General features: G+C 38.5%; 10 protein-coding genes across 17 annotated transcripts; 8 read left to right on the top strand and 2 right to left on the bottom strand.

The window, feature by feature from the left end:
* The first annotated feature begins 1843 nt into the window (after positions 1–1843).
* Positions 1844–11902, top strand: pfkmb (phosphofructokinase, muscle b). Its single transcript, XM_055026756.1, has 22 exons — positions 1844–2144; positions 3495–3568; positions 3853–3930; positions 4166–4355; positions 5296–5461; positions 5550–5594; positions 6713–6821; positions 6900–6995; positions 7073–7165; positions 7248–7373; positions 8104–8168; positions 8251–8314; positions 8424–8570; positions 8717–8787; positions 8913–9000; positions 9700–9852; positions 9939–10103; positions 10217–10278; positions 10378–10489; positions 10580–10679; positions 10768–10873; positions 11397–11902. Exons 1-22 carry the CDS (start codon positions 1859–1861, stop codon positions 11536–11538), a joined length of 2538 nt encoding a protein of 845 aa, XP_054882731.1. The 5' UTR covers positions 1844–1858; the 3' UTR covers positions 11539–11902.
* Positions 11903–12799: 897 nt separating this feature from the next.
* On the top strand, positions 12800–26525 carry espl1 (extra spindle pole bodies like 1, separase). The gene is made up of 32 exons (XM_055026704.1): positions 12800–12938; positions 13073–13161; positions 13330–13632; positions 14597–15352; positions 15628–15729; positions 15993–16104; positions 16214–16341; positions 16435–16628; positions 16732–16974; positions 17102–17246; positions 17504–17663; positions 17820–17959; positions 18333–18467; positions 18604–18720; positions 18806–18977; positions 19257–19385; positions 19475–19631; positions 19760–19869; positions 20339–21471; positions 22261–22669; positions 22841–22972; positions 23100–23313; positions 23407–23594; positions 23698–23825; positions 24289–24411; positions 24570–24719; positions 24815–24982; positions 25075–25179; positions 25283–25398; positions 25486–25569; positions 25873–26037; positions 26159–26525. Exons 2-32 carry the CDS (start codon positions 13081–13083, stop codon positions 26358–26360), a joined length of 6501 nt encoding a protein of 2166 aa, XP_054882679.1. The 5' UTR covers positions 12800–12938; positions 13073–13080; the 3' UTR covers positions 26361–26525.
* Positions 26526–26907: 382 nt separating this feature from the next.
* Positions 26908–30947, top strand: LOC129358047 (prefoldin subunit 5-like). Its single transcript, XM_055026895.1, has 6 exons — positions 26908–26988; positions 28711–28813; positions 29009–29037; positions 29518–29589; positions 29962–30067; positions 30438–30947. Exons 1-6 carry the CDS (start codon positions 26926–26928, stop codon positions 30485–30487), a joined length of 423 nt encoding a protein of 140 aa, XP_054882870.1. The 5' UTR covers positions 26908–26925; the 3' UTR covers positions 30488–30947.
* An 857-nt stretch (positions 30948–31804) lies between these two features.
* Positions 31805–34003, top strand: pfdn5 (prefoldin 5). Its single transcript, XM_055026885.1, has 6 exons — positions 31805–31903; positions 32093–32195; positions 32449–32480; positions 33338–33412; positions 33493–33598; positions 33749–34003. Exons 1-6 carry the CDS (start codon positions 31838–31840, stop codon positions 33832–33834), a joined length of 468 nt encoding a protein of 155 aa, XP_054882860.1. The 5' UTR covers positions 31805–31837; the 3' UTR covers positions 33835–34003.
* A 2318-nt stretch (positions 34004–36321) lies between these two features.
* On the top strand, positions 36322–47919 carry larp4ab (La ribonucleoprotein 4Ab). The gene is made up of 15 exons (XM_055026772.1): positions 36322–36707; positions 38673–38811; positions 39081–39309; positions 39692–39828; positions 41126–41229; positions 41503–41613; positions 41936–41989; positions 42732–42941; positions 43089–43186; positions 43768–43992; positions 44281–44332; positions 44458–44619; positions 44712–44854; positions 44941–45112; positions 45237–47919. Exons 1-15 carry the CDS (start codon positions 36705–36707, stop codon positions 45597–45599), a joined length of 2202 nt encoding a protein of 733 aa, XP_054882747.1. The 5' UTR covers positions 36322–36704; the 3' UTR covers positions 45600–47919.
* A 509-nt stretch (positions 47920–48428) lies between these two features.
* Positions 48429–60266, top strand: atf7b (activating transcription factor 7b). 4 transcript variants are annotated; one of them, XM_055026804.1, is made up of 12 exons: positions 48429–48502; positions 50521–50581; positions 52485–52581; positions 52684–52811; positions 52925–53050; positions 53143–53300; positions 53395–53491; positions 53570–53689; positions 55236–55385; positions 57134–57322; positions 57421–57526; positions 57670–60266. In XM_055026804.1, exons 2-12 carry the CDS (start codon positions 50534–50536, stop codon positions 57903–57905), a joined length of 1455 nt encoding a protein of 484 aa, XP_054882779.1. In that variant the 5' UTR covers positions 48429–48502; positions 50521–50533; the 3' UTR covers positions 57906–60266. The 4 variants fall into 4 exon arrangements, with proteins under 4 accessions (XP_054882779.1, XP_054882784.1, XP_054882776.1 ...); XM_055026809.1 differs by having other exon boundaries at positions 53140–53300; positions 57149–57322; XM_055026801.1 differs by having other exon boundaries at positions 53140–53300.
* A 1164-nt stretch (positions 60267–61430) lies between these two features.
* dip2bb (disco-interacting protein 2 homolog Bb) lies at positions 61431–104253 on the top strand. 4 transcript variants are annotated; one of them, XM_055026725.1, is made up of 40 exons: positions 61431–61703; positions 77072–77143; positions 78006–78158; positions 82425–82550; positions 82655–83032; positions 84359–84505; positions 84678–84695; positions 85087–85206; positions 86154–86351; positions 86528–86619; positions 87302–87412; positions 87485–87608; positions 88651–88760; positions 88904–89006; positions 89088–89152; positions 89819–89912; positions 89995–90114; positions 90390–90504; positions 90959–91098; positions 91991–92127; positions 92233–92313; positions 92412–92539; positions 92987–93101; positions 93175–93376; positions 93498–93610; positions 93872–93895; positions 94791–94871; positions 94961–95084; positions 95175–95296; positions 96113–96224; positions 96819–96928; positions 97613–97743; positions 97846–98014; positions 98089–98259; positions 98527–98588; positions 99401–99458; positions 99555–99629; positions 99728–99902; positions 100547–100670; positions 100866–104253. In XM_055026725.1, exons 1-40 carry the CDS (start codon positions 61619–61621, stop codon positions 101116–101118), a joined length of 4938 nt encoding a protein of 1645 aa, XP_054882700.1. In that variant the 5' UTR covers positions 61431–61618; the 3' UTR covers positions 101119–104253. The 4 variants fall into 4 exon arrangements, with proteins under 4 accessions (XP_054882700.1, XP_054882707.1, XP_054882709.1 ...); XM_055026732.1 differs by lacking the exon at positions 84678–84695; XM_055026734.1 differs by lacking the exon at positions 93872–93895.
* A 773-nt stretch (positions 104254–105026) lies between these two features.
* atf1 (activating transcription factor 1) lies at positions 105027–110501 on the top strand. Of its 2 annotated transcripts, XM_055026864.1 has the most exons (8): positions 105027–105186; positions 105978–106081; positions 107291–107413; positions 107767–107861; positions 107945–108078; positions 108344–108526; positions 108909–109062; positions 109673–110501. In XM_055026864.1, exons 2-8 carry the CDS (start codon positions 105983–105985, stop codon positions 109815–109817), a joined length of 933 nt encoding a protein of 310 aa, XP_054882839.1. In that variant the 5' UTR covers positions 105027–105186; positions 105978–105982; the 3' UTR covers positions 109818–110501. The 2 variants fall into 2 exon arrangements, with proteins under 2 accessions (XP_054882839.1, XP_054882842.1); XM_055026867.1 differs by lacking the exon at positions 105978–106081 and having other exon boundaries at positions 109673–110499.
* A 130-nt stretch (positions 110502–110631) lies between these two features.
* LOC129357979 (putative methyltransferase-like protein 7A) lies at positions 110632–112817 on the bottom strand. Its single transcript, XM_055026875.1, has 2 exons — positions 112320–112817; positions 110632–110960 (listed from the first exon to the last, which is right to left on the bottom strand). Exons 1-2 carry the CDS (start codon positions 112815–112817, stop codon positions 110724–110726), a joined length of 735 nt encoding a protein of 244 aa, XP_054882850.1. The 3' UTR covers positions 110632–110723.
* A 228-nt stretch (positions 112818–113045) lies between these two features.
* Positions 113046–115520, bottom strand: LOC129357992 (putative methyltransferase-like protein 7A). Its single transcript, XM_055026879.1, has 2 exons — positions 114969–115520; positions 113046–113566 (listed from the first exon to the last, which is right to left on the bottom strand). Exons 1-2 carry the CDS (start codon positions 115461–115463, stop codon positions 113333–113335), a joined length of 729 nt encoding a protein of 242 aa, XP_054882854.1. The 5' UTR covers positions 115464–115520; the 3' UTR covers positions 113046–113332.
* Between the last annotated feature and the right edge of the window lie 1582 nt (positions 115521–117102).

Below are 117102 nucleotides of genomic sequence, written 5' to 3'. Positions count from 1 at the left end.
AAAAATTAATTAACATTTTTTGCATTGTAAACAAAATTGGAATCCCTTGTAACTTTTTCACATTTTGTCACATTGCAGCCAAATTTAAATATCTTACAGAGACAGTTCTGTCATTTGAAAATGAAAGGACAATGGCACAAATGCAAACCTACCATGACTCATCCATCTACCTGAACTGACAGGCTGAGCAAAGCAAGGGGAGCATTGGTCTTAGAAGCAGCCAACAGGTAATTGTGGAGGACCTGCAGAAGTCCACAGCTCCACAGGGAGGAATCTGTAGACAGCACAACTATGTGCACTCCGCAAATTTGATCTTTATGGCAGAGTGACAAGAGGAAGATCATTACTGAAACACGCAATCAGCAGAACTTTTGTAGGCGACAACAATCACACAGAAGAAAGTCCTTTTATCAGATGAGACCAAGCTTCTTGTCTGTTATTCAAAATGTCAACAGTGAAGAAAACTAAGACCCAGAAAACACCACCTCTGCAGAGAAACATGGTGATGATGATCACCATGCCATGTGGCTGCTTTCTTTCAGGTGGAACAAAGACGTTTGTAAGAGTTGATGGGAAGATGGATGGAGCAAAACACAAGATTATCCTGGAAGAAAATAAATTTATATGCAGCAAAACAAGGCAGAGGTTCACTTTCCAGCAGGACAACAACACTAAACATTCAACTAGAACAACATGACTGAGATAAATGCAGTTTCATGTGTTAGTGGTTATAAGAAAAAAAATCAGCTTTCAAATGTGCAAGGACCACAGAGGCATAGCCCTCTTAAAGATCTTGCAGCAATAATTATACCAGGAGGTTGTTCTACAATATGTATCAATGCCAAGTATATTTCATACTTTATTTTAAAAAAATATTATTATTATTATCTTTTTCGGTACAACTCTACTATTTTATATCATGTGGCAAATGAAAAAAGGCTTAATGGGTATAAATCTGTTTGCAAAACACAAACTGTGGTTTGATGTAGCCGATGTGTAATAAAATTCTAAAAACATAAACTGGGCAACCATCAAGGTATCTTCAACTGCAGATATTAAGTCAAGTTTTTAAAATCAAGACAGGAGCCTCACTAGTCTGGAGCTCATTACAGCGTCTTGCTCTATCAGTACCACTTACACATCATCTGTATGTGGGATCTCTGAATTTTAATTGTCCTTTTGCAATCAAACTATTTAACAAATGTGTGTATAAAAATGTATCTTTTGATTAGTGACATTTTTGGAGAAAGGTATGAAATTTAATCCATATTCAAGAAAAAGGAAGAAAAAGCTGTAGATTTATGAAGCCTGAAGACTAAAATCTTTTTTTAAGAAAAACATGGGAGAAATCAGCCAACTTCCTTTATACCTACACATTAGACAGCTGTGTGTTTCTCTTTGTATCTAACGCTTTATGAAATTTGGGGATAAATAATCTTAAAAATCCTATTTTAGCTTTAAGTAGAAAAAGTTCCTGTTGGCATTAAAGGCAATTAAAGGACAAAATGTCCACAAGATAGGTATGGTCTAACACACTGTGAGTACAAAAAGTTGTATTTTTCATACTCAAAAACATTGAGTGTAAATTCAAAGTACTACCAGGTTTTAAGCCAGAATGACCAGTACTAATTAAAGAAAATACTGTACAAGTCTATACTCTCCCATTGACAAAATGTAGCTGGTTTTACATTTTAATTTCTGAGAGGCAAATATATATATATTTTTTTTTAAATAACAAGCATCTCAAAATCATAAAATCAGTTTTAGTTTAATATGAAGGATGAGAGTGTTAAATATTTCTAACTAGCTGTGTGTTCTGTACTGTAAGTGTGTGTTTGTGTCTAAATCCGTCACAACTATGTGTGCCTACATGGTTGCCAATGGAGTAGTTAAGCTGGGCACTTTTGCAACTGCGCTCACTTTTCATACCAGGCAGACTGGGTTACTGCAGAGGCACCTTGAGCTCCTCAGAGTTCAGCAGAGCAGCAGAGATTTTTACACTCAGGGCCTCTTTCTGTCAGCCAGCTTCAGAACCAGGACCAGGACCACATCCAGAACCATGGCGCAACCCGTTAAAACCGACCCCACTAAGATGGGCGAGGGTCGGGCGATTGCAGTGCTGACTTCTGGAGGCGATGCTCAGGGTAAGTGCAGGCTTTCCAGAATGTACAATTGTGCAAAACAAGGACTCGGAGGACCTGCTAATAAAGTCAATATTTTAAAAATAACATATTTTTTCAAGCCTTTAATATCAATGACATTGCTACTTGAGGTCAGACTAGCTATTCACTGCTCACACAGGACTATTTTTAATCTCCCATTCACTTCCTAAACTATTTTTGATGCTTCATTAGTAAATAGAAATTATTTTAAACACACTACTATGTTCAAACATTTAATTCTCCCCATCAAATCCTGTATTTTTTAAAGATGTATTATGCTCTGTAATTTCTCCTAGAAGTCATAAAACTCAGTAAGGTAAAAGGGAGACATGATTTGCTAGAACGAAGGAGAACAGCAGACGATATTCTGACCTTTAACTTGATGAGGAATATGTCCAAAGTGACCTTTAAAAGGTTTGCCAGTGACCCCACACAGCTGATGTGTCAGCATGTGAGAGCCTGAGATTTCTCTCTTCGGTTTACCATGTGAACTTTCTCAAACATTGGACACAATCTCAAATGCAAAACCAAAACTACACATTGATTTCATCGCAACTTTTGTCTTTTAATATGCATTTTTCTGTAAAATAATCCTAATTTCTTTCAAGGAATGCAACAATTATGACTGCTAATTTTAGAAGCATGACCTTTCCTTCCTATGTGTAGATTAGTGAGGCAGGTCAAGAAAGCAGTACTGCTCTTCCTTCCTATACCTCTTTCCTTTTGCACTGTAAGAGGATATGCTTTTGGCAGCCTTTGAGCTAATCAACCCGCAGCTTGTCCTTTAAGTAAGCCTTCATTGAGACGACCGCATTGAGGTTCATACTGTCTTGTTGTGGTATTAATTGCCTTGTCGCACTTGTGGCTTTCATCTGATGTTTCGTATTCACAAGTTTTTCGTAGGAGCCAAATGTGGCATTTCTGAAATTTTTCAACAGTCGAGTGATTCAACATTCAGACTCAGAAAACTCACAACTTAACATGTAAGCTGAAAGAAAGCTGTAAATGTTATGATTTGAAGGTGAAATTAAAGTTTGCACTTAATGACAGGTTTGTTTGTTTTTTATCAAGTGGGTTACATGGAAATAATACACACTAATGGCCTTTCTGTTACTTAAAAATTATAGTAAGAGGGACCCAAATTTACAGTGCAATACTGTTCAAACCTGTTAAACCTTCAAAGGAAAATGTGTTTTGCCTGGGCTTCATCAACAGAAAAATTCATTACTGAAAGAAGTTATAAGATAATTCAATGTCCCAAAATGTATTTTAAAAAAAGAAATTCCAGTTACAAGGATGGTGCAAATTAAGATCCCCTCTCTGTTCATGCAGGAATGAATGCGGCTGTGAGAGCCACAGTTCGAGTGGGGTTGTACACTGGAGCCAAGGTTTACTTCGTCCATGAGGTTGGTACTGCTTCTATCCATTACTACAGAAAATTATATAACCTGAACAAATTAAAATAATCAATTATTATATGTGTTCTACTTTTATGAAAACGGAGAAAAACAATAGAGTATTTTAATTATTATTCAGCAGCATCACTTCAATGGTTCAATCTTTCATTCAGGAGTGTTAGTAGAACTAAAGTGAAAACAAAGAACGTGACGAACACGAAGTTGCTTCATTGCAAGTATTATTTTTAAAGGGGTAGTTTTCTGCTGTATGGTGACGTAGTTGTTGTTACCAGGGTTACCAGGGCCTGGTTGACGGGGGAGACAATATCCGCCCAGCTACCTGGGAAAGTGTGTCAATGATGCTGCAGCTGGTGAGTACGAACACACACAGGCAATGATCATTTGTGCACTATATATATAGTCTCTCACATGTACTAACAGTCCAGCTTTTACTCTCTGTGGTGCAGCGTTGAAGGTCAAATAGTCAGTTAAATGCCAAGGTTCATTAGAAAGCAACACTTCAGCGACACGAGTGTGAAGGTTTCCAATTCCACCACCCGAGCTGTGCTCTTCAGACTAAAATCCTTTCTCCTTGTCGGACGTCAGGGTGGGACTGTGATCGGTAGCGCCCGCTGTCAGGACTTCCGCACTAAGGAGGGGCGCACCAAGGCGGCCTGTAACTTAGTCAAGCTGGGCATCACCAACTTGTGCGTCATTGGAGGTGATGGCAGTCTCACAGGTGCCAACCAGTTCAGGACGGAGTGGAAAGACCTGCTGGCCGACCTGGTTAAAGCAGGTGAGATCCACCTTCAAAGAGCTGCACACTGTAAAACATTTGAAGGTGGTTTAAGTTGAAAATGAAAGTCCACCTGCTGCCTTGAAAATGTCATTTAAGTCAGAAAGAAAATTCTTTTGGTTTTAACTCAGAACTTAAAGTTTGAAAAGTTGATTTGACAACAAGAGACAAGTGTCTAAAAATAGTTTTTTGGGTTTATTAATCTTGACATGTGAGTTTTAACTTAATGCTGCAATTTAAACCAAATAACTATTTCACAATATGCAAGAAAATACAATCCTCACCTAGTTAAAGAGCTCACACTTTTCTCTTATTTTCACTCACTATATCAAGTTGAAATAACTATTTATTTTACTTTCAAATAAGTTAAATTATTGTTTCAAATTGCATGAACAAAATTTCTGATGAGATAATGAATTTTATTAACCGTCAAAATAAATTTTGTTCAGAAACATTTAGCATGAACATGACATCATCCTCAAAGTTTGCAAACTGAAAATTGTACATAAATGACCATTTGCCTGGAAAAACACACAAGAATCAGATAAATGTAACTTATTTCCATCTCACGCTTGGTGCATCACAAGGTTATAAAAACAAGCCGCTAAGCATTCTGAGAAATAGTTCCTCTCTTTTTCTTCTTTCAGTTTTTTATTTACTGACCTAAAAATTCAAGTTTGTTCAGGACTTGGAGGTTTGACAAAATTAATAACAAGTTAGCACAACTTACTAAGTTTGTTTTTCACAATTTCACAGTATAGGTTCAAAATCTAAAGCTTGCTAAATTTATTTGACTACAAAAGTAGAAGACAGTCACAATGAAATGTGGCTCAGATGTTTTACAGTGCACAATATGAATGCAAGATTTCTAAAAAAAAATGGTCAGTATAAATATGCTATATAAGTATTATTTTTTAAAGATGTTTGAATCCGGTTTCAGGAAAAATCACAGCAAATGAAGCAAAGAACTCCTCCCACCTCAACATTGTCGGCATGGTGGGCTCCATCGACAATGATTTCTGTGGGACTGATATGACCATTGGCACTGACAGCGCCCTGCATCGCATTATTGAAATAGTAGATGCCATCACAACCACGGCACAGAGGTAAGCATGTTGGTTTTAAAATGTTCAAAGACAGAAGCATCAGATGAAACGTTTGCAGGCTTTTGACAATAAGTGCTTCTGTGTGCAGTCACCAGAGGACCTTCATCTTGGAGGTAATGGGTAGGCACTGTGGGTGAGTACAGGTTTCATGTGTGTTTTAGAAGAATTAGAATAAAGTTTCGCATAACAACCACATAACTAAAATAAGAAACAAGACAAATTCTGATTTTAATCTAAGAAGAGAAAAGTGACCCTAAATCCTTCTCTGAAAACATTTTACATGGTAGACCAACACAAGGTTGTGCATAAGTTTGAAGTGGAAGCTGTTCCTTGAAGACCTCAGGTGTCAGAGAGCATTTGTGAAACAGCAACATGATGGAGACTAAGGAGCACAGCAGACAGACCAGAGAGAAAGACATGGAGACATTTAGGTTGCCTTGAATGCTTCACAAAGCACTGTTCCGTCCATCTTTGCAAAATGGAAAAAAATATGGCAAACTAAGTCTACCAAGAAGCCATACTCAAAGAAGCAGCAGGAGATCTGCAGTAACTCTGGAGGAGCTGCAGAGATTCACAATTGTGAGAATCTGTTGACAGTAGTATTAGTGCATTCCACAAATCTGAGCTCTATAGATGTGCGAAAACAAGAAAACCCTTGCTGAGAAAACCATGAGAAATCCCATTTGCATTTTTCCAGAAGCAGTGAGAGCAACAGCAAACTTGATGCTCAAATGACAGCAAAATTATATATTTTAAACTGCATAAAAACATATTGCATGAAAAGAAAAAAACACTTCAAATTACCATGATTGTACTGGGAACAACAAAGCTGATCAGAGCTGATGGGACGATGAATGGAGGTAAAAAACAAACCAAACCTGGAAGTAAACCTGTGCAAGACTGCCAAAGACTGAAGAGGTTTGCCTTCCAGCAGGACAATAATAATAAAAATGCAATTGGTGCAACAATGGAATGGATGGGATCAATGCACATTTCTGTACTAAAATCCTCTAATTGAAGCATTTTTAAACTAATAATTAGTAAACGCCTTATTGATGTACGGGCCCATCAATTCTTCAGAATAGGAAGCACCAGAACATGTCTTTCAATTGAAGCAGATGTGTAGATCAGGAAACACCTAGAGAGAAATAGCTATTCTTCAAAGTTTCCACATGTACAGTCAGAATAAAGCTTTAAACAGCTATTTCTAAAATGTTATTCCATGTTGCAATAACATTTTATTGTGTACAGCTACCTTGCCTTGGTGACTGCTCTGGCCTGTGGTGCCGACTGGGTCTTCATCCCAGAGATGCCTCCAGATGACGGATGGGAGGAACATCTGTGTAGAAGGCTTACAAATGTAAATTTTCTTGCTCTTTAGACTCATATTTATGTTTAATTTGGCTTCTGCCCTAAATCTTTACCTGCCCTATTGTAGCAAAGATCTCGTGGTTCCCGTTTGAATATCATCATTGTTGCAGAGGGAGCAATAGATCGCAAAGGAAAACCAATCACCTGTGACCTAGTCAAACAGGTCAGTGCACCAGAATACTAGGAAATAAGCACAAACTATTCCAGGAAGTTTTCTCATAAAGAATGTCTTTTTTCAAGCTGGTGTCAAAGCAGCTGGGCTTCGACACCCGAACCACCATCTTGGGCCATGTGCAAAGAGGAGGAACCCCCTCTGCTTTTGACAGGATCCTGGTAATGCCTCAATAAACCAGTTTAGTCATTTTTATAACATTTATTGATCATGTTAGAGCCTCTTGTTTTTAATATAACCCAGGCAAGCAGGATGGGTGTGGAGGCTGTCATGGCTCTGCTGGAAGCCACACCAGATACTCCTGCATGTGTGGTCAGCCTGTCTGGAAACATGGCTGTCCGGCTGCCTCTAATGGAGTGTGTGCAAGTGGTAAGTCAGCATGGAGATACATTCATAAACATTAAGTCTGCCAGGTGTTCATTAGGTAAAAACTGTGATTCTGCAGTGACTTGAAAAGACAGTAAATTCTGTTGTTTGTAATTTTGTCACTCTATGTATTTTATTGGAATTTATGTTTGCATCATTCAGTGTTAAAACAGAGATGGCACCATTATTCTCAGTGGATGTTTTTTTTAAGGATCAGAAAAGATGGTCAAATATATTGGGAAGGTGGAAAAGAAAATGTTAAAACTTGCAAAATCCTTGAACCTGGGATGGAGGTTCATCTTCCTGTAGATCAGCAATCTAAATAAATTCAGAGCTACAGTAGAATGGTTTAAATCCAAGTATGTGCATGTGTTGAAATGGTCCATTCAAAGTTCAGGCTCAAATTTATCTGATAACGTCTGACAAATGTCTAAAATTTAATTTACCAGACACTCCTTATCCACCCCTATAAAACTATTGTAATTCCAATGACAGGTGATTATTCAGGGGACTAAATACAAACTCACACCACAGTTTTCAAATTGTATAATTATTCTTTCATTTCATATTTAGGCACTATTTAGCATTTTTTATCACATAAAATTAAAACAAAATATATTAAAGTTTCCCATTGTAATATAGCAAAATATAAAATAGTTCAAATGTTTTTTCAAAGGTTTTGATTGACTTAAAAAATTTTTATTAAAACTTATGTATTTGCTTTTCATACCAGACTAAAGACGTCACCACAGCCATGGCTGAAGGACGGTATGACGATGCGGTGATGCTCAGGGGAAAGTAAGGCATGCACCTATATCAATTTTAATTTCTACCCACTGTGTTTTCAAATGAATGTTCACTTTTGCTTTTCTCACAACAGGAGCTTTGAGAACAACTGGAACACGTATAAAATGCTTGCCCATGTGAACCCTCCAGAAACAAAGGTTTGAAACTACTCCTTTAGATTTAGTGGACATTTTCCAAAAGTCTTCTGGTGAGGGTTATATAAATATATACACATGTATATAAATATATACACACATATAATTTCAGAGCAATATCAACATTGCGATACTGAACGTCGGCGCTCCATGTGCAGGAATGAATGCTGCAGTACGTGCAGCAGTCAGGGTCGGGCTCCTTCAGGGCCACCAGATGCTGGCGGTGCATGAAGGCTTCGATGGCTTGGCACATGGGATGGTAATGTATTAGATCAGCTGTAAATGAGACATGTTGAGCATTGTCCTTATGAATAACAATGGATTATTCGGACATAATCTTGTTTTATCATCACAATATAAAACCTGAACATATAATGAGACAAATTGGTCTGATTTCATGTACAGATTGAGCCAATTGGTTGGTCTGGAGTGGCAGGATGGACTGGAAAGGGCGGTTCCATGCTTGGGACCAAGAGGTGAGCCAGTTCAAAAAGGTCTGGGCTTCAATAGATTCTTTAATACTTTATTGAATACTGGTTGCCTTAAAGAAAATCTAAATCTGTACTGACATGATGTGATGTTCATTATTTTTGTTATGAAGGACACTGCCTAAGCAGCTTCTGGAGGAGATCAGTCTGAACATCACAAAGTTCAACATCCATGGTATTGTCGTTATCGGAGGCTTTGAGGTGAGACACTTTTGACTCTGCTTCAGTTTTAAAATGCTACAAAGTCCATTTGACTTCAGCAACAAAATCAGTCAAAGGTGTAAAAGGTTAATGCAGTAAGCATGGGCAAGTTTGAAACTGTTCTTAATTTTTTCTTACCTTTGAAGGTAAGAAAAAATTACCTTTTTAAAGGGTCAAAATTCTGCATACAGTTCAATATAAATTTGTGTCTTTCCAAGTAACCACTGGTTTAATGTCCCTTAGGGAACTGCATGGTTCTTGTAGTTATAAAGTTATGGCTTAATTCTGGCTGGTATCGTTCAAATAGCTTTGTTTCTTGATTTAGCCCAGCTTTTTTAAGGATAGTATACAGTGAGCTCCACCATTTGTGATGAGAAAAGATATAAAATATCCAGCTGAAATTGCTGTTAACTAAATGTGTGTTGTTACTCTACAAAATTGCTGTGGGATATTTAACCAAACATTAGTGAGGATGTATTTAAGTATGCCATATTTGGGTTGCAAGAGTTCACATGTTTTAAACTCACTAGAGACGTATACCCATTCTGTAATGAGAAAGGAATGTTTAAATGTGTCAGTAAAAGCCCCAATAAAATGTAATTCTTGCCAATGAGGAGTTTTTATAAACTTGAATCCTGCAATTCTTGAAAAAAAAAAAAAAAAGCATGTCCTTTTGAGTTATGGCTTTCCTCCTCACAGGCATTCCTGGGAGGTCTCGAGATGATGGAAGCTAGAGAGAAGTACGAGGAATTGTGTATTCCCCTCGTCGTTGTTCCTGCTACCGTCTCCAATAATATCCCTGGATCTGACTTCAGCATAGGCGCAGACACAGCCCTCAACACCATAACCATGGTAAACATCTGTCTGTGTAGAAACAATGAAGTGATCAGGTTTTTTTCACTCATTGTTGTTTCCTGACTCTTGCTCACGTTCTGCAGACATGTGACCGGATCAAACAGTCTGCTGCCGGCACCAAGAGGAGAGTGTTCATTATTGAGACCATGGGGGGATACTGTGGCTACCTGGCAACCATGGCTGGGTTGGCATCTGGAGCAGATGCGGCCTACATTTATGAGGAACCGTTCAACATCCATGACCTCGAGGTCTGTCTGTATGTCTTCTCAGGACCAAAAGATAAAAAGAAACAAAATCATAACATTCGTCAGTGAGAGATGGCCAGATAGTTTTGTCAGTCTGATCGATGATTTGTTTGTAGCTGAACGTTGATCATCTGGTGGAAAAGATGAAGACAACAGTGAAGAGGGGGCTAATTCTGAGGTTTGTGGGAAATAAAACCACAATTTTTTTCATCCTGCTCACATTCACTGCTATTAGATGGTGTTTATGTCTCGTCTGAAACTTTGACATTTGCTTCAGAAATGAGAAGTGCAACGCAAACTACACGACTGATTTCATCTTCAACCTGTATTCAGAGGAGGGGAAGGGCGTGTTTGACTGCAGAAAAAATGTTCTTGGTCATATGCAGCAGGTTTGTTACTCTGTGATTCTCTGTTTGTTGGTCCACTTCTCATAGTTTGGTGCAGCCACTGTGAAAGATACAATGTTTTTTTCTTCCCAGGGTGGAACACCCAGTCCTTTTGATAGGAACTTTGGCACAAAGATGGGAATCAAGTCTGTGCTTTGGTTGACTGACAAGCTGAAGGAATGCTACAGACATGGTGCGTGTTTGAAAGCTTCTTGTTTATAGTTTGAACAAAGTATGCTCTTTTTGACTCTAAAATGTCTGTTTCTAAATTAAACCTGCAGGTCGCATCTTTGCCAACTCAAAGGACTCAGCCTGTGTGCTGGGAATGAGGAAAAGAGCGTTGGTGTTCCAGCCTTTGGCAGACCTAAGAACTGAGACTGACATTGAGTAATACCCTATTAACTTTACTTAGAGTACCCTGTATTAAAATCCCTTGGACTTATTACATTTTTGATTTTGCAAGCATAAATTACAATATATTTTACTCCAATTTTCCCTAAGAGACAATCACAAAGTAGGATGTCATTGTAAAGTGGAAGAAATGTATGTCTTCTCAAATCTTTTTACAAAGTAAAGCTTGAAAATTGTGTCATAAACATTTGTTCAACAACTTTACTTCAGTTACCTTATTAAACAACCTTTTGGTTCAGTTACAACAATCATTTTGAATTATGAAAACTGAACTTTCTTCACTTTGTTCATTGCAAATTTGCTTAATTGTAGTCAAATTTAATGGAGAATTTCAAAGTCTTTGTATTGATTCTCAGTTGGATGTTGGTTTTGATTTTGACAGGGCCATGTAAACATTCCTTAACATATCTCAGTGATGCGTGTTGGCCCTTCATTTAAATCCGCCCCAATTTTTTTTTTGTCTTTAGACTTTTTCACTGATAAGCATTGTCCTTTGCAGACACCGTATTCCAAAGACTCAGTGGTGGCTGAAGCTGAGGCCCATCTTGAAGATCTTGGCCAAGTACAAGATCAACTTGGACACCTCAGAGAGGACTGCAATGGAACATGTCATCAAGAAGAGAGGCTTAGTTCCTCAGTAGCTTTTCTTCTCAAGAAAAATCAGTTCATTGTCTTCTTTTTAAAGTACTTTGTAAACTCTGACTTGAGGATTGTGCAATAATAAAGACATTAACATAAAAATATTGTTTAACAACAAGTACTTACAAATCACACTGTCAGTGTTTAAATAAATTGAGTGAAATTCATTTGCTAAATTGTACAAACAGCTGAATTTTAGGAAATTTAAATTTTGATTGATTTCTTGTTTCATGCTAAGTTAGTTAGAAATTATAAATGCCTAAATTACAATGTCCCTTAATAGATTTTCTGAAGTTTGGCTTTGGTGATAAAAAATGTGTCTCCCGTTTAAGTTTTTTGTTAAAAATTAAAAATTAACCAAGTTGACTCTCTAGTTTCCTTTTTTTCTTCATTTTTTAGAATACCAACATTTAACCATGCATTGTGTGAGTGAGAAACTTTAGCTTTTAAATGCCCTGCAGTTTCTGATCTTCACTTGAGAATAAAACATATAAGAGAATATCTCTAAAGACCAAATTTCATTTGGTCTTTAGAAAAAGACCAAATGAAATTTCATTTGGTCTTTAGATATAGAAAAATTGTTCTATTTCAAGATTTTTGCATAGCATTTGGTGTTGCAGCATGAATTAAATCATGAGGGTAAAAGAAGAAAATGAAAACATTAAAAATGTACAGTTTTTTAATATTTAAATTTGAAGAAAATATATTTTGCACACTTAATATCCATGCTTAATTATGTTTGTTTAAAGCTAAGTTAAACATGATAAATTGAAAAAAAAGTATCATATTTTCTCTGTAATAATGGACGCCTCTTAAACCTGTCTCAATTGTCCAGTGAATTAGTTTACCAAATGTTTAAACCCTGTTGCACGCTATAAAAACCTGACGAGTAAATGTAATGAAGTCATGCTATTTATTTAAATATCTGAAAGTAATAGCCGAAACTAATATATAGTAATAAAAAACTAATATATAGTAATAAAAAACTAATATAAATATAAAAAACTAATATATATATATATATATATATATATATATATATATATATATATATATATATATATATATAATATATATATATATATATATATATATATATATATATATATAATATATATATATATAATATATATATATGGGATTTCGTGGTCTATTCTTAAACAGGCTTGTGCATGTTTCTTTAAAAATAAAACACCCATAATTCCAAGCGTTTCCTTGACAGTTTGTGATTGGTTCGCTGAGATCATTCAAAAACAGTGTGCCGCGGGTGCCGTTGGGAAATGGAGCACAAACCTAACTGAAAGTTTCTTTATAAAGTCCTTTTCAAACTTTAATTATGAGGAACAACTGTCTAATTTTTCGGCCGTGAGGACAATATTTCCGCCAATAGTGAATACATCAAGTGAGTTCATGCTGCTTTCAGACTTTAGCTAAACACCAGCGTTATATTGAACCGCAGGGACATAAAGAGTAGCTCGTCACTTTATTAGACACGGTTTGGGCAGGAGGTGTCGTTTAATGATTTGTCTTTTATAGGAGTCGACATGAAGTGCTTGAAAGTGGAAGACTACATCAAGAGGACTGTCTCTGTTGAAGAGACGCGGCTTTTGTCTCAGGAATTTGAGGTTGGCATAACAACCAAATGCTTAGATTTACCTCGCAGATTTACGTGAATCAGTTCTACTGTAAATTACATCAGCTAATCAGTTATCCTACAAAAATACATCCAATCTGTGTTAAGTTGACTGATATTTTCTTACACTAAAACATTTCTTTTTCGTCTTCTTCTTTAGAAATATGCGAGTAGTAATCCTGGACTTAATGTTCGCGTACTATGTGACAGGATTATCAGAGCTTGCAACCATCAGCTCGGACTTACATCCTGTCACTCTGACCACGCCAAGGAGTTGGTGAATTTGGTGGAGCTGATTCTTCATGCCTATGATACTTCTGTAAACATTGTGCCGCGGCACAGTCCGTTATACATGGAGATGATCCTTTTCCATGTTGTCAAGAACCTGTGCTCCTTAGGGGAATACACTCTTTGCGGTCAACTGGCTGGAATCCTTTGCTGCAGGATTTCAAAAGTGCAAGAGGTGTGTATCGTCAAGATTGGCAGTCATCTTTGACTTAAATGTTGTTTATTTGGGGTTTTCAATCATGAATTTTACACAGGAACATCAGTTTTGCAGCCCCCAACATGTTTATGGCATAATTCTGGCTTTATTTTTGAAAATGCTGCTTATAATTGATAGTAATTATTTAAATAGTTAGATTCCCTGGTACTAATCTAGTTTGTAGGCCCTGAGATTATGCCTCTTCCAGAAATGTGTAGTTAAGATGTGTTTTGTTTAACAAGTTTTGTTGATTTGAGATTGCATTCAATAATTTAAAGGTTGCCCTTCTCTTTGATGATTTATCTTTTTGTTCAACACACCTTTACCACAGACAGTGAAGATGACCCTCTGCATTATGCTACCACCACTATGCTTGACAGTTGTATAATGTTAAGTTTTGAAAGCCTTGGCTCCTCCAAACATATTCTCAATGATTAGTTATGTCGGATAATCACAAATAAAGGTGGGTTGTTAGTAATTATGTGCAACCCATTTCTTCTGTCATAATCATATTGAAAATTTGTGGATCGTTCTTAAAAGCTTGGCCTTTGCCAGCAAATATTCCAGTGAAATCTACAATATCTTAAAAGAAAAATAATAAAATATCTAGCCACAATTATGCCAGGAACTTGTTTATGTCTACAGAGAACATGTGGTTGAGGTGCAACATGCTGAGAGAAGATAGTGAGAACATGTATTTATTTTTCAACCTGGAAGGTTGAAAAATAAATACAAATTTAAACTTTTGAATTTTTGTCAATCATTGAAATATTGGTACTCCAATTGGAATATCAGAAAAGATCAACAGTTCAGTCATCATTAAAAGCCCGAAATAATATATTCTTGCTGATAGAGATTCTACATCGTTGACTGGAAATTGTTCTATTTTAAAATCCATCCTTGCTGACATTGTCAGCTCTAATGTGTTTTGTGTCGTTTGTAGACTGGAGAGGATTGCAATGTTCTCCTGCGGAGCTGTTTCACGGTGTTTTGGAACGGCCTCTCTGCTGCTAAAGAAAAGAGTGCACTGAATCCTCGAGATAAACTGCGCTGGCAGATTTTAACTTATAGCTTCTTATTGTTGCTGGAGTCAAAAACAGAAACTCCTGCTTCCTTGAAGACCTCCGAATACATGCAAGATGCCATCGCTGCATTCGTGAGTAGCTTTGAAGTCCTGACCATGGAGGATGCTTCATATCTTCTGGAGGAAATAAAAACAATGGTTAAGAGAACTAATGGTGGGAGTGAAACCAGTGAGGAAGGGGAGAAAATTCACCATTTACCAATATTACGTTATTATATGCTATCTGAAATTATATTGCTGTCAGTGAAGGCAATCTGTAAGGTCGGCTACCACAGTCTAGCCCGATGCTTCTTGACTGACATGGAGAGCATGACTGTGAACCGTGTTGGCTTTCCAATGACACCGCTGGTTCTCTGCAAATGGGCAATAATAATTCACTCAGCAAAGAAGGCTGATGAAGAATGTCACGAGGCTTTGAAACACTGTGCTAGAATTTTAAGATCTGTTTCAACTGAGCTGGACTTCAGAGAAGGTCACACAGTTCTTGAAGTTTGCAACCTGTTGGTATGGGCTGTTGAAAATGGACACAGCAAAGTGCTGACTGGAACAGAGCTACTGGCTCTGTTTTCGTTTCTGGAGGAGTACCAAGAGCGGACACTGAGAATGCTTGATAAGGTTAGTGTTGCCTCCTGATGGGTCATTGTTTATCAATTCTGGTCCTCCGGGACCACTGCTCTGCATATTTTAGATGTCTGTTCCATAACATCTGTTCAAATGATTTAATGATTTCCTCTGCACCATCAAGTGCTGCAGCATCCTGTTGGAAGGAAAAACGTGCAGGGCAGTGGTCCCTGGAAACTGGGATTGAGATACACTGTATTAGGTTTAAAAATCTGTGTTCAAATAAACTGTAGAAGAAATGGAAAACTGTCATTTTCTTGCTTTTCTAGGTTTCAGAATTTAAAGTGGTGGGGGAAAACATGCGAAAGTCACTTTGTTTGAACATTTACCACGGCTTTGCATTGGCATATGAGAGCATGAAGACATCAGAGGTAAACTTTGCATTTAAAACTGTTTGAAAAACAAAAAAATGTATCTCAACACAAATGACATTAGTATTTTGCGATCTCTCAGGTTTTTGAAAATTGACCAGCAATTTAAAAATCTTGCTGTGTAGGCTTTTCATAAAGTTCAAAAAGCTTGCACCAAATTTTTTATTGTTTTTGAGAAAATTAATAAAAACTCTGTAAGAATCGACTTTGGATGCACACAGTTTGGTTTTGGGTTTTTAATACGTTTGATTTGTTTTACTTAGCTGGAGGACATTGACACCCTGGACAGGATTGTGCTCTATTGCAAAGCAACAACTGGGCTGCTGATGTCTGAACTTCACAAGTTGTCAAATGAAAGCCTTTTGAGCAAATCAGGTGACCAGTTTATTTCTTTTCAATATGGATTGTCAAGTGTTGCATCATTTTATAAGCCATTTGAATGAAATTTGATTATCATAGCTGTTGTGCATAATCTGCTTTATAGTGGTTGCTGTGAGCAATTTGACTTGTTGCATGTTCAATCGGCGCCTGTATGAGCAGGCTTTCTCGCTGGTGGAAATCGTCTGCAAGGATCTGATCAGGAAATGGCCCAACACACTTTCAGCTGACAGAGTAAGTTTGTCAAATGCGATCCTCTCTACCAGATCCCATATTACATATACTGTGTATTTAGTTGAATTTTTTTTTTCTGTTGTGGCAAACCAGTTAAATCGACCCTTCATGCTGGCCGTGCAAACTTCACGGCGGGCTGGAAAACTGCAGCGAGCGCTTGACTGGATAATTGTGTGGCTGACGGCCCTGGGGGACCAAATTACAACTCTCATGGCTGAGCCCATATCTCTTTGGGTCAAAATAAAGGGCGACGGCGCCTCTAACAACGACGAGGATATAAGACTTGTGTACAGAAAAATATAATTTATTTATATTTATATCTTTTTTTTTTTTTGTTTTGAATGCAATTAATTCACAAAATGACTTTGCATTTGTTTGTGTTCAAATCAGGACTTTACGTGATGGTTTTGGTGCTGTCGTCCTTGAGGAGAAAGTCATGCTGTGCCTTTTGGATGAAGAGCTGCGTGCCTATAAGGAGTCGACCAGAGACACGGCTCAAGAACGTTACAACACACTCTGTGATCTACTGGACATCTGCCAGGAGGAGAGTGCTTACCGACATCTACGTGCCGTTTACCTCTGTGAAATGGCCCAAGTGGTGTGCTTCCAGGATTTCAGTGAGCAAACTGACTGGTAATAATTTTTATTATGGAAAATATAATGAACCGTCATCCACAAGTGTCTTTGTCTCTTATCTTTAACAAGTTGATACCACAGAACTATCTTGATTAGTTTATGTTTGTTTTTTCTGCCAACACAGCATGGCCGTTGATTTCACCAACGAAGCTTTACGGCTTCTTGACGAAGAACCAGAGACTTCAGAAAATGCTGACAGACTGAAAGATGACAAAGCACAAGCCTTACTCTGGCTTTATATTTGCACTCTGGAGAAGAACCTGCAAGAGGTGATTGATCTTTGTTTTGTTTTTGTTTTTTTGTTTTTTTTTTTTTTTTTTTTTTTTTTTTTTTTTTGTATTACGATAACAGCAGGGATGGATGGCGGTCAATTAGTTTCAACACCATTACAGTTTTTCACAACTAGAAATGTTGGCAGCGTTGTGTCTGTGCTCTGTCAAACTGATGTTTGTCTTTTTTCTAGTAGTTTAGATTTCAGCTTTAGGTTAACACTCTAAATCGTAAATTATTTTCTTTTTTTCACCAGGCCATTGAAAATGATAAAAAACGTAAAGAGCTCCGTGAAAACACAGAGGATGCAACCAATCCTGTAGGCAACAATGACTTTGATTATGAAGACAAGCAGAAGACACAGGACAGAACTCTGGCGTATGAAGGGCTTCATCTGAACCTGTCTGCAGAAAAAAGTAAGGCGGCTGATTTTCATTTGATCATCTTTCTCATCTTAGAATTTTAATTGACTTTGGTTGCAGTTCTGGAGTCGTTGCTGTAGGCTTATTGGATTTTTTTTTTTTTTTGCCATAAAACAATATGAATAAATTTTTTTTTCTCCCTCTTTCAAGAGCTGTGTCAGCCACTAGAAAAAGCTCTGGCGTTCTGGAGTGACCTTTTTAAAAATCGAGCCATGCCTGCTGTCAGAAACGCTAAGCAGACCTGCAGCTCCATTTCTTCTGCTGCTGCTCTCTTCAGACTCATTGGAAAGGTAATGGCAACAAATGTATCATAACTAATGCATATCCTTTGCTTGTTTTTTGTCTAGCTATAAAATTAAATGCATATTTATATAGAGGAAATGCCTGGTTAAATTGATTTACATGTTCAAATATGAAAATGGACTAAAAATATTCACTGTGAAAAGCTCAAACATGCAGTGTTTCTTTCATCGTCCTGTTTTTTATGGGTTGAAAAATACAATGTTAATCTTGACTGAATTTAATTAGTTGGAGGTGTTTATTATTTTAACAATAATAGAAAGAGAAACTACATTTGATCTTGAAACGTTTTATGGTATCGATAGTTTTATTGCATTAAAAGGTAAAAAAAAAATGATTTATTTATTTTTTTGTCTGATTCAGCCCCTGAAGGCTCTGGAGGCGTACCGCCTTGTGATCAAATTTTCCCGTGAACTTCCTGATATTGGTTATTGTGCTGCAGCTCTCTGTCAAACAGCCAGCATCCTACTGGACTTGGGCTCTGCTGACCTAGCTCTGGTGATTTTTTTATTTTTATTTTTTTGTTTGTTTGTTTTTGGTATATTAAACAATAATCAGGAAATGGAACAGGTAGTTTTGTTTTGTCTTAAATCTGCCATATAACTATTGTAATCCACTTATAATTTATTTCAAGGCTGCGATAGAGGAAGCAGAGAAAATGCTTTCTTCAAACTCCAAAGATGATGGTCCACCATATATCTCTGTTCTGGTTGTCTTGTTAAAGGCTCAGTACTTCTACAGCATAGGACAGGTATGCAATCTTTGCACATCCAGCATGGCTGATTAGTCAGGTTATTGTACTGATTCTGTTTTGGGGTTTTTTGCCTATATTTTAGATTAGCATTGGACTCCCTTATCTGTGTCAAGTGCTGGAAGAAGTAAATGATGAAAAACAGTCAAAGAACTGGTACCTGCTGCGAGCGCGGACTCTGCAGATCTGCGGTTCCTATTTGAATCTGGACGTCAGTCAGCTGCCTCAAGCCCAAAGAAGCCTCATCTCTCAGTTCGGTGAGTGGAGGTCATACATGCAATACTTTTGGATCTAAATGTCTGTAAACGTATTCTAAACATTTTAACCTTTTTTGTTCTAATTCTATAATATATATATTTATATGTAGCAACTTGAATACTCTTTATTAGACCCCACAAAATATCCCCTAACATTTATGGATGTAACCTGACCTATAAAAACGTTAAATGGGTGTAAAGACTTCGGCAAGGGGCTGTATTAAGATGTTTTTTTTTTTTTTCTTAAAGCCAAGTAATGATATGTTGTGTATATCTCAGGTATAACTTCTCCTGATACTGCCATATATGAGGGACTTAAGCTTCTCTGCAGCTTGCTGGTCACTTTAGTGGGAAAAGGCCTGTACTGGAACACTGCACATAATGAAGAAGTGCGATTTGTTCACCAAGGTATTATCGAAATACACTTTCCTCTCTTCCTGTTTCTGGCTTTTGTCAAGAACAGCCAGATCTCATCACAGTCTCTCGTCTTTAACTAGGAGAAAACCTGGTCATGAAGTGGCAGCTGCTGTCAGAGCTGCTGAACTCCTCCTCAAAGCTGGTCGCTGTGCGGAGCAGCTCTGGTGCCATCAATGAGGCCAGGTTCCAGTGTTTAGAAGCCCTGAAACTGGCCATCAAGCTGCAAGCACTTGGCCGGTATGCAGGGGGAGCCACACAGGGCTCTGGTTATAAGTTGGTCATTTGGTTGATTAGGCACAAGTAATGCAGTAAATCGAATATGCAGTTAGTTTTTATCATGTTTGTTTTGTATTTATTTCTTAAAGCTGTGTGGAGTTCTTGGTGCTTAAAGCAGAGTTGGAGCTGAAGCAGGGGGAAACGGAAGAAAGTCGAACAGATCTGAATTTTGTCAAAACCCTCCTGGAGCACGACGCAGGTATGTGAACACACTGAGGCGTCGATTCAAAAGGAGCTGCTTTCTCATTAATGGTACATCAAAAACTATGACTATTGTAAAAACAGAAAAAGTTCCATGTATTTTATATGAAGCTCATACACATTTGACATATAGAGTTAACATGTCAGCCTTTGCTTCTTGCATGTTTGATGATCATAGCTCATGGATAATGAAAACCAAAAATTCAGTTTCACAAATGATTAGAAAATTGTGAAACTAAAAAGACTGGATCTTCTCTTAAATGCTCTTGCAGAATTAGCAACATGCTACTCTTGTTCACAGTTTTATAACGTTTAGCTTAAGACTTTTTTAACTTTTTTATATTTGTCTCAGTGTATGTGGTGACTAGAAGCACAATAAGTCATATCATCAATAAAATCTAAATTAGAAGACAAGCAGAATGTAACAGGATTATAAATTAATAGAAATACTCTTCTCTTTCCCTTAGATTTGTCAGATCAGGTTAAAAGGACGGATGTCAAAATCAAACCGAGAAAAGGTCGTCCTGCTCAAAGACCTCAGTCGCCTCTTCCATCCACGGAAAATGAGCTAAAGGACATCTTGAGCATCAGGTGGAGCGCCAAAGAAGTGGTCATGAAGGATGTGGCCAGCTCTCCGCCCCTTAAAGCTCCACCTGTGACCTGGCTCTCCTCACTGACCCATGAACCTGATTGTCAGTGTTCCTGCTGCTCAGAGCTGTGTTTAGGCCGAGCCTCGGCTCACTGGGCGGCAACGCAGGCGGAGCTTGCTCTTCAGCTTGATCCAAATGACCTCAGTGTTACTTCTAAGCTTCACTGGGCAACTTTAGTCTGCTGTAAAAACGTGACCATGCGACTCAAGAAGAAGCTGACTGAGCTCTTCCCTCCCTGCAACCCTGCAAGAGGCATCTCCAAACCGTCCCTGATGCAGGACGTGGTGGGCCGTGTGTACCTGAGCATGGCCCAGGCCGAACTTCAAACAAAGGCCAACAAAGTCTCTGGCTTGTGGAAAATACTAGATGCTGGCCTTGCATTTATGGATTCCACATCCTCTCCTGCGCTGCGACCTCTAAGAGGGCATTTGATGGCAACTAAAGCCATTGCTTTACTGATGAGTTTGGCTGCCAAAAAAGGCTGCAGGCCTGAGGAACTGTTTTCAAAGACCTGGACATGGAACGCACCAAAGGAGCCGAAGGACATCGAGTCCAGGGAGAATTCAGTCCCACCTTTAAAACTAAAGAAGGCCAAAGCCTCCATTCAAAGCCCGAATGCTGCAGAGAAAAAACAGGAGCCAAAAAAAGTCAAAGCGGTCAAATCCAAAATTCAATTCACCGGCAACTCAACCAAAGCAAAGAGTATGGTTCCCAAGACGCCAGTTGTTGCAAAATCTAAGTCCTCTTCTGACGTGTTTGATTTCAACACGGTAGTTCCTACTTTGATTTTCACTCCTGTTCAGAATATGCAATGCCACGCTTCAGTACATAAGGTGTCGAGAAGTACGACTAAATTCCAGTTTCATGTGTATGAAGACGTGTCACCAGTTCAAAACAAGGTTCCTCCTGTGCCTGCGGCTCCGAAACGGACTAAGAAAACACGCTACAAGGTGAGCAGAAACCAGATTTGCTGTCAGAACGTAAAGATGATTGGACACCTCTCAAGCAAATTATTATATATATATATATATATATATATATATAATTATTTTTTTTTTTTTTTTTTTTTTTTTATGGCTTGCAGTGGAGAGAATTGTTTGTACCTCTTCAACTTTTTCATCTAGTTACATTTTAATCACAAAGTTCTGTATGTTTAACTGGAATATTGTGTGATAAATTGGTAAACGCTGATATTCCTTACACTAGGGATGGGTGACACAGAATTAGTTTTAACACAATATTTTGCGGTATTATTGAGATGAGGATAAAAGTGGCAATAAGAGATATTCATTACTCTTTTTTTAGGTGAATGTATAACTGGAACTGCATGAAATGGCAATCACAGCCACAAAAAACCCAAATGTTGGTTTTGACAAACGTACCCAATTGTAACAGTTTTCTTTTACATAAATCTGCATTTAATCATATATATATATATATATATATATATATATATATATATATATATCTCGTTGAACAAACATTGACAAAAAATGTAAAAAAGAACAATTCCAACAATGCAGACAATTTTGATGGATTTTCTACATCATTAAATGATGAATCAAAATTAAGAAATTTATCACGATAATTTATGACCATTATGATAAATGTCCACCTCCACTGTAGTCTATAATAAATCTAAGTTTTACTAAGGTAAATCAAACTTCTCAATGATTTCCATTTGTTCAAATGAACTTTTAGATGTTTCATCATCAAATTGTCTCCTCATCTTGTCACAGGTTGAGTTTAGCGATGAGAGTGACTCCGACGTAGCTCCCCAAGCAGACCTCAAAGTGTCTGCAAATGTGCGTAAAAATCGAACATCTAGAAGAGCTGCTGCTAGGCCTAAAACGGCCACAGATCCACCTGCAGAGAACACTGCAATCAGGAGGCCAACCAGAGCAAAAACGAGCGTGGCAAAGCCTCGACCGGCCTCTTCTGAGGATGACGAGGCTTTGCTTCGTCAGCCTGCTTCCAGCAGAAGAGGAAGAAGCAGAAAACAATCATCCAAGACTGAAGAACTGCAGGATGAGCTGGACACCATGAGGACTATCGTGGAAGAAGCTGATGGTGTCCTAGACATAAGCATCGAGCAGCTCAGGACGTCTGATGCTGAGGAGAATCAGTCAGCTGCAGCTAAAGACATCAGTATGTTTTTTGTTTGTTTGTTTGTTTTGTTCTTGAAAGAAAAACATTGCCATCTTTGACATCAGATTAGCTTCTGAAACAACTTTAAACATTTTGTTTCAGCTCATTGAGTTTTCTTAATCAGAATGCCAGTGTGACGTGATGGCAATCAAATCTTTCCTCTGTCCTCAGACATCGACTTTGAGGTGTTGAGGAGGGATATGTACTGTGATTTGGAGAAAGGTGGGCTGTTTGAAAAGAGAAACAATGGCCGTCCAACAGAAGATCGATCAACCAACATCGCTCACGCAGACATCACGCCAGGTATGTGACTCTAAGTTAATTATTTTTGATAATGTATTCCATTGCAGAGTTTATCTAATTGAAATATGTTCCTATTGAAAAGATTGAAGTTCTTAATTTTGTTGCACCTGTTTGTTTTGGTCCTCAGACAATCTTTCGGTGGAGGACGTTCAGGCTCTGCTGCACTCAGCACTGCTGACTCTTCATCACTTCCCCTGCCCAACAATCTACCCAAGCCTCTGCACTCTTCTGGCCCTGACCACAGGGGAGAGCGACCCTAAAAGCACAGCAATGTTGCACGCCCAGTCGTTGGGAGTCAACAGTCGCCATCGCACAATCCGCTACTTAAACAGCTCTCGCCTGTAAGTTTGTATGTTTGAACTCGCTTAAGCGTATCGGTTATTGAAATTAATGTAGTACATTTTATAAGTTAATTGTGCTTTTTTTATATCTAGAAAACTGAAAAAAAGGTCCAGCAGTTTACCAGAAAAAATGGATGCTCTGAGTCTGAATGAGCCCAGTTTGACTGAAGAGAAGCTGTGTCAGATGGACGACATATTTTCCTTCCCCACTGCAGACTTCTGTTCCTTCCCCAAGAACCCGTGCCAAGAGTTTACCCAACAAATTCAACAGCTTCCACCAGGTAGCCACTGTTTATTCTCAAAAGCTTCTTAACTTTAAATATTGTTCTCTGAAGTCGAACACAGATAAATGATCCCAATATTTTTCTTTGTCTTGGTGTTCAGGAGTAACGGTGTGTTTAATGTCCGTGCTGGGAGTAAAACCAGGGCAAATGGGGGAAAGCTTAATGCTGACACGTCTGGAGAAGGACTCTTCCCCCATCACTCTTCATATCTCCACTTCCAAACAAGAGGTTAGATTGATTAAAAATGTTTTACTGTTTAAATAACGTTCATCCAAGAATGTGTAGAAATTACGATCTAAAACGAAATTTTAAATTTGGCCACAAGAGTTTTTAAGTATGTTGTCTTGGCCATTATATTGGCCGTCAGATTAGTAAAGCTGCATTCACTGAGCCGAATTGAGCTCAGCACCAATACCAGATAAAATAAAATTTATCTTTCCTGAAAAATTCCCCGTTGCCGTTTCAGTCTCGCTCTCCAGTGTGAAACTTAAACTTTTTCTTCAGAATGCACCTTGATGGTGCGATAAACGTTTCATAAGGTCAACATCAATGAATCAAAGCGTTTTTTCACAAGGCAGAAACTCTTACAGAGATGACTTATTAAATTGCTTTTTGAGATAACTATTTGCTGTTTGTCATGAGGTTTTGGTTTTCTGTATATGAAAATGTTCCCTGTCTTTGTGTTGTGAAGCTCACCGTTGGGTGGTTGGTCCAGGAGATGGACAGCATTCTGGCAGAGCAAAAGGCTGTGAGCTGCGTGGCTGAGAAAGCCAAGTGGTGGGAGGGTCGCCGAGCTCTTGACTGTCGACTTCAGGTAAAGGTCTTAGTGCCGTCACCTGATGTCAAATGGAATTATGAAAACTGATTTTTTTTTTTTTGTGACAAATACTCGACTACAGAGAATATTTAATATTCCGTGGTTTTCACTTTTGAGTACTTACCAAATGTTTACCAATGACTGTCATTTTTCAGCAACTGCTAAAAGAAATGGAAAAAATGCTTGGATGCTGGCAGAGCCTTTTTTTACCTCTTGCACAAGATCCACAGCTCACCGATCAGGCTAAGGAACTTAGCAAGGCGTTATCTAAGAGAGGAGTGACTGTGAGTGAGAAGATGCTGAAGGTATGTTGCTTTTTTTTATTTCTTTTGTTGGAGATGGAAGCTGTGGTCTATCTTTTTGATCATCGACTGTTAAGCCCACATTCTTTGTCTCTTAGATTGTGCTTTCAGCTTCTCACTCTCTCTCTGAAGAAGATCTTAAAAGATTTGGATCAGGACTTTCCCCAAAGTGGGACACGGCCTGTGATCATCTTTTCCGCACAGCAGTGTCTCAGCTCTCAGAGAGAACGGAGGCCAAAGGTCACGTGGTTCTAATCCTGGACAAGGTCAGATTGTCCTGCATCAGAAATGAAATGTAACTGATTTTTGCGTTCGTGAAAAAGTCTTTATCACTTCCCTCCCCTTGTTTTCTTTGCAGTATGTTCATAGATTGCCATGGGAGAACATGACAGCCCTAAAGTCTCACTCCATCAGCCGGATGCCTTCTCTACATTCTCTGATCGGACTGAACTTTCAGAAGGAGGTGAGATTTAGATCATTAGTACCATCAGTGGTGCTGATCCAACTCGTAGCTTATTAGTTGTGCGTCGTGGAGATGATTCAACTGGATACGTTTCCCTCGTCAGACGGATCCTCAGTCCGTCCTGAGGCAGGGTGTGGACCTGAAGAAGGTGTTTTACGTTCTGGACCCTGATGCCAATTTGAAAAATGCACAGGATCGGTTCAAGGAGTGGTTTTCCACGTGAGGCAAATTTTAAATGAGACACATTTCAGTCACGAGTTTATATTTTGTCCCATTACTGATAACCCTTTTGTGTGTGTGTGAAAGTAAACCAGGCTGGCGGGGTGTGTGTGGTGTCGCTCCTGACTCAGGACAACTACAAGAAGCTGTTGCTTCCCAGGATCTGTACATGTGAGTTTGAGATGAAATTCTGGTAATATTCCTTAAATGTACAGTTAGACTGTAAAAAATGTTTCATCAACTTCACTGTATATTCAGTTTGTACTCTTTCATCTGTCAAAAAAATAAATCTTAGATGGAAAACACAACTGCTACTCATGTTCCCAGCCTTTAACTATGTAGACACACAAAAAATAACAGATTTATTGAAATTTGTATAAATGTTGTGCAACTTATTGTGAATCAGATGGAGGAAACAAAGCGTTTTTTTTTTTTTTGTTTTTTTTTTTACTGAATGTCCCCGTTTTGCCGTAGTTATGTGGGACATGGAGCAGGAGCCAGGTTTCTGGACAGCCAGGCGGTCCTCAAGCAGCAGATGAGAGCTGCCTCGCTGCTTCTGGGCTGCAGCAGCGCCGCTCTGGCGGTCAAAGGCAATCAGGAGGGACAGGGCATCATTCTGAACTACCTCATATCAGGCTGGTGAGATGAATCTTTCTGCTTTTATCCACATGCTGTAATTCATTTTTGGGATGACTGTGTCTGCATTCAGTCTGTGGCCTGAATTGTTGTGGTGTCTTTAAATGTGTTGTTTTTCTCCTAGCCCCTTTATTTTGGGCAACTTGTGGGATGTAACTGATCGGGACATCGATCGCTTTACCAAGGTCCTGCTGGAGTCCTGGTTCTCTGCAGGATCCGGAGCACCGCTCATGGAGTTCATAAATTCATCGCGTCAGGCCACACACCTGAAATACCTCATAGGAGCCGCACCCGTCATCTATGGGCTACCCATCCACCTGCAGTAGGACTGGAAGCCTTAAAATACCTAGCAATAAACAGAATAAACACTTTGTTTACCCAACCCTATGACGCTTTATGAACTCTGAATGTTTTTTTCTAACCCTAATTTTTTTTGAAAATTTTGTTTTTAAAATTGCTACATATTTTGAATAAATGAGGTGACACATTCAGTCTGGTTTGCAAGTGTTTTTTTTTTTTTTTTTTACCAGATACAACGGTTACCGTAAACCTATAGTATTCATAATTTTAAATGGAGATGCATTTTTTAAAAAATCATCCCTTGGTTTAACATTTTATTTTTGGTAAGAATGAATAGGACTTAAAACAGCTTAGCTATTAGAGTCGTTGACTTGTAAAACAAACGACAAATGAAGTATTTGATGTAGTGCTTGTCATAAGTCATTTATATTCCTGTTTCATCCCCCTTTTCAGGGCTGCAGGGGTTGTTGGTAGGTAAGGATGACTGGAGCGTGCATGAAGGTTCTCGTGTAGATCCTGGTTCGTCCGCATGGGGGCAGTGTCTCAAATTATTTTACTTAGAAACATGAAAGTTCTCGGCTCTTTTGCATCATGGCGGTAAATCTCCCAAGCTTCTCCCAGCCTGGTTTGGAGTGCTTTAAGCAGCTACAACAGGTTTTTGATCCATTTGTTTTTAGTGTATGAGAACACTGGGCTGGAATAAAACAGGATGAATCTTTTGACGCTACAATTAGCGACGTGTTTCTGTAATCTCCCAGCTAAAAGCCGGTGGAACAAAATGACTAAACCAGCATTTGCTGCATGGTTTTGACATTTCTCTTGGTTCTTCACATTTTTAGCTTTGGTATTTTCTGAAGTTTAAATTTGTAGCTTTTCGTGTTTGGATTTTGGGTGTATAAAACATAAGCTGTGATTTGTCTAAAGAATGGATTTGTGAAACCTCAAACTCAAAGGCTGTGACGTCGTCTCTTGTCTTGACCTAAACGCCCCTTACAGAGAGAACCATCTTCACTGAGACAAATTCATCAGTCCAGTTTACGCAATTTACTGTTTTTATTGAGGTCTGAATTGTCACTTTAGAGTTTAACCAGCGCTTTGGTTAAAATATAAGCTCAAACCATCTCTTCCGTGGTTTATAACGAGTCTCTGCCAGCCTTCTAAACCATAAGGCCAGTCGGAGTTAAAAAGGGAGTGGCAAAAGCAAATGAAGTGGGTTAGCAGAGCTCGTCAACGACTGATTGTTTTTGTGTGATCAGATCTTTCCTGTCTGCAGAGTCACCATTCACGAATGATATGAGTGATGACATCTAATCTCCCTTTGGAAAGTATTTTTGAATTGAAATAAAAAGGGAAAAAAGTACCAATTTGTCCAATGTCCACACACATTTGCCAAAACATGCAGCTGTGTTGAGTCTAAGTGGCTTTTATGAACAAACTGCTTTTATTTTAAGGTCATATCAGCTTTTATGTCGCACAAGTATGAATGGCTTTATTGATGAAAGTCCATTTTGATATTATTTGCAACTCACCCCCTTCACTTAGTATTTCTGCTCCATAGCAACATGCGTCACAACTAATGGTTTTCCATTAATCTGTCATTCTTCTTGGTAAATTATTAACCATTTAGAAAGTATTTTTACTGAAACCAGTAATTGATCTGCTTGGTGTTGAGGAGAAGCTGACATATGTACACAATGTATACTGGGAAAGTTGCTTGAATCTGGCTTTTTGCATATTTTTCTAGTTGGAAATAAACAAAAGGTTAAGTTTTTTTTAATTTATTTTTTAATTGAGTCGTCTGAGAAGCCCCAAGTTTCATATCAAATATAGATGTGGTGTGTGTACGATGTTGGAAACTTTTCCTGTATATAGTGGGAGACTTTTTTGATCTTGTAATTGGAAGGTTGGAGGTTCAATTCTAGCTTCCTCCTGGCAGAGGAACTAGGCACTTATAAATATGTTTGTGAATGTGGCTCTAAAATGAAGCAGTATGACTGGAAACACACTATGCAAATTCAGTACTGTTAGCACTTCTGATTATTTATACTATTATAATTCAGTGTCAGATCTCAGACTGTACTCCCTCTATTTCTGAACTTGTTCCTTTATTGTTTGAACACATAAAACAGGAGGGGATATATATTATTGGCTTACATTTGGCAGCTAATTAATATCAAAACAAGTATTAAATTTCACTATTTTTCCATCTGGTAATGAGAATGAGCTCAGCTTGGGAAAACATCATTAGCTCAGATATCTAGATGAATCGACCATCATAAGTGCTTTTTATGCTAAATGTTTTGGAATCATTCTCGTTTGTCTGTTGCTTTGCATCGGCGGCTGCTCCTCTTTTATTCATGTTGATGTTTCTTTCAGGAAGCCGAGTTCCTGGTATGTTCAGTCAGACAGCTGAAAGACTCCCAGGCCCGATACGCTCACGCACTGGAGAGCGTAGAGATCATGAGCAGAAACAGAAATGGTGTGTGAACTAAGATCAGTTTTCTTAAAAATGTTTTTTTAGTCATAGTCCATCTTGATCCTTATGTATTCAATACTACGAGCTTCGCATTGCTGGTTTATCAGAGATGAAGTACGAAAGTGTGTGTGTGTGTGTGTGTGTGTGTGTGTGTGTGTGTGAGTAGTCATCCTTTCATTTCTGTCCCATCACAAACAGGAGAATTCCTTGTGCCCCTCACAAGCTATGTATCCTTTGAGTCTTTGGTGTTTTCATCAAAATAAATGTTTGTATCTGTCTATCCAGCAGCCATTGTTAATTTTAGTGTTGGTTTATTGACATCACATGGTGAAATCAGTGGTCGCATCTACCTTTGAATTTTAATATAGTAAATAGTATATTTCACTTATTATGATTTAAAAACCCAAAAGTTCAGTGTCTGAGAAAATAAGGTAAATTTAGAAGAAAATAAATGATGCAGAAATAGTCAACTTTTTTTCACAGTGTGGTCTTTAGAGATGTCGCTGTAGTACACCAGCATGATGCATTTGCTTACAAAGTCCACTACCTTATCATCAGTGAGCTCACACATTAATTTAGACACCAGCAGACTTTGCAAGACGAACTTACCACTGAACTAAATATGATCCAAGGCGATTTCTTTGTGGTGGGATATAAATTGATAGCAATGATTTCAGATCCGTGTTTGACCTGAACTGTACATGTAGATGTATGTTCCTGGAGCTTTAAACACGGACCACGTCATGGTGAACATTGGGGCCGGATTTCATGTGGAAAAGGTAATAATACATGCTTGCTTTTGAAAACTTGTTCTTATATTTAAAACTAATCACTTCAGGTTGTGTCTGATGAGAAATTAGATAATTGTGTTTTTATCGCATCTTGTAAGTAAGTGCTATCATTTAGTTTTGTTTTTTTTTCTGTTGGATTTATCATCTTTGTTTGTATATCGGGATCCATTGTGTCTGTTTACTAATAAAGTGAGATTAATAAATCGTCAAAGTTCAAAAACTGAATGATCTGCAAAATGTGAAAAATCCACAAAATATCAGAATCAATTCAATAAAAATAAAATAAATTGTAAATAAAGTTTAAGTCCAAGTGAAGGTGTACTCTTAGTCGTAAAGCTTGTTATGTTTTTGCCTGTGTAGAGTATGGAGGAAGCCAAGGCCTTCTTAAAGCGGCAGATTGACCTCGTCTCAAAGCAGGTGGAAAAGGTTGAGTCAGTTGTTGAGGAGAAATGTTTAATCATCAAAGGTAAACTGAGATTTCTCTGTTTTTATTATTTCACTGAATACATTGCTTTTCCATCAACTAGTCCATTTTCTCCTCCATATACCCATTGGTTTGTCCATTTTCCTTTCATTCATCTTTTTCCATTAACCATCAGTTTATACATTCCACCATTTGGTCCAATCATCCCCTCAGTCTTTAGGTTTTCGCAGGTTAAAGGCTCATATCCCGATAATACATTTTCATACATACATACCCGAAAATGTATTTGTACACCAATTAATTAGCAGCCGTCACATATGATCTTTTCATAAGTAGATTGAGATTTGTTCTTAACTCTTTCATCCAAGTTTCACTTCATTCTATTGCTTGAATTGTTTTTTCTTTATTGCAGGAGTGAAAGCCTCTATTCTGACAACTGGAGCTGCCAACCACGGGTCATGAATTCACCTGCCGTATGAGTATTCAGGTGTAGCTCTGCTCTCTGAAGTTTAATTGTCATTAGTTTTCTTAAGTTGATTGTTTTTATTCGAGTTGTTTGAGATGTTGTTGCTGGTTTAAACATTTAATATTTTAAAGGTTTATTTTAGTGCCCTGGTTTTTGGGTGAAACGGCTCGGATGTGTTTTCTTCAAAATGTTTCACCTGTATGTTAAAACCCAGGAATATATCCTGGTAGGTTATAGGGTAAAAAAAATAGGGTAGGCAAGAATAAGCTTTGCTTCAGCCCATTCCTTTTTTGGTAAATTGTGGGTTATTTATTGTTTATTGTCATTTCTTTGTTGTTTCTGGTGATGTGGACAGTTTACCAAAATAAAATAGATAAATCAATCAAATGAATCAATCAATATTTTTTTTTTAGTGTTAGAGGAACATGCTGTGATACATTGTTATAGGAAAAATAACAATTTTATTGTTAAATGTTACTAAAAGTAAAAGAAAATTCATTTATGTAACACTATAACAAATGCAGGATTGTTGATAAAGTTTCTGTCTTATATGGATATTAAATTGAATATTTTAAACATCACTTAACCTATGTTTTTTTTTTTTTTTTTTTTTTTGTTGTTGTTCCTAAAATGACCCAGCTTGTGATGCTGGGTTTTTTATTTATTTGATAATTTATTTTTAATAGTATTTTTCATTGAATAGTAAAGGGAATGCTTTGAAGAATTAATAACCTTCAACCAACTCCTGGACACAATTATTAAATCCAATCTTGGATAACATAAATGAGAGTAAAGGTGTAACAGATTAATTTTCCAAGACTCGAGATTTTAAATTTTGTTGGCCTAAAATATTGATGGATGCCATTTTGACCACAGGGGGCAGTGTTTTAGATAAATCTCGTTCCATCTCTCAGTCGGAACCACAATGAATGGGATACTTCTTAACAGTCAGCCGGTGCATGGCTTGGGCAAAAGCGAAGACGAAGTGGCGGGGGCGGGGGGTTACGTTTTAAAAACGAGGCAACGTATTCAGTAACGAGGGGAATCCAAGGGATCTGAGCTCATTACTTTAAAGATGTGCGTAATAAGAATGGCAGTGTTGGACATTATCTGCTGCTTAATACTGCATATTAACTGTACATATTCATTATTCTGTTAATGTTTCCTTTTGCTACACCAAACAAGAAAATCTCTGTTTCCCACTGTTTATCTGGACGAAGCATGTTGGAAGTCTAATTCTCCGTTTAAAATTGTGCATAAACTCCGCCAACACGGCGCACCGCTCCGTTCTCCGGCTGACAAATGGAGCGCACCCAGTGCAGCTCGTTGCTCATCACGCTTCCAATATGGCGGTGAATCTAACAGACCTCTCCCTTCCTCAGTTGGAAGGATTAAAAGGCCAACTGGACCAGGTATTGTGTCTTTTTTAAGTACATACGTACTAGTTTATCAGCCATGTGTGACTATATGACAGTATTTTCCCCCAATTAAAAGAAAAACGGCTCCAACGCTGCTGTCGATTCTTATCCAGCTGCAGCGTGTTAATATCACAACGCTTCCCTTTATTGTGCTCATTTTTAATTAGTGGTGTTTTATTTCAGGAGGTTGAGTTCTTGACATCTTCCATAAGTCAGCTGAAAATTGCCCAGAACAAGTTTGTTGAAGCAAAAGACAGCTTAAGTGTCCTGAGCCCAAACAACAAGGGTACGTAAACTAATTACATTTCTGCTGTAAGAGAATGTAGGGAATTTAACCTGAATGGTATTTATAGATTATACGTTATGCTTATTCAATTATTAGAAAACATGTCTCAACAAATATGTTAACATTGCCAATCTAATTACCAGGATTGCAGTTTTCATTGTTCAGCTATTTTTGGTTCATAATTGATTAAACTGAATATATGTGGCTTATTTCAGTTGCTGGTAACTGTTGCTTTCTTTGTTTTCTTGAACAGGAAAAGAGTTGCTTGTGCCTCTCACCAGTTCTGTATCCTTTTCATCGTTCTGAGCCACCAATCCAGCAGAATACTGCAACAAGACTAATAGGAATTAAAAACATGCTGCCAAAACAGCTTATTAGCCGTTTATCCATAGGTGTATATAGTTTTCAAACTAAACTCAAGCCTCGGTTGACATCATGGATTTATTTTTTTTAATCTTAAGTAAAACTGCATCACTCAAGGAAACAGCTTTTACACCCATTGATACGTCTAAAGGTTGCATCAGTAGACGTCTATGAAAAGCGACAGCAAACATACTTCTTTATGGTGCAATACAGACTTCTTAGATATAACATGAGTTCATGGTTAATGGTGTGTTGGGCCACAGTGGGTGTGCTGCAGTATCTGGCACTAAGATATTAGCATCAGATTACTTTAAGGCCTGCAAGATGCAAGGTGGGGACAAAAATGGATCAGTCTTATTTGTAAAACACAGTCCTGATGCTAGATTGGCTTTAGATCTGGGAGTAAAGCTACACCTCAACCTCTTGCTAAGGTCTTTAAATTATTTCTGTAAAATGTTTTGCTTATATCAAGGTGTATTGTCCTTCTATTGCACTGCCATAGTGGAATACTGTCGCTATGAAAGACTTTACATTTACAATTTAAAATTCATTCCTTATCAGATTTATTAAAATCCTTATTTAGTTGCCCACTTTATTTATGTTAACTCATTAACTTTGAGGACAAATTGCTCAGTTTCCGTTTACAACATCCTACCTACTAACAGGTGCCAAGATGGATGTGATTTGTGTGTTCACCCGGTAATGGTCATATTATGGCTGGACAATGTGTATTGAAAGATGTTGTGTACCATTGGAGATCCTTAGCTGTGTCTACCCAGATGTACGTTCCTGGAACGTTAAATGACGTGGAACATGTCTTAGTGGATGTGGGGACTGGATATTATGTTGAAAAGGTAACATATTTGCTTTTGAATGTGTACTACTGTCAACTATGTCAGATTCAATGGTACTTGATCATATTTTGTCTTTCTAGAATGTGGAGGACTCAAAGACATTCTTCAAGCGTAAAATAGATTTCCTCACAAAGCAGATAGAGAAAATTCAGCCAGCTCTTCAGGAAAAACATGCAATGAAACAAGGTAATATGATGATAAATCAAGAGCTCTGAGCATTTTCATAGCTAGTGAAATTGAACCAAAAAGGTAATTAATCAGTTAGTTGTGTGATTTAACAGAGGCAAATAGTTCTCTATTGGCAGATTGATAAAACTAACCTTTTCTGTTTTGCAGCGGTCATTGAAGTAATGAATCTGAAGATCCAGCAATTACAACAGAGTCAGCAGGCATCACAGATGGTTGGAAACACAAAGGCCTGATGGGAACAACTGTTTGAGCTATTCAGGATTAGACTTTATTTTAAGTTTGCCTTCACAAGATGACGCAAAATGCACAAATCATGTTCGAAGTGTAGGTTGACGGGTGCATGGGAGACTCCCTGTGTACTTGAAGAAATTGAAATAAAAAATTGTCATTAAAGCTAGTTAAGTTTGGGTTAAAAAAAATCCTGTCTCATTATTTGTCACTAGGTCTGTCAATTATAAATACTTTCATCCTAATAGGTAAGGCTTGAGACTTTTCTTGATTATTTCTCCATTCCACTTGGTATATGTTGCAAAAACCTGCATATTGTCAAAAGGTGTACAAGTTTATCTCAACTGGATGTTTGGTGACTTATCTTTAGTCTTGAAGAACAAAACTGCAGTGTAATAATTTAAACTAGGATTCTGTATGAAAATGTAGATTTAACTTTTAGGGCCAACTTTAACTTGGCTTTAAAATTCCCCAAATATAATGTCATTAAGGGCTTCAAAAGGGGCTTTAAAGGCAGGGTAATTGGGAATTAAATTTCTGCAATATGACATCATGCCCAAAAAGGACATAAATTATTTCTTAGAGGATATTTTGAACACCAGAAACATGTTGAGAACAAGAAGCATCTTTCAGTAGTGATGGCATGTCTTAAAAATGGAACATTTTCCTGTACAACGTACAATTTTGATCAACTGTTTGGCCAAAAGCATCTAAATGTTTCAATAGAAAAGTCTTTTACGCACTGAGCAGGGAATTGGCTACAGATGAGGATGTCTTCAACACACTGCAACAGTGCAGTGACATAAGACAAAAAGCTGTTTTTCAGTGCAGCTTCATAGATTGTAGGACTTTCACAAAAACCCTAATAGTCTGGTGAATATCCAGACAGCCTTGGAACTCAAAACTTACTTTTGGGATGGACAGGGACAGAGAAAAATAAGCAGTTACCAATTTCTGACTAAATATGTTTTTTTCTCTGTAACTCAGACATTGCACACAGAATGTCGTGTACATTACTTCTTTTGGTGTTTTTTCAGTTACACAGGAAACGGGAGTACATGCAAGCTGTTGCTTCTTTGTTGCATTCTCTAACTACAGAGTGTGTGTGGGCCATTACCTCCTTTGAGTGATGATGGAATCACACTAAGGTCTCCCAAGGACCTGCTGAATTTCCATGAGAATTGAAAGGTTGATGAGTCTTCAGTGCAGTGACCTTTTCCTGGGAGGCAATAAATGAAGTTCTTCATCCCAGGTCTCATGACTTTACAACAATGTTCTTTCTTTGTCTTCTGTTTATGTGAAGGTAAAGGAGGTTGTAGTTCTTCAATTTTTATTTGGGCCACCATAAATTGTTAAGAACAAACATGCACCTTAGCCAGAGCATAAAAATAAAGCAAACTAACTTTAGAAAGTTTGTGGTTTTTAACTGGAAAGCTAAATTGTTCATAATGCACATAGCATGTAGCACTCAGTTAAATGCATTTGGTTTCTGTGCAATTTTTGAAGTTACAAGCACAATATTACATGAAATATTAGCCATCTTGTTTGGTCTAGAAAACAGTTTTATTCAGCAAATTACCATCATTAAGCCTCCAAAAGCAATTTGGAGGCTTAATGATGGTATTATGGGGGACATAAAAACAGCTTTACTGCATTCCAATAACTTTATACCCTCATTCACTTCTTTATGACTTTATATGTTGGATGGCTGGATAGAAAAATGACTATTTGTGCTGCTTTCCATTTACCTATAAAGTAAAAACAGGACTCTGGAGATGAGTTCTTTGTTCATTAATTAACACAATGCAATAACACATTTCTCTGAATATAATCTTTTAAAAACCGGTTCAGCAACACAAGTTGTACATAATTTTGAATAAACATACTGCCAAAAATACTAACTCATCATTTTGTAAATTAATGAGTTGCCATGTGTCTTAAACATATGGCAGCCATATTAGATTTTTAGGTTTGATGTTGCCCAAAATGTTGTATAAGCTCAGTTTATTTTTTCTATTTGAAATGTGTAAAAAAAAATAGCATACATGGGCATGGTACTAGTTGCTTTACGAGAAGACTTAGTCAAAAAAGTTCACTTGAAAAAGTTTTGGTGGAAGGAAAAATATGTTTCACAAAGATGCAAAACGTGAACTACAGCTTTGAGAGGAATTTAAAACAAGATACTTTATATATTGTTCCTAAGAACAATGTGAGAAACAAGAGGAAACGATGCAGGTGAGGTGAAGGTCTTTATGACAACAACATGTTGTTTCATTAAGTTTACGAAATAGAAACCGGGGGTCCACTTTTAAATGTGCCAGCTGCCTTATCCCCGGCTAAAAATGCAAATTTTCACAAGATGAAATCAGTCGTTACGTGTTTCTCATGATTACATCAACCCTCATGTGCAGCGGCCTCTCGGGGGAGGTCACAGCAGTCGCGTCGTTGTACTGGAGGTCGGAGTGGGCTGGAGGGCGGGGTGCAGCCTGTTGTTGGGTCGGACCGAGGCAGACAGGCAGTCTCAAGAAGCAGCTGTCACATGCTGCAGTTACCGCGACGTCGCTGACAGTCAAAGATGAGGAATTGAGCCAGAAATACCTTATCTAGAGGAACAAGTGGGTATTTTGTCGAAAGAGCGCTGTAGAGCTAGTCACTGGTTAAAGTTGCGGCGCGCGAGGCAAACTGTTGAAACAGGAGCACGAGACCGAGGAGTGTGCTGGAGACGGCAGTTACAACCGACAAAGACGCGGACTCTACTGCTTATAATAGCAGCAGATATTTCGCAATTTAAATCGTTTACGGGATAGGAACGGGGTCAGAAAAGTGAAGTCTGCCGGCGCTGACCAGGGTAGAAGAAGAAGAAGATTACGTTAACATGGTAAGTACGCGGCCTGGAGGCTTTCACCTCGGCTAATGATTGCCAACCTGTTTCAGTTTTTCCTGTTCTCGGGTCTACACAGTTCGTGCTATCTGAAGGTCGTCTACACTCTGCGACAGCTGCGCTGTTTTTATAGCTAACGTTTTTAAAAGATGGGAGTCCGAATCAAGAAAACGACTTTTTACTTTCGACGACGTTCATTTCAACCTGTCAAACAAATTAGCTTAGAGTAGCAAAGTAAAATCAGGCCGGTTCCAGCTGGTCTGCTAGTAGTAAACATAAGCTAGTTAGCTTAACGCCGGTGACGCTGATGTCACAAAGTTAACATATGGTAACACCAAGGAACTACTACAAGCCAAATACAAAGGTTTTTTAAAAAAGACATCATAGTATCTACCTAATTAGTTGCCATATTTTAGTGTGAAAGAAAGTTTTATTGAGCAATTTCTCGCCTTTACACGTGTAGTAACTTCTGCACGTGATTTTGGGTTAAACGTTAGCCGCTGCACCCAGTTGTAGCTGCTTGTATGCCGAAGGTCGACGGGGACGTTACCTGAAAAGGGTTATTTGTGGTTGTTCACATTGGTTATCGATTAGCAACAACATGTGTATCTAGAATGAGCAGAGAAATAGGCGTTCGGCGTATGGTTATGTTTTAAAAGTAACCGGAGCACGTCGGCGCCACGTGCTCCTGCCGAAACTCAAAAGACCGTTTCCCCTCATGTTAAAAAAATTAAGTGAACCTTCAGATTTGAAACCCGGGCTATCATACAAGACGGTTTCACATGTAAGATTTCAAAGTGCGTTCATGACCAAACCATCTTCATGTTTGTGTTTGGCTTTTTGGGGGGATTGGATGACAGGTTACACAGCGTTGTGAAAGGCTTGAAATTCAGAGGCGGATCAACTTCGAGTATTGATCCATGTGACCACAGAGGGGCGGGGAAGAGTGAAGCTGACCAATGAAAGCTCAGGGTTGTGTGTCTGTGTGTAAAGCTGGATTTGCGGGTACAGTTACTTCATTCACTGGATTGGATGTGGTATATTTAGCGAATGTGTGATGAAACAGCAGGATTTTATAATGCAAGGTTGCTCAACTCCCTAAAGCGTATTTTAAATGACAAGTTTACTTTACAAACAAAATGCATTCATTATCTAATAATTTGACCTTAACTTTTATATTTAAGTAGAGTACTGTTAAATACCCAAAGTTTGACTTCTTTGATTTTGCTTTAGTTTGAAGCAAGTTGAAAAATCTCTCTTCCGAATAATTTGTGCAAAACTGAGATCATTGGAATGATATGCAAATATGTAGTTAAATGGATTACAGTATTTTGTGATGTTGTTTTTAATGGGGGGAAAAGTTGAAAGCTTAATCAATTTTCGGGGGAAATGGATCTGACTGCATTTGAGAGCAACACATGCCTTGTTTATGTGGGGGTACATTCAACGAATCTGAGCCCGGGCTATTTTCTGCATGTGTACTACTTGTTTTTTTGCCCATCTTCCTGTCTAGCTACTGAGTTCAGACCACCAGTTCCACAAACATAAAAAACTAATAAATAATACATGCTTTTCTGTCAAGATGTTTTGATGGTTTAAAGTTTTTATTGAGGTCCCAAAGGAGGTGGAGTAACTTTTCTCGGTTCGTATAGTAGTTCAGTTATGCCCTTCCCCCATTTGTTGCTGCACACTGCCAATCAGCTGTCAGAATGAAGCTAATTTATCCTCCATTACTTTAAGTAAAAACTATGTCAGCTGTTGTGAAAAACTGGCAGTTTATCAGCAAACTATGAACTCTGTTGGAGCAAATAATGTTTCTAATTAAGCAGCTAGTATCATTTTATTTTACCAGTATTGGTCTACGAAGAATAGAATGGCAAAAATGTAAAATCTGCACAAAAAACATTTGATAACTCCTACTAAATAATTTTTTTCCATGCTACTTTGATATCTATTTTGCAGGTTACCACCAAGGGAACTAATCTTAACCCCAACGCCAAAGTGTGGCAAGAGATCCCGGCTCAACAAAATGACATCCCAGAAGTATCCGAAGATTCTTCTTGGCTCCACACCAACTCTTCTCCCCCTGAGATGACTGATGGTATGGGTCTTGTTTGGTATAATTTCTTTGATAAGGCAGTGTGAGCCACTTATCTGTCTCTTTAGTGAGTATGAGACTGAGAAGTGGCTTTATCAGGTTAGGACACAATATTTGCTGATAATTAAGAGTAAATACAGCTTAAGAAGAAATGTTAACTCTTGGCCTTAGGTGTCTGCGGTGAATTCAAGTTATGACTCCTTTGGATTATTTTGGTTTGCAAACATAGCAGTCATTTCCCAATCTTTTTGCTGTTTTCCTTTCTACCATAGGGTTCTCAGATGTTCTTTCTTTGGAGAGTAAAGGATACTCTATTGACTTCCTGAGTAGCCCTGATGAGTACTCCACATCTGAGGATTTCGACCACACAGACCTGGGATATTTGGTCTTTGATGCACAGGGCGACTCTGCCATAGACACTGAACTGTCTAAGGAAGAAGTAGTGACTGAAGAGAGCTTACGGGAGTCATTAAAGAAAAGACTGGAGTTCTGCTTTTCTAGGTAAATCCCGTTTGTTTCATCAGAATAGGCTTTTGCGTGCATGAAAGGAACAACTCAGTAACAACTTTTTGTTATATTCCTCAAAGAATTTAGTCTTAAAAGAAGTCGTCGTTGTATGTTTTACTATTGTTCAGTTCAACCATTTCTTGGTGAAACATTTACCATTTTTACATTTGGTCTGCATTATTTTGTTAATAACAGAGTAGAGTACTCAAGAGTAGCAATGCTTTATGCTAATATTGCTTATGTATTCAGTAAGGTCGAATAAAACTACTCTTAAGTGTGTGTGTCTGCATGTGGATAATAAACGGTTATTATCCGCCTCTGATAGAAACATTAGTATGTTTGATACAGGCACAATGTAAATGATCTTTTCTTTCAGGGAGAACCTCTCTAAGGATCTGTACCTGATATCCCAGATGGACAGTGATCAGTTTATTCCTATCTGGACTGTTGCCTACATGGAGGATATAAAATCGCTCACCACTGACATGGATCTAATTCTGGAAGTATTGAGAGGTACCAGTGCTACTCTTCTCCGTGTAATAAATATAAATTCTTGCTGGTTAAGATATTGTTAATTGAAAAATGTAAAGGTTTATTGGTGTTAACTCAGAGGAAAAACTCAGTAAGAACAGCACAAGCTGAAAATCTTCAACCATCTAACAGCCAAAATTCATACAGAAATTGAGGAAGGAAGTAGAATGATGTCAACAAACTTTTACTTTTATTACTTCACTGAGTATCTGTACTCAGTGTAGTAATTAAATGGCATTTGATCTGGTGCATGGCACAGGAACATACAGCCATATTTTGTGAATATTCATAAAAGTAGACTGGTTGTTTGGAAGTTTGAGATTGCACATTTGACCTCAGGAATATACCAACCTACCCAAAACTGGATATTGCAATGTCATCTGTAATTTGATATATTTTGCAGTTTTAGCGAAGATGTAGAATTAAGTTGCAGAAAACATTACATTTAGCTTGATTTGATTTCCAGGCTGCTGGTTTACCTTTTTTTTTCTTGTCCTGCATATTGATGACATCAGATATTAATGAGTAAACTTTGATCGCTCTCAGAGATGGCCAGTATTTTATGCCAACCTTTAGTCGACAGGCATTTTCTCTCCACTAAAAGAAAAAAAGTTTTCCTCTGGCTTTCATTATCAATACTACTCTGGTCATGTATCATTGAATGAAAGTGGTGTGAACTCATGTGACAGTAGTTTGGAAAAAAAACATTGCTGGTTTTGTAACCAGATAAAAAGAACCAGGGGTTTGGTGTTTAACAATTGGCTTTAATATAAATTTATTCTGGATCAAATCTTTAAACTGAGAAAGAGAAGTTGCACATCTTATAAAGAAGCTGCAAATTTTGACTTAAATTACACAAAATTAGTTATGTCCCAATACATGGCATAATTACTGTGGTTTCAGTTAGGCAAAGTCTAACGGACAACAGGAGCCGTTGTTGGGTTACCTAACTCTCCACTGCAGCAGTGTTGTCTAACAATTATTTAAAAATATATGTTTTTTGTAATTGAACAAACTTCAATATGTTTATATGTTAAATATAAAATGTTTATTTTTTTATTTCATTTTTTTTTTACAATAAACATATTTTATTATTTCTACTTCTGTGGAAAGTCCCAGAAAGTAAGGGAGTTTGTCACAAAAAAGATAAAGAAAATCTGTGTTGGCCCCACAGGGAGATCAGTTTACATAGTTTCACTAATATAAAACTTAATGTTTATTAAGTCTAGCACATTCTTATTAATATAAAGCTTATGTTAGAACGTATTTTTCTTTACAGCCTCTCCTTTAGTGCAAGTTGATGAAGCTGGTGAGAAAGTTCGACCTAACCACAGCCGCTGCATCATTATTTTAAGAGAAGTGCCAGAGACTACACCAGTTGAGGTAAATATTACCTAATTCCGCATACTAAGCAGTTTTCTGGATTGTGCAAATAAACTGTTAAACCTACAAAATGTTACCATAACATTTTACTTGTTTATACCTTGTTTAAAAAGAACTTGCAAGGTATATATGTGAAAAATGGTAAATCTGGGCTTGTTTAGCCTCTGTTGGGTCTTAAAGTTACTTCATTGTATACCATTGTTCTGTGGGTTAAGTAGTGTTCACTGTTTGGGTCAGAAAATAAATTAAGATTTTTCTTTTCTCTTTTCTTAGGAAGTAGAGGATCTATTCAAGAATGAAAACTGTCCAAAGGTGTTGGGAATTGAGTTTGCTCACAATAGCAACTGGTATATAACATTTCAGTCAGACATGGATGCCCTGCAGGTATGCATTCCCATTAATCATTGTTTACTTAATTTCTCATGTTTGATATTTGCACTATTTCTGTTTTTCTTCTGGAATAAACACCTCATCTGTGTTTAGCATTCTAACTGGTTACTATTAAACACTAGGAGCTAATAGAATACTATTAGTAAGCATATAAATACAAGAGCTCCTTGACTTTGTTAAAATCAATTTTGAACATCTTTGAAGATTACAAGGTTGGTTTAGGAGAGAAATATCACTGAACCAAAAAGGGAAAAAACAGAATTTGCTGTTTAGTAAAAATATATTCCCTCTTTTTTCCCCTCTTTTTCTTGACCAGGCATACAAATACCTACGAGAGGAAGTGAAAATGTTCCAGGGGAAGCCCATCATGGTAAATGACATAAAATAATTTACATTTCTAAGTTTAAAACCCAACTTCCTTTTATAGATGTCATGGAAAAAACGGTATATGTAGCTCTGGATGGTTAATGCTGTTCAGCATTAGGTGGGCTGTCACATGAATGTCCTCAGGGCAAGGCCTGTGTGATTTAGCCTCAGGTTTACCTTGGGATGCAGTTGGATAGAAACCAGATAAAGTGAGCAGCATTTTTGCTAGTATTTGTCAAGAGTGAAAAGGGAAAGTTGATAAAACTTTCCAGATTTATAGTTTAACATCATAATGTGAATCTTGTGCATTTTGTAGATTTTTTTGTTTTTTGGAGGAAAAAAAAGAATTATGTTGTTCATACATATTACTTTTGGTTATAATGTGGGAAAAGTCCAAGGCGTATGAATCCTCCAAGGCCTCTGTTTGCCCCTGTGATGATCAGTATCGCGCTTGGAAGGACCCATATTCACTGTCTATCCAGGAGGACCTTTCATTTTCTCTTCGTAAATCTTAATCTTTGCTTCTTCTTTTTTCCCCCATCCTCCCTCATCCTCTTCTCTTCATCCCCTCATCCTCCTTTTCCTTCTCTCCCCCTTGTTAGTGCAGTGTTTTATGGCCTTATGACCGTGAGATTATGAGATCTGAGGGGACTATCGATAATAAAGCAACAGCACTAATTGTCATAAATAATTATCAAGTGTTGTTCTTGTGTGTTGGAAAGCTTAACTATTTGTCTCCTCTGTAGGCTCGGATTAAAGCCATAAATACATTCTTTGGAAAAAATGGCTTCCACAGTATGGACTCGGCGTATCAGCAGCATGCCCAGCCTCAGGCCCAGTATGTGTCTCCAGTTTACATGCAGCAAGTGTACAGCCCTCAGCAGGAGTTCCCCATTTATCCTGTGGTGTCTCCCACCTGGAATCCTTCTATCGTGCCACACTTTGAAACGCCACTGGTGAGAACTATTGTCTTATTCTCATTTAAAGTCAAACAATCTCTGAACCAGTTAATGTGATGTCCTTCTTCATTAGAATTTAGATTTTTCCTTTCATGTGTTTTTTGTAGATGTGTTTTTATTTTATTTTCTATGTCATTGTTGCAGGCTCCTTTCCCCAGTGCAGGATTCATGAATGGATACAGCAATCCAGGGAACTACAAACCAAACTCCAGCAGCGGCCACCGTCCTGCTGGCAGGAACAGGTACCTGCAAATTATGATAGAGATCGCTCATGTTTGGTCTTGAATAACTTCTGTCATCAAATAGAGACATTCATTATTTTGACAGCTTGTTTGCTTTTTAAACTTCAAGCTTCCTCCACTTTAAGTTTGAGCTAAATGATGGCAGATTTAAGTAACAAATAGATCTATATCAGTCTTTAAATAGCTGTGTGCAATATTCTTAATGCCTAGAGCAAAAAATGAAGTCTTGGAAGGTAATTTAACAAACATTGTGTTAGAAAAAAATAGGCTTTGAAGTCAGTTTTGTAAAAAAAAAAAAGTTTGACTATTTGTTCCTGTTTCACTGCTATTTAGTGCTCATCTCCAAACAGTTCAGTTGAGTGTGCTGAATGTGATTATTATCTAAGAAGGCAGCTATGTCTGTAGATTCCTTTAAAATTGTATCCCTTTATTATTTTGCTCATAAGTGCTTCAAAACATACCTGTACACTTTTAATATATATTTGCTTAATATCTGTTCTTGTACTTTTTTATTCACATCAATGCAGTTGTAGCATTTTCTTTTTCCTTTTACAAACAAAACATTGTTTTCTGTACCCAAGGAACCACATAAAAAGTTACCCTCGACCAGGCGATGCTATTTCTCCTAACTTGGCTCCAGGAACCATGGTGGATGGCATCTCTGGCCCCATGAGTCCACAGGACATCCAGGCACTAAGGACTCTGTCCAGCATTAAATCACATCCAGCCTCTTCCTTCCACTTTAAAGACTCTTCTTCACTGTCCTCCATATCCATTGGAGATCAGAGCCGCTCTGGGCGAGACAGGTCAGCTGAACTCTTTGATATTTGAACAAACGTCTAGATGTCAGCATTTCCAAAATGTAACATTGTGAAGTTGTTTTTTTGATATTTGGTCCATGAGTATAATTGTTTTTTTGTTTTTTTTATACATTTAACTTTAAAAAGAAAAAAAAAACAAATGTATAGGAGTGACTTTCATTATTGGTTCTACTTAAAAAACAAGTTATTGCAAATTATGGTGATGTATTGTTTTTTTCTATTTGTTCTTTGGGTTTCTTTTTTCTTTTAATCCTAATCTAAATTTTAAAATAGGAGAAACGGCCACAGAGGCATGAGGAGGAAAAGAGAAGATGAACAGTCTATGGTGAGCTTTTCGTCTAATATTTTACTCCAAAGTTTCTATGTTGAAAGTTATCTCAATACATTGAACTTACTGAATGTTTTGTTCATGAATGTTTTTTTTTTCCCACTCCCTCATAAATATAACAGAAACCTGTCCCTTTGATGGAGGTCAAGGCAGCCCCTTCTAACTTTGATCTGGCAGCTTCAAGTTTTCCTCCTTTGCCAGGATCTGTGGTTCATGTTCAGGGGGAAACCGTGACAGAGGTGCGCCTCTCCGATGTTGTCCGTGGCCTGAGGCTCACAAGCAAGGTGACTACTATCCCTCGTCATAACATTTACACGTTGAAGAAGGATAGCTGGATTTCATTGCATTGTTGTACTTTTTGTTAAATGTATTTCAGGCAGGAAACCAGGAGAACAGCTTGACCCAAAACTCAAAAGACTCTGAAAGTCCTGCAAGCAAACAGGAATCTATCTCCCTGCCTGCTAAACCCACTGTTGTTGTTGAGGCACAAACAACAGCAACAACTCCTCCAGCATCAAGGTAATTATGTGGTTTAAGAATAATAATTAGCATATTTATCACCTATTTAAAATAACAACTTATCTCCTTTTTTATTGCATCACTAGAGCTTGTCCAACAGTAACAAAAGGAGTTAAAACCGAACCAGCTGCTGTACAGAAAAACTTGCCTCCGTCCACTGAACCTGACTCTAAAACCACTCCAGAACACAATCCCAACACGAGCAGCAAAAGTGTTTCTGCTGAACAACCTTCGTCTTCAACATCAGAGCAAGACCTGGTAGGCCTCATCTCCAAATGTGCCAGTCATATTCTCTCACACCTATTTCAGTTGATTTTTATCTGCTTGATTTGATTTTGTTTTTTTTTACCGAATGCTTTTAATTTCTTAATGTTCTAAACAGAAGCCAAGAAAGCTTAGCTATGCAGAGGTGTGCCAGAGGCCAGCCAGAGACCCACCGCTAGCAGAGTCGCCCTCCCCTCCTGCCACTTCACCCCACCACCCTCTGAAGGAGCTCAAGGTCAACACCGTCAAGGACCCTCAGCTGAACTCTAAAAAGAGTCCAGAGAGAGTTGGAGATAAACCTCATCGGCAGCCTTCACGTCCATTCAGAGGTGCAGCTGGTCACGCCAGAGCGAAAGGTTCAGGGATGAAGATTCGGGAACATCAGAGAGACCAAAATACTGGAAAGTGGTTTTCCCCTCAGCGAGGTCCCAAACGCAGCGGCAAAGAACAGAACATACCCCCACTTCAGCAGAATAACTGAAGCTGGAACTTTACGGACCTTATTTAAAACGTGTAAATATGTAAATTCAGATGAATATATTTCTTTTGACGGATTTTGTCAAAGAATCATGAGGTCTAAAATTATTCAGAGACTTTGAGTCGATATTCCTTAAAGGAAGATGTGTATTTCAACAGAATTCAAGACTGAGTGCTTAATTCTACAATTAACCTTCCAGGTTTATTGTAAAATTATTGTTAACTTTGATACTTAATACAGCAGTACTTCACTTACATACAGATGAGCAACATATTGTCAGCAGAAATCCTTTGTTATACTTTACTGTGTTTGTCATCTGATCTGGCAAGTTGTGCTTTTTATTGCAGGAAAAGTTTTTTGCAGTCTGGCACATTGATTTTGAGACAACAGTTCAGATTTTCCTCTGGTGGAGAAATTCTATTCAGGACTATAAAGACATTAAATAGAATGATGAAACAAAACGGAGCACTGATTTTGAAAAACCTTAATGTCAGACAACTTTAAAGTTTGACTTCGGTTTCATTTCACCATCAGTGATCCTGAATATCATGGACTACAACTTTTTAACATAACCAAAGGTTACGGAACCCTCCATAGACGAGGGTACATGAGGAAATGTGTTGGGTCTTTTTTCCTCTTTTAGTTTTGCATTTTTGCTTTTTAAGCTGTATTTTAACACATTATAGTAGGTAAATATTGGAGAAGAAGGCCCATCTTATTTTTCTTTTGATCTTTTAAGTGTTTCATAAACGTAGAATGTCTGAATGTTTTAAGTTTTGGGGGACTTTATTAGTTTATTATCAGTTTATTAGTTCAATGTTGCTAACATTTTTAAAAGGGCTTCTGCTAGAGCTGATTTAGTGCTTGAGTAATTATGAATCATCTATTTTTCACTTGCATTTTGTAGAAAAGCCAAACAAAGTGTCAGAATATAAAGAAAAATATGGAACTTTACCACTTAGCAGAGGCTAATTATCCACTTTCATTTCTGACTAGGTAATGTTGAATGTACTTTTGTTTTTATTATTTATATTCTTTGACAATACTTTTTTGACATTTCATTTTTGAATTTAAATGGTCAGTGGTAAGCAACCCTGGCCAAAAATGTAGCAAAAAACCCCACAAAATTTTGTAAAACCTTTACTGTTTTCTCTCCGTTTGATTTTGTATAAATTTTATGATTCATATTTTTCCCCCAAAATGTTTCAGATTTGCTCTATTTCCTTAGTTCATGAATGATTCTATTTCTGAAAACAAAGAGCTATACAATGTTTAGAAGTTGGTTTTGTATTTGGGGGATAATCATGAGTTGTTTGCCAAAACAAAAGCTGTGATATGGATGATTACTCAGTACTTATAGAGGAAAAACTTGTGTATTGTATCAAATTCTCTAACTTTGGGTTGAGTTTTACCTTGGGTTGTTGCATACATGCATAGTAACAGTATAAAAATGAATAGTTTGGTAAATGTTTTTAGAACAGCTTTTTTATACATATATATTATCAAGGGTTCATAATTGTTCTGTTTTTGCACTTTTGTGTTTATCAAAGGGACCTTAAGAATAAGTGTTTTCAAACTTTTTTTTTCTTTCCTCTACTTAACTTTAAAACTAGCTTTTTCTTTAACCATTTGGTGTCTTTGAACTGTTGATGGTAATCGTTTGCATTTGTATGATGAGACAAAAAAGGCTGTGAATGCTATGGGGTCAGCAACTACTGGTTTGTGTTTCTTTTTATTTCTTTTTGTGACACCCAACCTGTTTTCTAGTCTTTTATGATATAGTCAAGATTTGTGTTCAGGGTTGTCATTGCTGTTGAATCTTCTAAGTATTTTTTATTTTTATTTTTTTTTTTTGCTTTATTCAAGATTTTAATTGTGTTCACTATTTACAGTAAATGAGTTGACTCGTCTCAAGATGGAACATACCTGTGGAGGGTGTCGATGAAATGTATTTCATATGATCTTGAATTTTGTAATGTTTAAAAAATGTGGGGTGGAAGGTTGAATGCTATTTTTATGCTTTCTTTTTTGTTCTGAACTAATTGTTTAAAGAGAGGGGAAAAAAGGTTCAAAATTAGAAAAAAATAATTTTCAGCCAGTGGATATCTGAAAGCATGTTTTTCCTTGTGCCTTTGCTTGTTCTGTTGCAGCAGAAAGAATTCTAAACACATCATGTATACCAAGATTTTTTGGTTCCTTCTCAAATAATGACATAATGTGCTTATCAGGGGCACTTGTTTTCATTATTGCTCAATGTCTTTCTTCATTGGAAACATGTTCAAGTCAGTTGATCAAACTCAAAAATTAAACTTCTTTATGTCAATTCTCTCGCCTTGTTAATTTTAATTCAAACATTAAAGTCCGCTTATCTTAAAAAAGGGGGGTTGGTTCGTTTATCAATTGTTCACTGGTTTATCAATTAAAAATGATGTACAAATAAAATACTTTCAGTAAGATTTTATGATTTGTTTCTTGAGTGTGTATGTATATTGAATAGGGTTATATTTAAAATGTAAGTCTTTTCGCTTTTTACAAATCTCGAGAAACACCATAATATTCTACCAAATAAACTCCCGGAAATAACTTTAAAAGATTATGTAACCGTTGGAAGTCACGTTTGTCTTCACCAGAAATATTTAGTTTGTTGGTGCTCAATATTGACACGACATTCATAAGCGGTTCATTCAATAATGATATACAAAACTGCAAAGTGGAGCTTTAAAAGCACTTTTTAAACTGAGTGGAAATTACACGTTCCCGACCGAGCAACCCTGTTACGTAACATCGAGCTCGAGTTGTCGCGAGATTTGGCTAATGCAAGTGTCAGAGTGTCAACAACGGACAGGCAGCAGCAGCAGCGCTGTCCGGAGCAGGGAGGGGGAGTGAAGAGGCACTTTAAACGTCCGGTGAGTTTGGACGGATTTCACATCATGTAACACTGCATCTCGCATTAAGCGGAGCTTACTGTTGGTGTTTGTGAAGGATTTTGTATTCTTACTCAGACAGGAGAGTTTATAACCACAGTTAGCATTAGCTTGCTAACGTGTAGTGTAAATTCTTCAAGTGAGCTAATGGAGCTTCGCCTAGCAGTTAGCTTGAACACAGCTAGCTTATGTGTGAGTGTGAAAATATGCGTGTTTTTACAAGTATTTGGCGTGAATTGTTTCTGGTTCTATGACGCTATTTTACATATTCGTTCTAATGTCGCGTTTAGTTTGAATAAAAGTGATAAACGTGGTGAGGACAGGATTAATTGCGGAACATCTATGAGAAAGTCAAAGCAAGCAAAGATTATGCCCTGTATAGCTCAATCTGTCTGCTTTCCGAAACCCGAAGAAATACAGTAAAATCGGTGCTGACCGGTTCGATGGCGAGCTAGAAAAGGTTGCGTGGTAGCTTGCATTGGTTGTGCTGCCTCATCGTTGAACGTTTTGTCCCAAATCATCCTCCAGAGTCCAGAGCAAAACCCTTCAGATAGGCCGATAGTGCTCGGCCTGTGTGTCCCTCCTTCCTAACCAGTTATTAAGGTGACTAGTTCAAGCGGTTACAATCACAGGTGAACTCAGGGGATTTCCCGTGATATCGCAGGTTTTCCTTCTCAACAGGTGCAAGGTTCATTTCCTTACTTTAACCAGATTTGACCTATTGATCTAGACAGCAGCAGCACAGTTCAGATTTACTACTAACAGCAGAGGGAATCACATTAAATCATATATATTCAGGCATAAAGTTATTACAGTGCAAACAGCATTGACCCTTCAAAGCACTGGACTCCACTAGACCCGTTACTAGTATTTGGCACTAGAGTCTTTGTTGCATAGTCACAGTGGATCAGACTAGAACATCCAGAGATGGTCAATTGGATTAAGATCTGGGGAATTGGAGGCCCAGACTCCACCTCAAACCACCCCAGAACTGTCTTGTGCTTTGTGATAGGGTGAATTATTCAGCTGAAATGAAACAGCGATAATAAAATGTAACTTTCAATGACGGTGTGAATATGGTCTTCTGGTAGGTTGTATGTGTTAAGTAACGTCCACATGGACGGTGGTCCAGAATATTTAAAGTTTTTATTGCTTTGTAGTGATTACCCATGTGTTACCTGTGTTAGTGATGCACATGAACACAGCTGAAACCTCCTTCTTCCATTGCTTTAAAGTCTGGTTTAGATTCTCAGTAGACCATTGTTAGTTCTTTAGCTGTCAGGGGTCAACATATGCACTCTGACCACTCTGTAACTATTCAAACCTAATGTATTAGCAGTAAAGTGGGAATTTTGCTGCATATTAGACACTTTTTCCTAAAAGTTAAGCTACAGTAGCTCCTTTGGTGGATTAGACCACTCAACAAGCCCAAGTTCGCTCCCTTTCTTCATCAATAATCACCAGATATGCAGTTTTGGAGATTAACACTGACAAGTCATCACAATTTGGCCCTCAAGCTTTCTCAAATCCTTATGCTTGACAATTTTTTCTGCTTCTAACACAATCAGTTTGAAGACGATATGTTCAGTTACTAACCAGGATACCCCACCCACTAGCAAGTGCCACAATGAAGAAACATGAGGTGATATTTGCTTCACCTTATCAGTGCTGTCTGTCTGGAGACATTTTCACCTTGTTGGACTATGGGCAAGAGTTTTTGCCCATTTTTCATGTACATTCAGAGTTGCTAGAAATTTGAGATTTTTCTTTTAAGATAATCAACATGCCTCTTAAAAAACAAGTTATCAATTTAAATCCTGAAAGTTTGAGAGTGGCTCTATTTTGTTAACTGTTCCTCATTGAAATATTCTCAGACAGTTCAGACCTTGCTTACTCTAAAGTGTACAAAAGACTGCATAGATGAAAAGGGCTTTTGTTAATGGTTTACTCTGAGTGGTCCTAAAAAGCTATTTGCTGTTGTTTCTTGCTGTCCCTTACAGAACGTTGTTTGAGATGGGGGATGATCGACCCTTTGTCTGCACAGCCCCTGGATGTGGGCAGGTAAACTTTTCCAACTCAGCATCCTCGTAAAAAAATATCAATTCCTTGCATTCTAACTTTTAGCTGCAGAAATAACTTTAGTTTCTTCCATTACATGAGCAAAGATTTATAGTCCTTTGACTAGAGAGGCTCTGTGTAAATTCACCCTGTTGTACACCTACACCCATTTCATTTTGCCTCTTCCTTCTAATATTTCATACTGTAAACGCATCATTTCCTACACATGAAGTTAAACAGTTGCATATTGCTTTCTTACAACTTTGTTACATTTATTTCAGTTGCCTCAATTGCTTTCTGGACCTTTTGATTTGACAGATTTGGACCTTTTGACATAAACAGAAAACAAAAAAGGTTTAACTGGAATAGTATGAAGAAACAAAGGGGTGAAATGACCAGTAATAGAAGAGGCTAAAATTCAGAGTGACTTTTGACCAGTTATCATTTTTTATGTAAATAATTATCATCACATCCGTACACACACATGTTCCATTGTTTCTGCTTCCCTGAAGCATTTGCTTGTTGTTGTGGAAGTAAAGCATTAAACTAGACATATAATTCATTTTTCTTTTTTAGCAAATCAGATTTTCTTTCAGAATGAAAATCAAGCTTATGGCTCTATTTACTTAGAGAACCACAAATGAGAATTTTAATTAAAAAATTAGCCATCCCTTTGATTGCTGAAGGTCACTGTCCTCAGTAGAGCTGGCTAAGAGAACTGCCAAAGGCTTTACTTTACAGTGGTCTTTGTAAAATCTCTATTTTATTGAGATTTTACATGATAGACCAACACAAAGTGGTGCATAATTGTGACTATAACACAAGATATGGCCATCTGCCTAAACTGACCGCCCAGGCAAGGAGAGCTTTTGTCAGAGAAGGCATCTAATGTAATTCTGGAGGAGCTGCAGAGATGCACATCTCAGGTGGGAGAATGTGTTTAAAAGACAAATGTTACTTGTGTAATCACAAATGTGTCTTTTCTTTTTGAAGAGTGGCAAAATAGGGCCGCTGTATAAAGATAGCTATAATATGTTCCATTTAAAGTGTGTCACAAAGTAATGCCATTCTCTTGGGAAGATGGAAAGTATGTGACAGAAGGTGCTCTGTTCAGATGAGACTTTTTTTTTTTCTGTATGCAAAATATAAGAAAGTTAAAGTGCCTCTGCATACCACCTTGACCCCACTGTGGAAGGGGCAGCATTGTGCTATGGGTATGATTTATTTTATTGAGGATCTCTGCTGAAACATGAGTCAAATAACCAGATCATTATCAGGGCTTTGTAGAGCTTTATTGCATTCTAAGGAGGCAGTTCAGCCATTTGATTTGATGTGTTGGACTAAGGACATGTCTAAAAGTTTCACGTTACAGGTTTGTCATTTGTTTTATTTTATACAAATCGGAAGCTTCTGTTAATTTGAGTTATAATTTGTTTTATTATACAGTCGCTATACCTCAGTTCAATATTATACGCATTGTTCCTTTTTTACATAAACTAAAAAATGTGTACATAAAATTTGCATATGCTATAAATTAAGGTTAATACAAAAGATATTAATGACGGTCCAGTTCTCAATTTTAAAAACTATAATAATGCTAAAAGATTGAATGTCTCAGTTGACCATAAAACATTGTAAACGGATCATCCCTCCAGAAAACTCACTGCTTTGCAGACTTAAATTGAATTTTGTCATTAAACTACTTGTATATCATGAGCAATAATTAAGCTCACTGCTACCATAGTTTTTCTCAGGAACGTCTACTGTTATTCACCTTTAAATGATCAATAAATAAACAAGCGGATTTACTTCATTCTTTAATTCTTTTCTTTTCTCTTTTTTTTTGATATGTTGGTCTTTTATTTGCTCCCTAGTATCTGTTTTTCTCCTGTTTAATCTGTTGCAGAGATTCACAAACGAAGATCACCTCTCGGTCCATAAACACAAGCATGAAATGACATTAAAATTTGGTCCTGCCAGGACCGATTCTGTCATTATTCAAGGTAGATGCAACCGTTACTTTTTAAAAATGCAGCAGAGGCCATGTGTAATGGTTCTTTCCCCATTGAAGACCTAATGCGGTTTTTATTTTTTGATATTCCCAGACCAGACTCCCACACCCACACGCTTCCTGAAGAACTGTGAGGAGGTCGGTTTGTTTAATGAGCTGGCCGGTTCCTTTGATCAGGAGTTTGGTAAAACACAGGAAGACGATCATAGAACAAAGCACCCTGTGAGTAAGCAGCTTGACTCAGAGGTGTAATATCTGTTTTTTGTTAATTTAGCTGTTGACCTTCTCATTATTCCAGATGATCTGACAGAGTTCATGCGTTTCTGGTCTTTTAGGCTGCACCTTTACAAACACCCTCTGAAGTGAAAGATGAGGACGAGTCGTCCTTACAAGTCGATTCTTCTCCCCCTGACAGTCCAGATTCTTCGTCCAGCATGTCTGAGAACAGCAGGGACTCAAGGGTGAGATGAAGCATGTAATGGATTTGTCACTTAAGTGCTGGATACAAAATCACAGTAATGCATTATTAAATGCATCATCATTTTTCCAGCAGGAGTTTCTCTCTAAGCCTGTGGCGAGCTCCGCTCCTACTCCCACAATTGTTCGTCCAGGTTCTCTCCCCCTTCACCTAACTGGTGACCCGCTACACCCAACTCTGCCTTCTCCAACGTCTGTCATCACACAGGCTCCACCCTCCAACAGACAGCTTGGGTAAATTACATTGTGCTCCCTTGCATTTATTGTCCTTGTGAATAAACTTCTTGAAGCTAAAGTATGTTCTCCTAAAATGTACAAATGTAAATAGATCTCCAACAAGTGCATATCCACTGGTGAGGCACCTTCCTAATGGCCAGACTGTCCCTCTTTTACCCAGTCCTGTTCAGATGACTTCTGTTATTTCTGTGAGTAAAATCTGAGAAAAACTAAACAGAGAGGATGGATGGGAAAGTTATTTTATTTACTTTTTGTTGTCTTGAAAGCTTGCGAGGACAGTGAACACAGTGCCTAACATCCCTGGGATACCAGGACCTCCAATAGGGGGAGCCAGCAGCGGTTCCTCCTCCCCATCTGGATACGGTCTTCACTCTGAGACCAAAATGGTAAGATTTTTTTTTTTTTGGTTATCAAATACACCCCAATGCATAAGAATAGAATTGAAAATTGGTTTTACTTCAGTGGTTTATTTAAAAAAAAATGTAACTCTTAATTTAGATCCTTTGTGCTTGCCCGTTTAAGTGTTTGTCAGTTAATTATGTCAATACAGGTAACAAACCCCCTGATTTACTTTTCAAAGCATTAAGATATGACATAAGTGCTCCAAATAAATTTTAATACAGAAATGTCAACCTACTGAATGTAGGTACATATCCTCCTACTGGAAAACTATATCATAATTCTTAGTAGGAGTCTCAATATAGGGAAGCTCTAAATTTCCCTGGGCTGCACTGACTTTGGACATTATAAAACACATTGAAGCATATTTCCTCAATTCATCACTGAATGTCGAAACCTCACTCTGCACCTAAAGAAACTAGGGTTCTCCAGACTCTTGGACCTTGATTTCCAAATAAAATTCAACATTTACTGTGTTGTGAAACTTTGGACCACAGAGCAACACTCTGGCTCTTTTTCTCCTCAGCCCCGGTAAGACGCTTCTGATGTTGATTCAGGAGTGGTGAACACAAAGAATGCCACAGTTGTAGCTCATGTCTCGGATACGTTTGTGTGTCGGTGTTGCTTCACAATCTTCTCATTGGCTGCAGTTAAAAGCTCCACTTTCCATTACTATGCTTGGATGCAGCACTCTGAGCTTACACGTTCCTTGTGGATCAGGCCAATAGCTGGACAACTGTCAAATCAGCAATCCCCCTTATGACTCTGGAAGCCTTGGCATGGCAACCTTTTTTTTTTATTGGTATTTATTAGCTGTAAGCCATAATCATAAAAATTAACAGAACAAAAAACTGGAAATGATACTAATGTGAGTACTGACTCAATATGGATGATAAGAGTTTCATATTGGCCTATATCAATGATTACAGATTTTTTTTTTGCTTTAAATATTTGAAATACTAACAAACTGGTGATGTGAGATTTCCTGTTTTATCCAGTTTTCACCAGTATTCATTTTTAAGCAATTATGAGGCATAGTGCTGAAACCTTAAACTGTCGCTGTACAAGTTACTCAGGAATTCATTGCTAGGTAAACAAAGAACAAGTGAGTTTGTTGGTGACAGTAACCTTGCTTTGCTAGCTTGGAGATGTTGAGAGGTTAAAGCTTTTCCTCTGCCTACATCCCCCAGGATGCTGTGCGGTCCTGGTTCGGACTTCAGTGAAATCATGGAATATTTCATTGGCCATACTCTGTTCATATTGATCGTGTTTCTATTGCGATATATATGGGAGAGCTCTACTCTCCAGTTTTATTTTTAACAGCTCCATGACTGCTAGGTTCATTGGTCTCTCTAAAATGTGTGTGTGTGCGTAATTGTCCTGTTGGCTGCAGCTCTACATTGCCCTGTCATGGACTGGTGACCAGTCCAGGGTGCACCCCAAACCTCTTCACCCATGACCGCTGGAGACTGGCACCAGAAATGTCTCAGGAGTTTGTCACTTACCTGAAGTGTTCTCTGTGTGTCATTATAGAGGCTTAAGGCAGCTCTGTCTCATCAAGGCCCGGCAGCACAAGATGGAGCAGGTGGCGGATCAGGATCCATCCCTGCTATCCCCCAGCGACAAGAACAGGGCCAGCAGCCCAACCAGAACTCTGATACGCCATCGCCTGCACAACCTCAGGTACAGTAATTAGCTCGTTATACACTAATATATGGCAGAGAAGAAAAAAAAAATATTGATTCACAATAATGCATTCAGTGACACTTTACTCAAACTAATGCAGCTCTAGCATAGCCAGAAGTCCTTATATCTTGATGTTAACACACACAATGAAAACAGAAAAGCAGCGTTTTTTTCTTGCTGTTGCTAAAATAACTCAACATATTGATAGCTACAGTAGTAATGCTATCTGTAACATTTATTTGTATTCTGACTCATATTCCCAATAAAGTAGGCTATCAACTCTCTGAAACAATAAGCAGCTCTAGCTGATATTGCCCAGGTGATATCAGGTGTCAACCACCTGATGTCACAGGCGCTTGACTGCAGCACTTTCTCAGTTCCCACCTGTAGACAGGTGCTAAACAATGTTGGTACTGGTAGCAACTGGGATTTAGTACAGAGTTTTAAATCCCAATTGTCTTAATTAGAGAGATGGGTGCTGTTCCCTTGGTGTCTGAGCCACCACTGTTGGAAGAAGTCCTTTTTAAACAAGGGAAAAGTGTACTGATCAGCTTTTAGCCAGCTGATCAGTAATGTGCAGCTACAGGCACGAGATGGATTGCAAACAGCCAGAAAAACACTCTGACTACTGCAGCACTTTCTCTTCCCTCATTAGACTTGAACTGAGGCACATTTTGAATGCATGTCTTGCTCCAGTGATTTGATTTCCCTTCATTCGGAACCAGACATGCTTTAAACCTGTTTCTTTGAGGCATCCCGCCTTTATGTTTTAGATGCTAAAGTTTAAGCACACCTAGATTCCACTGGTGAGTCATTGAAATGCTTTAGGAAGACATGACAGCAAACCATTGTTGTGATTTATTATCTTGAATTGTGCGTGTTGGAGCCAGAACATCCAAGACAATCAGGACACTGTGCTCCAAGAAACGGGATTGGAAAGTTACTGCTGTAATGAGAAATTTCAACAGTGTTTGCCTTCCCTCCTATTTTGAATTGAGTCACAACTGTAGAATACATCTGCTGTGAGGGACATGCAAACAGAAACAGGACAAATCCACATAAAATATACTTGATACTTGGATATGAATAAATGTAAATTAGATATAAGGTCAAATGAATGGTACTGTATAATGCACATATAATTAGGCAGAATCAAAAGAATATTTGAGCTGCTTGTTCAGTTTAAAAGAAGAGTCAGTTATGACTGTTTTCTGACAGACATTGATCTCATGAAGTTAGTAGACCAAGATCACCATTTGTTCCAATCTAGAGGATTAGATTTACTGAAAATAATAACCTTAGTTATTATTCTACTGTTCATTCATGGACAGTGTTGCAAGGTTGTAATGTCCCTTTTCATTTTCAAAAACAGGTAAATGTGAACGTCCTATGCAAACCAGTGAAATGAAGCTTAGAAGCTGGGTGACTGTGAACATTTCTCTAAGTCCACAAATTCTTATATAGATTTAGTCCTGGACTTTGACTAGGCCATTCTAACTCTCCACTTTATTCCGATCTGAAGCATTTTTTTTTAAATCACACACCACACAGATTTTCATTTGTAAAAAAATCTATGTCTATTTTATAACCTTCCAACGACATAATTATTTGCTACTTGTGTGTCGGTCTTGCACACAAAATCCCAACAAAACATCTTGCAATGTAACATATCAAGAGGTAATGTACAAGTGATCATGCATATGTCTGCAAGTGGCCCACTTTTACCCCCCCTCCTCATTCTCCAGGTGTCCCCTGCTCAGCCAACAGGGGGACGGCGGCGGCGTGCTTCAGAGATGGATCCTGACGAGAGGAGGCAGCGTTTTCTGGAAAGAAACCGGGCGGCCGCTTCTCGCTGCAGACAAAAACGAAAGCTGTGGGTCAACTCCTTGGAGAAGAAGGCAGAAGATCTTGCCAACATGAACATCTCCCTAACAGTAAGCCATCAGCAGGTCCTGTGCTAAACATTTAAACATGCTTTATGACTGGTTTGAGGATGACTGAATGAATGGGGAATATTTTGTGTTGCCATCAGAATGAAGTGACTCTGCTGAGGAATGAGGTGGCACAGCTGAAACAGCTCCTTCTAGCTCACAAAGACTGCCCTGTCACTGTCATGCAGAAGAAGGCAGCTTTCTTAGGTAACCATTCAAGATCATTAACTAACATGTCATCCTGTTTTATCACTCCTTTAGTCAGCTTTCATTCACCATCTCATCCATCTAATGTGTTATTTTTACTCGCTCACCTCTCTAAGGGTGAATGTTGCTCTGTCTGTCTATAGCTGCAGGAGGAGAGGAAGCCTCGAGGGAGGCTCCCACTGAACACATCGGCTCCCCGGCGGCGGTCATTCAGCACGTGCCGTCACCCGCCGCCGTGGCCTCAAGCCCAGGACCCACCATAAATGGACTAAGCGTCCGAGCTGCAGAAGCGGTGGCCATGTCGGTATTAGCCGGCATGGGCTCGGGTCAGCCTGGAGGGGTCGTCATTGCTCCGCAGTCGCAGCCAACCCCGAGATGATGCGCAGGCAGACGGCATCCAGAATGAACTCGAGTGACTTTCAGAGGCCGCACCAGTGCAACGCCTGGTGTGAAGAGGGAACCCACCCTAACTCCGTAGATACCCCCTTTTCCCTCCTCAACATCCTACAGTAATCACACAAAGACAAGGTGTGGTGCCTCCATCAACCCTCCTCCAGCAGGCTCCCTTTTCAGAAACGCTTCATCACGCTGTGTATGTAAATATGAATTACATGTCAAACACTTACTCTGCAGGGTTCGGGGTCAGTAATGACAGAAATGGTTTTAGATCCAGAAGAAAAATATGAAATGGCTTTTTAACCATTTAGTTATTTTATTTCAGCTTGGAAAGCAGCAACAGTCCAACTTCTCCCCACACTGGCTGTGATGAGGTTTGTTCCTTTCCATGCTAACAGTTTTACTGTAATATATCATGATTGTTTTCTTTTTAAATTTGTAAAAAAGAGTTTTGAACATCAGCATTTGTTCATAGAACATTTTTAGTTACATCTAGGAGGAAGCTTATTGAACACGACAATGTTTTTCTCAATAAATGTATCTCTAATGGAGTTATCGACATTAAATTACACCGGATGTGGGTAATATCCATCCATTCTTTTCTATCCAGTTGCTGGGAGGCTGGTGCCTATCCCCAGCTGTCATCTAATAAGAAGCAGATGATCATCAGTCCCTGTTGTTAACATAAATAATTCAAACATACAGAGAAATCAACATGAATAACTCCATAAATTAAGTTGTATGAAAACAAAGTGAAAAACTTAAAAGAATAAGTGCTAAACCTAAAAATTTGCTAAACGTAAAAATTTACTAAACTATATCCAAGTTGGTAAAAAGACTCTCATGGGTTGTGGCAGTTTCAACATTGCACATATCTTCAGTTCTTTCCATTTATGTCAAGTTTTCTGTTTGGAAAGAAAGCTGACTCACTTCAGTGTAATTAAATCTATCAAAAAGAGTATAAATGAAATGAAGCTTAAGCATGCATTTTCTTCAGTAGTGAAGTCTTGTGCTGTGAGTATAATCAGCAAAGAGGCCAGGTTGGTTCATTTTTCCAAAATACATTTGATTTCATAACTAAATATATGGATTAAATTTTGTTGATTTCTTTGTTACCAACATCTGGTGGGAATTTTTATGTCAGTACACCATTTAAAAATATATTTATTGGTAAAAATGTTGCCATGTTTAATACTTATTTTCAGTTGTAGTAAAATCTTTCCAGAGTGCTGTGAATCCATTCTGGAAAGATTTTTTCTTATTGTGTTATTTTATCATCTGTCTTGTACTCTTTTGTTTTATAAATGTTTGTCTTTTTTTCAGTCAGCTCTTTTAATAATGCACTCAATGAAAGTTGGTTGAGTTCACAACAAAACAAATCGTAGATGTGAACACAGTTAATCCTGTGATTGTGTGCGCTTTGTTTTATTAATATGTAAACCCATTTAGAATGGATATCATGATATTAGTCAATTGTATCAACCCCTACTGACTGCATGGATTACTCAAGGCTGAAGAATACCACTATTTGTATGTAGCCCATTATATTCTCACTGTTCTGTATCATCGATCTGTAAATGTGAAAACTGGCCCGGTTCTGTTAGGATTCCATCATTGGCGCCTGAAAACTTTGGGCTATTCGAATACTTTTAATTGATAATCAAAAGTAACAGGTTTTAAACCCTTTACCCAAACATTTCAGTTGAGTAAAGAGTAGTGCAATATATTTTTCTATTGAATATCAATGTTCTTGCTTTGACCGGACGTATGTAGTCCCGCTGCTGACAGGGTTTGCTCTATTTCAGTCAAACGCTACAGTTACGAGGTGACCAAAGGAAATGTGAAGAAGATTATTGTTGAGTGAATGGACTGTTCATCAGTGTACGTGTTAGAGTTACAAACGGTCTGATTGGGAGCTTTATACCATAAAACTAGTGCTATTACATTATGAACCAGATTAATTATACATGCACGGTGCTTCTTTTGACTTTCTTTTGCAGCTTTTTAATATATGACATTGTTCTTCCACGACTATTGACTATCATATTATTTTTTCCCTTGTTGCTGTTTTTATAACATGTTTTGGGCTTCTTGTTTTCTATGGGTATGTTAAGGTGTTCTCCATGTGATTGATTGTATGCACCCTTTTGGTTAGAGATTTTTATTTTTCTCTTGGTGTTCTACTACATTGGGTGGGAAGGGGACATGTCGAAAATATCTGTGTGGAGTAAGCTTGTTCAATTCTCAGGCCTCAAGATGGAAAATAACTTGTGTATAGTCTCAGCTAATTACTAAGTTGTCTTGGACAAACGATGAAATAAATTAATGTATAACAAAAGGTAAATCTGGGTTGTTTTTTTGTTTTGTTTATTTTTTTTACCTCTTAGTGTTGTTTTAAATTATTAAATGCCAAATACTCTATGTATTCAAAATTCAAGATTTTTCCTTTCTTAATGTTAGATTTCTATATTGCAGCTGTATAGCTCTTTATGATCCCACTTTAGGAACAGAATAAAAGAGTCAGCATTATAATACACTCAAAAGCGCTATCTCAGCTTATCAGAATTGTAACATCTTATTAGTCTGGTAACATGAAGAGACCTCAAAAAGAAATTTAAATCCTTGATGTTCCCAGATGGAGAATATTCTACAAGTAGACATTTCCAGGTTTGGTTGTCCAAGCAATTTCACTTTGAGAGCAGTCTGCAAGATGCTAAAAAACAAATCCTCAAATGTCATCACTGAACCCACAGCAAGCTCTTCCCACTGTTGATATAAAAGCAGATTCATCTAAAATATGCAGGGCAGAGGTAGTTTAGGTCCAGGGTTGCCAACCACGGCACAAGGTATCTTAAATTTTCTTCAGGTAGAAAAAAAGTGGATATCTTTTGTTAAATGTGTAAGATAAAAAAACATTTGGTGTTCAGGTGTAAATAAAATGGGTTTTTTTCCAGAGAAATAAAAATTAGGTACTTATTTATTGTGTTGTTTTATCATTTATTGTAATAAATTTCATATAAGAATTTTGATTTAATGTTCAATTCAAAATACATACCAATTCAAAATGTTTAAAATCCCCCTATACTGTGTTTTATTATTGAGATTGTTATTTTTACTGTCTCATTTTTACTAATGAGTGCCAATAAATATCAATATATGTAAAATTATTATAATAGAGTTACTGAGTGCAGATTAGACAAAAATTGCATCATAAATGAATATGTTTTCAAGAGTGTTTGTATTTGTAGAGCCATGCAGGCGACAGGATATGGGAAAAAAATAAATAGTTATTATCGTCACTATTATATTTACAAGAGTCTCAAACTGTTGTGATGAAAATTTAAGCCCATGTTTGAGTGCCATTTTCCACCTGGGGTGAGTCAGGTGAGGTGGAAGGAGCTTGTTTCACTTCCAGCCGCTAACAGCAGAGGGCGCACCGAGTCCACTTCCTGCTTCCACAGGGTCCCATCGTCCCGGGTCACGTGACTAACGGACTCCTCTCCACCGACTTGTTCCCATCTCCCGCAGTCATGGCGGTGTCGGGGAGTCGTGGAGATGGAGTAAACAGCACCGCTACCACGTCTTGATTGTGTTCCCCCCCACCCCCAGCTCCCTCTTACAGCCTCCCGCCGGGATAGTCACCTGCTGCCCTTCGAGCTCATCGGATCCACCCCGCTGGCTGCGGAGCCTCCGAGGATGACCGACCGCGGCGTTGATCTGTCGGCTCTGCCGAAAGAGGTCAGGGACCAGCTGGCGGAGCTGGACCTGGAGCTGTCCGAAGGTAGGCTGGACGTTCCTGCAGCGGGTTCGGGAGCTTTACGTGCTGCAGGTTTGGTGGAGATTTGTTAGCAGATTTTGTGTTCCTTCGGGGACTGACAGGGTCTCTGTATCAGCTGGTTGAGTCCCAGCTACTGCAGTGGGTCGAGTCACGAACACAGCAGAATATAAACACACACTGGCCCCCTTTTAAAACATCTAATCCCGGCCATTTGTACTGCTACACGCAGGGATTATCATTTATACTTTGTTTTTGTTACATGTTTTAATTTTTTATTTATGAGACATCTGCAGTGAATTCTTGTTTTTAATCCGCATTATCATCCTGTAGTTAGTCCATATTGGTGAAATGAGCATCCATCCACTCCTGTTGTTGAATGTGGGTCAGGTTTGTCATTCCAGAGGCCCTGTGCATGAGGATCAGTGGATAGTGATGGTGCTGTGGCCCATCCAGCATCCATCTCTGCTGCTCTCAAAGCTTTAACTCTGATCTGCAGCACGCAATGAAGGTTCATTTGCTTAAAAAAAATAAAAAAATAAAAAATCACTGTAGGGATAGCGAATATGGATCTGGATGTTATGCAAGTCTCCTGGTCACGCTGTGAATCACTAGGCAGAAACTTGATTTGTGTCGTGCAGTTCTCTGGTGCCTGGAGGAGGATGAGTAATGTTATGCTTCACATAGAGCCAAACAAGAAGAGGTATGTGCCACTAATGATGTCTTAGCTGCAACACAGAGCCTCATGTATACATTTACCTGTCCTGTCTGTTGGAGCACAGGTGAAACTTGAGACAGAAACCATGCTTGTCATTTTGTTGATAGGTTGCGAAAACCACAAGCTCTTTCTGTAAAAACATCTCTTAATAGTTCTGGTAATCTCCTAAAGTATAGGCTATATTTTTTTGGTGTTTGACTGGTGTGAAAAATTATTTTTCCCTTTCAAACATTCTTCTGTTTTCACCTTCTTGTCTCACTTGGATGTTTTGCACCATCATAAGGTTTTAGTATCAGACAATAGTATCATAATGCTGCCTGAAAAAGCTACTTTTCTTCAATAGATCTGAATCAGGTGATTAGCAGGACTCTAGAGAACTAGACTGCATACTGAGGAGGTCATCCTTTTGATTCAGGTACTTCGGACCAGGGACACACCTGAAAGTTACAGGACACTGGACCCCAACCCCTGGAATTCTGATTCCAGTTGTATGATTCCTTCTCATCATTTGCTGACTTTGGTATTCTTCAGTTTTGGGTTATTTCATTCCCTCCTTACTTTCTATGATCTTTCTTTAAGCACTTAATGTGCAATAAAGCCTTGAATTTCTCCCAGGCATGGGCAGCGCAAAAGCAACATCTCTGGACACGATTCTGGCATTGACTGACCTGTAAGTGTCTCGGTCACATCTTGAAGAGAAGAGTCCATTTCAGATCTATTTCCATGACCTACTGACTTTGTGCCAAACCTTTGCATAAGACAGTAAGCCACAACCCATGAGAAAGTGAGCAAATCGGCCGTCCCTCTTACGACACATTTGTAAAATAATATCTAAAAGATAAATGGCATGTACTTGTATAGTTCTTTATGAAGGCCACAACGACTGACACTGACAAAGTGGGGGTTCCACCAGTTACAAGATAAACTCCAACCTCCTAAGCTACAGTCACCCTATTTACAGGTGCACTTTTGAGATGGGCCACCACCACTTCTTGGAGCTGATCGTGACTCTGTACCTTGAGGGGTCTTTAAGGTCTTCACCTCTCTTGTGTTCATTGATCTATTTGGGATCAGTCTCTGTGTAGTTCTTTCTCACTAGTGGACCAGCAGTTTCTCATCTTGTTTCGAACACTCATTTGGATCCTCTTTAGTTTTAAAGGGTACATGAAAGAGATAGTTGTCCCTTCATCATAAACTTTGCAGGTGGTAACAGAGTGCCGCGTGACTCAACTGATCATATGCATTCAAAATCAGGCATGGATTATCCCTGTCTAAGCCACCACTACCAAAATCAGTAAGGAATCCATCTTTCTCATAACTACATTGTTGTATATTTTGTCTGGCCTTCACTAAGTCCAACAAATCAAAAACCACTCTCAAAATTAATCTTAAAAAGGAAGAAGTTTGGAATTGGAAGAACGTGGTATGTATTTAAATAAGTGTAGGTCAATCCCAGACCATCACTCTACCACCACTGTGTTTGACTGTAGATATGATTTGTTCTGAAATGTTGTGTTGGAAATATGTAGTATTTATCTTGTAAGTTCATGAGGAGGATATTTCCCCCAAAAGAACATTGCCTACATGTTTCTGGCAAATGGGAAATGGTCTACTTGTGTTCAGCTGTGCTTTTGCATGCCATGTTTTCCCATGTCTCTTTGTTATTGTCAGATCATAAACACTAAACCCAAGTGAGGCATGTAGTTCTTTAGATGCAGTTCTGGAGTCTTTGTGGGTCCCTGGATGTGTGGTTGATGCTCTTTTGGGAGTAGTATTTGTAGGTCGACCTCTCCTTGGGAGTAGTATTTGTAGGTCGACCTCTCCTGGGAAGGTTCACAACAGTTCAGTGTTTTTTCCACTGTTGGATAATGGCTCTCATTGTGGGTCACTGGAGTTGAAAAGCCTTAGAAATGGGTTTCTAATCCTTTCCAGAATGAAAGATGTCAGTGACCCTTTCGCATCTATTCTTGATTTTCTTTAGATCTGTGTCTAAATGGCATTTTGCGTTTTAGATCTTTGGGCCAACCTCATGTTGTCAGACAGGTTCTGTCGGTCCTCGGAGCGGAGGCCTGACAGAAAAATGTTATACTTCATTTATTATTTTATGATTTAACAAGCGGGATGATTACTTTTTCGCATAGTGCGAGGTAAATTTGTGTTGCTTTACTCCCTTATTAGATGGAATCACCACAGTTCTTTATTTATTCACTTTGTCTTTGATATTAAAATTAGTTCAATAATTTAAATGTTTTTTTTAAGTGAAAATGCTATTATTTTCAAACTAGTTATCAAAGTGAATACATTTCTTGGATTCAGTGTCAAGTCAAAGTTTCTTGGACAGCTCCACAGCTAACAGTATATTCAGACTGTTGTCTGTTTTAGTCTTTTAAGTGAAGCTGTGTGGTAAGGTGACACCTCATATCCCTCTGTAAGAGCCTCAGTCCGTCTCGGAGGGCCGCGCTGTCGTTTGAAACATTAGATCAAATGTGATGAAAAGCTCCTGCTTTCCAGATGCTTCTTCTTTTTCTTCTTCTGTATCTACTCTTTCCCGCGTCCTTGCCGTCTGTCCAACGTCCACTCGGGCTGTAAACGGCTGACGGCAGCAAGGCGAGAAGCAGCTGGACACCCAGCGAGCCTGAAACTTTTGTCGTGGATATCTTTTACATGGCGACAATTCCCCTCATTGTTGCCCCCCCTGGATGGGATTCCCCCTAGCAACAAGCGTAGGAAAATGTGCATCAGCATCTTTTATGTCCTGTCTGAAAACACATAGGGCCGCAGTGTGATGTGCATTTGCTTCTGTGCATGTTAGTGGCAATAGTCGCAGCTAGGAGAGGAAACAGAGCAACTCCACCTACTTTAACTTCCATGACTGGAAGGACACAAAGAAAACCTTTGACGGGGTAAAGGTCTTAGTGACTGAGCTGGGCTGGAATGTAGAGCACTAAACCATCACAGTTTAAGCTGCTCTGAACGAGGGTACAAGTGTCCAGTGCTTATTCTCTGCACTGTGGGGATTATGTGTTTGACCAGGTTGTTGTTTTTCACACGGCTGGACTCATGTAGCTATTTAAGCTCCGTTTAGAAGGTCTTCATGCAATGGGGCATCCGCCACAAGGCAGTGACTTCACATGCGTCTCCTAGAGCGTCTTAATAACAAACCTCATTGTTTTTTTTGTATTTATTTTTTTATGTTATCGAGCTACCGAAAGTGGTTCATAATATATATGGTTTCCATGTGCTTTCTTGTTTTTTTTGTTGTTGTTTTTACATTTCAGTTGAGTTTAAGATCTGCATACCTCCACTAAGTTTTCTTTTTTATTTTTTTGCTTCAATTAGGGGATGAATCTACTAGCTTTCCACAGCTATAGACTAAAGTTTCTTTTTTTTTAAACCATGTTTAATTGTTTAAATTTTCCTTGGACCAAAGACACAATATTATAAAACAAAGACAATACAAAGAAACATACAACAGTAGTGAGAACAGCTATCACCAAATACATTGAGACTCTTTAAAAGCCATTACTATTAGATTTTATGTAGTCTGAAAGTATGATCTTAAAAGTGCTCATTCGTCACACAAATAAATTCGATTTCTAATAATAAAATATTTAAATAAAATGCTGATCAATCATCATTAAATATATCTTATAAAAACAAATGAGCAACAACAGATCCGCAATGTAAATAAATTACATGTTGGGCAATTCTCTGTGAAGTGGCTGAGAAACTTTTGATTTAATCAACGTACATATTCTCAATTCAATTTAGGTCTGGACTTTGACTAGGCCACCTTGATCCAAACCATTGCATCATAGCACTGCCGAGATGTTTGGGGGGTTTTTGTCTTGCAGAAAGGTGAACCTCCTCCGCAGTATAAAGTATTTGGTAAGTTCCAGAATTGGGCAAGAGAAAGCTAATGTAGCGCAATATTAAGCTCACCGCTGGAATTAGTGGGAAACCCTGTTGGGTGATACAAAAATAAACACATAGAGAAAAAAAGGAAGGGAAGAAACAAGGGAGAGAACATTGTGGTGAGCTGCTGTGACCGAGAGACAATGTTCGCGTTAAGAAGCTCTGTTCCCACATTCACCGGCTACTTCCTGCTCAGCTGTCAGATGTCTGCAGCTTCTCCAGAGTCATTTCTTGGCTCCTTCTTTTTATTGATGGCTTCCTTTCCTTGCCTGTCAGTTTAGATTAATGGGCATGTCTTAGTAGATTTGCAGCTATGTCTGGTTTCAAATAATGGATTGAACAGACCTCACTGTGATGCATAAAGCTTGAGCTATTGTTTTACAACCAAACCCTGTATTAAGGTTGAGTTAGAAATGCATGTAGCCACTGTAACGTTGGTGGTTTTTTTGGTTGACTATTTTAGCACCATTTGCTGCTAAAGAGGTGTATTTCTGCCCAGTCAGGACTCATCTATTACTTCTGTTACCAATGGGCTCAAACATCAGATTAGATGGAGATTCCTGAACCTGACACTCCAAAATGGCAGTTCCTATGCTAATGTGTGGCATCATGCTGGTTGCCTCCATCTTGCATTCATGCAGGCAACCACCATGGACATGGACAACACCGGTGTGGTAGGTGTCAAGGAAGTGCTACCATGTATAATAGACAGATAAGGATATAAATAGAACAATAGATCAGATGAACTTATTCATGCGTGGAAAGGAAAATGTTGTGGTCAATCAGAACATCAAACGTCACTCCAGACCAAGCGAGAAACAGATTATTCCGTTGTAGGAAATTTGAGGACGCTGATGTTATCTTGAGATAGACCACACACTAACGTAAAACTCATCGATTCGAGTGAACACATGCAGTCTGAGTGTGCTGCTCTACGCATAAAACCAAAGCATCTGATGCTTAAGACTTCAGGGTTTAAGAATCTGCCTCCCAATTGGTCAAAGATTCCACTTGCTGTGGAAAATACCATGAAATTTACAAATGTTGATATTAATCCCATATTACTGGAACCCCTCTGTCATGTAGGAAAAGTCACTTGAATCTGATGCGTTTTTTCACAAAATCTGCATTCTGTCAGAATTCTGAGATTAATGTCAGAAAATAATTTTAAGATAAACTTACAATATTTTTTTTTCTCAGCGACTCTGTAGAAAAAGAATTTACCTTGTTCAAGATTTCTTTTATATCTTGACTGAAAATGTATGGTTCACATAATCAAACAAAAGGTAATGTGAGACAACTTTGTATTTAATGGTTTTTTTCAATGTGAAGCCAATAAAAACTGTTCAGAAATCATCAAAATGTACATTGCCGTGGAGGATGTATGAGTTGTTTTAATTCAGCCACAAGTGCAATTGGGTTGTTTACGACTATGGCAAAGCATCTTCATTGAATTTATGTCCAGACTTTGACTAGACCACACCACAACCTTAATTTTATTTATTCTTTTGACCTCCTTTGGGAAGGTCCATTGTGTTTTCTTTGTGTAGTTCATGACCCTCACTGTAGTTCACTGAAGTCTGACAACTTTAGAAATTGTTGTGTGATCTTCTCCGTTACAATAAGTATCAGATACGTTTTTTTCTTAGTTGATGATTTGTTTTCTTTTAAGATTTTTAAGCTTACTTTCTGATCCCAGATAGGAAAAATAAAATTCAACATAATTTGATAACTTCCCTCTGTACTTATTAAGAATATATGGTTCTTCTATTCTGGAAACTTAAGTGTAGAACAATGTGATTAAAAAATAAAAACGGAAAGAAGCCTTTACGGGGCAAATACTTTTTCGCAGTGCTGTTTTAAGCCAAGTGGAAACTGACTCCAGTGATCCATGCCATCTGCACTGTCCCACTCCACATATGTGCGTGGTGCTATAAATGTGTCCCGTAAACAAACAGTTTGGCACGCTTTGCAGCTACTTGAGCAGTTTCTCTCAGTTTCATAATTCGATCATCTCCTCAGCTCTTGCTGTAAAGGATCAATAATGTCTGGTGGATTTCTGGAGACCATCTATCTCTTGTCTCAGCGCATGTGGGCAGCCTGTTCTATACAGTGGAAGAGGGAGAGAAATGAGAGATTATAGCCCTGCCTGCATCTCTCAATCTAGGTCACAGAGCATCAGGGGGCAACAAGCCTAGCTCATTTAGCCTGTGAGTCACATTAGGCTGAAACTGCTGCTGGGGATCTCTGCCTCTCACCAACAATAACTGCTTTCTGTCAGGTTTTCTTTTTACCCCCGCTGATGTGTTGCATGAGATTGTCTCTTTATAACAAAAAGTTATATGATCAGGCTGTTGGTTTAGAGTCCGAAACCCACCGTGCTAACATCAGCTCTTTGATCTGTCTGATAATCTTGATCTAGCAGGAAATCGTTTCAATTTAATCCACACAGATCTAGTTGAAATTAGATTAGATGTCTGGAGAGGAAGTTACTTGAAGGTTATTGAGATCAGTCAGCACCAGAAGTGAGAATTGGTGTTTAGTCTGAGGTTTCCTAAAGGCTACCAACTAGATGAACTCAATACATCCAAGTTACAATCGTCGCCGTGACTGAAATATGTAATAGACGTAATACTAGGGTTGCACTGTCTGCCAATTAAGATCTTTAAAAAGTTTGACCTGCTGACTGTCTAAGGGTTTTTGCTTTTACTTTTTTACTTTTAGACAGTTCAGCTGTACCGATTTTGATACTGATTTTTTAAAAATTTTTGTCTGAAATGTCTCTCACTACATAATTCCCTGCTGACCAAAAACAACACAAACACTCTCCCCATATTTGCTGTGAAACATCTTGAGAGTCCCCAAGACTTCTAGGGAAACATTCTGATTCGACTGAAGTGGAACCTGTTGGAAGGTGTGTATAAAACTAACTCAATAAAAACAGCATCATGCCAATAACCTGAGTGCTGCTGTGATAGCCTGGGATTTAGGAGGAGGATGAATTGAGGTAACCAATGAAACTAGCAGATTTCTAGCATAAAGGAGAATATCAAGCCATCAGTTTTTGACCTTAAATTTAAGGGCTCTCGGATTATGCAGCAAGAGAAGAATCCAAAGCACACCAGAAAATCCACCAGAAAAAAATGTTCTGGAATGGCCTGAAGTCTGGGCTTAAGTCCAAATGAGATGCTGTGGTGTGACCTTAAAAAACCTTCCAATGTGGCTGCATTAATACCAATTTGTGATAAAGACAAAGTCATAATTCCTCTGCAGCAATGTTGAAGACTGATTGAAAAGTTACCACAAAGCCTTGAATGCAGTGTTGCCCAACCAGTTATTATGTTTAGGGGGCAATTACTTTTTCACTGCAGGGGCAGATTGGTTTGGATGTTTTTTTTCTTAATAAATGTGATCATAATTTGAAAACAACTTTTAGTGTTTGCTCTGGTTATTTTGATCTGAGATTGAAGTACGTTTTATGATTTGAAACATTTAAGATTAACAAAATGAAATTGGAGAAGAGTATTTTCCTTAGAAAGGAAAATAGTTTTTTCTGGAAATGACCAAACAGCTTTTTTTTTCTTCATGTTGGCGCATTTTCCGTACTGAATATTTATTTTTCTCATTTTCAGCACTGACCTTACTGAAAGGGAAAACTTAATGCTTACAAAAACTTTGTATTTTCTGTCCTGGAGGGTTTACTAAGAAGCTGGTTCAGTTGTAAAGCAGGTTAAGTTAACCTTGTGGATATAGTAAAGCACCTAATTTTCTAAATGATGCCTGCAGGTATATCTATTAGCAGGTTTCTGCTGCACTTGGTTTTGTACATTATTTTATGTGTATTTGACAAGTTTACCAAAATATAAAAAATGTCATTCAAACCGCATTTGCCTTGTTTTACTTTTTACTTATAGTTTTCATTACATTACTTGAGTAGGCTACATCCATTTTTACAGTAATTTCCATTCTTAAGTACAAGACATTTCAGATACTTTAATACTTTAACTCAAGTAACATTTCAGTCAGTGACTTGGACTTTTACCAAAGTCATATTTTGGAGTGGTACCTTTACTTTTACTTGACTATGAGATTTCAGTACTGCTCCATTGACAGGTCCCAGGAAAAGTGTTTCAGAGGAACAGCCCTCTGATTTTCTGCCTTCCAGCCTGGACTCGACCAAACATGATGAAAGAAAAAGTTCTGGCACTGATCGTGTCACCGTAAAAAACATAATAGCTTCCTTTTTTTTTAAATTAAGCCTTTCATTCGGCCAGGAACACAAACGCTGTTAAAAATGAAGCTCTGTTCTGAAACGACTGAATAATTTAGAGGAGACTCCGGTGCACACCTTCACAGAGAGCTGCACAGTCAGCTGGGGAGCTGAATCCTGCTTTCATGTTCACAGGGAGCCTCACATGGGCTTTAAACTCTTGTGCCTGTTTGGCTGCTTTTTACGCCGTCCCATTATTATTATTACAACTCTATGATTCATTGTTTGACTTTGGCTGGTAAAAATGGCAAAAGCTGAAAGAAATAATTCAAGGTCGTTGGTGGTTTTTGCATAGAGAGAGTTAAGTGGTTCATAGGTCAGTGTGTGTTCACTCAATTATTTAATAGAAAAAGGACTCAGCCTGCAATGCAGGCCAATGAGTGCTCTGTCATTCAATCTAGGTTTTCTTCTTGTGTACATGCTACTTTCTCCTTTATGATAAACTGGCCTGTAAATACTGTTTGTGTATAGGATGCAACTGATTCATTTTATTTTCATGAGAGAACAAAGGAAGCATCAGAACTGTGGATTACGACTGGAAATGCAGCAGGTATCAGTTTAAGACTTCTGACTAAGTTGTAGCTAACTTGAGTCGACTAAAAAGTATCATTACCTTCGCAGCTTCCTCCTGCTTACTAGAATCAGTCTTTCTTTCTTTATGATTTTAGTTTTCACCCCATGTTATCACCACTTCTACCTCCATGTCGACCAGGTTGTTGCTCACACGACCCTCATGCTGCCCCCATATGTTCACTTCCACGTCCTGCTCTGCCCTTTCCATAAACCATTCCAGATTAAATAATCACATGTTGCTGAAAAAAAAACCCCCAAAAAACTGCACCAAGCTGTAAAAGCTATTAAACATGAGAACTGTTTCCTTCAGATAGTTGGACAATACATTGAGTAGATTTTCATCCAGCCATAAACTCAGGATAGATGTGACTATTTGGATGGCATAGCCTGAGATTATAATCTATTAAAGAAAAACTGTTGCCAAAAAGTAAACCAAACCAAACTGTGGTGGTAAATACTTCAAGTAATTATGTTTATATTGTGCTATTGCTAATCTCTTTGCAAAGTGAACAAGATATACCAATCTGATATTAGTTGATTAATATGTCAAGCTGTTCTCTCAAGTCGCTCGCCTGTTATCTGCTGCTTTACAAAAAAAATCTCATAACTTTAAGCTGTAGTTCCTTAAACAGTATTGCCTTATTAAGAGAGATCGGCTTTGTTGTTTTCTTTTTGTCAAGAAGTATTTCTGAATCAGCTCAGTTTATTGTGTTTGTGAGTATCATATGCTTAATTTGTTATAGCGGTTTCGAGGCTGCAGCATGAGAAGCCAGTCCGTTTTTTTAACATGTGGTAATTGCCCCTGGCTTGCCAGCTGAACCTCAGTAGAGTGAAACAATATTTTCAGGACTGTTTCACACTGACCTGATACGACTCCACCAAAACAGCAACATTACCCGGATATGCTCCTATAAAAAATTTAAAAAAAAAATCTAAACCTTATAAGAAAAATCCTTAAACAAATGGCAATTTTTTAAATCACCCATTTTCAGGATGTTCCTCAGATATTTTTCTGTTTATCTGTTGCGCTCATTCTTCTTGTCAAAGCACAACAAAAGAGTTTGAATGTTGAAGCAGGTGTTTAAATAAACTGGGATGCAGACTGTTCATCAGACTGTCTCATCTCTGTCCGGTTTTCCATTTTCTGTTCCTGTCTGGAATTGCGTCACGCATGAAACTAGACTTGCTTCTAGTTTCAAACTAAAGAACTATCCATCTTCAGCTCTCTGAGGTGTTTAGACAGCAAATAAGGTTGGATATTGAATATAATGCTCATGGTAGCAGCAGCTCTGTTACATTAGCTCTGATTTGATCACATCTCAGACTCTAACATCCCTCTGACCGCTTTCCTAATCTTAAAACAGAAGCAAATGGGGAGGCTCAGCGGTGCTTGTCCACCACTGATTGCCATCCAGGGCATGTTACTGTGGAATATCATCTTTGTTGCCTTGAAATTGAGCCGTTAGCATGTTGTGACTGTCATGAGAGCGTAAATGCTAAAGTGTGCATCAGATATGTCAGCTCCTGCTTCTTCCTGCTTTTTTATCACAAAGAGAAAACTTTGCATCTGGAGGCAGGATGGGGACATCAAATACGTACCTGCACTTATTTGCCTTTTATCTTTGTGACCCTTGTTATGATTGCTTCTGGGCCTCTCGGGATTGTGTGTGTGTGTGTGTGTGTGCTGATGTCATCAGTCCCATCAGGGTTGAGTTTAATGAATGTGTGGAGGAAAACATGATTCTCTTTGTTGCCCGTGTTGGCCACACCCAGCTTCCTATTCCACAGGAGGAGAATGATTGAAGACCGTTTTCACCCTGCTGGGCTTGTAATACTAGTTTTGGTCTGAACCAACAGAAGTACAGATGTGTCTTCTCTTTCAGTAATATAATCCACCCTGACAGAATATACACAGAGCTCTCATTATATGTGAGATAATTGTGTTTTCTTTTGGTGTGTCTCTGCGGCTCCAACCTTCTAAAACAGGGGGGGAAAAAGAAGAATGCATGTTGAAATTACTAACAGCTTTACTAACAAAAGGCTCTTCATATATAACCTATATAAAGAGAACAGCTGTGTGATCTGCGGAAAACATTTTATTGCAAGAAACTATTTTGTGTGCTTAAAGTGGAAGAAAATGGTTGCAGGGTTTAATTTGAGTTCTCTCACAGCTTCTTTGAGTAGCTGCATAAGCCTAATTGTCAGTCACACAGCATATTAGTGTTGACATAGACGTGGTCTTGTACCAACATGCACAAGTTCACGAGCACAGGCGCAAGAAAGAGCAAGAGAACCAACCCTCTGAACTGCTGCACATTGCAATCACACACAAGCATACAGGCAATGTAAAAAAACAGAAACAAAACAAAAAAAACATGTGTGCTGCAGGTAAATAAGAAATATGGCGTTAAATACAGTTTCTCTGATTTTCTGCTTTATAGGTCTATATTTGAATAAAATGAACATTGTTCTTTTATTCTTTGAACTACTGACAACATGTCTCTGAAATGCCAAGCAAAAAAATTATTTATTTACAGAAAATGAGAAATGGTCAAACTAACAAAAAAGATGCATTATTTCAGACCTCAAATAATGCAAAGAAAACAAGTTCATATTCATTTAGACTGCTGCATGTTAACTCAGGAAGAGTTCAGAAATCGATATTTGGTGGAATAACCAGGAGGTTTTCAATGTTGTTCAGTGCAGTGGGCTCTTCAGTTTGTCCAGAGATGTATATTGTGTTATGTAAAAAATTAACTGCATGGTCATAACGGCCCCTACAAGTCCTCATAATACTCAGTTATTGCTCGCATCGTCAGGATTGTCCTAAATATTACAGTTGTTGCTTGAATCTACAGAAAAATGGTTTTGAGCAGTGAAGAAGACATTTCATTTAAATTGTTCTGAGCTAAAACCCAAAACCTTGTTGTCATTTAAATGGTAAATGGACTGCACCTGGATAGTGCTTTATCAAGTCCAAGGACGTCGCAATGACAAAGTGACTGAGACAGATGGTGTGTGGGGTTAACGGGCAGCCCCCCTCTTACAGGACGAAGCTCTTCCACCTGAGCCACTGCTGCCCCTTAAAAACAGCCAGTATTTACCATATTCTTGATACTCATGCAGGATATGTGTGTCCGGTTACTGGTGCCTGTACATGATGAGTTGGATTAGATAAGAACAAAAACGAAGCCTCTGGGAGGTCTCACAAGATGTTTATTCTGCAGATAGAACCGCGCCAGCTCTTTGGACCTCAGGACCTTCGCTTTGCTGAATAAACAACAATCCTGTTGAAAATTCCCCACATGAACTCAATCAACAAAGGCCGGAGGGGCACGGTGCCAGCTCCTATCACTGACTCTTGATGGTGGAGTCAGCAGACAAAGATTGGACCAGACTTTGTAGATTTAAAGTCATATTCTATGTAGTTTGTTAGATTTTTAACAAGTAAGTGTTTACATAAATTTAGGTTGTTTTCTTGCGAGGCCAATTGAGTGTAATGTGATGGGGGTGGGAAGCAGAGAGAGAAAGAAAGGGAATGAAGATGTGCAGCCAATTACTATTCAGCCTGAGAGGCCGTGGGGCAGGAGGAGAGCGAGCAGCCGAGCCACTGCTCAAATATTCCCGACAACAGAAAGTCGGAGAGCGTTCGGGCCGGAGAGGATGGACGACTTTGATGTTTTGCATCGTTCTTGCAGTCCAAACCAGGACGAGCGGTGGCTGTCTCGTGCAAAGGTCGACTGAAATCATTTGATCGTGACTGGGTCACTGTGGGAAAGTGAGGCCCTTTTCTCCCCTCATGGTGCAGCTGTGGTTTTAGCCCTGGTAACTTGCAAAATTGGGAGCATACAAGTACTGGTTCATATTTGTGTTTGTGTGATGCACATTTTGAAAATGCAAATATTTAAGATGGTGATTATTATCCACCAGTTTCTCCAATTCACCTCACAACCCCCAACATATCCGATGATGGCAATAGTTTAACTCTCTCGTCTCTTAACTGCTGGAAAATGATCCAGATGGAGGAGCGATTACTTTGGGTTTCAGTTAATGCACGCTGACCCCTCCCCCATCCCAGTCTCCATCTCTTCCTCTCTCTGTGTGTTTCTGCAGAGAAATTGCCTGTTCACATAAGCTAAAAATAAATCATGTGACTGAGCGCAGCCAGCTGTACTGTTCATGCATTACTTATGGAAGTGTTTGCCTTTCTTCCGTATTTCTTCCTCAAAAAATGGAGCTCCCCTGCCTCTGAGTTGGTATTTTTGTTGGAGCGAGCTCCCAGGCGATGGCCTCACAAACATGAGCTTTCTTGCTTATTCCCACTGTCTGTGGTTTTTCCGCTGCCATGTGCCAAAATATTTAAGCAAGGCCATCTTATCTGCGATGATAAACCACTGATATAGAGGCACAGAGCTCGTAAATAACACCTTTCAAAAACAAATATCCGACCACGGTAACTTAACCTCAGTTTTTACTTTCCTGCATGTAAAATTACTTGAGCAAAATATACAAAAATAAATAAAAGTGCTGATTTTACTGACAACAGTAAGACCAGTTGAATGTTGCATGTGTATTATTAATCTGTCAATATCCATCAATATTTTCCCAGAAGTGTCATTGTGATCATTGTTCTTGGACGACCTCCCGTGTTTCACAGTTTTAACTTTATGAGCCTCAAAGCTCTTCCACACGCATGTTGCTGCCTTGCTCCATGCATTTCTTCTGGCACCAGAACCTTCAGAACACAACTGGAGTCTCTGACCTGGATTGATCCTTTCCAGCTGCCGTCCCAAAAGATTCGGGACTCGGAAACTTCATACATTGCACTAACATTTTATGCAAAAGATGCTTTTTTAGATCCAATTGTCTCAAAAAAGGTGAAAATGATAATGAGTGATGAATTTGAATTCAGTGTTTTTCAGGTACTTTTATTGTCAATGCTAGCTCCGAGTCTAATAAAAACACCCACTGAATGCTAATCAAAATATGACTAGCTGATTAAATTATAATGTACACAAAGTGACGAAGCATTCCTGTTTATCACTGTAAGGAGCAGAAAACATTTTATTTGGTCCAAATCTCAATAATTGTCGAGCTCTGCTTTTCAGAACCAAGTTTATAATTTGTAAATTTGTATAATTTGTAAATAGAAAGTTAACAGGTCTTCACCTTATTGAGGCAGGGATTATATTCAGTTCACCCAGGAACAAACAGGAATGAACAATCCATCCCTGATGGTTTTTTCTGGAAAAGTGGGGATAGGCTCCACAGATTGATTTCTTGTACATGTGAAAATCTGACAACTTTACCCACATGAAGGATTAGCATCGAGACTCACTCAAGGCTTTGCTTGCCTGCTTCCTGGTTAAGGTTAAAGTTAGGGCAATGAATTAGTATCGGTCCACCCATGTCTGCTCACTTTCTCTTTATTGCCACCATTTCTTATTCTGTGCTCTCGTCATCTCCTTGCCATCTTCCACCTTCTCATCTGCTGTCGTCACTTCTCTCCGAGTCTCTGAATCACCCTGTCCCCGGAGACAGAAGCCCACGCTTCCGTCTCCGACCACATTTAGTCCTGTTTTGTTTTTCCCTTCATTGAGGCTCATCTTTGACGCCCGCAGCCATCTCTAGAGATCAATGCAACACTGTGCTCATCCATCTGTTTTCACCCTCCTGCCTACTGGTTTGCAACGTGGGCATTTTTCCCTGTCGCTCTGTTCTTTCTTGATCACAGATGGCTTCTTTTGAAATCAGGAGTCACTGTTAATCCATGCAATCATTGGCAGAGAATGTCGATAACTTCGTCTTTTATTTTGTTTTAGGCGCAGACGATGGATAAGTTGCTGTTTGTGTGTTTTTCTGCAAATTTAAATCTTGAGTAACATTTGTTTTTCACAGGTGACATCACTCAGAAGGGCTACGAGAAGAAGAGGACTAAACTCCTGGCTCCCTACATAATCCAAACTCCAGGTAAGAACAGATCGCCTCTTGGTTTCTGAGAATACACACAGACTCTGACATCTACTGGATATCTGGACCACTTACCTTATTGCTAAGGTCTCTACCACAGAGAAAGCCATTTCAGCTTGTTATGTTGGGTGGTTTTACTGTTGTGGCCGTCCTGCATTTGTCCAGATGTTTTCCTGAAGCCATATGATGCACAAAAATACTCCCACAAAACAGATGTACTTCCTGAAAATTAAATACATGTTAATCAAATCACGAGGTTGATGTACCACAAAATACAAACATCAAATTTCTGAGAAAGCCTTTTATTTATTTGAGCAGCCTCTAAATATTTGTGCTTATAAAAATGATCAGAAAGGCCATTTTCTTATGGATATTGCCACAACTAGAGACGCTCCTATCTATTTTCAAATTCCCCAGTTTCACTTTTAAATTGCATCACTGCTCTGCACACTGCTGCTGAAGGTAGGAAAACTGACCTTTCTTGGCTCAAGAAAGGTCAGTTTCTTGCCTCAGTTGCCTCAGTGACAACCTCCACTCTGAAGAGTTTTATTATTAGTGCCATTTATTGACCCTTCAGGCTTTGTATGTCCAGAAATTGTATTGAATGAGGCCAGCGGGCTGAAAACAAACCCATTTGTGAGGGCTTTTCGAGTCATAACTGGACTGTTTTGAAGCTATTTTGTCCCAAAAGGTGAGCTTCCCCTGTGCATTATCAAGTTAAAGGAGTGAAAGTCTTTTAAGGCTGACCTTTTGTTCTCTCAGATTTACCAGGATTGAAACACAAAAGTTCTGCTCACATGATGTTCTTGTTTATATGGGATATTTTTCACACTAAAAGAGGTTTGTTGTTTTTGTTTGACAGTGGCGCCTCCTCAGAATGATGCACAGCCCCCTGCTCCCAGTTCGTCCAGCCACGCCCCTGCTCCGGCCCCCGCCAACTCATCCCGGTACCGTGAACGCCGCTCTCGCCGGACGCATCGTAACGGAGGAACCAGGGATGACCGCTACAGATCAGGTCAGGAAACGGGCTCGCTGCTATTTAACTTGCTAGTCAAACTTGGAGCACCTTTGATGAGCCTCCATCAGCCGGTCTTGATGAGCGAGCCGGTGTTTAAAATCACACTCTGGGCTGTCTCAGAGGGACCAATTAAACAGGAGTTTATTAGAAGCGTGTTTGTTTATGGGAGTGTGAGGAGATTAGAGAAACAGTCAGCAGTGGAGGGCTGCAGCTGGGGAACCCCTTTGTGAGGGCCCCCCACTCTTCGCAATATGATGTCACTGGCTGGATGTGTGTGACGGTACGTAGTGAAAAGCCAACACTGATCTTGATGGGGAAACCTGATGGTGGAGCGTCTGAGCAGTCAAGGTGAAAGGTCGCCGAAACCACATGGAGAATACTGCTAGTGTTCATTTGGACATCCTGCTTATTGTCTCCTTCTGCTCTGCTCTTGTGGGAATAACAGTCCAGCAGGCTCGAGACGAAGCCATATGAACCAGAGCCTGTCTGTTATACCGAGTTACTGAGGAAACAAATGTTCAAAAACAGCTCAGAAAAAAAGAGGGAGGAATCAGAGCTACATCAAAAATTCAAGAGCGACTCAGATAGCGACCAACTCTAAATGTGCCAATCCAGCATTTCACATGCAGCAAAAGCCAGAAACCACTAAAGCATTCAACAGCAACGATGTGGATTGAATTCAAATAGCGCTCCTCTAGTCATGCCAGCCACTGAAAACCGTTTAACTACAGCAACATTCACTGCACATCCATTCAGGTTAGGAAGCAGGAATTGAACCCACAACTTTGTGAATGCATTGTTATTACTATTAAAATATATGTTTTACATTGTTTTGGGTTTTATATAAATAATATTAGTAATAGTAATGTCATCATAAAGCAATGGTGTTCACGCTTTTTGCCATGCAGGCCAGAAGATAAAGGTAATTTATTTTTTTTTAATTAAAACTGAAAAAATATTCTATTTTTGCTTGCTCCACAATGAACTAAAAATGCAATATTTCACTGAAACCACAGAGCAGCTCAGTGTTTGTAGACCTGTAAATTGTGCTGCAGTCGGTAGCACATTTGCCTTGCGTTCAAATCCTTGCCTGAAAAGAAAGCTAAACGTTCGGGTTGCAAAAGACGAATACTTTTTGTTGCACCATTCTTTGTTTTGAAAAAAATACAATATGTCTGTGAAAATCTGGTCCTTAAAATACCTGAGATACGAGTCAGCCTGCATTAGTAACTTATGATAGTGAACCACATTCGTCTAGTATTGTAGTCCCACAAAATTGTTAGAAGAGCTCCACCTTTTTTTTCCCCCAGAAATTTAACTTAACTTCACCTTTGTTATTAGTTTGTCTTTTTTTTTTTTTATCAAAAAGACCTGCTGTCTTTCAAAGCCTCGACATGTTTTTTTCTGCATGCATACATACAAGCTTCCCACATGCTATTTTTAGATCAGCTGCTCCACAGTTTCCCACTCAGGGGACCACAGTTTGCACTTTAGCTTCAAGGGTGACAACAATGCACTGCCTGTTCAAATTATAATAAGAAAAGCAATTCAGCAGTTGTTGTTTTTTTTTCATCAGGAAATGATCCCAGTTTTTGTTTCCTCAATATTCAACACATTTGACTGCAGCGTTTATGAATAGTGAATAATTCAATTGTGGTTCCAATTCCTTATTTAAGTATTTTATTGAGCCACATCCAGGGAAGCCCAAGTGCAAGACCTGCTGCTGACTGATAAGGATGGAGAGCTGGAAGAGAGAAGAATAAGAAAACAGCACAAACCTGTGGAGTCATCTGAAATGTCAGCAGCAGTGGATCTATACAGAGTCACTGGGGGGAAACAAGATGCAGCAAGAGTCGCTGTGAGAGCCAACTCACTTCTGCTCAATGTGCATTTCATTTAAATCAATAACCCTTTACAATATATATTTAAAACTGTGTTAAAATGTTTCAGTAATGAACTTATGCTATTTTTTGGACTGATAAAAAAAAGTGAACTTAGAAATGGTTGGATGTTGATGACTGTAATATTGTACTATTTGTATGAGTTTTTACAGAATAGCTGTTGTAATTAGTAACTCTCCAATAAAGATTGGAGTCATTAAACCAGGAATTTACTAACACTAAGTCCTATTGAGATGCTCAGCTGCTTTAAAATGCGATAAAATGACACATTTCATGAGTATCACCTGAAATCAGAATAGTGTCCCACTTAGCTCAGTTATTTTGATGACGCTGCGGTCTCTCCTGTCTGTTTTTTGAACAGTCTATTTTCTATAATACGTGAAATTTACTTACTGAATTTTTTATAAAATTCTGTAAGTAAATTACTGAATTTCAGTAAGTAATTTTATAAAAATTACGTACCAAATTTTTATAAAATTCTGTAAGTAAGTTTTCAACTGCTCTATATGTTTAGATAACGGATCGGCACATTCGTACTGATTTGTCAGCATGTGCAATATTGCGGTTTCATAGAATTTCTCAGATAAAAAATATTTAATAGACTTTAATACTTGCATATTTGGCTTGATAAAAAATTTTTACTATCTTTTATTCTGACTCTGATACAGATTTTACTGATCATTGTCTTAAGATTTAAGACTAATGGTGCTTATAGTGTGATAAATGGATGGAAGAGAATTAGAAGTGAGGATATGTGGATTAATTGGAGTTGATGTCATCATTCTAGTATTCAAAATAATATCCAATGTCATGTGTCCAACCGTATTTATGTGCAGAACTTTCAAAGTTTTATGTATTCATAATAATCAGGCATAAAAAGGACTGTGAGAGGAATTAAATCCAGTCAAGTTCCATCAAGAAGTAACAACTTCTGTATGTGCCGCTGTGACACGCACCGCTAACAAAGCAGAACTTGTGTGTACATTCACTTTAATATGTAGAAATTTAACTTCTCGATAGAAGTTGTGCAGTTGAGTTCAGATAGGTCATTTTTGTTTAGTCTGATCAAGATCTTGAACCCAAACAACTCGGAACAGCAGAAAACTATAATATAAAACATAACTTTAGAAGCTGTAAAGCCTGGCCTTCTTCAGACATTTCAGCACTTGACTCCTGCCAGGCTTACAGTAAACGCATCGTTTATCTTCCTACACTTCAGTAGCTATGGCTTATAAACATTATTAACAACTCCACATTATTACTCTCATTATTAAGCTTCAATGAAAGATCGAACCTCAAACTTGTAACAAATAAAGCAAAGTTAAGGCAAAGAATTCCCTGTCTTGTTTCCTCACTTTCATTTAATGTGCTACAGATGTACCACATCAGGCTTGTATTGTACCGCTGGATTCAGCTGTCAGTGTAGCTTGGACCTGTAGTCAAACACACGCCCAGCAGCTTCTAAACGCCACACTGTCTCTGTGAAACACCGTCTTCCTTCAGGACACGTTTGAGGAGTCACCCTCTCCTGACGCTCCTGTGTCAGGGAGAAAAATCCACATTATGAGGAAGGATAATTTAGCCCACAGTAATCAGAGTGCCATTTACGTAATTATAGTCCCCGTTGCTGCTGTGCAGTGGGCTGCTCTTGATTTATTTTTATCTCTCGATGTTCAAACAATTTCACTGAAGTAATAAATGTGTTTTCTCTCAGTGCATAATTCTCTTGCACATGTTGTGTTGCGTGGTCTGAGCGTGCTCCGGGTCACGTGGTGCCGTTTAATGCGCCTGTGGGTGTCATCGACTGAACAGCATCTCTGTGTTTATTGCTGTGTGCATTTTGTCTGTGTAGGCTTGCGAGTGGGCTAATACACTGTTTTATTCTCTTCTCGTGGCTTCATTCTTTGTCGAGAAAACATTTGCATCACTTCTTTCCCAGATTTTAGCAGTATCTTGCAAAAAGAAAAGCAAAAATGTTCTCGCGAAGAAACACTGACCATTGAAATGGTTTTGAGTGTTTGTCTCCGATATGTGTTGATAATAAAGTAATCCTTCTCGTCGAGTCCAGATAGATTTAATCTAGTAAAATTATTGAATTGAGTTTGCTTGTGAGATCTAACTAGAAAATTAAAATCTTCTATAAAAGTTATTTCCTGTGTTCATACCTTATGAATCTAGAAGTCCCAAAGCTTTTTAGCAAGTTGGCCTGCAAATGCTATGGGCTTTTGACAGCAAAATCGTAAACTTTATGCCCATTTAAGATGGTTTTTTTTTCTTTGGTTTTCTTGTTGCCTGGTTGTTTTTGGATCAGAACTAGAGTATATTGCGCTCAAGGTGTGTACTTTTTCCTCTGCCGATGCAGATATCCACACAGAGGCTGTCCAAGCTGCACTGGCTAAAAACAAAGAGGAAAAAATGGCGCTTCCAATGCCAACCAAGCGGCGCTCCACTTATGTGCAGTCCCCCATTGCAACCCGCACACCACCAGGTAATGCCCAGAAGAAGTCTTTTATCTCTCTTTCAATACAGCTGTAAATTCAGATCTCAACGTATTAAACTAAACATCCTGCATTTTTTTTTTGTCTTTCACAGATTCCTCATCAGGATCTGAAGATGAGACATCTGCACGCAGACAGTCTTCAGCTGTCGCTCCTCAGCCTCAGGTCCATCCCAACCTGCAGAGCTCAGATTACTGGATGAGCCGCTCCGCCCTGGGCTCCTCCACCTCGTCCTCCGCATCCTCCACAATGTCGCACGGTGAGGCCAAACCTCAGGCGCAGAGCCAGCCACAGCCTCAGCCACAGCCTCAGCCTCAGCCACAGCCTCAGCCTCAGTACAAGCCGCAGTACCAGCCGCTGTATCAGCCTCACCATCAACCCCAGCAGCAACCTCAGCAACAACCTCACCGCCAGCCTCAGGAGCAGAGCCGCACTGCGGCCGTGACGGACATGCTGGCTCACAGTCGCATTGGTGAGGAAGAGTTTGACTCATGGACACAAGTTGCTCTCGTCAAAGTTTGCTAAGGACCCTAAAAAGTCCAATGCAAACTCCTTTACTTTGTCATAATTTCTCTTTAAATATCTGATTCTGTTTAATAAACTAAGAAGATGTTTTTCAGCTACATTACAGCTTCATCAAACATTTTATTCACTACTACTGCTGTCTGTTGTCCTGATTGTGGAGTTTTGATACATTTTACATTGGAGATAAAAAATGTAGAATGTAAATCTAACACTCCTCACAAGAGTACTGAATGTCTAAGTAATGCAAACTCATTATTATTCACTAGATTCTGAGTTGATTGGACATTTTGAGATCATCATTTTAGTTTTCTCAATTTGAAAGCAAAAAGTATAAAGTTACCTGCTTTTGTAAACTGATTATTCTGTTGGCCTTTACTGAACTATAAGTGATACTTGGCATAACATTAGGAACTATACTTTGGGCTTTCTAGTAATATTGCCTAATTAATAAATAATTAATAAAGTAATCTGCACCCTGAGGAACTCCACCATAGGCATGTAGTGACTCTTGTCAAGCTTTTACAAATACAACCAATGCATCATAAAAATTCAAGTAGAATATTCACCATGTGTTCAGTCCATTATCTGGTTAATTATTTTATAGATCAATGAACCTTTTTGCCACTATAGTGTTTATTGTACATACACCTGCTGGTGAATAATTAAAAAAAAGGAAAGAAAAAAAAACCCAAATATTTACCATGTTGGATATTTTATAACATATGAGCAGAGCTACATCCCTACCACCCTCAGGTACGATGAGATTTTAAAACCACCAACTTCAATATGTTTTTTCTTTGTTTAAGATTTCATGAGATCGTAAATCGATGAAATAGTTCTCAGAGAATTATAACTTGCCAAATGAAGGATCTGTTAATAATTCATAGAAAATAGAAAAATCATTTATTCTGCACAGAGTGAAGGCTAATATCCAAAGATTCATGTTCTGTATACTAGGATCTAGAAAATATCACGTTGACGTCATTGCAGTAAAATCTTGTTTTTTGAATATGAAAAAGGAATACCCCAAGGTTCAATACTTGGCCCACTGTAACTTTCTACATTTTTATAAATAGCCAAATGATGCATCTGTCAATATTTTATGGAAAGTTCAGGAAATAAGTAAATCTCACCTTCAAATAACAAAATAACTCTGATCTGGTACAGGCACGTCTCTGGGGTTTGACAAAACATTTCACTGCATCTTGTCCTCATGCTTACTTTCTTGTGCTTATTTCTAGTGAAACTTGTTTGCACTTCATTTTCTTTTCAGCTCCTTCTGAGAACTCCGCCCCTCCCCCAGATGTGACGGCTGTGGCCCCCCCTTCCAGAGGTCCGCGGGTGGACCTGCCCTCCAACGCCGTTGTCCGAGGGATGAGCCGCGGACACAGCCGCTCCAGCATGATGGAGACCGCTGACGGTAACAGCTTCGCCACACAATGGCCAAACCTAAGCCTGTTCATCTTTTTATTAACTTTTGCCTATTTCTCTTTCATGAGAAAAGTGTTGATTTTCATCTTTTGTATCACATGCATCAGACTTAATGTTTTGTTTTTTTTTGTCTTTTTGATCCTTATTTGACTGGCTAACAGGGAGAGCTAATATGCAGAGTAAGGAAACTTTTCATAACCACAGCCTCTTATCTCCTGATTCCTGGTGAACCCTCACTCTCCCTATCGTTTGTACTGGACGATCATAGAAGGGAATACAACAAGCAATCCTCATGTGTGGCCCTGAGACTGAAAACCTTTCTCCCAGATCTCTGTGTTTTCCCAGTATTAATGACACCCACCTAGAGCTGCTGCTTTTCATTGCCCAACATTGAAGTAAATGCTGATTTAAAGCCCAAACCCATTCTAAAACTTGTGAAATGGAATGAAGAACAGCAGATGATAAGATTTTAAGACATTTAAACACATCCTGGTGTACTGTAGTGTTTGCTAGAGCTGTGAAAGGTCACTTCTTCATGCTTTCATGTTTCCACCTTTACCCTCTTCGTAGGAGTTCCTGTGAGCAGCAGAGTTTCCACAAAGATCCAGCAGCTGCTAAACACTCTGAAGAGGCCTAAGAGACCCCCACTCAGCGAGTTCTTCACTGATGACTCTGAGGAGATCGTCCAAGGTATGCTGGCTCATAGAACTTCATTGACCCTTACCCTGAAGTCCAGTTACAACTACTTTATCCGTAAGCATGTACACAATGCCATCAGTGGATAGTAAATGGTATTTACCGTCCAAGTAAATGCCAAGTAAGAAGTAATAAGAAAATTTTATAATTTAATGTTGTTTAACATTATTTATGCACACTTTTTTGCATTGTTGAAGGTGTTTCAATGTTTGTGTTTTTAAGCAACAAAAAGTGATTTTTCTTTTATAAAGGTCTTAAAAATGTAACACTTTCACCTATTTCAGAAAAAGTTTAATCGGAATAATCAACCTTTATGGAAAAAAAATTTAAGCATAATTGATCCCTATGATCCAAGCACTGAACCCTGAGGAACTCCATAAGTGAGTAGGAAGTGTTTAAATCTTTATGGAAGCATTTACAAATATAATCTGTAGCCAACAAATTCTAGATTAATGCAGTGGAACAAATTTTTGTAAGATCATTAAATATGACCTATTCCAAGTACCACCTCCTGGGTAGACATTTAAAAATGATTATTTACCTTTTTCTATTTGGTTTGTTATGCCATAGAAGCAATAAGTAAATATAATATTCTCATCTGTTAGCACTAAATAAATTAATAAAGTAATCTTTTTGCTGTTCGCTCTTAAAATTCAGTTTGTTACATAACATTATTAACTCTGTCTACTTATTTCTGGTCTGCACATAAAGTCCTTATTTTGTCTTCCTTTACTCAGTAGATGTAGCTTCAGAGCGGTGCATGTCTGATGACATCACATGTATCCTGTATCCACATGAAAAAAGAAGATTAAAGGTGTACAGTAGGGACAGTATCTGCAAGCTGTCAATGAATGCATTTGGCTTCGCTTTGATGTCCTAGTAAAGAGAGTCATCCATCTGTAACCTACCCAAAAACCATCTGTGGTCTCTGCTCATCACAGTGCCCCAGCTGGACCCCAACACTCCCAGGCCGGAGGGCCGTCAGATCATCCCGGTGAAAGGAGAGCCTCTGGGAGTGGTCAGCAACTGGCCACCAGCTCTGCAGGCGGCGTTAGCTCGCTGGGGGGCCACTCAGGGAAAGAGCCCCGCTCTCACTGCTCTGGACATCATGGGAAAACCTCTCTATACCCTGACTTATGGTGAGACACAAGATTCAAGTGGGTTTTGGGTTTTGGTGAAGACGGTGATTTTTGTTTTTTTCTTTTTAAATCTGACTGAAAGTCTTACTGAAAATGTAAAAATGTGTTTTAACCGTGGCATGAGGTTGCTTTGGCCGTGGTAACATGTTGCCTCCTCCCCACCTTCTGTGTGTTAGGGAAGCTGTGGAGTCGCAGTGTGAAGCTGGCGTACACGCTCCTAAACAAGCTGGGCAACAAGAACGAGCAAATCCTCAAACCTGGAGACAAAGTGAGGCAGCAGGCACACAGAAATAGAAGAGGATTATTAGGACAGAAAAATCTGCTGCAGACATTTTTTTAATACCTGTGAACCTCCAACATTAGCTAATCTTCATTAGCTGTGAAGATTCAGTACCATTTTACCAACAAGCCACATCCTGAAAACCTAGTTTCAAGCAACAGAAAAATGTACTTAGCACATTTCCACGTCTTAGGTGTGTTTTATTGCGCCTTGTGACACTGTTCAAAGCTCTTACACTTTTTAGTATTTCATCATTAAAACAGTTTATCTTGCAATTTATTGGGAATGTATATGACAGACTAACAAAAACAAGTGTATGATTGTAAAGTTTAAGGAAAAACTTTATTTAAATTGAATACCTTTATATTTCATTTGTATTTAGTCCCATTTTCTCTGATGCCAATGTAAAATCCAGCGATAGCAATTGTCTGCAAATGTCCCTTAATTCGAGTCCATTGGTATAAATTAAGTCTGAGAAAAAATAAAGAGATTGCAGGTGGTACAGCAGGATCTGTTGACAGGACGAAGTCATTAGACACAGATGTTGCTTCAAGTTGCTCCCCAGTTTTTGTTTCTCTGTAAAACAAAATTAAGGATGAGAATAGTTTTGCACAATCAATAGAAGTCGAGGCATAAAATAATCCTAAAGAGAAAGTTACTGTTTCGGTAGGTGGCGCTGGTGTATCCAAACAGCGACCCAGGAATGTTCTGGGTGGCCTTCTACGGCTGCCTCCTTGCTGAAGTCATACCTGTACCCATTGAGGTACCGCTGTCTCGCAAGGTAGGAAACCCTTCGCAGCAACAGGCTCATTTAGAGGCATATTTTGTGATTGACTACACGCTGTGTTTTTAGGATGCAGGGATCAGCCAGGTGGGCTTCCTGCTCGGCAGCTGTGGAGTCGGTCTGGCTCTGACCAGCGAGATCTGCCTGAAAGGTCTGCCAAAGACCCCCACTGGTGAAATACTGCAATTCAAAGGTATGGAAGGTGCCTGGAGTGTGCAAAGATATGTCAGAGAAGAGTATGGTGCACTTATTAGACGATGTGCCTTAAAACAACGAGTTCTAACAATCAAAGGACCAGTGAAGTATTTTCAGCATCTCTATTAAACTGAGTGCCAAATGGTTTCAAATTTATTACCTAAAATTAATCTCTAATATGCAATGGGATTCAATTTGCAGTACATACTGTTTAGGGCGGTCTTCAATAAAGAAATGAAAGAAACTAGTTTTAGCTAGGTTTTTTTTTTTTTTTTGACTGGTAAAGGCAGGATTACTTGCCTTCTGATGATCAATCTGTCTGAGAAACACAGGAATGCACAAGAGTTTAATGGTTTGTTTGATTAAAGCAGATTCTCATTTGAACCAAGTTAGAAGGAAGAGTGAACCAGCAGATAGAGTAATGTTAGGAATATACTTAGAATAAATCCAGGCAGTTCAGTAATGCTCTATCTTGGTTTTGTGTGGTAAAAAATGTTAAACGTTCTGCATTTTGGTCCAGAGAACCTTGAAGCACTTCTTTATGGTGGTGAGCTGCGTGGTATGGGCCATGCAGAGTGAAATGAGGGTTTGGTTGGTGTAATTTTGAACCGTAGAGATTGAAGTGTCTTGTTAGCGAATAAATAACGATCGCCCCTGAAGCAACAACTCTTCAGTTTTATCTGATTTGACTGGCATGTTTCTGTCTTAGCTAAATCTATTAAGGAGTGAGAAAGGCTTCGGGCGTCACATTATCACTGTTACTCTCCTAATAAAAACTAATACAAGATTTTAAACATTACATTTTTAGGATTTTTTTGAACAGAACAGCCAATCTCTAAATAATCAAGCCTGAAGCATGTTTTTATTATGTACTAATCAACTCTCCTCCTTACTACTTAATGAAATAGTAGTAGCTTAGTCATGGTGGTTCCTACTTTAAACTGCTTGGAAATAAGATGTCGGTGCCTTTCTAGTGAAATCTCCAAATAATTTTAATCTAAATGTTTAAGTTACAGTTTTCTGATAATATTCTTTGCCAGGTTGGCCTCGAATGAAGTGGGTGATAACAGACTCTAAATACCTGACAAAGCCATCCAAAGACTGGCAGCCGCACATCCCCACAGCCAACACTGATCCTGCATACATCGAGGTAACAGAGCTGGGCTCACTGGCTCCCCTCCCAATTCTGATTTTAGCCTGAATGATCCATCTAATCCTGTTGATAATTCATTTCAGCATGTTTAAGGACATGTTTACACCTCTCTGGTCACATTTTTCTCCCTCTGTGTGTAGTACAAGGCCAGTAAAGAGGGCACAGTGGTTGGGGTGGCCGTCTCTAAAGTGGCCATGCTGACCCACTGTCAAGCGCTGACCCAGGCCTGCAACTACTGCGAGGGTGAGTGGATTATTGGTGATGGCGTCATACAACACATCGAACCGCAAAATGTTACAACCTTCTTTATGTTTCTGTTTAAAGGGGAAACTTTAGTGAATGTCCTGGACTTCAAAAAGGACATGGGCTTATGGCATGGTGTTCTCACTGTGAGTATTTTCCCTCTGAATGAATTCATGCAATGCAAGTTTAAGTGAAGTGATTCTTCTAAAAACACCCAGAGCCCCTTGCAGAAGAGTCACTGTCACTGTTCCTGGCTTCTTTGAAGAAAGAAACACAGAAACAGTAAACCAAAACAATGAGAGTAGACAAAGTTAATGGCATTATTATCTCCATCCATGGCTCTTTATAGTAAAAAAAACCCCAGCTATGCAGAAACACCAAGCAGGATTAATTGCAAATAATGCAGAATTGGAAAATTGAAGGGACAAGTATTTGAGAGAGAGGTTGTGGTCAGTGCATTCAGCACCATTAGCCTATACCAGAAAAACAATAATTTTTTTTTTTTTTTTTTTACAAAACCAAAGCCACTCTTAGGATTAAGATTCATCAAGAACAAACAACTAACAGAAAGCCTACTCTTAAAGTGAGATGATGATCAGTGAAAGTTCAGCTTTCCTTTCTTCAGATCAAAAAACATCTGGAAAAGATGATAAAACATAAAAGGAAAGTAATAAATTAAGCAATAAATCTGATTATAACATTTTAACAGCTCACAATTATAACAGTTGAAACATCAAAATGTAAGAATGCTGCCTTGTTGTTTGCCTCCAGCTAAATGCTACTCTGTTTTTCTGTGGGGTTTTTTGTCTCAGGCTGTAATGAACAGGATACACACCATCAGTGTTCCCTACGCTGTTATGAAAGCTTGTCCTCTCTCCTGGGTGCAGAGGGTCCACATGAATAAAGGTAAATGACGTCAGTCTTTTGCTTTGAGCCTCGTTGTTTAAAATCCTGTGTGACTTGGTGTGTTTCTCTTCCTGCTCTGCAGCCCGTGTAGCTTTGGTGAAGTGCCGTGATCTGCACTGGGCCATGATGGCTCATCGGGACCAGAGAGATATCAGCCTGGCTTCACTGCGAATGCTCATTGTTGCTGATGGTGCTAATCCCTGTGAGTAAATATGAAACTTCTGGTTCTAAGCATGTCTGACAAAAGTCTGGAGTTTATTTTAAGTTTTTTCCACATCTGCATAAAAACGGGGGGGGAGGGGAAATCATCTGGAAAAATAATTGTTTCCATTTGTGTTTGCGCTTTAAAATTGACCAAAAACCTACTATAAATATTTGTTGGGGAAAATGTGGCATTTTGAAGTCAAAGTCTTTCAACATGCCTTCTTTCAAACCCAAATGGATTTGATGTAGCATTTCCTATTTGATCTTTTCCAGGGTCTGTCTCTTCCTGTGATGCCTTCCTGAATCTGTTTCAGTCACATGGGCTAAAGCCTGAAGTTATCTGCCCCTGTGCCGCCTCCCCTGAGGCCATGACAGTAGCTATCCGCAGGTACCTCACTGTCCCTTCGTTTTTAACATTGTTTTTAAGTGGGCTTTAGGATGGGAAAAAAAATATATTATCTTAATTTTAACCAAGCTCACTAAGCCTAGGGCCTGTTAATGGACACTACAACTGACGACATCAAATGTTTTCTGTTTTCTGCATTGTCTGCAGAATGCTGAAGTACTGCTTAGATGTCTGCTTTTCTAAAATCTAACTAGAGTTATCATCCAATTAATGAGAGCAGATGTAACCTTTTAGGAGGAATATTTCAAAAAAAGAGATTTCAGATTATGAATTATAATGGTAGCTGCTGCCGTCAGGGTCAAGAGTGTGAATAATGCATTTGTTTACTACTTTAATGAAAATGCTGACTTGTACATTGGCTGATGGTAAAAGTGGTAACCAATGAGATGAGATGGATGTAATTACAAATATTTAATTGAATTTTTGCTTTCTTTAGGCCGGGAGTCCCAGGTGCACCCCTCCCTGCACGGGCCATCCTTTCCATGGGCGGCCTGAGTTATGGGGTCATCCGGGTCAACACCGAGGACAAGAACTCTGCCTTGACCGTACAAGATGTAGGACACGTCATGCCTGGGGGTGAGGACAGAGGGAAGCGTGCATTAGTCATGTGAAAACCAAGAAAAATAAATGTCATGTGGATTCAACTTTTAGAGGAAGCTGCAACAAAACCACATCGAAATTTACTGGAATATAAACACATAAAAGTACCATCATGCTTTAGCCTGTCAGACGGAAAGCCACTGCATGACAATAATAGTTAGTCAGAAGAACGCACAATGAGACATTAGTCATAAATTTTTATGTTTGGTTGCAACAAATCACATTTCCGGCTCATGAATCCAAACAAAACAAAACAGGCATTAACCAGATGGTTGCAATAGATAATTAAAAGATCGGTATCTTAGACTGTAATGTTTTACAAATTCACAGTGGGAAGTGTGGGTTTGTATCTAAGACATTGCAACTACCAGTGAACACTTACTGGATGCATAACAGCAATGCTCAGCTTTCCAGCTCATCAACAAATCCCACACTTAGTTTTAAACTCTCAATACAAACTGAACTGAATCATTTCTGCTTTTTAAAACTTTATATGAGCTATTTTTGTGACACAGCAGTCCAGTGAATTGGTTCATAATGCTAGAGAGATAGTACATGTTCATATTTTTGTACAACCTTTACGTTTTCTGGATGGTAACAATCAGCAGCTAAAGTAAACAAGTTCTTATTTATTCCAGGTTTTAGAAACTATCTCAACAGCTTTTACTCACATGCAGTTGGTTCTGCTGCTTTTGTAACTCTATCAGTTTGGAACAAGTCATCTGACATGTCATGTTAGTATGGTCAAACAAATCCCATACTTCACTGCAGAAGACATGCCCCTGACAGAAAAGCATCCGGATTATAGCCAGCATGTTCAGTGTCATTGTTTAAGGTTATTTCATGGTTTCCCCTTTTGTACTTTCAGCTCTGATGTGTATAGTTAGGCCAGACGGGCCTCCTCAGTTATGTAAAACCGATGAGATAGGAGAGATAATAATCAACTCCCGTGCCGGAGGCACCATGTACTACGGCCTGCCTGGACTCACCAAAAACACTTTTGAGGTAAATGAAGGGGGGAAGATGATCCAACAGCCTGCTGTGTGTGTGTGCTGACAGGAAGGGAGAGTGGAGCTGTTTAATGTGGCTTTCTCTCTGTAATTTGCACAGGTGATACCGGTTAATGCTAATGGAGTTCCTATTGGAGAGATTCCATTTGTGCGGTCAGGACTCCTGGGGTTTGTTGGCCCAGTAAGAGAAACTCATTATATCATATCTTGTGTGAAACCCGGCTCCCTCAACATGCAGCATACTGACTCAGCTTTTTGCCCCTCCTCCCACCTTCACAGGGCAGTTTGATCTTTGTTGTGGGGAAGATAGAAGGCCTGCTGATGGTGAGCAGCCGTAGGCACAACGCTGACGACCTGGTGGCCACCGCTCTGGCTGTGGAGCCGGTTAAGACGGTGTACCGTGGAAGGTAGACATGCATGTTTCAGCGTGTGACTGATGATTTCTCTCTTTATCACTACTGACATCTAGTGGTTGAAAGCAAGCATAGCATGTAGAAAAATGCAGTTGAACAGTTCTGTTCGTTGCAAACCTTTTTATGTCTCTTCACTTCATAATTACAAACTTTTTACTAGGAATTAATGTAAAGTATTGCGTAATTGTGATGTGGAGAAAAATGATGCGTGATAAACAATTGAGAATAAATTTGACCTGTTTGTCTTCATTCCCCCGAATAAAATCCAGTGCATTTGTGCAGTCAACAATATATTGTCTTCTGAGCTACTTTATGTTGTTTTCTTTATGTAAGTTACTAAAGGGATATGTATACTTTTTATATTTTCACAAGGCTGACAGACTGTTTCTGAATTCTCTGAAAAGTCTTCACTCTTTGTTTCTGTTTCTATTTCTATGTCAGGATCGCTGTGTTTTCAGTCACCGTGTTCTATGATGAGAGGGTTGTAATTGTGGCAGAGCAAAGGCCAGACGCCAGCGAGGAGGACAGCTTCCAGTGGATGAGCAGAGTACTTCAGGTAAGCGAGAAACGTCTCAATTAATGTTTTCAAACAACCAACATTTGACCTGGTTTCCTGGCTTCCACTCCAGGCTATTGACAGCATCCACCAGGTTGGCCTTTACTGTCTGGCTCTGGTCCCGGCCAACACCTTGCCCAAAACACCCCTCGGCGGGATCCACATCTCTGACACCAAGCAGTTCTTCTTGGACGGGAACTTGCACCCTTGCAACATCCTGATGTGCCCCCATACGTGTGTCACCAACCTGCCGAAGCCCCGCCAGAAGCAGCCAGGTGAGTCTGACATCTTCTACCTTAAAACAAGAATCATAATTAACTGTGATGAAAAAGAAATCTTTTTAAGTTAAATCAGTGTTGGGTTTTCGATGCTTAAGGATGCTTTCCTCTTTCGTAGTCGGTGTCGGTCCTGCATCCGTCATGGTGGGGAACCTGGTGGCGGGGAAGCGGATCGCCCAGGCTGTAGGGAGGGATCTCGGCATGATCGAAGACCAGGATCTGGTCCGAAAGGTAGTTTAACACACATGTTCAACCAAACACTAGATCCTAATCTATTAAATTACTAATAGCATCTGCCGCTAAATAAGCTGCAGGAATGATGAATGATGAACACGCAGATACATTTGATACTCAATATTGGTGTTATAGTTATAAAAGTGATGATTGGATACCATCCACTGCCACAACAGATTCAAAGATTTGTTTTACAGAAAAATCTGGATTTTTCTTTCCTTCTGCTCTGTGTGTTTTTTTTTTTTTTTTTGGATGTAGCTCTGTATGTGGCCCACTGTGATGGTAAGAACTGCAGTCCTCGCTGGCATGATTCCCCACACCTGTGTTTATGCTGGTCGTGTGTTAACCTGTGCAGTGCTGCATGCTTGTTTGATTTTTATAAGATATGCATCCTCTGATATTCACTACCTCTCACACCCAAGTTGTTATAAGAGCTGTGTTGACTCAGAGCAGAGTTGGGTAGTAACTAGTTGCTTTTACTTGAGTAACTTTTGGGAATAAAATTACTTTTGGGACTACTTTTCCTCTGCTGGACTTTTTATTTTTACTTGAGTAATTTTTATATGACGTATTACTACTCTTACATGAGTAAAACCTCCACCTATTGTTCTTCTCTGAATGAAGAACAAACTTTTTTTAAACTAAAAGATAAGCGGATCCATACACACTCTTTAAGTTTTTTGTCTGGAAATGCCACAAAAGTTTTATATTAAATTAAATTGATTTGGAAAATTTTTCTTTTGTCTGATTTTGTTTTTTGTAATTATGTTGTTTATATTAATTATTTTTCATTTAGTTTCTTAAATTACCAACTTTTGATCTTATTTTGATCTGTTTGATGTTTTTTTTTTTTAAATATTAAATTACTGATGTTTTCATCAGTTTCTCAACACTTGAATAATCTCTTTACCAGAAAAATGCTTGAGTAATTTCTTGGAGAATACGTTTTACTCTTAGTTGAGTGAAATATTTTGTTCTTGATTAAACTTTTTGGGTTTTCTACCCACCTCTGACTCAAAGTGAGAGTTATACATTATGTTGGATGTTTATGTTGGATTGTTTGTCACTGAGCTGTGCAGCCTCAACGCACAACTTTACTTTTCTCCCATCAGAATTTGTAATTGTTTGCGCTTCTATAGATGTGCTGTTGTTCATTAGTTTTCTCACCAAACTGCAGCATCAGTATTTGACTGAAGCTCTTCAGTGGAGGGCCCAGACTGACCCAGACCATGTTCTCTATGTTCTCCTTAATGCAAAGGTACAAAGTTACTCCTATCTGGTTTGTCCAACACTGATTTCTGCATTGCTACATCATGTGTCTTTATCTCCTCTTTTTTTGCCCTGCAGGGTGTGACAGTTGGGACAGCGACCTGCGTCCAGCTTCACAAGAGAGCAGAGAAGATAGCAGCTGCCCTTTCTGAGAAAAGCAGCATCAACACCGGGGAGAATGTGGTGCTGCTCTATCCTCCTGGCAAGTTGCCTCTAAAGATGACTTATTATGAGACTGAAATGATTTACATTTTTTATAACCATGCGGTTGTGTCCTCCATGTTTTCCCCAGGGATCGATTTGATCGCGGCCTTCTACGGCTGTCTCTATGCTGGCTGTGTTCCGGTCAACGTCAGGCCTCCGCACCCGCAGAACCTGGCAGCAACTCTGCCGACTGTTCGGATGATAATTGATGTATGCCTGTGTTTTCATCTCGTTCCTGTTAAATAATTATGCTAACATTTATGCTGAGATATAATCAGAAACTTGGAGATACTTAATTTATTTGGATATTTACAATGCTTTGCAAATAGAAAAGCATTAATACTCTCTGGAGGGCATTAATAACTCCTGTACTGTCGACAAATTCTCCACAATTTCCAAAGCTCTGCTTGTTGTGTTTGAATCAAACCCTGCTTCTCCATAACTTTCCCCCTGACCTGGTCGCTGTGCTCCTTGTTCGTCACGATACTGTTTGATCGCCAATATTCACTAGCAAACCTCTGAGGCCTTCACAGAACAGCAGGATTTATACTAAAATTAAACTACATCCAGCTTGTCTCTGTTTTAGTCGATTTCTGAAGGCAATTAGCTTCTCTGGAGCCTAACATATGTTTCTTCATATTTTAAATTGCAAAAAACTTTCTCTCTAAGTGACAAATATGCCATATTTTGTGTTGGTCTTAAGCACAATGGCTTTGCAAAATTAATCTTTGTGGTTTTAATGCAAAAAAAAAAATTGTGGTTCAGTTCAAGGGGTACAGCTGCTGGCTGTTTTAACTCGTGATCAGATCATCGATATTCTTCATGTTTAACAGTTGAGTGACCTGATGAACACACGTCTTGTTTACAAAACAACTCTAAATCAGTAGCAACATCAGCTGAACAATTCAACATCAGAAAGTGCGATCGATCATGTTGCATGATTGGGTGTGTAGATGTTTGTTCTTCGCTTAGATTTTGCAGCAGCTTCTGCTTTCCTTGTGAATCATATCTGTGTTTTGTTGCCAGGTCAGCAAAGCTGCTTGCATCCTCACCACGCAGAACCTCATGAGGATCCTGCGTTCCAAAGAGGCTGCAGCATCTGTTAACATCAAAACCTGGCCAACCATCATTGATACGGGTAATAAACCCACTGATTCAGTTCAATTTAAACATTTAGGGACAATTCATAACATGTCATCTCAAGACACATGAGAAAGAAAAAGGTCAGTTCAATCCAATCATACATATGTTCAAATTGATCCGAGTTAACAAACAACCCAGTAAAGTTCAGTTCATTATTAGAATTGTTTAGAAACATTTTCTATGTACTGAAACCCAGCAGATTTCATTGATTTAAAGCATTCACTCCTCCTGGACAGGAATGTTGCAACAACAGGCAGTCGCTCACATTGTGTGGTTGACTTTACAGTAATCCCTCTTATTAGTCATGCATGTAGCGACAGTGAAGAGGAAAACTCCTCTTTTAACAGGAAGAAACTTCCAGCAGAACCTAAAAAATAATAGAAGCACAACCTTCTGAAACATGTCACCTTCAAGCTTGGTTTTTCTATTAGCTTCTAACGATTATTTTTTCATTTCTCTATACAAGATTCTCTAAAAATGAGTTATAAGAGATACATACCCACAAAATCTTATTTAACAAAACATTAATTCTTGCTGTTCTACATATATTTTCTTCCTTTTAAAAGCGTTGCCTTGTTATTGTTTGCAGATGACCTCCCTCGCCGACGCCCTCCACAGATCTACAAACCTCCCACAGCAGAGATGATCGCTTATCTGGACTTCAGCGTCTCCACTACAGGCATGCTGACCGGCGTCAAGGTGAGAGATCCTGCTTCTCGCACGTCTCTAGTAAAATTCATTTCTAAAATATAACAGATTATCATGATATAAAAAAAAATACTTTAAATGTCATTATTCCTATATGTAATGACTATTTCGGCATAATCAAAATAAAACTGTTATCACGATGAGGCAGGATTGAGATCTAATGTAAATGTTCTCATCTAGACAGCCTTTTATTGTGACTGTGACAAAAATAATGAAATGTTGTCAGATAATCAGACACAAAAACTGAATAAAATCATTTTAATTTCTTGTCATCTTGAGATAATGATGCGATAAACATATTATCACTAAAAGAAAACTCACTTCTGAGTGATAAAATAAAGAGACAAAACCAGGTTAATGATTTTATTATCCTGAGAAAATGACACAATGACAACCTAACGTCCAATTATTACTGAAGGTTTTGTCATCTCAAGATTATGATTAAGTGAAGCAACTTTTGCAACAAAGCAAACTTGAGATCTAATCTTTTCACGACCAAATCAAATGTAAGATTTTGTCTTGACATAAAAATATAAAGAAATTGCTTGTATCACAAAAACAAGCTTGAAGTTTTATTGCCTCAGATTAATGAAGTTACAAAACTCTACTTGGGAGCATATTTGAAAAGGAGCCAGAAAATAACAATAGTAAAAACCTTTTCTGTGTTCATCACAGATCTCTCATGCAGCTGTCAGTGCCCTTTGTCGCTCCATAAAGCTTCAGTGTGAGCTTTACTCTTCTCGCCAAATTGCCATCTGTCTGGATCCTTACTGTGGTCTGGGCTTCGTCTTGTGGTGCCTTGCAAGGTGCAGTAAAGCCATCACTTTTTTTATGTTTTCTTTGTGTCTGCACTGGTTTTCCTCAGATCTTGATCTTTTTTTCTTTTTTTTTTTTACTTTAACCTTCAGTGTTTATTCTGGCCACCAGTCAATCCTCATCCCTCCCTTTGAGCTGGAGAGCAGCGTGTCTCTGTGGCTGAGCACGCTCAGTCAGTACCGCATTAGAGACACATTCTGCTCCTACTCTGTTATGGAGTTGTGCACTAAAGGACTGGGCACTCAGACTGACTTACTGAAGGTGAGGGCCCACACACACAATCAGGGTTTGTGGCAAACAAACTTGGATATGATCGTTGTCTGGTTGTGCTTAAGGCCCGCGGGGTGAACCTGTCGTGTGTGCGGAGCTGCGTCGTGATAGCAGAGGAGCGTCCTCGTCTCGCCCTCTCCCAGTCCTTCTCCAAGCTGTTTAAGGACGTGGGACTGTCGTCCAGGGCTGTCAGCACTGCTTTTGGCTCCAGAGTTAACCTTGCTATCTGCCTGCAGGTAAACCAAACATCAGCAGTTGTTCTGTTTGATTTACATACTTTCTTTGGCCTGAACAATTGTAATAAAAAGAATCAAGGATTGGTAATATTTGTATTTTTATTGTTTAAAATATGCTAACCCAGGATGGGTTGCACTGTCCGTTTAGCTCAAATCAGTTTCTTTATGTAGATTTTTTTTTTTTATATATTATTTTATATTTGCAGTGATATAATTCAGTATGGATTTTCAACATTAAAAATGTCTGACCTTTTTTGCGTGCCAAAGGGAACCACAGGCCCTGATCCCTGCACGGTGTATGTGGACATGAAGTCTTTACGTCATGACAGGTAGGAGCACAGGGCTTCGTTTTTAACTAAAACCCTGTGATTAAATAAACCACTCAAAGCTTTTAAGCATCAAAACTGAGCTTTGCCAATATTTAATAAGTTAGAAATGTTACTTTTTTGGCAAAAAGTTTTAAACTCTGATTCTATTTCTGTATTGTTATGAACATAATGCATTTACCGGTACCCTGAGTTTTGAATAAAATATATTTTAAAAATGCTAAGGATCAAATTAATAACCGTTTTTCTCTTAAAAATATGTTTAAATTTGATGCTGTTAACCATAGCAGCTCAAAACCTCTTTGTCTAATAAGTTCTGTATTATCTGTTCACAACATCCTTTAAAGGTTTTAGATTATATTTTGTCTATTCCCGTTTATTATAAGAGCTCAGGTACTCGACATTCTCATTCATCTTTGAATGCGTTCAGTTTTAGAAACATGCCACATTTTTTTCCTTAAGTTGTTTACTGCATCTTAAACGGGACGCAAATTGTGATTTTTTTTGTCGTCTCTTTGAAGTATTTAATATTCTTCTGTGATAAAGACATGATATGGACAGCAGCATATGTTGGTGTAAAAGCTGCATCATGCAGCATTAATGGCGAGTTACTCATACCATCTGTCTGAACTTGTCCAACACCATCACAATCTTTAGATTCTCACGTTTTGTTCTGGTGATGCACCAGATGGTTCCTCGCCTCGTCAGTTCAAAGGATGCAGGAATTTCAAAATCTGATTCGTTTGAATACAGAACAGTTTTCCACTTCACCTCAGCCAGCTTTACAACATGGTTTATGTTGCTGGGTATTTCAGAGTGAGGCTGGTGGAGAGAGGAGCACCTCAGAGTCTTCCTCTGATGGAGTCTGGCAAGGTGGGAAACGTAAAATGAACTCCGCTGTAATAGACTAGTTTGCTAAATCCTCACACAAAAAACACGTTGATGATATATTGTTGCCATTTCTTTAAGATTCTGCCAGGCGTCAGGGTGATCATTGTGAACCCAGAGACGAAAGGTCCACTCGGTGATTCTCATCTGGGGGAGGTAATGTGGCTGAAGTTGCTTGTTTCAGGCAACAGCGTGTTTGTACCAATACATAGCACTCCAGGGTTGAACAAACAATTTTTGTTTCTCTGGCTCAGATCTGGGTGAACAGCCCTCATAATGCCAGCGGTTACTACACCATCTACGGTGAGGAGAGTCTTCAGGCCGCCCATTTCAACACCAAGCTCAGCTTTGGAGACCCGCACACTTTGTGGGCCAGAACCGGATACTTGGGATTCGTGAAGAGGACAGAGCTGCTGGATGCAAGTGGAGGTAAAGAGGCAGATCAAACTCAAACGGACTCAAATTAAGTTAGTCAGTCTAACTCCAATGAGACAATTGGAGTTAGTAAGTTATTAGTAAGTTATTGCTGAACATATTTGTGGATAATTAAATATGTTTGAATATACAGGGCTTGTAAAAACAGGTCATCAGATGATTTAGGTATGTAAAAATGCATAAAAGACTAAATAAATTCCAGCACTTCTGGTGATAATGCTTACATTTTTACAAATTGTTCCGTGGAGATGTCGCAACAAAGTTTATCAACAGTTATTGACAAAGCTTTCAAACTTTATTGACACTGCTTGAACTTTTCCACATTTTCTCTCATTATTAGCTGCAAAATAATAATATAAACAAAAGTATTTTGGGGGTTTTCCGCAACAATTCAACACAAGAAAAATTATCTATAATTTAATTTTTTTTTTACAAATTGCTCTTCCTTCCACTCTGCTCCCTGGTGTCACTTTGTTTTGGTCTATCACGTAAAATGCTGATGAGAAACTCATGACTGTGCAAAGGCTTTTGCAAGGCACAACCCTCTATTCCCTATAATTACAAAGAGAGAAGTTCCCTCCTACAGTAACTGAACAAAATTTTTCTTTGCACTCTGCAAACATTTCTTTATGTCTCAGATCGGCATGACGCTCTATTCGTGGTTGGTTCACTGGACGAGACGCTAGAGTTACGAGGGTTACGCTACCACCCTACTGACATCGAAACATCCGTGTCACGAGCTCACCGGAGTATAGCTGAGAGGTGAGGGTGCCGCTGATGCTTTTCTAAGCCTAAAAAGCTTTCTGTTTCTGTTTCCGATTACATTTTGGCAACATACCAGCTCACTCCTGTGCCTCTTTCTCTCTCTTTCTGTGGTTTCTATCATAATTTTTCTTTTTTTTTACGGGGGCTTTAAACCTCGCTGACATAAATCCTCCTCGCTCTCGTCCCTCGCAGTGCTGTGTTTACATGGACCAACCTGCTCGTCGTGGTGTCGGAGCTGTGCGGCTCAGAGCAGGACGCGCTGGACCTCGTTCCTCTCATCACAAACGTGGTTCTGGAGGAGCACCACCTCATCGTGGGCGTGGTGGTGATCGTCGACCCGGGCGTCATACCCATCAACTCCAGGGGAGAGAAGCAGCGCATGCACCTGCGTGACTCGTTCCTCGCCGACCAGCTGGATCCCATCTATGTTGCGTACAACATGTGAGGAGCTTGTGGCCATCCGGGTGTGATTTCTGGATGCGTCTCCTGCAGCATCGCGCTAATGACCGGGCTTGATGGAGTGTGTGCGTGTGTGTGTGTGGCGAGCAGGAAAGCATGAAACACGTGTACAGACACGCAGCCATGTGTGACACCAGCATATTTACACCACTGCATGTCTGTGTTTGGGGTTGAACACTGTGTTTTTTCTATGAACATAAAATCATGCAGACAAGGCAGTTAACGAACACCGTGAGATGAAAAGCAAAGCAAAGTCTCTGATGCACTTTTTTTTTGTGTGGAAATGACAAAATAAGACAACAGGTCAATTTTGATAACAAAAACTGTCGTCCTGTCTTGGTGAAAGTCTGTCCTCTTCATGTCCACACAGAGCTTCTGGTCTCAACACAGCTTGAAGTATTTTTGTATGTGCAACTTTCAAGCAAGCTCACCCACCAACGCATGTCTTGAGCCCCTTCGTTTCATTTCTTGGCAACGTGGATAAGTAAGAGGACAAGCCATGAAGACAGACCTCTGTCTCAGCCAGTGTGCAAACTTAGAAATATATTCCCGCTTTTATCGAAACCAAATAGATAATTCCTGCTTTGATATATTTCCTGCCTTACAAAACTTCAGCCATACATTCCTATCTTAACTTTTAATAAAATTGCTATTGATGGCTTTCAGATTCTTCCTTAACCAGTGGAGCAAAAGTTCTGACAAATATCCAAAAGGGATGATAACAAAACAAGAGCCCATACTCTGTACTGTAACAAAAAAAAGGTCTCTTTGTATTTTCAATATTGTATGTCACTGTATAGATATTTTTATTTGTATAAATGTATAATGGTTTTGTTCACCTCTCTCAGCTGCTCCTTTCTGAATAAGTAACTAAGCTGGGAGGCTGTAACAGTAGCAGGAAGAATACTGTAAATAGGATCTAACAGTTAAAAGTACTTTTATTTGGGGATATTAGCTATATATGGGACGGGAAGATGAATAACTTTAAATCATTATGTACCGGTATGGTTATAACATTGCACTTTTTGAAGAAAAAAATGATCTATTTTATTATAACAATGAGGCATTATGAGCATATGGTTCAGGAGTACGTTATTCTGAGCAGAATAATTCACGTTTACTGGGAGGGCTATCACTGTTAATGCAGGAACTTTCCCCGTTAGTGTCTGTAAGGAAGGCTGCAGAACTAATAATATGACTGTTTTCAGGCAGACGGGTTACTTTGTGGAAAAAAAAATATATATATATACAAAATGATGTCCACTTCTGTTCATCCCACATCCATGGCCACCATGCTGCCAAACAGGTATGAACCTCTCAGCTGTGTAAAGCATTGTGGAATGATAATAAGTTCAAATTAGGTTCCTCTCAGCATTCAAAAACTCAAAACTTTTTTTTGTTTTTATGTGTTGGTGTTTGTGCAACATTTTGTATATAATTACTTTGAATTCTCAAAGCATTGTTGTTTGTACTGCAACAGGCAGAAAGTTGTCAACATGTGTCATAAATTATTTTCTGTAGCGAGTCACTGGAATATTTAAGCACTTGTGAATGCAGCTGCAGGCTGAGCCACATGCAAGGCGCCATCCAGAGGAAAATAAAAACACCTGCAGAGACGAGCATAAAAACACCGCCTCTCATCAAAATCTTCTATTCAGAAGTTTGTGTGAGCATCGTGTTAATTCGGGGTTTGTTAAGTGATTGTACCACAAAGAGCTTTAATGACTTAATAAGCCAGAACTGAGTGCACAAGTATGAACTTTCCCTTAACAACACAGGATCAAAGTAATAAAATAAGCTGATATTTACTCATATGGTGCCAGTATTTGATCTGGTGTCCTTTACAAACTTACAAGAAAAATCTATATAAATGCAAACTTGTGTGTTTGTTTTGTATTGTCATTAAACCCCAAAAAGAGAACAGCTAAGATCGAATTATTTCTCAAATTTATACACGAGATAAGTGTCTGTAAACGTTTGACCAGCAATCATGTGCTTTATCATTTAAAGACTACATAATGACTTGCACAATGTTTCAGTGATGAAACCTTTGTTTCAGCCTAGAATTTTTCTGATTCTTCTTAATTTTGTCTGGCTTTGCCGTTGCCCCATTTTACCATTTAAACAAGTGTAGCCCAATTTTGGAGTGATTTGCAAACCTCAACGGTAATCACAAACATCAAAATAATGCACTTTGCACTGTTGAATAGTTTTTGCCACATCCTGCTTCACATGAAACAGAGCCCCATTTAACGACATAGGGTCCAACAGTGCTTCATCTTAGCTATAACCTTTTGTTTCATCGTTGCAGCAAATTGTTGGCATGACTCGGCCACGAAGGGACTGGCTCGGTGTACATCTCATTTTTGACATAGTAAAAGAGATAAACAGGTATGAAACTGTAACTTCAGGGAGTAAAACTGGTAAAACAGGACTGGACCTGGTGATCCAACAAGTATGAAAGAGCGGGATCCATAAACTGGATATTTGACTAAAGTCTCTGCAAATTATCAGAGACCTGAAGCGAAAACCAGAATCCATCTACCTGCTTTGCTAGGAAGTCTACAAGGGCTTCTTCTGGTTCTTACTCTTTCTTTTCCAACTTCAGATTTCTTATACTATGCAATCCTAACGATGGTGCAATTTAATTTCAAAGCTTGCACAGTATGGAAAAATAAACATGCTAATTTTTTAAAGACTAAGAAAACTGATCAGTTTTACCCAGTAGTGTACTTAAGATTGCATTCATCTCTACTGAGTTGTCAATATTTTGTGTATGCACTCTGAATATGTTGTATATTAATTACTCTGTGAAATCTACATTTGCTTCATGAGGGTGTGATCCACTGTCTATGGAGGTGTTTTAACTCAATATGTTAAATATTAAGTGGTACACCCTTTACCATTTTACTTTCTATCATTTTGGTTTGTTGTACTTTGTTTTATACTTAATGTATAAGTAATGCAGAATAAATCGAAACATTTAATCATACAATGTGCCTCAATATTTCTGTAGTTATACTAGTGCATAGAGAATGGCAGGTACTGAAATGATAGACTTTACATTATTTGACAATAGCTTCTTTTAATGTGAATTTGTTGTGTTGTATTATTTGTTCAGATATTCCATATTTCTGCAAAGTGATTATAAAAAAAATTGAAACCACATACCATGTTGGAAACTTATATAGTTCCTTGTAAAATAGGGACAAGAATTTCAAATTTTATCATAATTTATTCATAATCGACATGATGCATAAAACATCTCCAGTAAAAATTTACTTTCAGATGCAGAGCACGCAAAAAAGAGCAAATCCAAGAGAAACAAACTGCATTTTTAATGGTCAGTCAAGACCTGACTGACCATTAGAAAAGCTTCAATTTAAAGTAGATGGGAATATATAATAATAAGGAAAGACTGAAGAAACATGTCTGTATTATATTACTTTTATTTAGAGATGATAATTTGAATGAACTCTACTTCCCCAGTACAATTTTGGAGGCATGTAAAAAAAAAGCTATTAAAGCACAGATTAATATCTATGACTTAATACATGTTTAGTGGGGAGCAGAATTTAAGTAATAAGATCATAATCCATTGAATTATTGCACAACAGAGGTATTATTACACAAGTGCAAGTATATTTGTTTAAACCTTACATACTTTGAACAGAAAATTTTCCCACGTGTTTTTTTACAACTACAAGTGCAGAATTACAATATGCAATAATATTTTATTCTACTATAACACTGTTTTATTGTACAACTCCTGCAAACTCCAACTTTATGGCACGGCACGCTCAAACTTTTTCCTCCAATCACAAAGCTCAAAGGAATAATTACGTAATCCTTCTGTACACACAAGCCCCACCCATTTCCTTTGAGGGGGGAGAAAAGTGGTCAGCTATTTTTTTTTTTAGCTGACATCTTCGTGTTTTTAGCTGTTAGCCGTTACCGCTAAGTAAATTTACAGGTTCCTACCGAAATAAAAGTCTTTACACCAATTCCCCGAGCTTCACGCTGTGAACAAGAACAGTCCCACTTCATTGAGAAGGTAAATTATCCATCTGGCTGAGCGGTACTTTTTGTACTCTTCTGTCTGCCTGCTCCGCTCTGGCCGTAATGGCGGCTCGTCGCTTCGTCAATGGCTCGCGTTCTACGAAAAGGGAAGGTGTAGTTAGCTTAATGGCTCCTCGTATCGCTGACGTCTTTTGACGCGATAAGTTGCGTGCCAGTGACAGAGTTACATATATTTGCTCACTGAGACTAAAAGCTCATCCATGCCGTATACCAGCCTAACGAAACTTGCCAAGCATATAATTCAGAAACGGTTGCTTTTTATCGTTCTAAAGTGGATTGCATCCGCTTAAGTGGTTAGCCACCGTTAACTAGTAGCTCTAACATTAGTGAGCTCGAACGTTCTGGAAGTGAAAGCTCTGGATTTTGAAGTGCTGGGTTTTTTCGTTATAAAGTTGCACATTTTATAGCATTGGGCATCAAACCAATGAGGGTAAAAAGTCAACAGTATTGACTCCAGGTCCCTGCAGTGTTTCGTAACTCGATATTAACGTTACTAGCATTGCCAAATTTGAGTGAACCAAAGAGGAAGTCGTTTTCTGGCTGACTTTTTATTTCAGATCATAATTGATCTGAAACAAAAAGTAACGAGAAGGCGGTTTTTAGTGGTTGCGCATATTTAAACGTTTATTTAGGCGCAATCAGACGGAGCGTGCAGCTTGGCGCTTTCAGAAAAGCATAAAACGGGAAAAGGAAACGGCGAGGCACAACAACTGTTGTTACGTTAGAGTTGCTGTGAGTCAGTAATATTGATTTATTTTTTCTCAGTTACTATGGAAGAAGTACAGCAGGGCAGCAATGGCACTGAGTCACAGACTGCAACCATTCCCACTACCATCACATCCTCTCAGTTCTCACAGATAGCGCAGGAGGTAACTAATATATGCCATTAAAAAGAAAACCTGCCATTCCGTGGAACTATACAAGCTCGTTTAGCATTAAGAAGTGAGCACAGTTGCGACTTTAAACTGTGGTTAGTACTCGGCTTATAATGTAGTACTAATCCAATTCAAAATGACGCAAACCCTGCCCAAGTGCTGCAAAAAAAGTTGATATCTATAATCTTTTTTAAATTGAAAAGCTACAGATCAAAACTATCACACATAAAACTAATATAACATTATTTAAAGCGCTTGATTTTTATATTTGTATGTTTCCACTAAGAATTTTTCTGTGTGAGAACTAACATTGAGTTTGAGTTTTTGCAAATTGAGTGCCAAAAAAATCTCACAAAGTAATATAAATCTATCAATTCTGTTTGTAATTATTCATATGTTTCCCTAGTTTCTTCAAATGTAAAAATTTCTGCATTAAAAGTTATTTAAATATATAAATTAATTGAATTCGTGTTTAAATATATATTTAATTCAAGTATGATATCACTGTGTTTAAAATAGTAGAATTATTTTTTGTAAATTACCTTTATGTGGCATTTTATGTGCTGAACTGCACTGTGCAATAATTTTGATTGATTTGATGAACAAAGACAATGAGTCTATTTTAAATCAATTAAACTCACAAGAGCATCCTTGGTCCAGCCCCTCATTTCTATGGATACAGCTGATTCAACATATGTAATCAATAAAATGAGTAACTCATTCCATAATAACGATGTGCATTTACATTATCAATATATTTGTTTTGAATTTTAAAAATCTTTAGTAACCTATTTTGATAATCTTCCACTGATTTAAAAACAATATTGTTATTAAGTTGGATCACTTTTGGAGCTCTAATTGTACAGACTGTTTACAAATATAAATTATGTATTCATAGGGACGCTTCATGGTAAAGAATGGTGTTGTTGTCGCTGTCTTTCCAAATTAAGTTTTCTAATGTCTGAAGTATGTAAAATAACGCGTTACATTTTTATAATAAGAACATTGCATTTATGACTCTTGGCTTCAAATCTTTTTTAATGTGTAAGTAAAAAAAAAAAAATCACTTAAAACGTAAGTGTAAATGAGATTACACATGGTTTGTGTGTTTGTTTTTACCTGTTTAGGAAATTTTCTTAAAATGATGTTTTATGCAGCAAACCATTTTATGTCTTTATTTTATTTCTATTTGAATTTCTCTAGATGTCATTGGGAGGCTCTTCTGTGGCTGTTGTGCAACTGCCTGGGGGTCAGTTTCAGGTTCAGGGAGTGATCCAGTCTGCACAGTCATCAGTCATTCAGTCCCCTCAAGCACCGAGTGTAACGGTGAGCACAGCTGCTTTTCTTTGCACTCATGTTTTTCATTCTCACTGTTCTAATCTAGACAGGAAAATTGCAAACCACATTTTCTTCCATCATATATATCAAATTGTCTTGTCTACGCTCTAAACCTTCAAGTAAAAAGGGTATAGTTAAACAGTTGGCATAAAGATAAGATTTCTTGACTGCTGTGTGAACTTTTTTTTTTCAGTCATTATTTTAATATGGTTGTAGTGAGTAGTTTTCTAGCTTTACAGTACTATAGCACACCTTCTCAATCAAAATAAGATTTTTGTTCACATGTAAGAAAGGATATTGTACTACTACTTGCTCTTATAACTTCACCTTCTACTGCCAAGGCCCAGGGTAGTGATAGTGAAGATTCACAAGACTCCTCAGATAGTGGAACAACCCAGAAGACCAGAGAAATACTGGCAAGGCGGCCGTCATACAGGTAAGAAGTTGATCAAATTAAATCCCAGAAAGCGCAGCATTAATGTGATTTGAGAAATCACTCTTAATTATTTTGTCCTGCAGAAAGATCTTCAATGACCTTTCATCTGAGGAAACAACACACATAGAAGGAAAGGATAGCAGCCCAGCATCCACAGGAGTGACAGGTGTTACTGTACAAAGCACACCAATCTACCAGACCAGCACCGGCCAGTACAGTAAGAACGGCTCCTTCAGCTTAAAGCGAATACATAGATACTAACAACAACATTGGATGTGGGGATGTCTGAAGCTCACTTGATATTTGTAATTAATTTTAGTGTGCAGTACTTTTGAATTCTGTAATGGAGTGAAATATGCAAACAAGTACATCTAATGAAATAAGAAATATTGTTTCCTGTCATGTTTTAACTTTACTACCAAGAACGTGTTTTTTGTTGCTGTTGTACCGTACCAAGTTCTAATTCTTTTCTTCATAATTAGTTACCATAGGTGCTAATGGCACAATCCAGCTGGCATCTCCAGGGTCTGAAGGCATTCAGGGTCTACAGGCCGTCACAATGGCCAACTCTGGTGCAGCACAACAAGGAGCTACCATCCTGCAGTATGCCCAGACACCCGATGGCCAGCAGATACTCGTGCCTAGCAACCAAGTCGTAGTACAAGGTGAGCATTTAGCTTATTCATCAAATTTTGTTTTGCCAGTATTATTTATTTATCTTATTTTGTAATTGAAATGGGCAACAGGTTAAATGTTTCCCAAAAAGCATTTAAATAGTATTCAGCTACGTTAATAACAAATAAAAGCAATTCCAGAAAAACTCTATTAATCATCGCCCATATGAGAGTTATTGACTCCAAGGGCTACTGGCAAAAAAAACAGTTTCAAAGTATTGAATGTATAAAGGAAAATAAAAAAAAAGGGTAAGAGCAAAGATTCTCTTACAAATAACACATCCAAAGTAAAATATGTTGTGGCGTAGTCACAATATAAAACTCCCAGTCAAATGCTGAAAGTTGTGACAGAATTCATACGATCCATGTTTAGGTGCCGGAGGAGAGGTGCAAACGTACCAGATTCGGACAGCGCCCACATCTGCCTCCCTTCCTCAGACTGTTGTGATGAGCTCTCCTGTTGGACTGTCCCAGACTAAAACTGATGATCCAACACTAAAGAGGGAAATCAGGCTTGCAAAAAACAGGTAAATACAAAGTTTGGTGGCTGACCTAAAATGCCCACAGCAGTTTGGACAGAACAATGTTTTCATTCTGAAAAAAAAAATAGATCTTTCAAAGGTGCCTTTGCTGATTGGTTAGCAGATCATTAATGAGAGTTTAAACACTGCTTCTAAACTCCCAGCACAGTTTTTAATGAGTCAGGATAAGTACAGCATTTACACAGATTATTTTCTAGAACTTTTTAAAGTACAGAAACATTTGGTTTCCATTCATAAGACTTTTTCCTGCTTCCATTTTCTAAAGTGAAAAATATCTTTATCTGCGTTTTTAAGTTGTTGCTGAGCAGAAAAGGTTTTTCAGTAGTCACGCAATTTGGCTGCTGCGGCTACTGGACATGATGTTATCTGGCTAAGATGGGCCTGAATCAGCTCAGGTCCCCTCTAGACACAGAAAAAAAAAACAATCAGCCAAAAAAACTCATTATTAATTCATATTCATTCAGTTGTTTTCTGTGTGAGGTGAACCTTGCTTTTTCACACCATCGTGTCGCTATGAGGATTTGTACTTTGAAAAAACAATGCATTCATTCCATGGTTTTAAAGTTGGAAGTACTGATGGTTTTCCTGGTTTCAGGGAGGCTGCTCGCGAATGTCGGCGGAAGAAAAAGGAATATGTCAAATGCCTGGAAAACCGTGTTGCAGTTCTGGAGAACCAAAACAAGACACTGATTGAAGAACTGAAAACATTAAAGGATCTTTACTGCGTTAAAACAGGATAAACTTTTTCAATCCATATCGAGGCGGTGTGAAATGACACAGCTCTCATTCATTTGGACAAGTCTGGGTTTCTGGGAACACTTCATTTCAGGCTGAAAGCCTCCAGTCCTTTTCTTCTTCTTTTTTTTTTACTCTGATATAAAGTGACTTTTGGCAGTGAGATTTACTGGACAAATTGGCCATTTTCCAACGGCTGTTTTTTTTTTAAGCAAAAAAGAAAGAAAAAAAAATGCTAACGCTATAACATTTATAGTTGTGTACATTTTTAATACTGGGAGGTTTGAAATTGTGAGCTTTAACGTTGAGTCTCAGTTTCCAAATGTATCCCTTTCCTATTTTCTTGTGTTTTTAAACCTGTTGCTATTGGAGTTAATTGACCGGCATTTGCAGAATTTTGACTGTATAAATATCACAAAGATGCAATTTCTTTTAATTATGTGAACCAGCAATCCCCCTCTCTTCCCTTTTTAAAAAGATGTTACAACTGTCATTCCTTATATTTGTGCAATGGAGTATAAAGGGTATCAGAAATATTAAATGTGGTTTGGTTGTTACTTGGCAGTTACTTTGACAATCAGGGAAAAAAAGCACAAAGTCCAGGTAATATTTATTTGTACATCTTGGGAGGAGTGAGAATGAACAAACAGTATATGAAATGTTGCTGATTCGGTGAGTAAATAAATATATTTTCTCTCAGTATAATGTGTGGCTGTTTGTTGCATTTCTTGTGCATGAAAATGTTGGTAATTTTTGCTCCTTAAAATTTGATCTGTTGCTATGAGTTGTTTCTTCTGTTGATTAAGAAATGTTTCACCATTTGGTCTGAATTTAAAAGATAATTTATTTGAAAAGAAATAAATTAATAAGTAAGTCTTAACTAACTAGAAACAACAACAAAAAAGCATATTTCATTTAATCGAATATCCCATGATGTGTGGCCTGATCATTAAAGAAACCTCCGGAGCCTCTGTGTGTTTTAGGTGAAGCTCAGCGAAGCCAGCTGCCTCCAGGTCTCTCCATGTCGCTCTGGTGACCATGCAGCCATCTCCAAGGAGGCACCACAGAGGCTCGAAGACGTACTGACAGAAGTATGTCCACGTGGAAGGATCAGACACAACGTGCTCCAGAAAATACAAGGCTCCTCCCTGAAAGAGAAAACCAACAGCAGGTGGGGTTTCTGAGTGCTCAGGTTTGATCCGGTACAGACCCGACATCCTTCTGGTTCTGACTGGTTAAGTCTGCAGTGAGGCTTTCAGCAGTTTAGCCTGAACTCAAACATTACAGGGATCTAAAGTGAAGGGGAAATTGTTTAAAGCCTGCACCAGTCGTGTATTTGCTTTTGCGTCATGCTTGCCTTAGTTTACTTTGAGGCATCCCTGATTTTCTATGAAATGTGTTTTCCAACAAGGATCTAAACTAGCACAGAGATCTAGACTGCCTTGATAAGAAGACATGTTGTGTTGGAATTTGAACCAAAGAAATGCAATATCAGCACAGTAAAGTCCTGCTGGGTTGAGTCGTCTTACTCTTTAGAACTATACATACAGATGAAAAGTATCATTTTAAAAATGTATGATTAAATATGCACAACTAGATTATTTTTAGGTAATACAATGTCAACATTTAATCTGTATTAAATATTAAATTAAGTGGTGCTTAAGAAATAAATGGTGACTTGCAAATTACGCTACACACATAAAGATAAACTTTACATTTTCCTTTGCAGATATACACAAGGTTTACATATTCCTCATTAAGAACAACTCAACCTCAGACCGATTTGATTCAAATAACTGGATTTAGAGCTGGACTTTGGGCCAGTTTAGCACAGGAATATTCTCATTATATTGCAGCTCTGGTTATCATCAAGCCATTGTTAAGGTGAACCTCAGCTGCGGTCTTAAATCTTTTCCAGTCTCCAGCAGGTTTTCTTTTAGGATTACCCTGATTAGCTCCAAACAGTTTACTTTGAAGCCTGACCAGCCTTCCTGAAACATAATGGTGCTGCCACCACTATGTTTCACCATAGGGACGGTGTGTTCATTTGAAATAACAAAATGACTTTGAGCCCTATGTCCAAAATGGGGCTCAGTCATTTTGTTATTGTCTGACTGGAGAACTTTCTTCAAAATGTTTTCTGTCTCATCCATACACGGTGAGCAGCAAACATGGCATTAGGACTTTTCAACAATGGCTTTATGCCTGCAATCTTTCCAAAGGCCAGATTTGCAAAGTGCATGACTGAACAGATTTGCATTACTGTGATTTTCCTCTTTTTTTTCCTGGTTTAAGTTTTCTTGTATTCACTGATTATTTCTCTAACAAACATCTGCGTCCGAGAACAGCTGCATTTATGTAGCGATTAGATGACATTCAGGAGGTGCAGTCAGTAGGTTGATTTCTGAAAGCAGTCGGTTGCTCAGGACGCACTGGTCTCTCTCACCACATCCCAGTTAAACGTGTTGTTTAGCTGTGCAAGTTGCTGTAGGTATCAGAAAACTCACACTTCTGAGAATGCGTCGGGCCTCCTGCAGGACCCTTCCCACGTTGTCCACAGAGCACAGCACCAGCGTGCAGACCACGACGTCCACTGACCCGTCCTCGACTCCTGTCATGTCCTCACCAGAGAGAACTAACACCTCGTCATAAGTCAGGTGCTCGTTTGCCTCCATGCTCATACGCAGGTACGGCTCCATGTGCGGATTGGGGTCGGTGCAGATCACCGTGCAGCCGTAGGGGTAAAACCTGAAGTTTGCTCCACTGCCACAGCCGATTTCCAGCAGCCGCAGAGTCCCGTCAGCGTTTGCGAACCTTCCGAGGTTCCGAAACAGTTCTCTCTTCAGCTTGTGGGTTTTATCGTTGTATGAAAATGTTACGTTGTAGGCGAGGAAGGGAAACACTCGTTTGTACATGCCACGCAGGCCAATAACCCGCAGTAGATAAAAAGGGGTGCTGAATGCGAAACAAAGTAGTCTGCAAAATTTCATAAAACAAGGCCGCATGTTCCCTTGAAAAACGGTTTAAGTGCAACAACGACTGAAAAGACTAAAGCAGATGATAAGATTAAATTGTAGTAGTCTCTTTCTACCACTAGATGGCAACAAAGGACAACATTGCGGTAGTTTCTCCTATTTTCCTTCCTTTTGCATCCAATGAGGATCTGAGTTAAGTTTGTGTGACCCAAACTCAATCAGGAATAAATTATTCAGCAACAATTTTACATTTTCAAACAATCTTTTAATCTTATTTGATTACATGGTTCGTAGTGGCTTCACAGATAAGTGATAGCACAGCAATTTATATTCCCTATAAATATAAAGTAATATAAACATTAGTATTGTATGTTGTCTTTAAACGGATACAATCTTTACAAAATACATTTTCTTGAATACAAAAATTAAGATAAGTGCTCTTTTCTCCTCATAATCATCTCAAAAGCAATAGGCACAATACAAAGCTTGGCATATTCATATACTGGTAGTCAAGATAACGTTTTATAAAAGTTATTATCAGGAACTTATTTCACTGCATAGCCTATTATGTGCGGATTGATCATAAACATAAGTTTTGCTTGAATGTGTCTGAGTTTGAGCTCAGAGAATCCAGCTTCCTCCAAGTATTTCCAGGTTTCCCGAGTGACTTCGCACCCGTCCCCAAAGTAGTACCATGCAGGCTGGAGGACGTGCTGGAAGAAGTACGACCACGTCAAGGGGTCCGCCACCACATGCTCCATGAAGAAGAAGGCGCCGCCCTGAGAGGCAAAGATTTAATATTTGTAAGTATTATAAAGCTTATTACAACTTAAGTCAAATCAATTTGTTTTTTTAGTCTTTGTGGCAGAAATTGGTTTAGTTCATTATTTCACGGGGAACTTTATACATTTACTACAAAAGCTAAACTTTAAACCATGCAAAATGCTAAACTTGGATAACAAGGTCTGATGAGAAACATTTTTACTTGAACATTTACAAGTTTTAGGTCAAATTGTTTTATATTTTAACAGGTGGAAATGAATGACATTATTACTGCCCTACATGGACTCTAATGCCTGACACAGCATATCTACATAGTCTGGTCCTATTTTTCAGTACCTATTAGCTAAGCAGGGGTTTCCCATAACAAGATGCACCAAGGTTTTAAAAAGTTACACTTTAAAAACTGCTACAAAGAAAAATTATGACCTTAGTTTTCTTCTTTTAAAAAGATACCAGGGAATTTAACAGAGTATCAGAGTGTCCGTATGAAGCAAAGACTAACAAAGCACCTCCTTCCTCCACCATTTGCAGTGGTTACCTGGCTGACAGCTACTTTTCCACAGATGGCAAATTATTTGGAAGTGATGATTTGAAATAGGAACAGGTTGGTCAGAAAGTAACACAACATGGCTGAGTGTGTGTGATTAAAATGTAACAATAGTGAGCCATTTAAAAATATTTTTGCAATTATTAGTCTGTAAGTAGTATGTTTTAAATAAAAGAACAAGACATGCTACATTATTGATAACTAAAACATAACACTCATAGGATCCCAAAACACTAAACAACTAAAATACGACAATCGCTCTTTCCCAATCCTTCTGTTTCTCTCCAAAGTGTTAATATGCTCCGTCTGAGAAGCATTCATTTCTCTGCCAAAAAATAAATAAATGAGTTTAAGGCATGTTCTTATGGCTTTACATTTGAATGCCAGTTCCTGTGCAACAGGTTACATAACTGAAACCCGATATTTCCAGTTCAGGCAATGGGAGGGAATAAGAAGCCATGATAAGAAAAGAAAATATTTGCAGCTCAGCAAAATCTACAACTAATTAATGACAGCAGGGTGAGTCAACAACTGTTTGCCATCAGTTACTGTGAGTTAATGACTGAGAAAAAAAACTTTCAAAATATAGTTACAGTTTCTTAATGTTTTTATTCCATTGTTTTATTCATTCAGACTGATGAAAATTAAGACCCTAAGTTTTAATATGTCCCCACACCTCACAAATGAGCTCATCTGATCTTCAGCCCATCATCCAGGTTCATAATTACGTCACATTGCACAAGGACTAAGCTGAGCAGAACCTATCACACGTTTCTTAACAACGTGGCTGCAGTTTCCTCCTGGTTGGTTCTGAACTACTGAAATACCCCCCCAGTTCAAAAACCTCTTACTGGTCTCAGGATGCGGTGCGCCTCTCTCAGGGTCTGCGGGATATCCCCTACCGTGCACAGCACCAGGGTGCACACAACAACGTCCGCAGACTCGTCCTTTACTGACGCCATGTCTTCCCCAGAGGCCACCACGAATTGGTCAAAGGTGAGGTGGTCGTTCTGCTTCATGCTTTTCTCCAGATATTTCTTGAAGTGAGGGTTCGGATCGGTGCAGATCACCTTGCAGCCAGGCGGGTAAAACTCAAAATTTGCCCCAGAACCGCAGCCTATTTCCAGAAGTGTGAGTTTTTGACCAGGCTTGGTGAACTCTGACAGACTGCGAAACAACTCGGTTTTCTTATTGTGCATGATCTTGTTGTAGTTCACCGATATGCGTTGCTGCAAAAAGGGAAAGACGCGTTTATAACCTTCGTACAGACCGAGGGCTTTGATGATGTGCATCGGGATGCACAAAGCGTTCACCACCAGGGTCCAAAAGCTGATTGCAAGACTCATCTTTACTCACGATCCCGTCCTGCTGGCGCGCCGTGCGGAACCAGCGTCTGAGTTAAATACAAGCCGTCAAAGTGAAACAGGGAAGGGCCAGCGCGACGTCCGCTGCGGATTTTCAGAATAAAAGTTGTCAAGTGCGCATATGGGGGGCTTGGTTTGAAGGGAAGTGAAATACTTGAAAAGCTCACATATTTGTTTCGTTATGTGTAACATTTGAAGTGTATAATGACCTCTGTTTAAACCTTTAATAAGAACTTTAGTCATAACTTTACATAAGGCACCCAGATGGCTTTGGTGAGTTGTTGGTAAACAATTTCAAGGTGATTTAAAACCTTAAAATTAGTTCATTTTTCTAATACGTATTGTCTTGAACTGATTATTATTATTATTATTATTATTATTATTATTATTATTATTATTATTATTATTATTATTATTATTATTACCTATGTAGCACCTTCATAGATTAAATGCTTTGTATTAAAGCCACTAGCAAAACAAGTTGTAGAGAAATCAATTAGTGTTGTCTTCAGCAACAACATCCTATTTAATTGTGCTGTATTTTATTTTCACGGTTGTTTGACTTGTTTTTCAATGTGTTTGTCTGTATTGGAGGACTGTGTTCTGGGTTTGCCCTGCATTTCACTGCTGTAAATGCAGGGCAACCACTGGAATACAATTTCTTTACATTCAGGCCAGAAAAGCTCCTGGAAAGGTTAATGGCGTGCAGGAAATGGATGCAAAGATAGTTTATTACAGATATTTATAAAATATTGAAGACAATATTGTTTATATATTTTAGTTAAAGAAATAATACAGCATGTGTGTATAAATAATGATTATAAGTTACTTTAAATTTGCAAAACAAAAATTAAAATGACTAATAAATTTAACTAAATTATTACTTTAAAATATAATAAAAATTAACCCCATTTGTCTGTTACCTGTTTATGCAACTCTTGTAATTGGGTCCCACCGTGAACCTGCAAGAATAAGTGTTTAGATGTTTTCATTGTACTCATAGATTAAATATTGCCACCCATAAGTAAGTATATTATTTAAAGTAGGCTTTTTCTATCATTTTGATTTTTGCTTGTGAAGTTTATGCTGAACTTGTGAAGTTTGTTGCTCGATGTTACATCATCCTTATGGCTCTGCAGACCCCCCAAGATTTCAGTTTTTATTTCCCTTTTTGGACGTGTTGAGCGCAGTTCTTCATTCTCCCACGAGAGGGCGACAATCATAAATATTAGGTTGAAAATACTCAGAAATCAAAATAGTGACCAAATGTGAGCATTGTAGACCAATGTGTTTCTTTTTTATTTTCATATAAAGGATTTTCAAAAAGTGGGCAATGCTACATTGGACCTCATAAAGTCACACACTGTTTAATGAATAATATATCAAACAGGAATATATATTTAAATAAGTATTTAAAACCACAAAAGACCATGCCAAGTGCAATTTTCATATATTTATCAAATAGGAGCACATAATATTTGAAACACATAAACAGTAATATTTAATATAAAGAACAAACATTCATTTTATAGACTAGACGCTCATAAATGTATTTAAATAATCGTATTCCAGTGGTTAAAAAATTTACCTTGTTTTCCTAACGGTATGGTAAAATGATGCA

Source organism: Poeciliopsis prolifica, unplaced genomic scaffold (genome assembly GCF_027474105.1).
Source record: "Poeciliopsis prolifica strain line A6 unplaced genomic scaffold, Auburn_PproV2 SCAFFOLD003, whole genome shotgun sequence".
Lineage (NCBI taxonomy): Eukaryota > Metazoa > Chordata > Actinopteri > Cyprinodontiformes > Poeciliidae > Poeciliopsis > Poeciliopsis prolifica.
The sequence above is the reverse complement of the archived record's forward strand: the minus strand, read 5'-3'. Positions and strand labels throughout refer to the sequence as shown.

Bases quoted from the DNA above. Each gene is read 5' to 3' on its own strand.
- pfkmb (XM_055026756.1), top strand. From the start codon at position 1,859: ATGTGTGCCTACATGGTTGCCAATGGAGTAGTTAAGCTGGGCACTTTT. The intron at 3,931-4,165 runs GTGAGTACGAAC...GTCGGACGTCAG, and splicing joins TGTCAATGATGCTGCAGCTG to GGTGGGACTGTGATCGGTAG. The intron at 7,166-7,247 runs GTAATGCCTCAA...AATATAACCCAG, and splicing joins CTGCTTTTGACAGGATCCTG to GCAAGCAGGATGGGTGTGGA.
- espl1 (XM_055026704.1), top strand. From the start codon at position 13,081: ATGAAGTGCTTGAAAGTGGAAGACTACATCAAGAGGACTGTCTCTGTT. The intron at 21,472-22,260 runs GTGAGCAGAAAC...ATCTTGTCACAG, and splicing joins CTAAGAAAACACGCTACAAG to GTTGAGTTTAGCGATGAGAG. The intron at 25,399-25,485 runs GTGAGGCAAATT...TGTGTGTGAAAG, and splicing joins TTCAAGGAGTGGTTTTCCAC to TAAACCAGGCTGGCGGGGTG.
- LOC129358047 (XM_055026895.1), top strand. From the start codon at position 26,926: ATGGCGGTAAATCTCCCAAGCTTCTCCCAGCCTGGTTTGGAGTGCTTT. The intron at 29,038-29,517 runs GTATCCTTTGAG...CTGTACATGTAG, and splicing joins TTGTGCCCCTCACAAGCTAT to ATGTATGTTCCTGGAGCTTT. The intron at 29,590-29,961 runs GTAATAATACAT...TTGCCTGTGTAG, and splicing joins CCGGATTTCATGTGGAAAAG to AGTATGGAGGAAGCCAAGGC.
- pfdn5 (XM_055026885.1), top strand. From the start codon at position 31,838: ATGGCGGTGAATCTAACAGACCTCTCCCTTCCTCAGTTGGAAGGATTA. The intron at 32,481-33,337 runs GTATCCTTTTCA...GTGTCTACCCAG, and splicing joins TTGTGCCTCTCACCAGTTCT to ATGTACGTTCCTGGAACGTT. The intron at 33,413-33,492 runs GTAACATATTTG...TTGTCTTTCTAG, and splicing joins CTGGATATTATGTTGAAAAG to AATGTGGAGGACTCAAAGAC.
- larp4ab (XM_055026772.1), top strand. The intron at 39,310-39,691 runs GTAAATCCCGTT...CTTTTCTTTCAG, and splicing joins CTGGAGTTCTGCTTTTCTAG to GGAGAACCTCTCTAAGGATC. The intron at 44,333-44,457 runs GTGAGCTTTTCG...TAAATATAACAG, and splicing joins GAGAAGATGAACAGTCTATG to AAACCTGTCCCTTTGATGGA.
- atf7b (XM_055026801.1), top strand. From the start codon at position 50,534: ATGGGGGATGATCGACCCTTTGTCTGCACAGCCCCTGGATGTGGGCAG. The intron at 52,582-52,683 runs GTAGATGCAACC...TGATATTCCCAG, and splicing joins CGATTCTGTCATTATTCAAG to ACCAGACTCCCACACCCACA. The intron at 57,527-57,669 runs GTAACCATTCAA...GTCTGTCTATAG, and splicing joins GAAGAAGGCAGCTTTCTTAG to CTGCAGGAGGAGAGGAAGCC.
- dip2bb (XM_055026725.1), top strand. From the start codon at position 61,619: ATGACCGACCGCGGCGTTGATCTGTCGGCTCTGCCGAAAGAGGTCAGG. The intron at 87,413-87,484 runs GTAGGAAACCCT...CTGTGTTTTTAG, and splicing joins AGGTACCGCTGTCTCGCAAG to GATGCAGGGATCAGCCAGGT. The intron at 98,260-98,526 runs GTAAACCAAACA...TGCGTGCCAAAG, and splicing joins ACCTTGCTATCTGCCTGCAG to GGAACCACAGGCCCTGATCC.
- atf1 (XM_055026864.1), top strand. From the start codon at position 105,983: ATGGAAGAAGTACAGCAGGGCAGCAATGGCACTGAGTCACAGACTGCA. The intron at 107,862-107,944 runs GTAAGAAGTTGA...TTTGTCCTGCAG, and splicing joins GCAAGGCGGCCGTCATACAG to AAAGATCTTCAATGACCTTT. The intron at 108,079-108,343 runs GTAAGAACGGCT...CTTCATAATTAG, and splicing joins GACCAGCACCGGCCAGTACA to TTACCATAGGTGCTAATGGC.
- LOC129357979 (XM_055026875.1), bottom strand. From the start codon at position 112,817: ATGCGGCCTTGTTTTATGAAATTTTGCAGACTACTTTGTTTCGCATTC. The intron at 110,961-112,319 runs GTGAGTTTTCTG...TTTCTCTTTCAG, and splicing joins CCCGACGCATTCTCAGAAGT to GGAGGAGCCTTGTATTTTCT.
- LOC129357992 (XM_055026879.1), bottom strand. From the start codon at position 115,463: ATGAGTCTTGCAATCAGCTTTTGGACCCTGGTGGTGAACGCTTTGTGC. The intron at 113,567-114,968 runs GTAAGAGGTTTT...TTTGCCTCTCAG, and splicing joins CGCACCGCATCCTGAGACCA to GGCGGCGCCTTCTTCTTCAT.